General features: G+C 43.2%; 1 protein-coding gene across 6 annotated transcripts; it reads left to right on the forward strand.

The window, feature by feature from the left end:
• Nucleotides 1-11,981: 11,981 nt before the first annotated feature.
• htr4 (5-hydroxytryptamine receptor 4) lies at nt 11,982-105,927 on the forward strand. 6 transcript variants are annotated; one of them, XM_090219421.1, is made up of 9 exons: nt 12,060-12,331; nt 33,079-33,217; nt 33,663-33,746; nt 55,255-55,368; nt 58,093-58,293; nt 63,606-63,759; nt 70,800-71,368; nt 83,878-83,962; nt 102,047-104,319. In XM_090219421.1, exons 2-8 carry the CDS (start codon nt 33,144-33,146, stop codon nt 83,939-83,941), a joined length of 1,260 nt encoding a protein of 419 aa, XP_090075547.1. In that variant the 5' UTR covers nt 12,060-12,331; nt 33,079-33,143; the 3' UTR covers nt 83,942-83,962; nt 102,047-104,319. The 6 variants fall into 6 exon arrangements, with proteins under 6 accessions (XP_036826097.1, XP_021439279.1, XP_090075547.1 ...); XM_036970202.2 differs by lacking the exon at nt 33,079-33,217 and having other exon boundaries at nt 11,982-12,331; nt 33,659-33,746; XM_090219420.1 differs by lacking the exon at nt 83,878-83,962 and having other exon boundaries at nt 102,047-105,927.
• Nucleotides 105,928-144,179: the final 38,252 nt, after the last annotated feature.

Raw genomic sequence — 144,179 nt, forward strand, 5'->3', positions numbered from 1 at the left:
GGTGGGCCTCAGAACAGACAATCAAAGCTAACTGTCTCGTCTTCCAGCACACAAATCGAAAGTTAATACGATACCACTTCCACAGTATGTCCACCGGCATATGTCTTCTATCTCTAGTTAGATGAGCCTAAACAGACAGCTAGAATTAGCAAGGTTGTTTTGTTGAGGAAGATATTTAGTTAAAAAAATATGTGCCAATCAATGTTCAGAGAAGTATAGATTTCAGGGGCCTTTCTAGTTTTCAGAATCTGATCTGTTGTTTTTTGGTTGGGTCTAATTGTTGCCGAAATGTGGAATCTATGCAGTCACATATCTGAAAAGTAATCACAATTTGACAAAAGCAAAAAGTGAGGCTTTCCATTTGGTACAGCTAAATGTTTGCTGCCCAGCTGCTAAAACTGCCTCTCTATGTAAATGCATTGTTGCATAATTCACGTGTTGCATTTGATTTGGCTGTGATAGAATAGGACCTGATTACTGTACTCCTCTGAATGTGGCGATGCACATTCTCATCCTCCTCTGTTGGATTCTATTACATTACAAAGAGGAAGGAGGAAGTCTCCTCACAAGTCTCCTCTCCTTAGGTTTACATAGGTCAACGTAGGTCAACTTGCACATTCATCTTCTGCACATCCTACCACATCCTAGCATTCCAGTGTTTAATTACTATTTTGTAATTACTTTGCCACCATGGCCTATTTATTGCCTTACCTCTCTTATCCTACCTCTGCACATGCTATATACTGTATATATTTTTCTACTGTATTATCGATTGTATGTTTGTTTATTCCATGTGTAACTCTGGTTTGCTTTATCTTGGTCAGGTCGCAATTGCAAATGAGAACTTGTTCTCAACTGGCCTTCCTGGTTAAATAAAGGTGAAATAAATAAATAAATAAATATAGTAGAATCGACTGCTTCCTTGAACCATACCATTCAATCGTATGAGTTTACGAGTTAAAAATGTAAGAGGATAACATTTTAAACTGTACTCTCTTAGCCTAAACATGGACAAAGTACTTGATGGAGTATAATATTTATTACTAATCAAAGAAGTGTCATGATAATTCCTCTAATTTTCTCCACTAAGTGCATTCAGTAGGACTAACAATCAATTAGAAGGAAGAAGTGTCAGTTGGTATCAGTTTCTAATGGTCCATTGAGTAACAGCACATTCATGATGTGGCATGTTTCTGGTTGACTTTGTAATGTTTATGTAAAATATTTGTTACCTCCTTTGCTTAAAACTTCTTAGGGCTGCAACCCCGTTAACGGGATCGATATGACAACAGCCAGTGAAAGTGCAGGGAGCCAAATTCAAAACAACAGAAATCTCATCATTAAAATTCCTCAAACATACATGTATCTTATACCGTTTTAACGGTATCTTGTTGTTAATCCCACCAGTGTCCGATAACAAATAGGCTTTACAGCGAAAGCACCACAAACGATTATGTTAGGTCACCACCAACTCACAGAAAAACACAGCCATTTTTCCAGCCAAAGAGAGGAGTCACAAAATGCACAAATAGTGATAAAATTAATGACTTGCACAGTGCTCCTTGGGATGTTTAAAGCTTGGGAAATCTTTTTGTATCCAAATCCGTCTTTAAACTTCTTCACAACAGTATCTCGGACCTGCCTGGTGTGTTCCTTGTTCTTCATGATGCTCTCTGCGCTTTTAACGGACCTCTGAGACTATCACAGTGCAGGTGCATTTATTTATTTTTTAATTTTTTTTATTTCACCTTTATTTAACCAGGTAGGCTAGTTGAGAACAAGTTCTCATTTGCAACTGCGACCTGGCCAAGATAAAGCATAGCAGTATGAGCAGACAACACAGAGTTACACATGGAGTAAACAATTAACAAGTCAATAACACAGTAGAAAACAAAGGGGGAGTCTATATACAATGTGTGCAAAAGGCATGAGGAGGTAGGCGAATAATTACAATTTTGCAGATTAACACTGGGGTGATAAATGATCAGATGGTTGTGTACAGTTAGAGATATTGGTGTGCAAAAGAGCAGAAAATAAAATAAATAAAAACAGTATGGGGATGAGGTAGGTGAAAATGGGTGGGCTATTTACCAATAGACTATGTACAGCTGCAGCGATCGGTTAGCTGCTCAGATAGCTGATGTTTGAAGTTGGTGAGGGTGATAAAAGTCTCCAACTTCAGCGATTTTTGCAATTCGTTCCAGTCACAGGCAGCAGAGTACTGGAACGAAAGGCGGCCAAATGAGGTGTTGGCTTTAGGGATGATCAGTGAGATACACCTGCTGGAGCGCGTGCTACGGATGGGTGTTGCCATCGTGACCAGTGAGCTGAGATAAGGCGGAGCTTTACCTAGCATGGACTTGTAGATGACCTGGAGCCAGTGGGTCTGGCGACGAATATGTAGCGAGGGCCAGCCGACTAGAGCATACAAGTCGCAGTGGTGGGTGGTATAAGGTGCTTTAGTGACAAAACGGATGGCACTGTGATAGACTGCATCCAGTTTGCTGAGTAGAGTGTTGGAAGCCATTTTGTAGATGACATCGCCGAAGTCGAGGATCGGTAGGATAGTCAGTTTTACTAGGGTAAGCTTGGCGGCGTGAGTGAAGGAGGCTTTGTTGCGGAATAGAAAGCCGACTCTTGATTTGATTTTCGATTGGAGATGTTTGATATGAGTCTGGAAGGAGAGTTTGCAGTCTAGCCAGACACCTAGGTACTTATAGTCCACATATTCTAGGTCGGAACCATCCAGGGTGGTGATGCTAGGCGGGCATGCGGGTGCAGGCAGCGATCGGTTGAAAAGCATGCATTTGGTTTTACTAGCGTTTAAGAGCAGTCGGAGGCCACGGAAGGAGTGTTGTATGGCATTGAAGCTTGTTTGGAGGTTAGATAGCACAGTGTCCAATGACGGGCCGAAAGTATATAGAATGGTGTCGTCTGCGTAGAGGTGGATCAGGGAATCGCCCGCAGCAAGAGCAACATCATTGATGTATACAGAGAAAAGAGTCGGCCCGAGAATTGAACCCTGTGGCACCCCCATAGAGACTGCCAGAGGACCGGACAGCATGCCCTCCGATTTGACACACTGAACTCTGTCTGCAAAGTAATTGGTGAACCAGGCAAGGCAGTCATCCGAAAAACCGAGGCTACTGAGTCTGCCGATAAGAATATGGTGATTGACAGAGTCGAAAGCCTTGGCAAGGTCGATGAAGACGGCTGCACAGTACTGTCTTTTATCGATGGCGGTTATGATATCGTTTAGTACCTTGAGTGTGGCTGAGGTGCACCCGTGACCGGCTCGGAAACCAGATTGCACAGCGGAGAAGGTACAGTGGGATTCGAGATGGTCAGTGACCTGTTTGATGACTTGGCTTTCGAAGACCTTAGATAGGCAGGGCAGGATGGATATAGGTCTGTAACAGTTTGGGTCCAGGGTGTCTCCCCCTTTGAAGAGGGGGATGACTGCGGCAGCTTTCCTATCCTTGGGGATCTCAGACGATATGAAAGAGAGGTTGAACAGGCTGGTAATAGGGGTTGCGACAATGGTGGCGGATAGTTTCAGAAATAGAGGGTCCAGATTGTCAAGCCCAGCTGATTTGTACGGGTCCAGGTTTTGCAGCTCTTTCAGAACATCTGCTATCTGGATTTTGGGTAAAGGAGAACCTGGAGAGGCTTGGGCGAGGAGCAGCGGGGGGGGGGCGGGGCTGTTGGCCGAGGTTGAAGTAGCCAGGCGGAAGGCATGGCCAGCCGTTGAGAAATGCTTATTGAAGTTTTCGATAATCATGGATTTATCGGTGGTGACCGTGTTACCTAGCCTCAGTGCAGTGGGCAGCTGGGAGGAGGTGCTCTTGTTCTCCATTGACTTCACAGTGTCCCAGAACTTTTTGGAGTTGGAGCTACAGGATGCAAACTTCTGCCTGAAGAAGCTGGCCTTAGCTTTCCTGACTGACTGCGTGTATTGGTTCCGGACTTCCCTGAACAGTTGCATATCACGGGGACTATTCGATGCTATTGCAGTCCGCCACAGGATGTTTTTGTGCTGGTTGAGGGCAGTCAGGTCTGGGGTGAACCAAGGGCTGTATCTGTTCTTAGTTCTGCATTTTTTGAACGGAGCATGCTTATCTAAAATGGTGAGGAAGTTACTTTTAAAGAATGACCAGGCATCCTCAACTGACGGGATGAGGTCAATGTCCTTCCAGGATACCCGGGCCAGGTCGATTAGAAAGGCCTGCTCACAGAAGTGTTTTAGGGAGCGTTTGACAGTGATGAGGGGTGGTCGTTTGACTGCGGCTCCGTAGCGGATACAGGCAATGAGGCAGTGATCGCTGAGATCCTGGTTGAAGACAGCGGAGGTGTATTTGGAGGGCCAGTTGGTCAGGATGACGTCTATGAGGGTGCCCTTGTTTACAGAGTTAGGGTTGTACCTGGTGGGTTCCTTGATGATTTGTGTGAGATTGAGGGCATCTAGCTTAGATTGTAGGACTGCCGGGGTGTTAAGCATATCCCAGTTTAGGTCACCTAACAGAACAAACTCTGAAGCTAGATGGGGGGCGATCAATTCACAAATGGTGTCCAGGGCACAGCTGGGAGCTGAGGGAGGTCGGTAGCAGGCGGCAACAGTGAGAGACTTATTTCTGGAGAGAGTAATTTTCAAAATTAGTAGTTTGAACTGTTTGGGTATGGACCTGGAAAGTATGACATTACTTTGCAGGCTATCTCTGCAGTAGACTGCAACTCCTCCCCCTTTGGCAGTTCTATCTTGACGGAAGATGTTATAGTTGGGTATGGAAATCTCTGAATTTTTGGTGGCCTTCCTGAGCCAGGATTCAGACACAGCAAGGACATCAGGGTTAGCAGAGTGTGCTAAAGCAGTGAGTAAAACAAACTTAGGGAGGAGGCTTCTGATGTTGACATGCATGAAACCAAGGCTTTTTCGATCACAGAAGTCAACAAATGAGGGTGCCTGGGGACATGCAGGGCCTGGGTTTACCTCCACATCACCCGCGGAACAGAGAAGGAGTAGTATGAGAGTGCGGCTAAAGGCTATCAAAACTGGTCGCCTAGAGCGTTGGGGACAGAGAATAAGAGGAGCAGGTTTCTGGGCATGGTAGAATATATTCAGGGCATAATGCGCAGACAGGGGTATGGTGGGGTGCGGGTACAGCGGAGGTAAGCCCAGGCACTGGGTGATGATGAGAGAGGTTGTATCTCTGGACATGCTGGTTGTAATGGGTGAGGTCACCGCATGTGTGGGAGGTGGGACAAAGGAGTTATCAGGGGTATGAAGAGTGGAACTAGGGGCTCCATTGTGAACTAAAACAATGATAACTAACCTGAACAACAGTATACAAGGCATATTGACACTTGAGAGAGACATACAGCGAGGCATACAGTAATCACAGGTGTTGAGTTGGGAAAGCTAGCTAAAACAGTAGGTGAGACAACAGCTAATCAGCTAGCACAACAACAGCAGGTAAAATGGCGTTGACTAGGCAACAGGGCCAACAGATAAAACAAACAAGCAGAATGGAGTACCGTGATTAATGGACAGTCCAGCGTGCATCAGCTATGTAGCCAAGAGATCAGTGTCCAGGGGGCAGCGGTGGATGGGGCAGGGAAGCTGGACTGGCGAGTGTTATCCAGGTTTAAAAAACTAACAATGACTAAATAGCTTGTAGCTAGTTAGCTGGTTAGCTTCTGGGGGTTCTTGAGTGTGTACTAAAAATTTTAAATAATAGCGATTCCGTATCACATTGGGTGAGGCAGGTTTCCGGAAGGTATAAACAAGTAAAAAATCAAAAAGAGATAGAAAGTAAATATGGATCCAGTGAGTGTTTGGGACGCGGCGATTCAGACGGTTAGCAGGCCTGTGCTAACAAGCTAACAGTTTGTAGGCCCGGGCTAAACAAGGTAGCAGTTAGCGGACCGGAGCTGGACAAGCTAGCAGTTAGCAGGCCGAATTAGCAAGCAGGGAGATAGCGAGGGCTAGAGAGTTAGCCTTTGGGGGACGTCGCGATGGGGTGAGTCTGTTTATTCCTCTTCGTGCGGTGACATCGATAGACCGGTCGTGGGCCCGGGTATTGTAGCCCAGGAGTATGCTACGGTGGTAGCACAGGTGCGCTGGCCGGGCTAGCTTCAAGCTAAGTGGGTGGAAACGCTAGCCAGGAGTAATCATCCGGGGTTGCGGTTTAGCTAGATAGCTAGTTGTGAAGATCCAGCTGAGAAATGTTCCGTTTGCGGTGGGAATCCGGGGATGAATCCGGGGATGAAAAATAAATAGGTCCGTTATGCTCTGGTTAGAGTCGCGTTGTTCGAACTGGCGAGAGCTTTCCGAGCTAAAGGTTAGCTGATGACCGGTTAGCTGAAGACCGCTAGCACAGCTGGTGGTTAGCTGGCTAGCTTCAGTTGAGGGGTTCCGGTTCCGAAGTAAATATAAATACTTTAGGAAAAATAGCTACATTGGGTGAGGCGGGTAGCAGGAGAGTATTGGAAGCGTAGGTTTAGCAAAATGTTTTTAAAGAGATATGCGAAGAAAAATATGTAAAAAAACGAAAAAGAAACGATATATACAAGGGACACGACACGACAGGACGACATACTGCTACGCCATCTTGGAATCGTTTTATACGGAGACTTGATTACACACAGGTGGATTGTATTTATCATCATTAGTCATTTAGGTCAACATTGGATCATTCAGAGATCCTCACTGAACTTCTGGAGAGAGTTTGCTGCACTGAAAGTAAAGGGGCTGAATAATTTTGCACGCCCAATTTTTCAGTTTTGAATTTGTTAAAAAAGTATATATCCAATAAATGTCGTTCCACTTCATGATTGTGTCCCACTTGTTGTTGATTCTTCACAAAAAAATACAGTTTTACATCTTTATGTTTGAAGCCTGAAATGTGGCAAAAGGTCGCAAAGTTTAAGGGGGCCGAAAACTTTCGCAAGGCACTGTATGCTGAGCACTTGTTGGCTGCTATTCCTTCACTCTGCGGTCAGTTCGGGTGATTGTGGAGGCCAGGTTATCTGATGTAGTACTCCACCACTCTCCTTCTTGGTCAAATAGCCCTTACACAGCCTGGAGGTGTGGGACGGCATATCACCGCAGAATTCTGTGGTAGCCATGCTGGTTAAGTGTGCCTTGAATTCTAAATAAATCACTGACAGTGTCACTGTAAGGAGTGTGATTATCTGGTGGCAGGGAAGTCAGACGCAGGAGAGCAGAACTTGATATTAGCTGGAGCAGTTTAATAGTAAAACCAACAGCATATGAAATACAAAGTATGGGCACAATTACCAGACGAGCACAAGTCAAACTAAATGTGCACAAGCACTTACAATAAACAATACCACACAAAGACATGGGGGGGAACAGAGGGTTAAATACACAACACATAATGAGGGAAATGAGAACCAGGTGTGTGGGAAAACGAGACAAAACAAATGGAAAATTAAAAATGGAGCGGCGATGGCTAGAAGACTGGCGACGTCGACTGCCGAACACAGCCCGAACAAGGAGAGTCATCGACTTCGACAGTATCCCCCCCTCCAGCTGCGCGTCGACACCGGCCTTGGGACGACCCGGAGGGCGAGGCGCAGGGCGATCCGGACGGAGACGGTGGAACTCTCGCAGCATTGAAGGATCCAACACATCCTTCACCGGAACCCAGTATCTCTCCTCCAGACCATACCCCTCCCATCCCAATCCACGAGGTACTGAAGGCCCCTCGCCCGACGTCTCGAATCCAGGATGGAATGAACGGAGTACACAGGGGCCCCCACGATGTCCAGAGGGGGTGGAGGAACCTCCTGCACCTCAGACTCCTGGAGCGGGCCAGCCACCACGGCCTGAGGAGAGACACATGGAACGAGGGGTTAATGCGGTAATTGGGGGGAAGCTGTAACCTGTAACAAACCTTGTTCACTCTCCTCAGGACTTTAAATGGCCCCACAAACCACGGACCCAGCTTCCGACAGGGCAGGGAACCAGACCCAGTCCCCGGGGCCTCACTGCGGTTATGGTCTGCACCAACTTTCTGGCGCAGCACGGCGCGCTGAAGGTGAACATGGGCGGCATCCCATGTTTCCTCCGCGCACCGGAACCAGTCGTCCACCGCAGGAGCCTCGGTCTGACTCTGATGCCAAGGAGCCAGAATCGGCTGATACCCCAATACACACTGGAAGGGGGAGAGGTTAGTGGAGGAGTGGCGGATCGAGTACTGGGCCATCTCTGCCCAGGACACGAACGCTGCCCACTCCCCCGGCCGGTCCTGGCAATAGGACCTCTGAAACCTACCCACATCCTGGTTAACTCTCTCCACCTGCCCGTTACTCTCGGGGTGAAAACCTGAGGTAAGACTGATCGAGACCCCCAGACGTTCCATGAACGCCCTCCAGACCATCGAAATGAACTGATGGACCTGATCAGACACTATATCCTCAAGCCGTGCCGGAAGACGTGTGTAAACAAGGCCTCTGTAGTCTGTAAGGGCCGTTGGGAGATCGGGCGGAGGAAGGATATGGCAGGACTTAGAGAAACGATCCACAACAACCAGGATCGTAGTGGGGGTGGGATCCATGGGCCGCTCCTCTGTGTCATACAGCTGGGACAGTGTGTCTGCCTTCATGTTCTAGGAACCTGGTCTGTAAGAAAGGGTGAACACAAAACGGGTGAAAAACATGGCCCACCTTGCCTGGCGAGGATTCAGTCTCCTCGCCGCCCGGATGTACTCCAGATTGCGGTGGTCATTCCAGACGATAAAAGGGTATTTAGCCCCCTCAAGCCAATGTCTCCACACCTTCAGAGCCTTGACGACAGCCAACAGCTCCCGGTCCCCCACGTCATAGTTTCACTACACTGGGTTGAGCTTCCTCGAGAAGAAGGCACAGGGGCGGAGCTTCGGTGGCGTGCCCGAGCGCTGAGAGAGCACGGCTCTTATCCCAGCCTTGGACGCGTCCACCTCCATGAATGCCAAAGAGGAATCAGGATGGGCCAGCACGGGAGCTGAGGTAAACAGAGCCCTCAGGTGACCAAAAGCCCTGTCCTCCTTCCCCACCACTGCAAACGCACTGGTCCTCCCTTCAGCAGTGAGGTAATGGGAGCCGCTACCTGCCCAAAACCCCGGATAAACCTCCGGTAGTAATTGGCAAACCCTAAAAACCGCTGCACCTCCTTTACTGTGGTGGGAGTCGGCCAATTACACACAGCTGAAATGCGGTCACTCTTCATCTCCACCCCCGAGGTGGAAATGCGGTAGCGGAGTATATCAGAATGTCATCAATATAGACCATTACACCCTACCCGTGCAGGTCCCTGGTGTGCAAGGTGCTTGGTCAACTGTTGGAGCATGACCTGTACGCCAAGGCTGAGAAAAGCCTGTTCTTTCAACAGTCCGTCTCCTTCCTAGGGTTTCACATTTCCACCTCGGGGGTGGAGATGGAGAGTGACCGCATTTCAGCCATCTACAAATGGAAGACTGATGGAGATTTCATCAATCTGTACGGCATGACCAGCTCCTCATAATGCCCTGAGGTTGTACTGAATGACGTCTTCCACTCATCTCCCTCCCAGATACGCAGCAGGTTGTAAGCACTCCTGAGATCAAGTTTGGTGAAGAAGCGCGCCCCCTGCATTGACTCAATCGCCGTAGCGATTAGAGGTAGCGGGTAACTGTACCCCACAGATATCTGATTAAGGCCTCGATAGTCAATACACCACGGGCGCAAACCTCACTCCTTCTTCACAAAAAAGAAACTCGAGGAGGCGGGTGAAATGGAGGACCGAATGTACCCCTGACGCAGGGATTCTGAGACATATGTTTCCATAGCCACCATCTCCGGGGATACACGTGACTCCTGGAAAGTGCGGTGTCTACCAGGAGACCTATCGCACAATCCCCCCGTCGACGGGGTGGTAATTGAGTCCCCTTCTTTTTGGAGAAGGCTAGAGCCAAATTAGCATACTCGGGGGTAATGCGCACGGTGGAGACCTGGTCTGGACTTTCCACCATAGTAGAACCTATGGAAACCCCTAAGCACCTCCCCGAGCACGCTCGCAACCACAACGTGAGAGCCCTCCGTTGCCATGAAATAGTGGGGTTATGACAAGCTAACCAGGGTAGACCTAGCACCACTGGAAACGCAGGAGAGTCAATGAGAAAGAGACTGATTTTCTCCGTGTGACAGCCCTGCGTCACCATGCCCAGAGGAGCGGTGGTCTCTCTAATCAACCCTGACCCTAATGGTCGACTATCTAAGGAGTGAACTGGGAAGGGAATTTCCACAGGAACGATGGGGATCCCTAAACTAAAGGCTAATGATCTGTCTATAAAATTCCCAGCCGTGCCTGAATCGACGAGTACCTTATGCTGGGAATGCAAGGAAAATTCAGGAAAGGTAACAAACAAAAACATTTGTGCAACAGACGGCTCTGGGTGAGAATGGTGCCTTCTCACCTGAGGTGACGCCAGAGTGCCCTGCCTGCTGCCTCGACTCCCAGAGGAACCAACCCGGCACTGAACGGCAGTGTGACCTCTGCGGCCACAGATGGTACACGAGACAGAACCTCTTCCGGTCTTCCTGAGTGCAGCACCTCCCAGCTCCATGGGCATCCCGTTCCGGCGGCCAGTGTCCGAAAGTCCAAAGCTGACTCCTGTGCGCTCCTCGTCCCGAACACCGCCCGAACAAGGAGAGGCTTCGACTTCGGCAGAAGTCGTGACAGTCACCAGCAAAACACCCCCACACCTTCACACCTCCTCCTCCATGCTTCATGGTGGGAACCACAAATGCGGAGATCATCCGTTCACCTATTCTGTGTCTCACAAAGACACGGCGGTTGGAACCAAAAATCGCAAATTTCGACCCATTAGACCAAAGGACAGATTTCCACCAGTCTAATGTCCATTGCTAGCGTCTCTTCTTATTATTGGTGTCCTTTAGTAGTGGTTTCTTTGCACCAATTTGACCATGAAGGCCTGATTTACGCAGTCTCATCTAAACAGTTGATGTTGAGATGTGTCTGTTACTTGAACTCTGTAAAGCATTTATTTAGGCTGCAATTTCTGAGGCTGGTAACTCTAATGAACTTATCTGCAGCACAGGTAACTCTGGGTCTTCCTTTCCTGTGGCGGTCCTTATGAGAGCTAGTTCCATCATAGCACTTGATGGTTTTTGCAACTGCACTAGAATTTTTCTTTTAACTTCTTGAAATCTTCCAGATTAATGGACCTTCATGTCTTAAAATAATGATTGACTGTCGTTTCTCTTTGCTTATATGAGCCATAATATGGACTTGGTCTTTTACCAAATATCTCCTGTATACCACCCCTATCTTGTCACAACACAACTGATTGGCTCAAACGCATGAAGAGGGAAAGACATTCTACAAATTAACTTTTAACAAGGCACACCTGTTAATTGAAATGTATTCCAGGTGACTACGTCATGAAGATGGTTGAGAGACTGCCAAGATTGTGCAAAGTTGTCATCAAGGTAAATAGTGGCTACTTTGAAGAATCTCAAATATAACACATATTTTGATTTGTTTTAACACTTTGTTGGTTACTACATGATTCCATATGTGTTATTTCATAGTTTGATGTCTTCACTGTTATTCTACAATGTAAGAATGAAGAAAAACACTGGAATGAGTAGATGTGTCCAAACTTTTGACTGGTACTGTAAATAAACAATATCTTGCCAAAGGCTGTTCTATTTTGAGAATACATCATATTCTTAGTTAAATCTTACATAATGGTTGTTTTTCCAACAGTCCATATCACAGTGATTAATGGTAGGCCTAACCTATTGAACATTAAGAGATACAAAATCATCAGAAAAAAGTGATATGACAGAGCAATTTACTCGGGGAATCTGCCTTGCAAATCCACATGTTCAAGCAATTCAATTTACAATGAAGGTCACTCACCACCATTTATAGCCTGCCATACCTGCATCAAACACATTTAAACCGAGACGATTTTACCTCCTCAATAAAGACCAAGCGAAAGAGGAGGGACTTGAAGGTGCAATTTGCTGGGAATACCGAGGTCTCGCTTTCCAAGCATTACATCCACAGAACAGCGCGAGGTGCCCCACGCGTACGAAACCGTCCAGCCATTCACATTTGCGCTCATACTTCCCACTGCGCTCAGGATACATGGACAACTTTTTCGTTTTGTGAATGTCAGCAGGGAACATCTCTGAAATTGTAGTCACAAAAAAACTGTTCACTTCTTAACTGTGTTTTGATACAAGTCGAAAATGTGATTTCTCTCATGGGGATATAGCGTCGTACCATGGTTTTGGAACCCGGCGTCTCCACCAGGACATGGTAAGTGTACTGTACGATTATAATTGTACCTTATTAGTTACCCCTTTATGTGGAAATAGCTTAAGTCATATTTGTATTGTATAAAGTGTGTATTATTGACGCCTTTACACACATTATTATGAAAGTTTATTCTAAGAAGGAGGACAGGGCAGTTACTATTTGCTGTTGTCCCCAACTTTTACACTCTAATTATGAAATTGCCATTCTCTTAAAGTTGTAAATCAATTTATTGATTTGTTTAGGAATCATGCTGTGGTATGGCCCCAGCTTTTCATACATGTGTTGTGAGAGCTACTGTATATCGGAGATGGCCCCCAGCACTGTCATAAGGTGTTGTAGTGTAGATAGCACAAATATGGATGGGTTATGGATTATGGACTGCTGTTACATATGACCATCAACGTATCATAGTTATTAAAAACTCAGACCAAATGTATACAAGGAGTATTGGAAACTATCTATGTTGAAGAAGATGAAACAGCACTGCATGCCTATAGCTACTCTAAAATAAATCATTAGAACAGTCACATTTTAGAAGGTAGCAAAACCCTCTTAATTTAACTACACACATTTTGTCCACATGTTGCCTACAGTACTATGTAATAACTCATTGTTATTAGTGTGTTTTTCAATGTATTTATATGAACACGGCAGTAACGTTACATCTGACACTTACGTGGACTCGTTCTTATTTATTTATTATTGAACCTTTATTTAACTATGCACACTGACACATTACGTACGCTAGCCATGCAGTCTATTTGTGAAAGCAATCAAGGCTAACCAATGTACCTTGATCAAAGTTTCTCCAGACATGCTTCTCTTCACCTGGCTCTGATAACATCCTGATTATCATTCAACTGTTTCCACACACCCTGTTATGTTTAGTTCCGCATTTATCTGTAATGCAGGCCTATATCATCCTTCACTTTCAGTCAGTATTTCCGTTGACTGACAGTCATATGCTACACTGGGCAGTAATTCCACTCTCTGACTCATCAAATCAAATGTATTATGCCTAAAAGCTTCACAAGAGTACACCTCTGATAAACCACAATAAATCTTTGGGCACTGTTTATGAATTCTTACGGGCACTGTGTATGAATTGTAATCAGTACCTACAGCAGCTATGCTTCTGTTGATGCAGGGGTTATAGATCACATGTGGTAATGTCTGTTTGGCTGATTCTCCGAGACAGACAGCGATCAGAGGTGTATAAAGCTGAGACTGAGAGCCAGGGGTCAAGGCAAGGCGAGTGTGTGCTGATGATTAGCTGGGACGACTAGAAGGGTGTTAATCTCTGCTCCATTGTGAGCTTCCCGTCTGTCCGCCCACCCGTCTGTTTGTCTGTCTATCTGTCTGTCTGTTTGTCTGTCTATCTGTCCTCCTGTCTACCTTACTGCTTGTCTTCCTGTCTGTCTATCTGCCTGTCTGCCTGCCTGACTGCCTGTCTGCCTGCCTGACTGCCTGTCTGCCTGGTCAAAGTGAGCTTACGCAACAATCCAGGGGCCAGTCAATAAGGTGGTGACGGTGCCATGCGATGGGCATGGTAGATACTAGTGAGAGGATGTGTCCTGATTAATGGCACGGAATGGAGAGGGCCTTGTTGAAGGGTCAATAGTCTCCACTTTCACATCACATTAGAACTCTGTGGAGCTGAAGGTTAGACATGAAAACAAACTCTCGTATAGCTTCCATTTGAATGTACACTTTACTGCCAATCCCAGAACTCCCTGGGAAGTTCTATATAATCTGAAGCTCTCTGTCTGTCTCATGGCCCGTACACAGCCAAGACTCTTGTCCCATGAGTTGAGCTGAGGAGAAAGGGAGATTTCTCTCTATTCAATTACAGGACTCAGTGTAGACATCAAACTTTATCAAATGTATTTTTGATAGGTAGAGGTCTACTCCGCATGTTCACTTTGTAGAAGTCAGTTCATGGATTCGGCAGAGGAAGTACAGCACGGGATTCCTGTCCTTATACTCAGTTCGTAAAAATAATACCTTGTTTAATGACTTTCTGCATTGCCATTTCTTCCACAATTACTCTCGGGCTCCTGAATACCGTTATCAGTGTGACGTGCGGAACATGAAAGCTGAATATAAGACTTTGTTTCACCCCAGTTGCTAATTCTAGACAATTTGCGCTGACCCCAGAGATGAACAGTGAGAGAACAATTAGACATGTTTCTGTCTCTGCGGTTTCTCACCATTTCTCCTGATGGTCCAACCTCAGTATTGTAGACAGATTTGCTGGGTAATATTTTTTTTTAACCTTTATTTAACTAGGCAAGTCAGTTATTAAGAACAAATTCTTATTTACAAGGTGTTGCTATGAATTTTTTATTTCAAGTGTTCCTACTATCGGTTATAATTACTGAACTGAGCCTCGACTGACTGTGTGAATGAAACAATTATCATAAGATTACTGAGGGACTGGAAAACATTTAAAAAATAAAACTAGTTTTCACAAAGTATTTCAAATAGTCCATAAAGCTTGTGAAAACAGTTTTAAAATAATTTGTTAGTTGTGGGTCATTTATGAGAATAGAGGATGTCCTGACTGAGACCCAATCACATTTTGTAGGAAAACCACAAGAGGGGAAAGTAGCTATTCAGCTTGCATACTGTAATAGTCCCTTTTGTTAATCCTCAGTAAACATAGTCAGTAATTGATTAAGTTATATCATTTGCATCATTGTGGAACAAATGTTTCAAAATCGGGCATAGAGGAATAAACAGATAATTATTATTATTTTCATTCCGTTATGGCAGTGCTGTACTTTCCCTGAGTGCTTCCCTTTTTTGATTCCATCTCTTGTATTTGCCCTGGGTGGAGAGAATCTTTTTTGATTCCATCTCTTGTATTTGCCCTGGGTGGAGAGAATCTTTTTGGATTCCATCTCTTGTATTTGCCCTGGGTGGAGAGAATCTTTTTTGATTCCATCTCTTGTATTTGCCCTGGGTGGAGAGAATCTTTTTTTTTTGTGAGGATTTCTAAAACTCAGACAAGCAAGTAAGTAGTGGATCACCACAGGCACTGTCCTCATTATGAACATCCTATTTTTAGAGATGTTTTCACAAAACAGATATGCTGGCACACACACACACACACACACACACACACATACACACACACACACATACACACACACACACACACACACACACACACACACACACACACACACACACTGAATTAACATAATATTTATATTTACATATAAATAAATGATATGCTATGATAGAGAGTTGAGTTCCACTCTAAATGTTATGAATGAAAATCATGAATTGGGGCCATGTTGACATAAAACAAGTCCTGTATGACACCTCTAAGTAATGCTTGTCACACATAAATATAATGATGTCACTTAACCATCACAGTACACCTGAGTGAGCAGGTGTAGACTGTAATGAGGGTAATACTTCCTTGTGTTTTTGTCATTAGAACCTTCTAACCTTCAGAGTTCCAAAATAATATGTTACTGTAAATAATATGTTACTGCAAATAATATGTTACTGTAAATAGTATGTTACTGTAAATAATGTTACTGCAAATAATATGTTACTGTAAATAGTATGTTACTGTAAATAATGTTACTGCAAATAATATGTTGCTGTAAATAGTATGTTACTGTAAATAATGTTACTGCAAATAATATGTTGCTGTAAATAGTATGTTACTGTAAATAATGTTACTGCAAATAATATGTTACTGTAAATAATATATTACTGTAAATAATATGTTACTGCGAATAATATGTTACTGTAAATAATATATTACTGTAAATAATATGTTACTGCGAATAATCTATTTCTTCTAGACGTTTGGGGTTGGAATGGTGGACATATTTGTCAGCCTCAAACAAACTGTCAGCCTCAGACACCCAGTAGATAGAAAACAAATTGTCAGCCTCAGACAGCCAGTAGATAGATAACAAACTGTCAGCCTCAGACACCAAGTAGATAGAAAACAAATTGTCAGCCTCAGACAGCCAGTAGATAGATAACAAACTGTCAGCCTCAGACACCAAGTAGATAGAAAACAAATTGTCAGCCTCAGACACCCAGTAGATAGAAAACAAACTGTCAGCCTCAGACATCCAGTAGATAGAAAACAAACTGTCAATCACTGACACCCAGTAGATAGAAAACAAACTGTCAACCTCAGACACCCAGTAGATAGAAAACACATTGTCAGCCTCAGACAGCCAGTAGATAGAAAACAAACTGTCAGCCTCAGACAGCCAGTAGATAGAAAACAAACTGTCAATCACAGACACCAAGTAGATAGAAAACAAACTGTCAGCCTCAGACACCCAGTATATAGATAACAAACTGTCAGCCTCAGACATCCAGTAGATAGATAACAAACTGTCAGCCTCAGACACCAAGTAGATATAAAACAAACTGTAAGTCTCAGACACCCAGTAGATATAAAACAAACTGTAAGTCTCAGACACCCAGTATATATTTAAACAAACTGTCAGCCTCAGACACCCAGTATATATTTAAACAAACTGTCAGCCTCAGACAGCCAGTAGATAGAAAACAAACTGTCAATCACAGACACCAAGTAGATAGAAAACAAACTGTCAGCCTCAGACACCCAGTATATAGATAACAAACTGTCAGCCTCAGACATCCAGTAGATAGATAACAAACTGTCAGCCTCAGACACCCAGTAGATATAAAACAAACTGTCAGCCTCAGATACCCAGTATATATTTAAACAAACTGTCAGCCTCAGACATCCAGTAGATAGATAACAAACTGTCAGCCTCAGACATCCAGTAGATAGAAAACAAACTGTAAGTCTCAGACACCTAGTAGATAGAAAACAAACTGTCAGCCTCAGACACCCAGTATATATTTAAACAAACTGTCAGCCTCAGACACCCAGTAGATATAAAACAAACTGTAAGTCTCAGACACCTAGTAGATAGAAAACAAACTGTCAGCCTCAGACACCCAGTAGATAGAAAACAAACTGTAAGTCTCAGACACCTAGTAGATAGATAACAAACTGTCAGCCTCAGACACCCAGTAGATAGAAAACAAACTGTCAGCCTCAGACACCCAGTATATATTTAAACAAACTGTCAGCCTCATATACCCAGTAGATAGAAAACAAACTGTCAGCCTCAGACACCCATTAGATAGAAAACAAACTGTCAGCCTCAGACACCCAGTAGATAGATAACAAACTGTCAGCCTCAGACACCCAGTAGATAGATAACAAACTGTAAGTCTCAGACACCCAGTAGATAGAAAACAAACTGTCAGTCTCAGACATCCAGTAGATAGATAACAAACTGTAAGTCTCAGACACCCAGTAGATAGAAAACAAACTGTCAGCCTCAGACATCCAGTAGATAGAAAACAAACTGTAAGTCTCAGACATCCAGTAGATAGAAAACAAACTGTCAGCCTCAGACACTCAGGAACCAAAGTACTTGTAATTCCGCATGTATTCCCAAGAGCCAGGCCCTGAATAGACTCACAGAACCCTGCGTAAACACCCAGAGCCTGGCCCTGCATAGACTTTCAGAGCCTGGCCCTGCATAGACTCCCAGAGCCTGGCCCTACATAGACTCCCAGAGCCTGGCCCTGAATAGACTTTCAGAGCCTGGCCCTGCATAGACTCCCAGAGCCTGGCCCTGCATAGACTCCCAGAGCCTGGCCCTGAATAGACTTTCAGAGCCTGGCCCTGCATAGACTCCCAGAGTCATGCATAAACACCCAGAGCCTGGCCCTGAATAGTCTCACTGAGCCTGGCCCTGAATCGACTCACAGAGCCTGGCCCTGCATAGACTCCCAGAGCCTGGCCCTGCATAGACTCCCAGAGTCATGCATAAACACCCAGAGCCTGGCCCTGAATAGTCTCACAGAGCCTGGCCCTGAATCGACTCACAGAGCCTGGCCCTGCATAGACTCCCAGAGCCTGGCCCTGCATAGACTCCCAGAGCCTGGCCCTGCATAGACTCCCAGAGCCTGGCCCTGCATAGACTCACAGAGCCATGCATAAACACCCAGGGCCTGGCCCAGAATAGTCTCACAGAGCCAGGCCCTGCAGAAACACCCAGTGCCTTGCCCATAGACTCCCAGAGCCTGGCCCATAGACTCTCAGAGCCTGGCCTAAAGACTTGCACAGCCTGTCCCATAGACTCCGCGAGCCTGGCCCATAGACTCCCAGAGCATGGCCCATAGACTACACGAGCCTGACCCATAGACTCCCAGAGCCTGGCCCATAGACTCGCAGAGCCTGGCCCATAGACTCTCAGAGCCTGGCCCAAAGACTCTCAGAGCCTAGCCCATAGACTCCGCGAGCCTGGCCCATAGACTCCCAGAGCATGGCCCATAGACTCCACGAGCCTGGCCCATAGACTCTCAGAGCCTGGCCCATAGAATCCACGAGCCTGGCCCATAGACTCCCAGAGCCTGGCCAATAGACTCCCAGAGCCTGGTTCTGCATAAACTTGGGTGACTCGCTCTCCTCTCTTGAAATCTATTGCGCTCTGTTTGAGCGAGACTTTACTGAACAATTCTCCAGTTTATAGGTTTGTCTGAAATGTTAAAGCGTTCCTTATGTTATGTGCCAGATCAATTTGTCCACTGTTCCGGAATGAAAATGTACATTTGGTGAAGTTCATAAGAAAGAGAGAGATATGTGCCAATGGGAGCACTAGAGCTGGAGCTAAATACATGGGATAGCATTCCACGGGATATCATGCCACGGGGATAGCATGTCACGGGGATAACATGCCACGGGGATAACATGCCACGGGGATAGCATGCCACGGGAATAGGATGCCACGGGATAGCATGCCACGGGATAGCATGCCACGGGATAGCATGCAACGGGGATAGCATGCCACGGGAACAGCATGCCACAGGAACAGCATGCCACGAAGATAGCATGCCATGGGATAACATGCCGCAGTGATAGCATGCCACAGGAACAACATGCCACGGGGATAGCATGCCACAGGGATAGCATGCCACGGGATAACATGCCACAGGGATAGCATTCCACGGGATAACATGCCACAGGGATGGCAGAGTTTTAAGGATCCGTATCTGAATTTTGTTATACACATCACTGCCTTTATGAATTAGCTTTGTTGCTACAGCACCTGCTCTTATACTGACGTCAAGGAATGTCAACATAAACTTAGCCAGTGATGTATTCACGCAAACAAATGGCTCTTATCTTTTCCCCTATCTTCAGTTTATTTGAGTTGAAGAAAGTTGCTCTACATTAAGTAAACACATTATTTATTCACTGTAGAACATCAGCAATTGAACAGTATTGGCAATCCTTCAATGAAAAGTTGTACCAGAGCGTTAACAGATATTTTTATACTTCAGAAGCTTGTGGTTAGGAGACCAGTCATACATTAGTTTTAATACACCTTCTTTTACACTCAGTGTAGTTAATGATATGTGCAATAGAATTAACTACACCGAGTGTGAAAACATTTTGCATGGCGAAATATGAGCTGAAGTTTTCAAGGAAATGTCTGGCACAAAGCTGTAGCAACAGCAGCTGCTCTCAGTCTCTCTCTCGCTCTCTCTCCCTCTCTCTACCCACCACTGACACTTCCCATCTCTCTCTCTCTGTCGCTCCCTCTCTCTCCCCACCACTGACACTTCCCATCTCTCTCTCTCTCCCTGTCTCTCCCCACCACTGACACTTCCCATCTCTCTCTCTCTCTCCCTGTCTCTCCCCACCACTGACACTTCCCATCTCTCTCTCTCTCTCTCTCTCTCTCTCTCTCTCTCTCTCTCTCTCTCTCATCTGTCTCTCTCTGTCTCTCTCTCTATCTCTCATCTCTCTCTCCCCTCTCAATATTCCCGTCTCTCTCTCTCTCTCTCTCTCTCTCTCTCTCTCTATATATATATATATATATATATATATATATATATATATATATATATATATATATATATATATATATATATATATATATTTTATTTTTTTTCCCCTCCGTCCAGACTCCAAACCATTCATTTACTGGCCAGGACAAGTCTCCCAAGTTTTCTTAGACCCCGGATGGAAGAGACAGGGCTTCATACACAGCAGACAGAGGCAGAGTACCTCTTTCTATAATCCATCACAACCTTCTCCTCTCTACTCTGCTCAGTGGGATGGTTTGTATAAATTTGCACAGGAGGCGTGGAGCAGAGTAGAGTGGAGGCAGAATTCCTTGGCCTTGCAACATCGGATTTGACAGAAGTCCATGACAACCAGACTGCAAACTGTGAGCTGTGTTTACTCTTAATGCAAAGCAAGTGAGCAATCATGCTAGTTTATTACCCCAGGATGAGATGCCTGCCACTCTGTCCTCAACCCCATGACATCTGAACTATGCTATAAATACACATAGCTCTGTCCTCCCTGGACTCTTCAACTGAATTTCACTCCGCAGCATTCTCCCCTGTGAGTTGCATCAGTAATATCACAAATATGCACCCTAGCTTACTGTACAAAGGTTATGGGACTTTATTGTGAGATCAAATTTTCACTCTAGTCTGATTCAGGATGATATATGTCCAATTTCAGTTCCCATCAAGAGTTTAGTGGAGTCTAGTGTTGTTTACAGTTATAGTGCATTAGGAAAGTATTCAGACCCCTTGACTTTTTCAACATTTTGTTACGTTACAACCTTATTCAAAAATGTATTTTCCTCATCAATCTACACAATACCCCATAATGACAAAGCAAAAACAGGACATGAGATTTTTTGGGCAAATTAATACAAATTTAAAACTGAAATTTCATATTTACATAAGTATTCAGACCCTTTACTCAGTACTTTGTTGAATAACCTTTGGCAGTGATTACAGCCTCGATTCTTCTTGGGTATGACGCTACAAGCTTGGCACACCTGTATTTGGGACGTTTCTCCCATTCTTCTCTGCGGTACCTCTTAAGCTCTGTCAGGTTGGATAGGGAGCGTCGCTGCACAGCTATTTTGAGGTCTCTCCAGAGATGTTCAAGTCCGGGCTCTGACTGGGCCACTCAAGGACATTCAGAGACTTGTCCCATATCCACTCATGCGTTGTCTTGGCTGTGTGCTTAGGGTCGTTGTTCTGTTGGAAGGTGAACCTTCGCCCCAGTCTGAGGTCCTGAGCTCTTTGGAGCAGGTTTTCATCAAGGATCCCTCTGTAATTTGCTCCATTCATCTTTGCCTCGATCCTGACTACTCTTTCAGTCCCAGACACTGAAGAACATCCCCACAGCATAATGCTGCCACCACCATGGTTGACTGTAGGGATGATGCCAAGTTTCCGTCAGATGTGACTCTTGGCATTCAGGCCAAAGAGTTCAATCTTGGTTACTTCAGACCAGAGAATATTGTTTCTCTTGATCTGAAAGTCTGTAGGTACCTTTTGGCAAACTCCAAGCGGGCTGTCATGTGCCTTTTACTGAGGAGTGGCTTCCATCTGGCCACTCTACCATAAAGGCCTGATAGGTGGAGTGCTGCAGAGATGATTGTCCTTCTGGAAGATTCTCCCAACTACACAGAGGTACTCTAGAGTTCTGTCAGAATGACCATCGGGTTCTTGGTCACCTCCCTGATCAAGGCCCTCCTGATTGCTCAGTTTGGCCGGGCAGCCAGCTCTAGGAAGAGTCTTGGTGATTCCAAACTTCTTCCATTTAAGAATGATGGAGGCCACTGTGTTCTTGGGGACATTCAATGCTGCAAACATTCATATGTTATGAATTTGCTTTGCTTAAGATCCCAGAGTGTTGTCTTTAATCGTAGGATATAATGTTGATATAGGCTAGCTCTTTATTTTGGTCAGTTCTGCGGGAATTCCTGTCATGTTATTGTGTTTCTTGGGGAAATCTTTCATTTATTCGTATTATTTTTTAATATTGTGAAGAATGTTGCTTGTTTTCAAAGTGATCAATGCAACAGAGTTGTCTGGACAGCTCCTGACTGGACCTAGATGGTGGTGGATCCTCCCTACATCCGGACACATAAAACATGTTAAATACCGAAAGCTCCCAATATCTTTATCATGTGCTCATGTTCTTTTTAAGAATGATGTTTTTCCCATGAGAAAGGTTTGCAGTATGTACCATTCATTTTTCTATTCGGTTTTTGATTAGCAAAAAAAGGTTAAGGGGAAAGAGAAAACATTCTATTAGAGGAAGTGTCTAAATTTCAAATCAATAGCAAACTTGTTTCATTTTATGAAGCTCAAAGAGCCTCAGCATGCTGCCAATGGGAATGACACTGATGCCAGCTGCTATTATTGATTTGTTTAAGCCACTGTTTTTAGAGGCTTTGGTGTGAATGGTGACGCTGCTTGACATCGGCTGAGTCATACAATTCACTATTCAGACCACCTGTGTCTGTGTTTGAAAGGCTCTGATCCTCCGGTTGAGCTTTCCCTGTTCTTTAGTCAGTTTTATGGTCAAATACTGCACATTTTTGACAGACATAGACCAGAAAACATATTTTCCATAAATGTTCTATTCATCCATTTGAAATGTTGTCCATAAAGGTTCACATTCACCCCCAGTATAAAGATAGGAAAATGTATACTAACACATTTGTTTTTAGGTTAATGTTTAATTCTAACCGAACAGGAACTGAATGTTAGTCGAGGTAATTGAGATAATATGTACATGTAGGTAGAGTTAAAGTGACTATGCACAGATAATAAACTCTGAGTAGCAGCAGCGTAAAAAAGGGGAGAGGGGGGCAATGCAAATAGTCTGAGTAACCATTTGTCCAGCTGTTCAGGAGTCTTACGGCTTGAGGGTAGAAGCTGTTAAGAAACCTTTTGGACCTAGATTTGGATCTCCGGTATGCCGTGTGGTAGCAGAGAGAACAGTATATGACTAGGGTGGCTGGAGTCTGACACTTTTTAGGGTCTTCCTCTGACACTGCCTGGTATAGAGGTCAAAAGCTGAGGAGTTGCCATACCAGGAAGTGATGCAACCATGCTCTCGATGGTGCAGCTGTAGAACTTTTTGAGGATCTGAGGACCCATGCCAAATCTTTTCAGTCTCCTAAGGGGGAATAGGCTTTGTCGTGCCCTCTTCACGACTAGGGATGGGTATCGTTAAGATTTTAATGGTATTACTACTCATAACCGATACTGCTTATCGATCCAGTACTTTAACAGTATTCTTATCGATTATTTTTGTTAAATTAAGAACAGAATTAACATTGCTTTATTTTCTGAAATGTAAAATAAATAAAATAAACAATTATTTACAGCAAAATAAATAGCAATGTTTGAACAAATCACTATTATAGACTCTATTGTGGTGAGGGAAATAGAAAAAAAATGAAATAAGCAACATTTTCCTGCAAAAGATCGGGCAACGAGAGATGAACTACAAGCTAGGGAGTCGAAAACTGTGCATTTCTCTGCCTGTACATGATGCACTTTCCATAGATGTTTGGACAAATTGCTCGTGTTTCCGCCCTTACAAGCAAAAGTCGTATTGCACTTGTGGCAACAAGCATTGTCAGCATCTACTCTGGTGAAGTGTAACCACACTTTTGAACGTTTAGCTCTCTCCGCCATCGTCACTAAACCTCGAGACTTTCTTACTATTAGATGTCGTGCACCAGCTGTTGTTTACAAATATACACAGACCACCACTCCTTGTCTTACCAGAGGCTACTGTTCTCTCCTGCTGATACAGTGTAAAACCCGCCAGCTGTATGTTATTCATGTCGTCGTTCAGCCACGACTCTGTGAAACATAAGATATTACAGTTTTTAATGTCCCGTTGGTAGGATATACTGTATGTGATCGTAGTTCGTCTATTTTATTATCCAATGATTGTACGTTGGCTAATAGGACTGATGGTAAAGGCAGATTACCCACTCGCCGTCAGATCCTTACAAGGTACCCCGACCTACAGTATGTCCCCGATATCTCCGTCTCTTTCTTCCGCCAATGACGGGGATGAGGGCCTTGGCGGGTGTCTGAAGTAAATCCTTTGTGTCCGGCTTGTTAAAGAAAAAGTATTCTTCCAGTCCGAGGTGGGTAATCGCTATCCTGATATCTAGAAACGTTCCCAGTTCCTGCTTCTCCATGTTAAACCGGCTGGCACAGACCAATGGGCCAGAGCCTCATTGGTTCATTGTTCCAAGTTTCCAACACTTTCCAAAGGAGGTATTTATAGTCTCGGGATTATTAGTGCATTCATAACTGCACACTACATGACATTTGGACAGACAGTCACATGAATCTCCCGTTTTAGTCATTTGTCTTTAATCAGGTTCATAAGCCAGCCACACAGTCATGCAACACTTGTATTGCTTGCATAATGTCACCAGGATTATGGCACCAATAAACCGACTCATTCATCTTTGCCCCCAATTTCTTTATTATATGGCTTTGTGCTCTATACAGTTAGGTTAGAAATACACATTTATTTGGCTGTTAGTGTAGCCTACATAACTGTTTGGGTCTCAGGATCAAGGGATTTCACATACTTGTCAACATGTCTACGTCAAACTGGCAACCCGACAGTGTACATGAACATGAATTATATGACGTTTCTGTTGCCGTCACCCGTTTCCCTATTATTTGGAGCCGTTTATATCAAGGACCGTGTAATTGTCAAGTAATAGACCCTACAACTCTTATTTGTTACTTTTTATGTTACGCTAATCAGTGTAATGGTCGTCATTATACTTGTGTATATGGCCCAGTAATATCATATCAGGCAGCATAGGGGCTACCTTTATGTTTGTCAATGTTGAATGATTATTACTGATGCAATGGGCCATAAAGTATGATGGGATAAACAAAGTGGTATCTTTCCCATTTCAGGATGCCAGGTTGGGCTTTTAGTAATCCTATACTCGATAAAGCCTTTTTATACCTTTAATGTACAGGCTCTTACGATGCTCTGACAGCATTCATCATTATTAAATATGCTTAACCCTTGAGGGAAGTTGATCGTTTTTTGTTGTTGACTATGCCTCGGATAGCTTTATTCTTCACAGTCAGGGACAACAATAATGATTTGCTCGCTTTGAAATCATTAGAATATTGCCAATGTATGGCCGACGGGACTGAATAGGAAATGATGGACATTCTGGAAGACTTTGGACTTTGCTCAGAGGTCTTGAATACAGAGGAGGGAACCCAGACTGTTTCTTAGTGAATCGTAAAATTGTAGGGCGTGTTAGGTTGTAAAAATATGTAAACCATTCAAATCAGTGTGAGACAGGAGGTTGTATTGTTCGGAGGTGAAGCAGTCAGCTTGTGGTTAAATATACGTTCCTTTACAAGGCATTCTCCCTCCCATCTATTGGTGAGCAGGTCTGTGAAGTTGCCCCTGTACTCTTTTTAACGTGTTACTGTAAGGCCACCTCGATCAGCAGCACATTATAATGATATTGTAGGCCATATTAGTAAAGGTTCTTGCATATACACCCTTTTATGGTCTTTGTGAAAGTACAAGTCAACAGCACTCAAACAGTTATACAGGAATCCCATCTACTCTACTGGGAACGTTACTGAGGTTATTACTGTTTATGTCTGTGGCGGTATTAAAAACGTAGACATGAGAGGGACCTATAGGGATTTTAGACTTACCCATAAAGATACTGCATTCCAGATGGGAGGCCCAATACAAACCCTGACGATAAGTAACTTTAGCACTACCTCGCTGTTCTAAAACCCACTACCGCCAATGTCCGTGACCCAGAGGAAATGTAATTAGCATAATACAACAATACCCATCAAAATCCATCTGTTTAAGCTAGAGATCTGGGTTTTTTTGTCAGTCCACCGCGTCCGTCCATGTCGGCCTTCTGTATCTGCTGTGGAAGGTGGCAGAGCTACAGTGGTGTTTATTAGGCCTGGAGACATCCCCGAAATATCCATCTTCTCATGAAAACGTCTGTAGCGTCCAAATGGTATGGGCTATGGAAAGATGGTACTCTCACGAACACCATGGTGTTCTCTGTTTCACTCTACAACCGCCACAAGTGTCAGAGGCCTGGTCTGAAGCAGAAGAGGCTGCTGAGGGGAGAACGGCCCGTAATAATGGCTGGAACGGAGCAAATGGAATTGTATCAAACACCTGGGATACCATTCCACCTCTTTCGCTCCAGCCATTACGATGAGCCTGTTCTCCCCAATTAAGGTGTCACCAACCTCCTGTGGTCTGAAGGTAACCTGGTACCAGACTGAAAAATGAATGAAGTGAAGGTATACGGGTAATTCCACAATATTTTTTTTCTTCTTTTTTTCTAACTTTCTTATATCTCTCAGATATAATGCAGGCACTTCAAAACGTACTTCCTTTTCATTTATTTTTGGACTATCTGTTTTTCCATGTGTGAGTCCGTTATTCACTGTGTTTCTATGGGCTAATAGCAGTATGGCAAAATTCAATGTTTCATCAATCATTTTTTAATATATATCTTTTATATCTACAGGGGTCGTAAAATGTTCCATCTGAAAACAATTCCATATGTTAGCTTAGTTGAAACCCATCCCCGGGGCCTTTAGGCCTTCATTTATTTTTTATTTTTTACTTTGTTTAAAAAATAAATATTTGTGTTTTTTTATGTAACTTTTCTTTGGATTTCTTCCACTTTGATACAGACAATAAATGGGCCTATGCTGTGTTACTAATAGTGCTGAGGGTGCTTCACTTTGAAGTGTGTGTGTTTTTCAATTATACTTCTGCATTGAATGTGTGGCTTTTCAATAGTCATGGCAATGAGCATACCTTATAGGAGATGGAATGAGAGGGTACTAAGTACTGAATGGGACCACTTTAGTTGTTACATCCCTCCAACAATAGCCACATTTCTAACACCACTCTAAAGTGTCTTCAGCCAGGTTGTCACAATCTGCCCTCGAGCCAATAGGTGCAGTTAGACTTTTATATCTTTGGCCATAGAATTTTAAAAGGCTCTGAGTCAGAATATTAAGGCCTACAATGAATTTATTCCTCTCAAGGCACTTCTGTAAAGTCCAGTGTTTTTATTGGTCCTACTCCTGCAGCTGGTATTCTATCAACAGAAGAGTCATTCTCTAATATTAGCAGCTCTAAGTAATACTGTTGAAACACACTGCTACAGTTTATTGCTATTTTGAACATTTGGGGATCACTTCAATCTGAGTGTTTGCTTTAGTGAATGGTTTGACAATCATCTCAGGTGTTGTATTTCTACCTGCTAAAGCTCAGCTTCTTTCTGTTTCATAGAATCTCCCGAACTCGTTTTGGTGCTCTGAACCGTTCTGTCATTTACATTCGGGGGGAAAAAGTCTATGAAATATCATCGAATGACTTCTATTATATTGAATCAATATCATGCTGATAAACAACCCGAGAGGGGTTTAAGATAGTCAGTCACAGCAGAAACTTCTCTCTGTAATCTCTCCCAATGATATGAGTGGATTGTTAATTAGCCTACTGACTCCATAATCAATCATTAAACTCTCCTAATTCATTTTAAATAGTTGTTCTATACTTATAGGAAGTAATGTATGTTTTGGGAGATAAAGAGATACTCTGGAGGCATGGCTGCACACTGTATCCACATGATGTGCATTATTAATGGTTTGGCAAATTGCTATTTTAATACTCGGCTGCATCCACATGCCCAGAGCAGAGAGAGCGTTGGTGCCGTGCAGGAGAACTCAGTAAATATGATGTCAGGAGGAGCACAAGTAAGAGCATTAGGAGCCCCAAAACCATCATTAAACCCAAATTAGCATTTAAATGAAATTGGAAATCCATCAGGGAGAGTGTGTGTAGTATTCAGTATAATGAGAAAGTTTCCTTGAGGCTGATGCTGCTTTTATGGCATGCGGCATCCCCCACCCCCAACAGTAACAGGCTGGCTTCTTTCTACCTGACACATATGGTTCCCTCGGTGCATTAGTCCACAGTTAAATTAGGGAAAAGTTGAAAGGAAAATGTCTTCAATTTGTTGAGTAGTAATATATAAAATATCATTATATCATGGTAAGTGAAAAGTATAAAACATACATCAGAAAATTGTTAATAGTGATTGAATGAATACACTGTCTGGGTAAAACCTTAGTTCAGGAACAGGAAGCAGCCAATGATTTGGAAATATGTGGCAAATGTGAGTCTGGTAAGAGGTCAGAGGTCATGTTCCTTGATTAGGATGGGGGATTAATGAGCTCTGGACCAACAGAGGAAACCTGAGCCAGATGGCAGGGTGTCCCTTCACAACAGGCAGGGTGTCCCTCCACAGTCAGACTCTTAACTCTCACACATGACAAACATTGGCTGCATTCTGGAAACTCAGTAATGATGATCTTGTTTCCAGCATCAACTAACAGAGTTGCACTCAGATGAGACTACAGAGGCACATCCTTACTTGTAAGATTTCATGTATATATGGCTTTTGGCAAAAATAACTTTAACAAATTACAATTATTCAGACCCCTAGAATTTTTCTACATTTTGTTACGTTACAACCTAATTCTAAAATGGATTAAATTGTTATAAAAACCTTATTCACATAAGTATTCAGACCCTTTGCTATGCGACTCGAAATTGAGCTCAGGTGCATCCTGTTTCCATTGATCATCCTTGATGAGGTCCATCTGTGGTAAATTCAAATGATTGGACATGATTTGGAAAGGCACACACCTATCTATATAATGTCCCACAGTTGACAGTGCATGTCAGAGCAAAAACCAAGCCATGAGTTCGAAGGAATTGTCCGTAGAGCTCTGGGACAGGATTGGGTCGAAACACAGATCTGGGGAAGGGTACCAAAAACATTCTGCAGCATTGAATGTCCCCAAGAACACAGTGGCCTCCATCATTCTTAAATGGACGAAGTTTGGGTCCACCAAGACTATTTCTAGAGCTAACTGCCTGGCCAAACTGAGCAATCGGGGGAGAAGGGCCTTGGTCAGGGAGGTGACCAAGAACCTGATGGTCGCTCTGACAGAACTCCAGAGTTCCACTCCTCAGTAAAAGGCAATGAGAGCCTGCTTGGAGGTTGCCAAAAGGCACCTGGTCTGATGAAACCAAGATTGAACTCTTTGGCCTGAATGCCAAGCGTCACGTCTGGAGGAAACCTTGCCCCACCCCTACAGTGAAGTATTGTGGTGGCAGGGACTGGGAGACTAGTTAGGATTGGAGGTAAAGATGAACAAAGCAAAGTACAGAGGGATCCTTGATGGAAACCTGCTCCAGAGTGATCAGGACATCAGACTGGTGTGACGGTTCACCTTCCAACAGGATAACGACCCTAAGCACACAGCCAAGACAATACAGGAGTGGCTTCGCGACAAATCTCTGAATGTCCTTGAGTGGCCCAGCCAGAGCCCAGACTTGAACCTGATCAAACATCTCTGGAGAGACCTAAAAATAGCTGTGCACCGATTCTCCCTATCCAACCTGACAGAGCATGAGAGGATCTGCAGAGAAGAATGGGAGAAATTCCCCAAATACAGGTGTGCCAAGCTTGTAGCGTACTGAGTAAAGGGTCTGAATACTTATGTAAATGTGATATTTCCATTTTCTAAAATTTCTAATGACCTGTTTTTGATTTATCATTTATGGGTTATTGTGTGTAGATTGATGAGGGGGGGGGGGGGGGGGGGGGAACTATTTAATCCATTTTAGAATAAGGCTGTAATGTAACAAAATGTGGGAAAGGTCTGAATACTTTCCGAATGCTCTGTATGTTAGTCTGGAACGTTTTAAAGACTGAAGATATGGTGAGATGGAAGAGCAGATGAGACAGACATTATCTACAAAACACATTAGAGTTTGAACTGTGTAATTGCAAAGAGAATGGGTGATTGAAATAAAAGGGTGTTAGTATTTAATTTGTCTTCATCTTCAAATGAAAGACATTCCTTTTGATATCTGGTTACGGCATATTATAGGATAAGTAATTAAGCAGTTTGACACCTCACCACTCAGAAGTTCCAATTATACCTACGGTATCATGTATGAAATTGGTGTACATCATTTCATTTCTAAAATGATTAATGTGAGCAGAGAAACAAAGCTTGGGCACACTGTGTTAGCAAACACAGTTGACAGCTATTCAGACAGACTGGTAATGAAGTCAAGGAATGCTGCAAGGCTCACTCTGTCAGATGTTTTAATTGTAAAGAAAAGGGAAGAACACATTAAAACATCACAGGATCTCAAAGCACGTGAAATATGTCAGGCTCATAGGGAATGTTTTTCACTTATTAAAATAGAAGAGAAATAAACACATTCCGTAAAAGGTATTGAAAGTGACAAAATATGTGTTTAATGAAAACAAGGGCAGATTGTTCTATGACGCAACTGTAGACAATACCCTGTCTGGTGTACCTTTTCTTTCCCAAATTGATACAGTCCAGACTCCATGCAGCCAGTCCAGACTCCATGCAGCCAGTCCAGACTCCATGCAGCCAGTCCAGACTCCATGCAGCCAGTCCAGACTCCATGCAGCCAGTCCAGACTCCATGCAGCCAGTCCAGACTCCATGCAGCCAGTCCAGACTCCATGCAGCCAGTCCAGACTCCATGCAGCCAGTCCAGACTCCATGCAGCCAGTCCAGACTCTATGCAGCCAGTCCAGACTCCATGCAGCCAGTCCAAACTCTATGCAGCCAGTCAGTGCTGCTGACACAGTTTCAGTGTGCTGACTGTTGTTTATACATGTGTATTGAGCTGGTTCTGTGGCAGGACTTTTGAATGGAGTGAATGGAGCACATGTGTGGTGTATGTGTGATTGTGTGTACATGTGCAACGTTTGTGTGTGCAGCGTATGTGTTTGTAACATATACTGTATGTGTGTGTAGTGTGTCTGTCTGTGTCTGGAGAAAGACCACCTGTGACCACTCTGTCTGGAGGATATGGAGTCAGGGACCCCCGCTGCACAGTCTCTCCACCTAGAGGGTTGAATGACGCTATACCTGCCCATACCGTCCCTTTGAGAAAGCCAATAGCCTCAGTATAGCACATCATCATCTGCACATCTATCACTCCAGTGTTAATACTAAATTGTAATTATTTTCACCTTTAGGGCCTATTTATTGACTCTTCTACATTTGCACACACTGTACATAGACTTTTCTATTGTGTTATTGACTGTACTTTTGTTTATGTGTAACTGTGTTGTTGTTTTTGTCGCACTACTTTGCTTTACCTTGGCCAGGTCGCAGTTGTAAATGAGAGCTTGTTCTCAACTGGCCTACCTGGTTAAATGAAGGTGAAATAAAATAAAATAAATGAAAATGTGTTTCCTTGTAAATATTGCCTTTCCCAGGTGCATATTTCAGCACATCAGAGATGTCAATTTTCGTGCTGAAAGACAAAGGCCCAGTGATGCTAACTGATGTGTTTGTGTGTGGAGCCAGGTGTTTATTGCTGACGGCTACAAATCACTTCATTCTAAACCAAATAACACATATCAGAGACCTGGCCGCTGCCTCTGGGCTCAGAGGAGAACCAATCAGGTCAGCTCTCAAGGTGTAAAGGTGTCATCGGTTGACAGTTCTAGTTAAACCTTACGTCCGTGCTTCATTCATAAACAACTGTAACAATTGTTTCCGTATGAATGAGAAGGGGTCATCTTAAGATCACAGGATCAGTTTTAAAGTCAAGGTATTGCATTGGCCATCATAAAGTTTTGACCTCAGCTCTATAGAAAGTTGTGGGCAGAACTGAAAAAGCGTGTGTGAGCAATGAGGCCTACAAACCTGACTCAGTTACACCAGCTCTGTCAGGAGGAAAGGGCCAAAATTCACCCAACTTATTGTGGGAATCTTGTGGAAGGCTACCCGAAACGTATGACCCAAGTTAAACAATTTAAAGGCAATGCTACCAAATACTAATTGAGTGTATGTAAACTTCTGACCCACTGGGAATGTGATGAAAGAAATTAAGGCTGAAATAAATCATTCGCGCTGATTGTTCTGACATTTAACATTATTTGTCACACCCTGACCTTAGAGATCCTTTTGATTCTATTTGTTTGGTTAGGTCAGGGTGTGACCGTTATGTTATTAATTAAAGTAGTGATCCTAACTGACCTAAGACATGGCATTTTTACTAGGATTAAATGTCAGGAATTGTGAAAAACAGAGTTACGGTGTATGTTTACTTTCGACTTCAACTGTATGTACAGTAGAACTACAATAGCACCAATCAACCACAATGTGAACTATGTAATTTTTACATTACTGTTTAGTCATTTAGACAGTCAGTAGTGAGAATGTACATTTTCATACTTATTTTTCTCGTACCAGTCCCCAGTGGGAATCAAACCCACAACCCTGGCCTTGCAAATGGGCTACACGGGACCTTGTATAAATTAGATTTGAATCATGTTTTTAGAAATCAAACTGACACGATCACATGAAATTCAGAGAAATTACACACACATATATTATTACTCTAGAGGTAATCCTTCTGACGACATTGTATGGAAATACTCTGTGTAATAAAAATATTCATATTTTGTAAATACATTCATAGGGATATATTTGCACACTGTACAGGACCAGGCCCAAGTGACCAGATGCAGCCACGGTCAATGCGGTCAATGTGCAACCCTGTGACAAGTCATCTGGACATTTTCCTTGTCCATTTTCCAAAAGGGAATTCCTGATATTGTAATACATGGAGATCATATCAGTGACGGTACAGATATGCATTTATCTGTTCACTCCACTAAGGGTGAAAAAACAGATATTAAGTGTCTTCTCCGCATTTTTAACAACTACCTCCTACTGTTGCTTGTGTTGCAGGACTGCTGCATAGCCCCCGTGGCAGCCTATTGTATTCATGCATCCCAAAAGGACACGCGAATACAATGAATTTCTTGAACAAAATGGGATTATGTGACCCAACCAGTAATACAACTAATAGCTCATATGACCATGGCAAGTGAAAACACAATTCAATATCTGCTACACTATTCTTGCATGCATTTAAACAATGAAGCACAATCATTTGTCATTGGCTTCATGAATATGAAGTGGCACATTCATGTTAATCACAGTCAGTAAATTCAAGTCTGTTCTACCTGTAATGTTGTTGCATCTATTGATTTAATCCTCACGCTGTTAGTGGATATGTTATTGTAGAGTGTTTAGAGGCATATTTTCATTTCTATTTTTTGATCAATATTTAAAGAACACCATTTTATTTTCCCTGGTCTCCTAAATCATCTAAATCATAGGTTCAAAATCTGGGCAGTTGTCAAACAATAAATCGCTGCTGACAGCCTTACAAAATGTGGTATAGTGAGTCATTTTCGGGGCATATCTATAAGGTCATAATGAATCCTAACTGCCTGAGTAACCTCTATTTCTCCTTGTTTCATAGGGAGTTTTGGCATTGATGGGTACATGAATCTAAGTTCCGGGGGCCCGATGCCTGTGATGGAGGAAGTAAATATCAGCAACAGTGAGAGGTAAGGACAGTACACGCCATCCATGAACACATTACTCTTAAATGAATAGGTACATTCATCATTCTTTCATTCATTCAAGTGTTGGCACACATACAGGAGTGATTAGGTGTCATACACACATAGGGTAGCGTGAGGGATGGTGATGCTATGGGTAGTCTAAGGCTGGGTCCAAAATGACTTCCTATTCACTACATCAGTGGTTCTCCAACCCCTCCCCAGACATTTCATCATGTTGTTCTACAGTAGCGCTGAACTAGCTCACCTGATTCACCTAGTCAAGCACTTGATGATTAGTTGACAAGTTGAATCAGGTGTGCTAGCTCTGGAATAATTCAAATACATGGAACGGATGGGTGTCCCAGAGCTGAGAACCACTGACCTACATAATGTACTGCTTTTGACCAGGGCCTATAGGGCTCTGTGCACTATGTAGTGAAAAGAGTGCCATTTGGGATTCAGACTACAGTGCTTGGGGAAGGACATGCACTTTGGTCAGCTCTGCAGTAACCAGAGGCTTCCTCCTCGGGAATCATCTTTCCCTGCTTTTGTATCTGCTTGCCTTCTCACTGTATTCATGTGATATCCTGTGACAGGATTCCTATTAGGAGGAAAGGTTTCTATAAAAAAAAATAGCATTATACAGAACATAGATCTTAAATGACAAGAGCACTTGGGCACTTACAAATAGACCCATTGCCCTCTCGACCTGGTCATCTTTTTTGACTGGATGACATGCATAATTGTATACATGGCGGGTATTAGAAATAGTTGGTATCATAAATACAGTATGCTCTTGCAATGGCTTTCCAGAATCATGTGAACAGTAGAAAACATGTGGCACGGCTTGCAAATTATCATGGATTACAAAGGGAAACCCAGCCGCGAGCTGTCCAGTGACACAAGCCTATCAGACGAGCTAAATACCTACAATGCTTGCTTAGAGGCTAGCAACACTGAACTATGCATGAGAACACCAGCTGTTCTGGACGACTATGTAATCCTCCTCTCCGTAGCCAATGTGGGTAAAACCTTCAAAGAGGTTAAACAAGGCAACAGGGCCAGACGGATTACCAGGACGCGTACTCAGAGCATGCACTGACCAACTGGCAAGTGTCTTCACTGACATTTTCAACCTCTCCCTGACCCAGTCTGCAATAGCTACATGTTTCAAGCAGACCACCATAGTCCCTGTGACCAAGAACACCCACTTAACCTGCCTAAATTACGATTGCTTGTTAGCACACACATCTGTAGCCATGAAGTGCTTTGAAAGGCTGTTCATGGCTCAACACCACCAATCCAGACACCCTGGACCCACTCCAACTCGCATAACAGCCCAACAGATCGACAGATGATGCAATCTCTATTGCACTCCAAACTGCGCTTTCCCACCTGGACAAAAGGAATACCTACGTGAGAATGCTGTTCATTGGCTATAGTTAAGCGTTCAACACCATAGTGCCCTCCAAGCTCATCATTAAGTTAAGGACCCTGGGATGAAATATCCACCTCTGCAACTGGATTAAGTTTGCCGATGACACGACGGCGATAGGCCTGATCACCGATGCCAATGAGACAGCCTACAAGGAGCAGGTCAGAGACCTGGCAGTGTGGTGCCAGGACAACAACCTCTCAGCAAGTCAAAGGAGCTGATCGTGGACCACAGGTCGAGAGCTTCAAGTTCCTCGGTGTCCACATCACTAAGGAGCTATCATGGTCCACACACATCAACACAGTCTTCAAGAGGCCACGACAATGCCTCTTCTCCCTCAGGATCGGCATGGGCCCTCAGATCCTGAAAAAAGTCATACAGCGGCACCATTGAGAGCATCTTGATTGGCTGCATCAACGCTTGGTGTGGCAACTGCTTGGCATCCAATCGCAAGGCGCTGCAGAGGGTAGTGCGCACAGCCCAGTACATCACTGGGGCCAAGCTTCCTGCCATCCAGGACCTAAATAATAGACGATGTCAGAGGAAGGCCGTAAAAAGACTTCAGCCAGCCAAGTCATAAGCTGTTCTCTCATTGTGTATTTATTCCTTGTGCTATTATTTTCCTATTTTTCTACTATTTCTCTGCATTGTTGGGAAGGACCCGGAAGTAACCATGTCACTGTTAGTCTACACCTTTTGTTTACGAAGCATGTGACATAAAACAATTTGATTTGATTTGAAACATGTGTAGGAAACATATTCTCTAGACTAGAGACTGCTTTCATAGGCAGTGTGTTTATTCAGCTCATGTTGATGTGCTCCTGATAAGCTGAAACCTATTGAAGAATGTACAAGAGACAACAACAACACCATGTGGTGCTGATTCGCTATAGTAATGTGCCTAACAAAGCTGCCAAAATATCCATTGATAAACGCATGTCCCCTGGGGCTCGGCTAGCAAATTATTATCAGCTCAAGCAGTTGTGAGAAGACTGTTCCATTAGACATTGTTTAGGACACATTTGTGTGAACGTCTCGTGGCGTGATTTATGGCATCTGTCAGTTATATCAGAGTACACCACATGTACAGTATCATCATTCCTTTTTCTACTCACTTTTTCGGGAAATGGTTTAGCAATGAAAAATGCACCCATCTAAGACATTTGGCAGTACAAGAAGCTAGTGTTGTGAGAAAGTTTGAACACAGACTAACCACTTTGCTGCGATTCATCATCTTTCCTGTTCAGATCAATTACATATATAGGATCTTCATTTGAGCCAGTTTGCTACAGCAGGAAAATAATACTGCATCAAAAGGAAATGTTAATAATTATGTGGCCGTTATTAGGGGTTTATACAGTTTTTTAGGGTAAATCAAGTCTGACATTTTAAAGTGGAAATTATAAACTGTAGAAGCCTTTTTAAACCTTGCATTCACTACAAGTAGCATTTCAGCAAGAAAAGACATTAAGATCCTACATCTGTGACTAAGGTGTTGGTGACAAGTGAAGTTAAGCCATGGTCTGCTGCATGTTTTTTTCCCAGATGTATTTGATACAGTCTCTCAGGACTGCAACTGTATTATAAAAACTTACTGTATTACTAAGTGAATGTTAATGATATTACAGATAGAAACACATGCTTGTGCCTGTCTAACCACTGTGAGTAACTGGTTGGGTTGCCGCACCTGGAGGGGGGATAATATGTGTTTGTCATACAGAGTAAAAGACTAGAAGTAGATAATAGTCTAATACTAGTAATAGTAATACAGTAACTCTATCTCCTGGCAGTAACTCTAGCTCCTGGCAGTAACTCTACCTCCTGGCAGTAACTCTACCTCCTCGCAGTATGTGCTGCTCATACTATTACAGCAACTATCTCCTGGCAGTATGTGCTGCTCATACTATTACAGTAACAATCTCCTGGCAGTATGTGCTGCTCATATACTATTACAGTAACAATCTCCTGGCATTATGTGCTGCTCATACTATTACAGTAACTATCTCCTGGCAGTATGTGCTGCTCATACTATTACAGTGACTATATATTCTGGCAGTATGTGCTGCTCATACTAACTGACTTGGTGTTTTCTGGAGGCCACAATGTTTTGTTTTGTCAGCTTTTTCATAATTGACACTAACATTATGGATAATGAAAAATGGCACCGGATGAGATGGGCCAGACGGATTAACAAGGCCGCAGGGCCAGACAGATTACCAGGACGTGCACTCCAAGAATGCGCTGACCAACTGGCAAGTGTCTTCACTGATATTTTCAACCTCTCCCTGACTGAGTCTGTAATACCGACATGTTTCAAGCAGACCACCATAGTCCCTGTGGCCAAGAACACTAAGGTAACCTGCCTAAATGACTACCGACCCGTAGCACTCACAACTGTAGCCATGACGTGCTTTAAAAGGCTAATCATGACTCACATCAACAACATTATCCCAGAAACTCTAGATCCACTCCAATTTGCATACCGCCCCAACAGATCCACAGATGATGCAATCTCTATTGCACTCCACACTGCTCTTTCCCACTTTAACAAAAGGAACACCTATGTGAGAATGCTATTCATTGACTACAGCTCAGTGTTCAACGCCATAGTGACCTCAAAGCTCATCACTAAGCTAAGGACCCTGGGACTAAACACATCCCTCTGCTACTGGATCCTGGACTTCCTGACGGGCCACCCCCAGATGGTATGGTTAGGTAACAGCACGTCGGCCATGCTGATCCTTAACACGCGGGGCCCCTCAGGGGTACATGCTCAGTCCCCTCCTGTACTCCCTGTTCACTCATGACTGCATGCCCAGGCATGACTCCAACACCATCATTAAGTTTGCAGATGACACAACAGTGGTAGGCTTGATCACTGTCAATGATGCGACAGCCTGGCCGTGTTGTGTTGTCAGCAAACGTGATCAAGACAAAGGAGATGATTGTAGACTACAGGAAAAGGAGGACCGAGCACGCCCCCATTCTCACTGACGGGGCTGTATTGGAGCAGTTTGAGAGCTTCAAGTACATCACTGGGGCCAAGCTTCCTGCCATTCAGGACCTCTATACCAGGCGGTGTCAGAGGAAGGCCCTAAAAATGGTCAAAGACTCCAGCCAACCTAGTCATAGACTGCACGGCAAGCGGTACCGGAGCGCCAAATCTAGGTCCAAAAGGCTTCTTAACAGCTTCTACCCCCAAGTCATAAGACTCCTGAACAGGTAATCAAATGGCTACCCAGACTATTTGCATTCTCCCCCTCCCTCCCTCTTTTACGCTGCTGCTTCTCTCTCTCTTTATTATCAATGCATAGTCACTTTAACTCTACCTACATATACATATTACCTCAATTACCTTGACTAACCGGTGCCCCCGCACATTGACTCTGTACCGGTGCCCCCCTGTATATAGTCTCGCTACTGTTATTTTACTGCAGCTCTTTAATTATTTGTTATTTATTTTTTTACTTAACACTTATTTTTCTTAAAACCTCATTGTTGGTTACGGGCTTGTAAGTAAGTATTTCACGGTTGTATTCGGCGCATGTGACAAATACAATTGTATTTGATTTGATTACATGTTCCTCAAAATCTGAATCAAAATACTATTGTCTTCATTTAAAATAAAGTTAAATCATTAGGTCAAACCTATGTTGATTTGTCCATATCCATAGTAGAACTCATGCTGTTTTCCAGTAATTAAATACTGTAGGTAGCCTATTTGTTCTTGTGTTACAGTTCCTTTTCATTCATTTCCTCAACAATGATGAAACCAACAGTCTATATTCTATGCTTATTTAGTCTCATCCTGAAATATCATATTTTATTACCAAGATCCAGTTAATGGATTGAATGAGCAGTTGAATACAGTGAGCTTGCTCTGTCTCCTTCCTCTATGGCCATTGCAGTGGGAGTTCATGTGTGGGTCATTGGAATGACAGTGTGTAGAGGTCCAACATAACTCTATGTAAACAGAGCCCCGTTTCGAAGTCAATGACTCCTGCAATGTGACAGAGAGAGAGTTTCTCATGTGTTGGAATGATAGGACAAAATAAGAGTATCATCAAAGGCTTGCATTGAATTGAACCTTTATGTTTATATTATGCAAAGGCCTGTTTGTTGAATAATGATGCATGTTTTGGGATGGATAATTGCTGTTCAGTCATTTATTACATGAGTCATTTCTGAGTCATTTCTTCAAAAGGGTTATACCTGGAACCAGAAATGATTTTACCTTAAACCAAAAAGGGTTCTCCTTTGGGGACAGCCGAAGAATCCTTTTGGAACCCTTTTTTCTAAGAGTGTAGCACTTCCGCTGAAAAAGTCAGGGTTCCATAGCCACAAGTAGAACAGCAGAAACTGGATCAGCAGCATGAACAGATGGACTGGGGCTGGGGAAAACCAGGAGTCAGGCAAGGTAGTCCTGAGGCATGGTCCTAGGGCCCAGGTCCTCTGGAAGGGGAGAGAGAGAGAGAGAGAGAGAAGATAGAGGGAGCACACAGTTGAAGCCAAATACATTTAAACTCAGTTTTTCGCAATTCCTGAAATGTAATCCTAGTAAAAATGCCCTGTCTTAGGTCAGTTAGGATCACCACTTTATTTTAAGAATGTGAAATGTCAGAATAATTGTAGGGAGAATGATTTATTTCAGCTTTAATTTCTTTCATCACATTCCCAGTGGGTCAGAAGTTTAAATACACTCAATTAGTATTTGGTAGGATTGCCTTTAAATTGTTTAACTTGGGTCAAATGTTTCAGGTAGCCTTCCACAAACTACCCTCAATAAGTTGAATTTTGGCCCATTCCTCCTGACAGAGCTGGTGTAACTCAGTCAGGTTTGTAGGCCTCCTTGCTTGCACATGCTTTTTCAGTTCTGCCCAGAAGTTTTCTATAGGGTTGAGGTCAGGGCTTTGTGATGGCCACTCCAATACCTTGACTTTGTTGTCCTTAAGCCATTTTGCCACAACTTTGGAAGTATGCTTGGGGTCATTGTCCATTTGAAAGACCCATTTGCGACCAAGCTTTAACTTCCTGACTGATGTCTTGAAATGTTGCTTTAATATATCCATATAATTTTTCAGCCTCATGATACCATCTATTTTGTGAAGTGCACCAGTCCCTCCTGCAGCAAAGCACCCCCACAACATGATACTGCCACCCCCATGCTTCACGGTTGGGATGGTGTTCTTTGGCTTGCAAGCGTCCCCCTTTTTGCTCCAAACATAACGAATGTCATTATGGCCAAACAGTTATATTTTTGTTTCATCAGAGGACATTTCTCCAAAGAGTATGATCTTTGTCCCTATGTGCAGTTGCAAACTGTAGTCTGGCTGTAACGCTTGTCTCTGAAGAGGAGGAGTAGTAGGAAGGACCAATGAGCAGCGTGGTAATTGTTTATTTTAATATGTAAAACTGAACACTACAAAAATACAAAATAACAAACAAAAATCGAAACAGTCCTGTATGGTGCAAACACAGACACAGGAAACATAATCACCCACAACTCAACTCAGACCGGACCGTGATGGCGCACTGGAGGTCTCGAGCACCGAGCCTGCCCAAACCTACCTGGCTGAATGCTCCCCGTAGCTGGGCCAGTGCGGCGAGGTGGAATAGCCCGCACTGGGCTGTGCTGGCGAACCGGGGACACCATGCTTAGGGCTGGTGCCATGTACCCTGGCCCGAGGAGACGCACTGGAGACCAGATGCGCTGGGCCGGCTTCATGGCACCTGGCACGATGCCCACTCTAGCCCGGCCGATACGAGGCGCTGCTATGTACCGCACCGGGCTATGCCTGCGCACCGGGGACACCGTGCGCCTCACGGCATACCACGTGCCTGCCCGGTCCCTCTCTCTCCACGGTAAGCACGGGGAGTTGGCTCAGGTCTCCTACCTGTCTTAGCCACACTCCCCGTGTGACCCCCCAAGGCATTTTTGGGGCTGCCTCTCGGGCTTCCAACCGTGCTGCCGTGCTGCCTCCTCATACCACCGCCTCTCGGCTCTCGCTGCCTCCAGCTCTGCCTTGGGGCGGCGATACTCTCCCGGCTGTACCCAGGGTCCCTTGCCATCCATGGTCTCCTTCCATGTCCAGGAGTCTGGAGATGGCTGCTGCTGCCCATTACCACGCTGTTTGGTCCTTTGGTGTTGGGTGATTCTGACGAGGAGGAGTAGTAGGTGGACCAATGTGCAGCGTTGTAAGTGTCCATTTTAATATGCTAAACTGAACACTACAAAAATACAAAATAACAAAGTGAAAGAACAAACAAAAATCAAACAGTCCCGTATGGTGCAAACACAGACACAGGAAACACAATCACCCACAACTCAAAAGTGAAACCAGGCTACCTAAGTATGATTCTCAATCAGGGACACCGAATGACAGCTGCCTCTGATTGAGAACCATACCAGGCCAAACACAGAAATCCCAAATCATAGAAAAAGGAACATAGACATCCCACCCAACTCACACCTTGACCATACTAAAACAAAGACATAACAAAATAACTAAGGTCAGAACGTGACACTGGCTGATGATGGTTTTGGATCAGTGGCGTCTTCCTTGCTGAGCAGCCTTTGAGGTTATGACGATATAGGACTTGTTTACTGTGGATATAGATACTTTTGTACCTGTTTCCTCCAGCATCTTCACCATGTCCTTTGCTGTTGTTCTGGAATTGATTTGCACTTTTCGCACCAAAGTATGTTCATCTCTAGGAGACAGAACGCGTCTCTTTCTTGAGCGGTATGACGGCTGCGTGGTCCCATGGTGTTTATACTTATGTACTATTGTTTGTACAGATGAACATAGTACCTTCAGGCATTTGGAAATTGCTCCCAAGGATGACCCAGACTTGTGGAGGTCTACAATTTTTTTTCTGAGGTCTTGGCTGATTTCTTTTGATTTTCCCATGATGTCAAGCAAAGAGGCACTGAGGTTGAAGGTAGGCCTTGAAATACATCCACAGGTACACCTCCAATTGACTCAAATGATGTCAATTAGCCTATCAGAAGCTTCTAAAGCCATGACACCATTTTTTGGAATATTCCAAGCTGTTTAAAGGCACAGTCAACTTAGTGTATATAAGCTTCTGTCCCACTGGAATTGTGATACAGTGAATTATGAGTGAAATAATCTATCTGTAAACAATTGTTGGAAAAATTACTTGTGTCATGCACAAAGTAGATGTCCTAACCGACTTGCCAAAACTGTAGTTTGTTAACAAGAAATGTGTGGAGTGGTTTAAATAGAGTTTTAATGACTCCAACCTGAGTGTATGTAAACTTCTGACTTCAACTGTACGTAGAATCACTCAGGACACCAGATAAGACAGGAGAATTACACCAGATAGGACAGACCTTAGCCCTCCGGCATATAGACTATTGCAGCATAGACCTGGAGGCTGAGACGGGGGGAGTGGGGGCAACGACACTGTGGTCCTTTCCAAAGTTACCCCTGGACATGGCCAACCAGGCAGGATATAACCCCACCCACTTTGCCTAAGCACAGCCCCCACACCGCCAAAGGGATATAAACAAACCACCAACTTTCTACCCTGAGACAAGGCCAAGTATAGCCCACTAAGATCTCCCAAACTGCACGAGCCCGAGGGGACAGGAAGATCAGCCTGACTCAACCCACTGAAGTCGAGTATTTACAAAAGCCTGGCATGATGTAATGCAACCCTCTAGCAAGCCAGCGACTCATCCCCCGTAATAGGGTCAGAGGCAGAGAATCCTAGTGGTGGATCCCCTGTAAACAGTTTCACTCTCCACTTGTTTTTACCCCCGTTTGAGGTTTTCAGTCAACTATAGATTTGAATCTACAGTATAGTTCAGGCAGAGACAGTAAGGGTTGTTCGTCACTCTAGTGTCTTACCGTTCACATTAACACCCCTGGGCCAGACTATACTTAATCATAGGACCTACTGAAGAGATGAGTCACCAGGAAAAACTTAAAGGTTGAGACCAAGTCTGCGTCTCTCACAAGGATAGGCAGACCATTCTTTCAAAAATGGAGCTCTATAGTAAGAAAGTCCTGTCTCCAGCTGTTTGATTTGAAATTCAAGGGCAATAATGAGGCCTGAGTCTTTTGTCCGAAGCGTTCGTGTAGGTATGTACGGCAGGAACAAACCTGAGAGATAAGTAGGAGCAAGTCCATGTAATGCTTTGTAGGTTAATAATTAGCAGGATGGTGAAAAACTAAGACACAGTGCTTCTATTGGCAGATAACTGCTCAGTCTCTTAGTAGAATATGGAAAGTTGTTAGAGGCCACTACAGTCTAGGACAGGTCAGTGAGAACAACACACTCAGTTCAGTTTTAATTTGACTATATGCTTGAACTTTCCGATCGAGGCAAGCACTAAGAACATTATCCAATTTTAATAGGACAAATGGAAAGTGCTGGTTTAATTCTGTCTGCCTTTTTACCAAGGTGAAGACGTATCCAAGCAACAGAAAGGTTGCCCTTGTCTTACCTGGCCATTCTCTTGGAGAATATGACTCACTAGCTGTAATCCCTCACAGAAAAAACACATGATTTCTTATGTGGTAAATCACATGAGCAATCATGTGTTTTTGGATCACTTCACATGTGAAATGCGGGAGGGATGTGACTGCTCGGAATCTGATGCCTAACATTCAGCACACACAGATTTCTGAGTTTAGTGTCATTATTTTGATCATGATGTCCTTCCACACAGAGAGCAGAAGCGGTTTCCTTGATCTCTCCTCCTATCATTGACTCGAGCAGTTCTTCCCACCCAGGAGTCTTGTATGATCTTTAGCCTGGCATGGAGCATTGCTTTTTGCAAAACCATCTACAGTGCCTTGCGAAAGTATTCGGCCTCCTTGAACTTTGCGACCTTTTGCCACATTTCAGGCTTCAAACATAAAGATATAAAACTGTATTTTTTTGTGAAGAATCAACATCAAGTGGGACACAATCATGAAGTGGAACGACATTTATTGGATATTTCAAACTTTTTTAACAAATCAAAAACTGAAAAATTGGGCGTGCAAAATTATTCAGCCCCCTTAAATTAATACTTTGTAGCGCCACCTTTTGCTGTGATTACAGCTGTAAGTCGCTTGGGGTATGTCTCTATCAGTTTTGCACATCGAGAGACTGAAATTTTTTCCCATTCCTCCTTGCAAAACAGCTCGAGCTCAGTGAGGTTGGATGGAGAGCATTTGTGAACAGCAGTTTTCAGTTCTTTTCACAGATTCTCGATTGGATTCAGGTCTGGACTTTGATTTGGCCATTCTAACACCTGGATATGTTTATTTTTGAACCATTCCATTGTAGATTTTGCTTCATGTTTTGGATCATTGTCTTGTTGGAAGACAAATCTCCGTCCCAGTCTCAGGTCTTTTGCACACTCCATCAGGTTTTCTTCCAGAATGGTCCTGTATTTGGCTCCATCCATCTTCCCATCAATTCTAACCATCTTCCCTGTCCCTGCTGAAGAAAAGCAGGCCCAAACCATGATGCTGCCACCACCATGTTTGACAGTGGGGATGGTGTGTTGCTTTTACGCCAAACATAACGTTTTGCATCGTTGCCAAAAAGTTCAATTTTGGTTTCATCTGACCAGAGCACCTTCTTCCACATGTTTGGTGTGTCTCCCAGGTGGCTTGTGGCAAACTTTAAACGACACTTTTTATGGATATCTTTAAGAAATGGCTTTCTTCTTGCCACTCTTCCATAAAGGCCAGATTTGTGCAATATACGACTGATTGTTGTCCTATGGACAGAGTCTCCCACCTCAGCTGTAGATCTCTGCAGTTCATCCAGAGTGATCATGGGCCTCTTGGCTGCATCTCTGATCAGTCTTCTCCTTGTATGAGCTGAAAGTTTAGAGGGACGGCCAGGTCTTGGTAGATTTGCAGTGGTCTGATACTCCTTCCATTTCAATATTATCGCTTGCACAGTGCTCCTTGGGATGTTTAAAGCTTGGGAAATCATTTTGTATCCAAATCCGGCTTTAAACTTCTTCACAACAGTATCTCGGACCTGCCTGGTGTGTTCCTTGTTCTTCATGATGCTCTCTGTGCTTTTAACGGACCTCTGAGACTATCACAGTGCAGGTGCATTTATACGGAGACTTGATTACACACAGGTGGATTGTATTTATCATCATTAGTCATTTAGGTCAACATTGGATCATTCAGAGATCCTCACTGAACTTCTGGAGAGAGTTTGCTGCACTGAAAGTAAAGGGGCTGGATAATTTTGCACGCCCAATTTTTCAGTTTTTGATTTGTCAAAAGAGTTTGAAATATCCATTAAATGTCGTTCCACTTCATGATTGTGTCCCACTTGTTGTTGATTCTTCACAAAAAAATACAGTTTTATATCTTTATGTTTGAAGCCTGAAATGTGGCAAAAGTTTGCAAAGTTCAAGGGGGCCGAATACTTTCGCAAGGCACTGTACATTTAATGCATAACAATGATACCATGTTGTCCAGTATTTGTTGTGATGACTGTCTGGATGGGCTTAATGGCTGGAGGTCTTCTTAATGTGTGTCTAGTTCATGATGTTGAGCTGCAGACTGGGTACAGATTGAGGTAGAATGGCCAGGAATAGAGGCAGAATGTGTATGGATAGTCCCTGTAGACAGACTGCGTACCATATCGTCCAGGAATAGAGGCAGAATGTGTATGGATAGTCCCTGTAGACAGACTGCGTACCATATAGGCCAGGAATAGAGGCAGAATGTGTATGGATAGTCCCTGTAGACAGACTGCGTACCATATCGTCCAGGAATAGAGGCAGAATGTGTATGGATAGTCCCTGTAGACAGACTTGTGGCACACCATTGGATGGGTGAGGTCTTTCTTGCATTGTATGGGTAGTAAAGTACAGAAGGTGGTACTTAGAACCACAAAGGGTTATTCAATTGTCCCCATAGGAGAACCATCTGAATATAAAAAAAGGTTGGTTCCAAGTGCAACCCTTTCACCACTTAAAGGTTCTAAGTAGAAACTTTTTCACCACCAAAGGGTTCTACCTGGAACCAGAAAGGGTTCTCCTATGGGTGACAAACGAAGAACCCTTATTTTCTAAGAGTGTAGCCTTGCGATTCACCATGTCGAACATGCAATGTTGCTAGGCAACTCATACTGGTTTATGATGATGGTCAACATAGATGTGATTTCACAAGAACGTCACGCATTGAATTGACAAAAGAATGTATCACTGACACTGTATACAAACTGCCATATTCTGCTGTCCAGTATGATCTTGTAAAGCCCTACTCCGCTGCATGCTGCTGCTTTCACTGCTGCTACTGACAACACTGGATGACATCGCTGAGGAATGGTGATCATCATCATTGTCAATCATAATCATCACCATCATCATTATTATCATTTATAATGATTACAGCGGAGGCGGTAATGTGGATTTTGACACATTGCTGAAATGTTTGGCAAAACCTCAACAATGTGAAGCATGCATGTTTATTTCACACAGTAATGTGAACAAATTGACTGTGTGCAGTGACTATACTGTTGGTGTGTAATGGAATAACGTGGTATAGTAGGCTTGGCTACGTCTGAATACAAGACAGAGAATGGAAGGCTTAAAATAAGAAATAATTCCATTTTAGAGTGTGTCAATCGTCTTTTCAGCATCAGCGCTAATTTAGTTCCACCCTAAAGGACCTTTTGTCCACTGGGACTGAAGGAAGTCACATTCATAGACAGTTGAAATGAGGAGCAATGAAATCCCATCCCAGGTGCAAGCCATTTACAGATGTCTTTTCCATTACATGCTACGCTGCAAACAGGAGGCAAATAAATGGTTGATAATGGCAAGGAAATCAATGTGTTCCTAAGAATCCGTCATATGTGATTGGTGGAGTTCAGCTCAATTGACCTGAATTTAGTTACACTGAATGCTGGAAGTTTTACTCATGATGAGAGTATTTACTTTTAAATAATGTGCCTGAAATTATTATGTTCCTTGAATTATGCTCAACATTTAAATGTCTGTCTTTCTTTCAAAAGCATTTGCATTATTTGTTATTTGCATTATAAAGTGAAATACTCATTTGTACTTATTTAGACAGAATTGCCAAAGTTCTCTCATCACAACACATATCTTATTGGAGTCAGTCAGTCACATTCTCTTCACAGAAAGTAGAGATCTGATATAGCTTATCTACCAGTCTGTCTGTCAGATGGCTAGCCAGTGTCTGGCATGATGAAGTACAAGAGGTTGATTATCTCAGTCAGAGTTCATTAGTTTTAACCAGCATGCCTGACACACTTTGCAGAGAGGAAGACAGCCTTGTCACATAGACTCTGCTGTGCCATTTCATGTGGCAGTTTGGGGGCCAGATCCCTGTGACTTGAATTGGCTCTTTGTCAACTGTCTTTACAGAAAAGAGGACTAGCACAAGTTAACAGAACATTATGGAATGCCTATGGTCTTGTCCTGTGTCCTTTTGGTGGGTCTGTACTGGGAAATATGAATCAAATTTCACCCTATTCCAGTGCACTAGTTTTGACCAAAGCCCTGGTCAAAGGTACTGTAGTGCACTACATAGGGAATAGGGTCCTGTCCAGGACATCCATTTAAATATCCTTTAAAACAGAGACTCATCATTGATATGTTTTGGATAAGGAGATGGATCATTTTTAGTAACTGATGCAAGATGTCAAAATCTAACTTTTAACTTTGAGGGCTAATTTCAGGTTCCTCAGTGTCATATTATATTTCAGAAGATTGCTGTTGTCTGCCAGGGCTTGAAAGCTGAATATGCACTGAATATGCAGTGATGTAATTGTACTGTTTTATCAGTTCCTAGACCTACAGTATATAGACCTGTTGTTCATCTATATGAAGTGATGATATAAAGAAACAAATATGGAAGAAAATTACATTCATTCTTCAAGAACCAATATCACTCCCTAGAAATACGACCCTACAGAACAATCCTTGGATAGAATTCACCAATAAAACTGGTCCACACGGAAAACTAAAGGCATAGAAACCGCAAATGACTTGGTAACAGGAAATACATTTATTTCCATGACAGAATTAAAAAGCCATTTTGGACTGACCAATGTAGATGTTTTCCAACACATGAACTTAAAAGTTAGATATCATGACATTTTGATTTGAAATCTTTTAGACATCAGAGCAACCTTAGGGGAATCTTATTTGAGTCAGGAAAAAATATGTTCATATGATAGGGAAGATATACAAAACCTTGCAGAGAGCATATCCATCTGACAATCTTTTAGAAAAAAAATTATAAACTATTGGAAACGAAAAGAACTGATGTTGTCACAAAATGGAGGGAATGTTGGAACATAACTAATTTAACAAAAAAGTATGCTTAATCCAGAATAAACTAATGCATAGAATGTATCATACAAGAGACACAAATCACACAATAATTCTTGCTTCTGGGAATGTCATGAAGTCCAAAAGTTATGGGTGGACCTAGAAAGTTATCTTTCAGAAGTATTCCAATGTAAACTCACATGTAATCTGTCTGTCTGCATATTTCAAGACATGTCATATGGGGGTGTAGTGAGATACCAATGGGCTGGACAATTCTCTTCTCATCACTCATCTTAAAAAACGTATTGTAAATACTAGGAAATTAATCTGCCATCATTAACACAATGAAAAAAAAGAATGATTTATTATTGAGATATTGAAATAGCATGAGTGACTGAGAAAAACTAATTTGTACAATTTAAGGCCAGGTGGCAAACAATGATGCAGCACAAGGGATGGGCACAGGAGATGTAGTTGTTGTTTGTGGATGTCTGAGAGTTATTGTTCGTATGTGTATGTTTATACGCCTTTCCTTCCAGTTCTCTGCTGCCTGTGACTGGAACGAATTGCAAAAATCGTTGAAGTTGGAGACTTTTATCTCCCTCAACAACTTTAAACATCTGCTATCTGAGCAGCTAACCGATCGCTGCAGCTGTACATAGTCCATCGGTAAATAGCCCACCCAATTTACCTACCTCATCCCCATACTGTTTTTATTTATTTACTTTTCTGCTCTTTTGCACACCAGTATCTCTACCTGCACATGACCATCTGACCATTTATCACTCCAGTGTTAATCTGCTAAAATGTAATTATTCGCCTACCTCCTCATGCCTTTTGCACACAATGTATATATTTTTTCTACTGTGTTATTGACTTGTTTATTGTTTACTCCATGTGTAACTCTGTGTTGTTGTCTGTTCACACTGCTATGCTTTATCTTGGCCAGGTCACAGTTGTAAATGAGAACTTGTTCTCAACTAGCCTACCTGGTTAAATAAAGCTAAAATAAATAAATAAATAAAAAATATCTGGTGTGGAAAAAAATACATATATAATAAACAAGGTGTCTCTTTGAAACTAGACATTTACAAACATAACACTAAGCAAAGAGACACTGTGTTTGACTGAATCTCTCATTGAAGTTTGATGTTAAAATGCCTATTTACTCTGTTCCATCTGACTACACAATCCACTGTCTTATCAGCCCAGACAGGGAAGATGTAAACTTGATGTCCACTATAAAAAGCATCGAGACATGATCTCACATTTCTTTTAGACTAACATTTTGTTTTCAACAGCAGAGATTTGTGCGGAGATAAAACAAAACACAGCTAATTTACAGCCTTTCCAGCTTCAGTCTGAAGTGATTGTGTTACTTTGAAGTGATTGTGTTACTGTAGATGTGTTGTTGGCTAGCTTCTCTGAACAACAGTGTCCAGACGAGTGAGCACATTATCTATGCCAGGGGATATTGTGCCTCATTAGCTCATTGTTAAGGATGTATCCAAATAAATGTCACTAGAAAACAGCTTCAACAAATGCAATAGAAGCTACTTTGCTGTTATTCTGGCTGCTTTTTTGACGTGACTGTAAATTAGCCGTAGTTGACTAGCTAGCAAGCAGGGATAAAAACGTTGCCAGCCAGCATGGCAATGGAACATTTATAACGAATGACTGAGTTGCGTCTATAGACGCAGAACAAAAAGACTGAACAACTGGGCAACCCTAGATTTGTGTCGGCACTATATCTTGTGGAAGGATAAAATAGTAAGAGTAAATTAATCAAAATAAAGTTATTAATGAAAATATGTCAATCATTATTTGAATATGTTGGTAACCCATTGTATAAAAGTGATAATGCCTTCGAAGCCGGTGTTTGGAGGATATATTGGCACGGTTTGCCAACATAACAACATAACAATGCCAATAACGTGCCCATATATCCTCAAACACTGGCTTCTCGGGCATTATCACTTAACTAGGAAACTGCTTAGCAATATACCTCTCCAAAGTCCGAACCATGCATTTTGATATGTTTTCTCTGGTGTACTTGACATTTAAAATGTTTCTACCATATTGTATTTCAAGCATTCATTTATTTTCTCCCCTCCTAAACAATTTTTGCTTGAAAACTTGGTTTTCACGAGAGGTAAAGATAACAGTAGGAAATTAGAATTACACTTGTCTGAAGCATTCTCCATCACTTAAATGTGTGAACATAAATGTGCCACAAGAGGCAAATGCCAGCAGAAGGGGTCTCGCAGAAAGGCTATGTCTTTGAAAAGAAAATAATCATTGGGAATAAATTAACATAGGTTGCTGCCTGGGGCCACGTAACTTCAAATCACAATCTTTACAAAAAATGATGTGTTACAAAAATGACGGATTAAGTCAAACTATTATTGACTATAGCTATAAATAACACGATTGTAAATGCAAGATCACCCTTCTTGTGTTTTTGTCTGTCAATGTATGTGACCACCTAGATTGATGTTTCTCATAAACATATTCATTCATTTATTGAGTTGTATATATTCAGTTGTACAGATAGCAACACTCCTGAAAATAGACAAAACATTATTTGGTGTGTTTTAGAGGAATATAGTTGGGTTTATATTATTTTATATTATTTTCTCACCCTAGCTAGCGTTGACATAAATTGTTCCTGACAGGTTGTGAGAAATCTCTCTGTATGAGTAAACAGGGTAGTGATTCCGTCGGATGGTTTGTCTAACAGTTTCTATGGTTGGTTCATGTTGAAACACGGACTTACCCTTTGATTCATTGACTTCAGTTATATTTCAGTTATTTCTTTGTCAAACTACACAACTCTGCTTAAATTCACTTTTACGTTACAGCTTTTAAGCTTAAAGGTACAGTGCTGTTAAAAACTTGTTTTTTCCTGTGTTTTTTTCACACTATAAGGTTGGAATAATACCGTGATATTGGTGATAATGCCCTTCTAGTGTAAGAGCTGTTTGAAAAGAGCAGCCTGTTTTGGTGGAATAGAGTTTTGCCCTGCCTGGTGACATCACCAATTAAGAAAGAAAGTTCAAAATCTGCTAGTTTTCAGTTTCTCCACTCAGACAGTCCTACCAGCATTCTTGCTTTAGAGATTGCTCTTTGCTAAAAATATATCTTTGTTTCTTTTTGACCATTTTAATTAAAAACAATCACAGTAGGGTACGTAATTGTTACCCAGAAATGATTTGATACTGAGATAAAAAAACAGGTGCATTGGACGTACTGCCCTCAATTTCTCCACGTCACACCAGTAGAACATTAGCATGGTCAGGGTTGATTGCAGTAGCGAGTGAGTGAATATTTGGAGCAGACAGACCGATAGACAGACACTTTGCCCTGCAGTAGATGTCTACATAGTAGGTCGCTAGGACACTTCCGCTGAAAGGTGAGCACTAATTCAATTTTCAAGCCCCGACAGTTTTTGTTTATAATGAACCATTTACATCAAGGACATCAGCAAGGCCAAGGGGCTATTTGTGGTTTGATAATATAAACCAAATCATTTCCCTGTGAATTTTTATAACGCCTCTGGCTTAGGTGTGATAATAAGAAAGAAATATGCAAAGTACCATATTGCGGTTGATTGTGACAGGGTACCCACTTGCACTTGTCCGTAGTGTGAGAACAGTATGTGGGTTAACAAGTCATTCAGAGTTAGATTCTGGTTTTAAAACTTGAGAGCTTTTGAGATTGTTTTAGATTTAAAGACCACCATGCTGAACATCCAATCACCCGAGCATGTCTGCCTCTAAGCTTTTACATAAATCAAAGAACACTTAATATTTATATAGAGTACAGAGTGCTGTCATGTGACATTTCTAGTCTTGTAGAAGTTTAAACTACTGGGCTGGTGTGGTCATTGAGCCTTGGGTCCTCAGTCCTGGAGTTGGAACTTTGATTGTGCCTGTTGCTGACTGATTGCCTGTTACGTATAGCTCAATTGTAGGGTTGAGGGTCAACTGTTTCAGGTGTCATCATCACACACGTGTAGCTGCATCACGTTAAGAAGGCTTGATATTCACAGGCTTCAATCTGAGTTCATCTGAGGGGGTTTGGGTAGGACCTTTGTACCATAGGACTTCCTTCATGCACTCTTAGACAAAAGGTGCTATTTAGAACCTAAAATGATTATTCCTGCTGACCCAATAGGAGAACCCTTTACATAATCCTTTATTTGGTTCCATGTAGAACTATTTTGGGTTACATGTAGAACACTTTTCACAGAGGGTTCTACATGGAACCCAAAATGGTTCTACCTGGAACCCATAAGGGTTCTCCTATGGGGACAACCGAATGACCCTTTTGGAACCCTTTTTTCTAAGAGTGTGGCGTCATATTAGTAGCGGGTCGAATATGAGAAGTACATTTAAAATGGAAATCAAACACTTACTAAACAATACTTGTCACGTTCTGACCATCATTCGTGTGTGTTTTCCTTGTTTTAGTGTTGGTCAGGACGTGAGTTGGGTGGGCATTCTATGTTGGATGTCTTGTTTGTCTATTTCTATGTCTGGCCTGATATGGTTCTCAATCAGAGGCAGGTGTTAGTCATTGTCTCTGATTGGGAACCATATTTAGGTAGCCTGGGTTTCACTGTGTGTTTGTGGGTGATTGTCCTTGTTCCTGTCTCTGTGTTTGCACCAGATAGGACTGTTTAGGTTTTCACATTTCATTATTTTGTAGTTTATTCATGTATAGTTTTTCCTTTATTAAACAAACATGAATCATCACAACGCTGCATTTTGGTCCGACTCTACTTCACCCGAAGAAAACTGTTACAATACTAGGATTTGTTAGAGGATAGATGAAAAAGCTATCAAGAAAGGTAGTATAATTTGTCTGCTTTCATCGTCAACTAGACGTTAGAATAATGCGTTAATGTACGTGAAAGTAAATTGTCATCAGGAAGAGGTGGAAGGCATTTTGACAACAAATCCTAGATGAAGTTTGTTTCATGTTGAGTTGACATCTTTCCCCACCTCTAGAACTAGTGGGTGTTGTTGCAATGCTAGAGGAACTGGATTCACAATGTTTCTGATTAAAACATAAGCTGATGTCAAAGGGATGCAACATCTCAGAAATTATACTGAACAGAAAATATGAACGTGACAATTTCAACAATTTCAAGGAGTTACAGTTCATATAAGGAAATCAGTCAATTTAAATAAATTAATTATGCCCTAATCTATGGATTTCACATGACTGTGCAGGGGCGCAGCCATGGGTGGGCCTGGGAGGGCAAAGACCCACCCACTTGGGAGCCAGACCCAGCCAATCAGAATTAGTTTTCCCCAAAAAAGGGCTTTATTACAGACAGAAATACTCCTCAGTTTCATCAGCTGTCCTGGTGGCTGATCTCAGGCAATCCTGCAGGTGAAGAAGCCGGATGTGGAGGTCCCGGGCTGGCGTGGTTACATTTGGTCTGCAGTTGTGAGGCCGGTTGGATGTACTGCCAAATTCTCTAAAACGATGTTGGAGGTGGCTAATGGTATAGAAATTAACAAATTCTCTGGCAACAGCTCTGGTGGACATTCCTGCAGTCAGCATGCCAATTGCATGTTCCCTCAACTTGAGACATGGGTGGTATTGTGTTATGTGACAAAACTGCACATTTTAGAGTGGCCTTTTATTGTGCCCAGCACAAGCTGCACCTGTGCAATGATCATGCTGTTTAATCAGCTTCATGATACGCCACACCTGTCAGGTGGATGGATTATCTTGGAAAAGGAGCAATACTTTTACTAACAGGAATGTAAACAAACTTGTGCACAACTATTTTTTGAGAAATAAGCTTTTTGTGCGTATGGAACATTTCTGGGATCGTTTATTTCAGCTCATGAAACATGGCACCAACACTTTACATGTTGCTTTTATATTTTTGTTCAGTAATACATTTCCTTCAAAAGTTTTTGTAATGCTGTGGGAATTCCTATTTGGGAAGTAGCTACATTAATAATTTGGTGATAGACAAATTCTTAAGTGAGGTACTTTTAAATTTGAGGTAAATTGAGGTAAAGCGACAGAACATAATGGCAAAAATGAAGGCAGCAAATAAGATTGATCTGAAACTGATACCGGAACCATTTTTAAATATTGTACAGCTGGGTTGATACATGTATTCTACTATTTTATGTATAAGCTACCATGAGTGACCACTGTAGGAGTGACGTCTTGTGTGAATACTGTAGATTGTAAAACCTGGAGTGTGAAAACCACAAACATCAAGGGATTACAGTAATGTATTACAATTGTCAAACATTCACAAGCATACAAATCATTTTGAGGGATTTAAATCATTATCGTGACAGCTACTTACCTTGTATTACATACATGACAAATTAGCCTGGATTCTGGCAGAGTTTTCTGGACAATGCCTGCCCACACTGTCATGTTACCATGGGGACAATGGTGACATAACCAGTTGTAGTTTTTTTCCCTAGCACTACACAGCTGACCTGTGCTGCTCTCAGCTAGGGTTTTCCCTAGAACTACACACCTGACCTGTGCTGCTCTCAGCTAGGGTTTTCCCCTAGAACTACACACCTGACCTGTGTGCTCTCTCTGTAACAGGTTTCATGACATTCCAATAACCCAGAGAATGTGTACTAATTTGTCCGGTTGACATTTACGTATTATTCAGAAATGGAAGGTTATGTATTCCACATTTAAATAACTTTCCAATCAGTTATTAATCTTGGCTTGTTTTTTGTATATTCACTGACTGGTTGTCCCCTCTCCTGTCGTAACCACAGCAACAGCATGCCGAAGAGCATTGCTCTCATCTGCTTCCTGTCCCTGGTGATGCTCATGAGTGTCCTGGGGAACCTCCTGGTCATGACGGCTGTCTGCAAGGACCGCCAGCTCAGGTTAGTCTCTCCCTACGTCCTGCTCCCTCCTGTCTGTCTGTCTGTAGCAGCTCAGGTTAGTACAGCTATTGCTATTCTCTGTCTCTCTTTCTTCACTAAAGCTCTCTCTCTCCCTCTGTCTGTCTGTCTGAACTTTACTATCTTTCTCTTCTCTCCCTCTCTCCCTCTCTCTCTTTCTTCACTAGAGCTGTCTCTCTCCCTGTCTCTCTCTCTCTCCCTCTCTCCCTCTCTCTCCCTCTCTCCCTCCCTCTGTCTGTCTGTCTGTGAACAGAACTTTACTATCTTTCTCTTCTCTCCCTCTCCCTCTCTCTCTCCCTCTTTCTTCACTAGAGCTGTCTCTCTCCCTGTCTCTCTCTCTGTCTCTCGGAGTGTGTTTGTGAACAGAACAGAAGTGTGCTTAACTATCTCGCTCTCCTCTCCCTCTTTCTCCTGCTGCTCTAGCCAAAGCAAATAATGTTCTTTCTTGTGCTTAGCACCTTATCACCTAGTTGCACTAGACTAAATAAATCAGCCCCAATTTGAATAATCCTGCTCTGAGAGTATTATGGAGTAATTGTTTTCTCGTTAAAAGAGAGCCTGCTACTGAGTGGTCGATTGTGATCCCAGTCCCTTGGTGGTTGAGCTATCAGCATGGCATGCAGTGACTATGGCATTACAACACACTCTGATGCTGAACTGCTGTTCAGTCTGTCTGGTAACCTGGGGAAAGTATCATCCCTCAGCACTCCTGTGCTTTGCAACTTTTTTTTTTTTTGCACACACGACACATACACACACACACACACACACACACACACTCAGGAATTGACAGCACCGGGTAATGTTATCCTCAAATCTCCATTCATTAACATGTTCAGCCCCCAAAAGATCTCACATCTGTTCTGTTGATATGATCTCTGATAATGAAATACTTTATTACCACACACTTCACACATCAAACCCCAGTTTGCCATTTCACTGCCCACCAGGACTTCCCAGCAGCTCAGAATAACAGTGACGTGAAGCAGTACCTCCACCACTATACCCTGGGGAATTCATCAGCAATCACCAATTTCCCTTTCAATAGCACACCTGTTACAGCCATCTGTAAAATGAGAGTTGTCATAAGACAGCTTCGCCATAATTGAAGACATTGTGCAGCTGGAGGCAGAGCCACAGAGCCAGGCCTATATTTGGACAACCTCTGTGACTTGCTTTGATTAGCAAACTGGAAAACTGGAAATGACCTTATTGACATTGACACATTGAATTGCCTCATCATGCCACACTATCAATCTAAACCTGTTTTTGCCATGTCCTCTCGCTCTCTCGCCTCATCCTTATCCATTCACTGGTTCAACAGACATTTTGTCTAATTCATTTAAAAAAAAGCATCTAATCAACAATGTGATTTTTTAAAATGAACTCTGCCAACAGTTTAAATCCAAAACATTGACAGCAGATACATATTGACAAAGCTGTTATAATCTGAAGTACTTAATAGGGCCACGAGATGTATTGTGATAGATTACATAAAATCCTTACATAAAAGATACCAACATTCTGGTAGTTTACTGGTAAACCTTCAACATTTCCAGTAATATACCCTCCCTTTGACAAGATGATTTAGCTTTTTATGTTTAAAAATTCAGATTTATTTACTTCCTTTGCATCAATGCAAACATGATCTTCCATTCATTCGACAGTCCATCCAGTTTTGAGTCAAAGCCAGTAGGTTGAACATGTTTTATATGTTCTGCTCAACATGAAAGCATGTTGTTAACAGACAGCTGTTAAACAACTTTTATTGCATGTTTTCGTGAAATGACAACGTGATTTGATTCAACAGCCGTTAGCTGTTCTCAGTCAGTTATTTTTAGCTGAGCGGGCTCTGAGTGGTGTCCTCACCCAGAGTTGTATTAGTCATTAATGGCCCATGGCTCTGGTCTATATCAAATAGACTGAGAGGGGGGACGCCGCCACACCAGAGGCTCACCCGGTGGCTCTACATCAATGATTCTTTCATTCTCGTTCTCTCATTCTCTCCTCCTCTCTCTCTCTCTCTCTGATTGATTCTTTCCCTCTCTCCCTGTCTCCCTGTCTCCCTCTCTCCCTCTCTCCCTCAAATACAGTTATCACAAATATTTACTGCAAGGTGGCAATTTAAAGTGTTTACAGTGAATGCTTATACAGTACTGTTCCATTAGCTAAATATGGTGAATGTGTTGTCATGGGTAACAGGTCCTTCAAAAATGGTTGTTGTTTAGTACATACTTCAGTACAGACTCTGACATGCCTATAAAATGGTATGTTTATGTGCATTTACCACTAGTCGACAGTTTGCTCTCTTCAGTGAGTTCTGAATTATTTCATATTTTTTTCCCAGTATGCCTCTAACATACTGTCGCCTTCGGATGAAAACCTTATCTCCAAAACAGAAACTTTTCAGGAAATTAGATTAAAAGGCCACATTTTTCCATTAATGAACTTACAATTCCGAAACTTCAAAAGCTACAGTATTTTGAGTAAACGTTTTTGGTCCTATAGTCATGAAACGTTCAGAGTACATTGAGGGGTTACTGTTTTCATATAGCCTACGTCTGTATTTTTGGCAAAAGTGGCGTTAGGAGGTTTTCATCCAACAGCGACGATACATTCTACCACATGATACACCTATGATTCAAGTGAACAATCATATTTAGATATATAGTCAATAAGATACTTCTCATTCCACTTCTCTCCCAGAAAAATCAAGACCAATTACTTCATAGTATCGCTGGCCTTTGCAGACCTGATGGTGTCGGTGCTGGTGATGCCGTTTGGTGCCATCGAGCTGATCCACCAGAACTGGATATATGGAGAAACCTTCTGCCTGGTCCGAACATCTCTAGATGTTCTGTTGACAACAGCCTCCATATTACACCTGTGTTGCATAGCCTTGGACAGGTAAGCACCACTGCTGAACACCTGGCTTGGAAAGACACTTCAGGTCAACATTTAGTCAGTAGTTATAGTATTTCACACTAACACTATCAACACATTTTAACATGCTATTTAATTAACTGATTTATGATGGCACTTCCTGTAATTGACTTTACCAAGATGCCGAGGGCTACTGTATGAGACCAGCTTTATGATAACATAATTCATCTGCTGGGCTCACATATGAACACCCAATGCATCAGCTCTCCCACCAGACCAGTGTGTTCTTGGTCTTGCCTTGCTGCAAAAGATGAAATTGTAGTTTTATTCAATGATGTGGATGGAGAGCAAAACTTGTGCAGAGTGTGTAAGTAGCACTAGTAACTGACTGGCTGCAGTGTGGAGAGACACAATGTGCCATAAATGAAATGATTTAGATGTCATTTCCTCTGTAGTGAAGATCCTCTTTAATTATCATCCTTATTGTCCACATTAAAATTATTAATGAGTCTGATGATGAAAGCGAATGGGAAATGAAGAGAGAATGCTTTTAAAGAATGACAGGAATAATATCCATTAATATATTAATCAATGCATTAATATGTGTTGTAAAAAGCTGCTGGGAAAATCCTGGTTTTGCGTAAAATGCGATGTGGTACAGAGCTTAATTTGGCCTCTGCATGCCTCCGGAGGCTCCACAATTGATCACACCCTCCATATGGAGCCTCTGACCACACCTCTGAATCAAGCATAAATGGGCTTTTCAGGATTCTAACCATACACAACTATAGGATGCATGACTTCCACTGCATTGCAGAGTAGCTAGTTCGTTCAAAGTGCTTTCCATGCTGAGCTAAGTATTGGTGAATTCTATCAACAGAGGGGGCCGGTTTATGGCAGCTGAGCTCTGAGTGCAGCGATAGATAGGATTGCGTCACTCCGTCCCCTGCAGTTATTATTATGAAAGCAATGTTACAATAATAATGGTTCTTACCGGGGTCATAGGGCCAGACAGTAGGACGGAGAGAGAAGAGAGAAAGAAAAAGAGAGGGAGAGAGAAAAGGAGAGGATTTAGCCTTTTCCTCTGTCTCACTCCCCCTCTCTTATTTTTTTCTCTCTCTCCACCTCTCCTCTTAGCCCAGAGAAGAGAAGTGTTTTAAGTTTAAACCACTGACAGCTCTTCAATTAAATGGTAGTTTAAACCACTGACAGCTCTTCATTAATGTTAGTGGAGGATGGAATTTTGCCGTCCACATATTTTTGGGAGAGCCACACCATTCCCTAGAGACGACACCATTCCCTAGGGATATGAGTGTATATGAAATATAATTGTGTTTAAGGTGAAAATTGGATTTTATTATTTACGAATGAATGGTGAAATGTTCCATTTATTCATTGTTTTGTTCCTCAATGCTCAGTGAAGGGATGTACGTTTTCCTCCAGTGTGTGGATTAATAGTTGCGTGCGTCAGGCACTAGAAGTTCCAGTAAGCTACGACCGCTAGCAGACAGTTATTACAATCATGAATCTTGCAGGAGGCTCATTTTTGGCTATTTCACAACCCATTTACCATTCCAAGTGTTTACAATGAGGAAGAAACATGCAACAAAAATGGTCTCTCGCCTGCCAGTCCTTTGGGCAGTCACTTAGTTAGTGCATAAAACAATTTTAGCTATGTCAATGGTGTAAAACATGGACTGCCCTGAATCCAAATGGCTCTGTCATCTCATATTTCCAATCTGCCCTTCAAACTTTAAATGTTCAAATTCTATTCGTCGGTGTTGTAGAAAGTGTGGTGTGTTTACTGTAGGTTGTCTTTGTGTTGTTCTCCAAACGGTCTTCTTGTCCTTCTTGTTGTGTTGTTTTGAATAGGAATTTCAATGAGCCACCAAATGATTTTGGGTCTTGCAGTTGAATAGTAGATGAATGTTATCAGTTCACACATCCCTGCTCTCTGTGCTTCCCTGTAAACTATTAGTCTCGCGTTTTTGCACATGCTCAGACAGCCATACTCTTTCTAGAACAATGGCGATCGTGCATAAAGATGGCAAAATTCAGATATGATGTCATTGTTTTACCGCTATCCACTGACGGCGTGCAACATGCTTCAATGTGCCAGTAAATCAGCACAAGCTACTTTTACATTTTTTCAAATTGCCAGCTTCTTGGAGCTAGAATTGGGATCATGTATACTGCGCTAATGCCAATAATGCCAAAAGAGTAACAGAGAGCAATGTATAATACAGCAAACTTAGCAAAACCAGGAATTTGTGGTAAGTACAGTACATGGGGGCTGCCATCGTAATGCAGATGAAGAATCACAGTCATTTCCAGAGATTGGCCGGGTAACATTACTTTTTGAATATGCAAATTGTATTGTTCCTCCTAAAAACCAATACACCTTGTACTTTATTATTGATACGTCGTCTTTCTGGTACCACATATTACTGTGACAGTAAGGCCTTGACATTGGCCAAGAGAAAGGAAGAGAAAAGCTTCAGGACATACAGCCATTCATTTGTCTCTGAGGGAATACAAACTTAAAGGATTCAAAATAGCTACAGTGAGTGCTACACTCCTATAAAAAAAATGGTTCCAAAAGGATTCTTCGGCTGACCCCATAGGGGAACCCTTTTTGGTTCCAGGTAGAACCCTTTTTTTCCCCTTGAGATAGCACCTTTTTATCTAAGAGTGTAAAAAGGCTAATGTGCGTTCTTAATGGAGATGTCTTCCAGTAAATCCTGTGTCTCTGTACAGATAAATAGAAAGGCAGTACTGGTTTGCTAAGAGTGGTGTATTTAAAAAGGGAAAGAATGCACAGTGACCCTGAATGGACAATCTGTTTTTCATAGAACAGGGTTGAAATAAAGTGTTGGTAGTTAACGTTTTGGTCTCTGCTCTTACAGCACAGATGTCTGCTTTTCCTTTGCCTTCAGGTTAACATCTCCATAATGTACATTTGTGCGGTGCCAGCAGACCTTGGAATTGAGTTTTACACAAGTTCCTATAATGCCCCCCCACTGGGCACAGACGTCAGTTCAACGTCTAGTTTTGATTTACATTTGGTTGAGTTGTGAATTCAATGTAAAATGTCAATTCAATGTAAATTCAACAAATCATTTCACCAAGTCATTGGATTTAGGTTAAAAGTTGGGTGAAAGAAATACTAAATGCCTTTACGTTGATGACTTTCTGCAAATCCATTCAGTTAATTCAACATCATCACATAGATTTGGGGGGTTGAAATGATGTCTAAATAATGTTGATTCAACCAGTTTTTGTCCAGCGTGCCTTTTCCAGCGTAAGACCAGAAGGAACATTTCAAATGAACGATGGATTGTTAAAACTCTTAAATCCGATTTACTAACAGCAGAATTCTGGATCACATGGAATTGAAGTTTAAGTACCTGGTTTGTTGATCCATCTGTTTTCCATTGAGGCTCTGTTGTAAGTCCTTTAGGTAGCTATTGGTGGCCAAAGTTAGCTTAATAAGCAAGGTGAACAGATGTAGAAGGTTGGCCTGGTGTCAACAAACCACACGGCTGCTGTGCTTCTGGCCTTCTGACAGACAGGCTCGGTTTTGGCTAGGTGAGACAAGAAGTGGCGCAGTGCACGTACACAACCATGCTCCATCTAACCTAGACTCACAAACATGTTATTAATGAAGTCATGCTGTTTCAGAGCCATAATACACTCATTACTCAAGCAATACAGGGCAGGCTCACAAGATATCCTCGTCTTCTGAAAACCTGAGTACAAAACTGATGGAAGATGCCTCTCTGAACTTGGTAAACTGGCCTGGCACTATTTTCCTTCTAATGTGTCAGCTTTGTGTAGCAGTCCGACCGATCAGGTGCTCTCCTTATTTATTTATTGATGTTGTTAACAGTTGGTGGCTCCAGTTCAGTTGACCTGCAATGAAATATGAAATGCCCTCACTAACATCTCTCTGAGTCATGAAGGGTGACAGAGAGAGTAAGCATAGTAGTGCCTTGAAGACATGGTGGGCTGTGGTGCTGTGGCATAGTGATATAGACTGCAATGGGCTGCAGTGGGCTGTGGTACAGTGATACAGACTGCAATGGGCTGTGATACAGGGTGCAATGGGCTGTGGTACAGTGATACAGACTGCAATGGGCTGTGGTACAGTGATACAGGGTGCAATGGGCTGTGGTACAGTGATACAGACTGCAATGGGCTGTGGTACAGAGATACAGACTGCAATGGGCTGCAATGGGCTGTGGTACAGTGATACAGGCTGCAATGGGCTGTGGTACAGTGATACAGACTGCAATGGGTTACAGTAGGCAGGCCCAGTCTTGCCATGAGAAATCAGTGTGATGAACCCATTCCAGGAATGTAACACCGAGGCCAGGGGAAAGCGACTACATTGGGGATGTCCGTTCTGGAAGAGAGGGAAAGTAGTCTTCTCCCTTTGACAACGGCCATAGGAGTTGGCAAGACAGAACAGATCTGAGACCAGGCTATGCAGAGAGGGAGAGGTTTACCACTTTATATCCATTGTGTATCAAAGCTGACATGACAACCTGGGGACCAATACCCATCACCGGGCAGCCATCGCCGTGATCCTGTTGACTATTCATGTGATGTTTCAGCTAATCCCCATCCATTGTGGAGGATTGCCTGTGTCTTTTTACACAGTGAAATGGTGTCGGCGTACGCAAGAAATTATCGATATCAAGGTTTTTTTGTTTAGTGGAATAGGAATTAATTGAACTGTCAAACGTCAACGATCAGTTAAATACCACTCAGAAAGCAATCCCGTCGACAATGAGAGCTTCGACCTGGTTGCTGTGTGTTCATGTTGCCATAGTAACCTGAAGTCCCTGAAAGAGGAAGAGCAAGTCAAGTGAGGCCTCTGGGACATTAACCTCTCAAGCTCCACAGACAGAGGGTTCAGCCAAGTCAAGTAGCAATTTGTGACTGACGCCATTTCAGGGATTTTTTTGCCCGTTGTAAATAATTTAATGATCATGAAAAGTACACTCTAATATCACTTTCCCAGAAAAGAGGTAGAGATGTTTGATGTTGAAAATGTCCAAGATTAAGCAAATCTCTCAGCTACGCTCTGAACATGATAAGCACAGCTTTAAAAAGATCTCAGATAGCAACATCAATCCCTTTGAGATCACAACTATACCTTTTATCTGTGTTTCTCACAAGGATCATGTGGTTTTAACAAGGTGTCAATTTCAGGTGCAAGATACACTTGTTGACCCGGGTTTTGTCCACTGAATGAAAAGCTTGCATTAAATATAATCATATCTATTTCCAATATGGAATCTTCCTTAGAAGTGTATCCTCTTCTTCTCTAGGTACTATGCCATCTGCTGCCAGCCGCTGGTCTACAGGAAGAAGATGACATCACTGAGAGTGGCTCTAATGTTAGGAGGATGCTGGGTAATCCCCACCTTTATATCCTTTCTACCCATTATGCAAGGATGGAACAGTATTGGAATAGACCATTTGGTGAGTTAAAACTATTTTCAGTTTTTATGTGTGTATACACTGCGATTATTTGACAAACCATGCAGTAAAACAAGGTCAAATTAAATGTGTTGTTTTGACTGTGCTACCTATATTGTAACTAATTCCATATGATGTCAAGGACACCTTCACACAGCCAAAAGGGTTTTAGTGAAGATCTGTTCCATGCGCTATAGGGCACATGCTACCTGTTTCAGAGGATCACCTCCCAGCAGACTGAGATTGAATCTGTGTCTAGGATATGATACTGAAGCAGTAAAGCCCACCTCCCACTGCTGCTCATATGAAAACAATGGCTGAAGCAGTAAAACCTACCTCCCACTGCTACTCATATGAAAACAATGGCTGAAGCAGTAAAGCCCACCTCCCACTGCTGCTCATATGAAAACAATGGTTGAAGCAGTAAAGCCCACCTCCCACTGCTGCTCATATGAAAACAATGGCTGAAGCAGTAAAGCCCACCTCCCACTGCTGCTCATATGAAAACAATGGCTGAAGCAGTAAAGCCCACCTCCCACTGCTGCTCATATGAAAACAATGGTTGAAACAGTAAAACCTACCTCCCACTGCTGCTCATATGAAAACAATGGTTGAAGCAGTAACGCCCTCCTCCTGCTACTGCTCATATGAAAACAATGGCTGAAGCAGTAAAGCCCACCTCCCACTGCTGCTCATATGAAAACAATGGTTGAAACAGTAAAGCCCACCTCCCACTGCTGCTCATATGAAAACAATGGCTGAAGCAGTAAAACCCACCTCCCACTGCTGCTCATATGAAAACAATGGTTGAAACAGTAAAACCTACCTCCCACTGCTGCTCATATGAAAACAATGGTTGAAGCAGTAAAGCCCACCTCCCACTGCTACTCATATGAAAACAATGGTTGAAACAGTAAAACCTACCTCCCACTGCTGCTCATATGAAAACAATGGTTGAAGCAGTAAAGCCCACCTCCCACTGCTACTCATATGAAAACAATGGTTGAAACAGTAAAACCTACCTCCCACTGCTACTCATATGAAAACAATGGTTGAAACAGTAAAGCCCACCTCCCACTGCTACTCATATGAAAACAATGGTTGAAACAGTAAAACCCACCTCCCACTGCTGCTCATATGAAAACAATGGTTGAAACAGTAAAGCTCCCCTCCTGCTACTGCTCATATGAAAACAATGGCTGGAAGTGAAAGCTCAATGAAAGGCATTGGAGGACTGATACTGTGTGATGATTATGCTCAAATGAAACAACAGGGAGTCTGAATCGAAATGTCAGACCCAATTCTAATGTACCAACCCAAAACAAATGGACAGGGGAAGAGGGTGATGTAATGAAAAGTATTGGTCGAGATGGGGTAACCCTGTCTATGTCTATCATAATCATGAACTAGGGAATGGGATGAATATATTTAAAAACAGAACAACACAGACCCTGAAAAACTGGTTTTGTTAGGTTTGTTTAAATGGAGGACATATCTTTCTAATAATACTGTTCAGGTATGAACTGTGATTTGACTCCAGAAGGTAGGAGGTTATGTCATAAAGTTTAGTTTAATAATCATATTATTTGGTCCGTTGTTGAGTATTTACATCAGGGATTGGCAACCTACCCCCTTTTGAAGGCCCTCGGATCACCCCCCCCAAAAAAATAATTACTCGCTGCACCTACTGTAACATCTACTAATGTTTGTGCGAACAATAAACTTTGATTCACATTTTTGAATACAGCACGTCTCTAATCTTGTCAATATCAAAGGATTTTATTTCATCATAATAGTACATTACAGTATATATCGTACTTTACAGTGCCTTGCGAAAGTATTCGGCCCCCTTGAACTTTGCGACCTTTTGCCACATTTCAGGCTTCAAACATAAAGATATAAAACGGTATTTTTTTGTGAAGAATCAACAACAAGTGGGACACAATCATGAAGTGGAACGACATTTATTGGATATTTCAAACTTTTTTAACAAATCAATAACTGAAAAATTGGGCATGCAAAATTATTCAGCCCCTTTACTTTCACTGCAGCAAACTCTCTCCAGAAGTTCAGTGAGGATCTCTGAATGATCCAATGTTGACCTAAATGACTAATGATGATAAATACAATCCACCTGTGTGTAATCAAGTCTCCGTATAAATGCACCTGCACTGTGATAGACTCAGAGGTCCGTTAAAAGCGCAGAGAGCATCATGAAGAACAAGGAACACACCAGGCAGGTCCGAGATACTGTTGTGAAGAAGTTTAAAGCCGGATTTGGATACAAAAAGATTTCCCAAGCTTTAAACATCCCAAGGAGCACTGTACAAGCGATAATATTGAAATGGAAGGAGTATCAGACCACTGCAAATCTACCAAGACCTGGCCGTCCATCTAAACTTTCAGCTCATACAAGGAGAAGACTGATCAGAGATGCAGCCAAGAGGCCCATGATCACTCTGGATGAACTGCAGAGATCTACAGCTGAGGTGGGAGACTCTGTCCATAGGACAACAATCAGTCGTATATTGCACAAATTTGGCCTTTATGGAAGAGTGGCAAGAAGAAAGCCATTTCTTAAAGATATCCATAAAAAGTGTCGTTTAAAGTTTGCCACAAGCCACCTGGGAGACACACCAAACATGTGGAAGAAGGTGCTCTGGTCAGATGAAACCAAAATGGAACTTTTTGGCAACAATGCAAAACGTTATGTTTGGCGTAAAAGCAACACAGCTGAACACACCATCCCCACTGTCAAACATGGTGGTGGCAGCATCATGGTTTGGGCCTGCTTTTCTTCAGCAGGGACAGGGAAGATGGTTAAAATTGTTGGGAAGATGGATGGAGCCAAATACAGGACCATTCTGGAAGAGAACCTGATGGAGTCTGCAAAAGACCTGAGACTGGGACGGAGATTTGTCTTCCAACAAGACAATGATCCAAAACATAAAGCAAAATCTACAATGGAATGGTTCAAAAATAAACATATCCAGGTGTTAGAATGGCCAAGTCAAAGTCCAGACCTGAATCCAATCGAGAATCTGTGGAAAGAACTGAAAACTGCTGTTCACAAATGCTCTCCATCCAACCTCACTGAGCTCGAGCTGTTTTGCAAGGAGGAATGGGAAAAAATGTTCATCTCTCGATGTTCAAAACTGATAGAGACATACCCCAAGCGACTTACAGCTGTAATCACAGCAAAAGGTGGCGCTACAAAGTATTAACTTAAGGGGGCTGAATAATTTTGCACGCCCAATTTTTCAGTTTTTGATTTGTTAAAAAAGTTTGAAATATCCAATAAATGTCGTTCCACTTCATGATTGTGTCCCACTTGTTGTTGATTCTTCACAAAAAAATACAGTTTTATTATATCTTTATGTTTGAAGCCTGAAATGTGGCAAAAGGTCGCAAAGTTCAAGGGGGCCGAATACTTTCGCAAGGCACTGTATATGTTTCTACTATACAGATATACATTTTCATTGTGTAGTTCTCAAAATATGTAGTAGATAAACCAATATGCATCTAAAATTGTTTGGCTTTAAATGACGAGCAGATTATAAAGGCTTTATATAGCGTTCAGACAGAACATACATGTGTTACAAATGATCTGTAACCATATCACATGCTTTTTATAGCGTTCAGACAGAACATACATGTGTTACAAATGATCTGTAACCATAAGACTTGCTTTTTATAGCGTTCAGACAGAACATACATGTGTTACAAATGATCTGTAACCATATCACATGCTTTTTATAGCGTTCAGACAGAACATACATGTGTTACAAATGATCTGTAACCATATGACATGCTTTATATAGCGTTCAGACAGAACATACATGTGTTACAAATGATCTGTAACCATATGACATGCTTTATATAGCGTTCAGACAGAACATACATGTGTTACAAATGATCTGTAACCATATGACATGCTTTATATAGCGTTCAGACAGAACATACATGTGTTACAAATGATCTGTAACCATATGACATGCTTTATATAGTGTTCAGACAGAACATACATGTGTTACAAATGATCTGTAACCATATGACATGCTTTATAAAGGGTAGATTTTCCATATTCACAACAACACTTAAACCACATCAGGGGGCGACTTTTGAAGTCTGTATAGTGTAGTTGCCGTTTAATTCAGTGCACATGCCCTCAATGTTGTTTGATTAGAGGTTTTTCTGTAGCACAGTAAGAGGACATGTGGTGATTGTGTATTCCATTTACAATGACTTGAATTTGATATAGACTTGGTCTTTTACCAAATATGGCTATCTTCTGTATACTGTAAAATACATTTTGATATCTTTAGTGTTAGAGAAAATGTGCATGTTTTATAAAGGTCTCTCTTGATCAAAACGTCTGCCCTCATCGCTGTGAGCATCTCAAGGAGCTTTAGCTTGGCTTCCTCTTCTCATATTAATCTTGTCCATCTATGACAAACAGATAGTGTTTCGATTATCTATATTTTTTAATCGCTATAAATCAATCTCTGAATGTACAATAGGGATGAAACGATTGTCCCCTGATGCACTACGATGTAAGTATTGCAGGCATGCGCTGTCACGTTCCTCTCCTTGTTCGGGCGGTGTTCGGCGGTCGACGTCACCGGTCTTCTAGCCCTCGCCGATCCATTTTTCATTTTCCATTTGTTCTGTCTGTTTGTTCTTGTTTTCCCACACACCTGGTTTTCATTCCCTCGTTACGTGTTGCGTATTTAACCCTCTGTTCCCCCCATGTCTTTGTGTGGTATTGTTTGTTGTAAGTGCTTGTGCACATTTATGGTCTGGTGCACGTCGGGTTTTGTACCCGTTCTTTATTATTCTGGATGCCGGTGGTTATATATATATGTATAGTAAACTGCTCCGGTTATTACCCAGTTCTGCTCTCCTGCGTCTGACTTCGCTGCCACCAGATACACACGGCTTACATGCGCTTTGTTAGTGGTTGTGATGTAGGGTTGAGGCAGGAGGTGATGGACAGTGGGAGCAGATTAAATGGTAGGAGGGACATTCCAGGTTCAAGTGGTTTCAGATTTCAAATCCTACGTCACACAGGCACAAAAAATATGTATATTCCGATCTACGGTGTCCACAGATCGATTTATAAGCAAAATAGTTGGTTAGAACCAGTACCAGAACCACGCAGATCCCCTAAACAGGGGACTTTACATCTAAGAGATTGTTAACAAAAGAGAAGAGAATTATATCAAAGTAATGCGAGCGTTGCATTGTAAAAGACAGTTACTTAATATAAACATGTATTGCAATGTGAAATATGTATTTCCAGATGAAACACTGATTAATCTTGGTGAAGAAGTGATTTTATATGATTTTGTGTTGTACTTTTACGCTGTTGCTACTCTGTTTATTATCTATGCATAGTCACTTTTCCCCTACCTACACATACATAATACCTAAATTACTTCGACCAACCGTACCCCTGCACATTGACTCGGTTCTGTATCCCCATGTATATAGCCTTAGTTATTGTTATTTTATTCTGCAACTCATTTTAAAATTGTTTTAGTAAATATTTTTTTTACTCTTATTTTTCTTAAAACTGCATTGTTGATTAAGGCCTTGTAAGTAAGCATTTCACTGTCTGTTCTACACCTGTTGTATTTGGCGCATGTGACGAATACAATTTGATTTGATGTGCTTAGAGTTTTCACAACTGCCCCTTGGATGATCTGTTTTGAGTTGTGCACTAAGAGTTATGAAAATGTACCACATAGTTGTGAAAATGTACCACATAGTTCTGAACATGTACCACATAGTTCTGAACATGTACCACATAGTTGTGAACATGTCCCACATAGTTGTGAACATGTACCACATAGTTGTGAACATATAGTTGTGAACATGTACCACACAGTTGTAAGCATGTACCACACAGCGTGTCCTGTTTTATCTGTCTTCACGTAACTTAGCCTAATTCAATATAATCAATCAATCGTTCATTCATGTCATACGAGTCATTCATGCCTTTGAAAGAGGGACTCAGCTAAATGACGTTGCCACGAGCAGCACCGCAGATATTGAGATGAGTGAGATACAAGACTTCGCTCTCACACAGTCACACACAGTATCTGCGCATATGCACGAGCCAGGGAACCAAAACAGCAGAGGAGTTGAGCCTCACGCTTCAACGCTCTTAGTTGTTGTGAAAATTGACCCACTATGATGTTCACTTTTTGCATCTAAGTCATATCGCTGAGTATTCCTTTAAATACAAACAAGCATTTTATTTTGAAATGAAATAACAAAGGGAGCCTTGAATAATTAAACAATAAATAAAGAATGAGCTTTTCTGCCAAACACCTATTTGAATAATCGTTCAAAAGCCTGGTGATTTGAATGCATGTTTGATTAGTAAAACATTTGGATCAGTTATGGGTCTACTTTGATAGTTTACAAGATCCAGCAAGGCAAATTAGCAGGGCAGTCATATGCTGTGCGTACTGTGTATATATGCAGTGCGTATACCTATCAATCGTAGACTAGTGTCATTTATTTTCTCCAGAGTAGAGACAGGTATGACCTGAGGTGGCCAGAGATTCTGGCAGGGTGCCGGTGGAGGACAGTGATTAATGATCTGTTTCAAAGCCCTCATCTTCCCCACTCTGGACCTAGTCGCTACTTTCAGGAAATAGCATTGATGGAAGTTTGGTTTTGCACCATTCATCATTGCTCTCCTAGATACGTTTAAGGGTTTAGAATATCTACTTGATGAACAGGAGCCTACAGGACTCCATTGTAAATGGTAGAAAACCCTGACAAGCTCAGTCTTCTTACCATAGACATAATTAATTGACGACATTTTTCACTGAACTGTATTGATCTGATTCATATAAACGTGCCATGTCATATACTTATTCTCTGAATGATTACTGTTCTGTGTCCGTGAAACTAATGTTTCATGAACTGACACATTAACCATGTGTTTTTTCTTCTTCTGTGATGTGTGTGTGTGTGTGTCTCTGTGGTGGTGGTGGTGGTGGTGTTACCACATCCCAACCCCTTGGTAGATAGAGGAACGGAAGATCAGCGGTGATGCAGCCAACGCGACGGCGTGTGTCTTCATGGTCAATAAGCCCTACGCTCTGACGTGTTCCGTGGTGGCCTTCTACATCCCACTGGGGTTGATGGTGCTGGCCTACCAGCGCATCTATGTGACTGCACGGGAGCACGCACGCCAAATCAGTATGCTGCAACGGGCGGGGGCCGCCTCGGCAGACAGCGCCGACCACCAGCGCAACCACCGCATGCGTACAGAGACCAAGGCGGCCAAGACTCTGTGCATCATCATGGGCTGTTTCTGCCTGTGCTGGGCCCCTTTTTTTATCACCAACGTGGTGGACCCCTTTATAAACTACACAGTGCCGGGCCAGCTGTGGGCAGCATGCCTGTGGCTGGGCTACATTAACTCCATGCTTAATCCCATTCTCTATGCCTTCCTGAACAAGTCCTTCCGCCGTGCCTTCCTCATCATCCTCTGCTGTGGGAGAAAGCGTTACAGCGCCAGGCGGCCATCCATACTGGGGCCGGGGCCACCCTGCTCGGCCACACAGATCAACGGCTCCACCCATGTGCTCAAGTAAGTGTCTACTTCCTCCTCACCTACCTGAGAGCCCTTCACTAACTCTCTACAGCCCACAGATACTCTTCAGATGGTGTTGGCGGCAGCTTGAGATTTTATTATTAATATATTGAATGGGTTCTTAGGCAGGGGAGACATGGATCAAGTCCATGTGGATGAACTGTAGCCTACATGGCCACCATGCAGCTGTCTTAACATTTGCACCATGTTCCTGGATCTGAGGACTGATGAGACATATTAGTTTACACAGATGACCATCTACAAAAGACTGTTTGCTTTTCTGTGAGACTTGGTGAGCTAGAGACTTGCAGTAGTACATCAATCAGCCGGCTTATTACATTTCAGCCACCCACCCAACTGTCCAATTTTAGAATTCTCAGACTATAATGGAATAAAAACTGTATTGCTCTGTCCACTCAATGCATAATTAATTTATCCCCCTGGCTGTTCTAGAGGAGGGACCTGATGTACGCTACATGGCTATTATAGGGTCACTAGAGGTTAGACCTGATGTATGTTACATGGCTATTATATGGTCACTAGAGGCTGGACCTGATGTATGTTACATGGCTATTATAGGGTCACTAGAGGTTAGACTTGATGTATGTTACATGGCTATAATAGGGTCACTAGAGGTTAGACCTGATGTATGTTACATGGCTATAATAGGGTCACTAGAGGTTAGACCTGATGTATGTTACATGGCTATTATAGGGTCATTAGAGGCTGGACCTGATGTACGCTACATGGCTATTATAGGGTCACTAGACAATGTACAGTACCAGTCAAAAAGTTTGGACACACCTACTCATTCGAAGGTTTATCTTTATTTGTACTATTTTCTACATTGTAGAATAATAGTGAAGACAACTATAAAATAACACATATGGAATCAAGTAGTTGAGGTCGGGTGATTGTTGAGGCCAGGTCATCTGATGCAGCACTCCATCATGCTCCTTCTTTGTCAAATTGCCGTTACACAACCTGGGAGGTATTTTGTTCCATTGTCCTGTTTAAAAACAAATGATAGTCCCACTAAGCGCAAACCAGATGGGATGTAAGTATCACCACCAAGCACCCCCACACCATCACACCTCCTCCTCCATGCTTCACTGTGGGAACAACACATGCAGAGGTCATACATTCACCTACTCTGAGTCTCACTAAGACACAGCAGTTGGAACCAAAAATCTCAAATTTGGACTCATCAGACCAAAAGACAGATTTCCACCAGTCTAATGTCCATTGCTCGTGTTTCTTTTTCTTATTGGTGTCCTTGAGTAGTGGTTTCTTTGCAGCAATTCGACCATGAAGGCCTGATTCATGCAGTCTCCTCTGAACAGTTGATGTTGAGATGTGTCTGTTATTGAACTCTGTGAAGCATTTATTTGGGCTGCAATTTCTGAGGCTGGTAACTTTAATGAACTTGTCCTTTGCAGCAGACGTAACTCTCTTCCTTTCCCGAAAGCCAGTTTTCATGGAAAGCCAGTTTTCCATGAAAGCCAGTTTCTTCACAGCGCTTGATGGTTTTTGCAACTGCACTTGAGGAAACTTCAAACTGGCTTCTGTATACCACCCCTACCTTGTCACAACACAACTGATTGGCTCAAACGCATTAAGAATGAAAAACATTCCACAAATTCCATAAGGGGGGTGGGGGGGGGTTTATTAGCCAATACAAACGCACTGAATAACAGATTCCCTACATGGAACAACAGATAGGTGTAAGGTTCTGTATATATTTTCTTAGTCAACCTTGTGTTCTGTTTTGTTGTGTTCTTGAACGTAGCCCTGTATTTCATTTCTGTTCATTGATTTCACCTGTGTTAGTTACTCACCTGGTCTCATCAACTCCTTATTTACTTCAGTTCATTCTGTTTGTGCCTTTGTGAGGTATTGTTCATTTTGACTCCACTAAGCCTTTTCCTAGCTCGTTTGTCAGAACCAGTTAGCCTTCAGTCCCAGTTTTGATTCACCTGGATGTTTGCCTACCTGTGTATGACCATTGCCTGCCTGTGACCACAATTCCTGCCTTCTTTGAAGGCAAAATAAACACCTGCCTATCCCTACTCCTCCGATGCCAGGTATCGTACCCATAGCCCTCATTCATTCATATCCATGCCTGGAAAATAAGGTTCACCTGGGAAATGTCAGGGATTTCTGATGCAATGCAGCAAATACATTGAGCACAACCCCACTAACTTCGCCGCCGACAAGAGCAGGATGGATTTTGTTGCTTCTCGACTCACAGGCAAAGCCCTGGAATGGGCCACCGCCATTTGGACTGCCAACAGCACAGAACTTGGATCTGTCACCCATTTCCACACCCTCTTCAAAGAGGTATTTGATCGCTCTCCTTCCGGTCGTCCTATTGGAGACCTCTTAGAACTATAACAAGGATGCAATTCAGCTGCCCGAAGAGCTCTACCACCCAGGAACGCGACACCTTCTCTTTCCGTGACCTATTCTTTCAGAGCCCATGTAGTTGGGCCATGCACCTCTCCCATTTATCGAACGTCAAAGGCGGATCCAAGAAGGGCTCTGCCTATACTGTGGAGGGAAAGATCATCTTCTCAGCCATTGCCCTGTTCATCCCCCACGGAGAGATGAGAAGGGTCCCTCCGCTGCCATGCAGGTAGGCGTGTCCTTATTTCTAAATATCTCCCAGAAGAAATTCTCCATCCCAGTATTGATAACCGTGAAGGGGGTTACTAAGTACATAGAGGGCTTGATAGATTCAGGAGCAGCAGGTAATAATATCGATCACCAGCTAGTACAAGAGTTTGACATTGATCTGACACCTGTCACCCCTCTCTTAAGGATTAACACCCAGGACGGGCAGCCATTGGGCACGGGCTTCATTACACACCTGATACAGAGCGTCACCCTCCAGATTGTAGTCTTCCACACCGAAACCATTCAACTAATGGAACTCTCATCCACCAAACAGCCACTCATCCTCAGACACCCCTGACTTTGTCGTCATAACCCTGCCATCTCGTGGTGACAAGGTGAACGACAATCCTGGTCTTCTACCTGGAAGTTGTCCCATCCTTCCCTGCAGAGCCACCACCATTGAGGACTCTGCCACTGCAGTGCCACCCACCATACCATCTGAATACTCCCAGTACAGCAATGTCTTCAGCAAAATCAAGGCCTCCACTCTGCCACCACATCGCCCAGGAAACTGTGCCATTGACTGACTCCCTGGAGTGTCCCCACCGAAGGGCCGTGTTTACCCCGTATTTATCCCAGAAAATGACGCAATGGAGACCTACAGTACTACAGTGACCTATCACCTACAGTGATGAAACACTCAAACGGTTTCATTCTTCCTTCTTCCCCGGCTGTGTCCAGCTTCTTCTTCATTGGAAAAAAGGATGGTGGTCTCTGTCCATGTATTGATTACCATTCCCTAAATTATGTCACAATCAAGAACCGTTTCCCTCTTCCTCTGATCCCAGCGACTCTTGAACAAGTGGGCCGCGCTAACTTCTATACAAAACTCGACCTGCAAAGTGCATATAACCTTGTCCCTATACGTGAAGCCGGCGAATGGAAGACGGCCTTTATCACCACTTTGTCAGTAACGGGTACAAACCCACCACCGTTAAGGAACGTTTCATTGGGTTCTCCAACCACTATCGCCGGTTCATTCGGAACTCCAGTTCTACTGCTGCTCCCCTCACTGCCCTTACCAGCCAAAAGACCCAGACCCTTCAATGGACTGATTCCACCCTGACTGCTTTCAACAACTTGAAAACGCCTCTTCACCTCAGCTCCTGTACTTCGCCAACCTGATCCGACCCTTCCTTTCACCCTGGAGGTGGATACCTCCAAAGTAGGAGTAGGAGCCATAGTCTCTCTCAGCGGGTGGGAACACCTCCCACATCACATCCCTGTGCCTTCTTCTCCAGGAACAGAACTCCTGGCTATTAAGCTGGCCATTGAAGAATGGCGCCACTTGTTGGAGGGCGCACAACATCCCTTTCTCGTCCTAACAGATCATTGTAATCTGGAATATATCAGAGGGACCAAGAGGTTAACTAGAGACAAGCATGCTGGGCTCTCTTCACACGCTTCCTTTGTCATGTGACTTACATCCTTGGAAGGAAAAACGTAAAAGCTGATGCTCTCAAACTGCTATCACCAGTCTGACCTTCTGACCAGTAACTCAGACCCTACACCCATTCTTCCTTGCTCTTGCATTATGGGTCAGTGGGAGGTTCCCTCTGCCATACAAGAAGCCCTAACCTCAGACCTCCTCCTGAGACACCAGCTGGGAGGAGTTACGTACCAGCAGCTGTTAGACCTCAACTGATGCAATGGTGTCACACGTCCTTGGGGTCAAGACATCCGGGCATTACACGAACCACCAAACTTCTAGCCCGGAAGTTCTGGTGGTCCTCACTGGCATCCGACGTAAGGGATTACGTACACTCCTGTCCAGTCTGCACCCAAACCAAAAGCCCTCATCTCCCTTCCGGTAAGCTTCAATCTTTGCCAATCCCTCACAGACCCTGGTCCCACATAGCTGTTGATTTTTTTATCACAGACCTTCCTGAATCCTCTGGTAACACCACCATCCTTGTCATAGTAGACCGTTTTTCAAAAATGTGTCTGATTCTTCCTCCTCATTTACCTAACGCCATGGAATTGGCTGAGTGTATGTTCCAGCAGGTGTTTTGTCTTTATGGGACTCCGGAGGACATAGTCTCTGACCGCGGGCCCCAGTTTGTCTCCCTGGTGTGGTGAGCCTTCTGTGACCGACTGGGGGTCGCCCTCAGCCTCTCCTCCGGGCGCCATCCCCAGACCAATGGGCAGGCGGAATGCCTGAACCAAGAAATAGGGAAGTATCTTCGCCAACAATGTTCCGCATCGCCACACGACTGGGGTCGGTATATGGCCTGGGCCGAATACGCTCAGAACTCACTCATGCATTCATCCCTCCACCCTAATCCGTTTCAGTGTGTACTTGGTTACCAACCCCCCCCCCCCCCCCCCCCCCCCCCATGTTTCCCTGGGAGGCGGAGCCTAGTACTGTCCCAGCTGTTGACGACTGATTTCGGCGTAGTGAGCGGGTATGGGAGACCGCTCACCAGCATCTGCAGGAAGCCTCTAATACCCAGAAACGCTTTGCCGACAGATGCCGCCGACCTATGCCACTCTTTCACCCCGGACAGCATGTGTGGCTCTCTAACAGAGACATCCGCCTCCCCTGCATGAGTTCTACCTGGAACCAAAAAGGGTTCTCCTAGGGGTACAGCTAAATAATGCTTTTGGAACCCTTTTTTCTGAAAGTGTTCGCATTATTTAGTTCATAACTGCTTTTCCCTGACTGAAATATTACAACACAAGAGACTTCTTATTACACAATGTACGAATGCAGATATTACTGCAGACAAACTGAAACTTGATTTGTTTGTTTTGTTGCTACGGCGACGTGAATGTTATTACCATTAATCAACGGGAAAAAGACAGAGTAGATATGTTAACTGACATAATGACTTTAAACTTTCTTTAATATTTGTAATTATATTGTCATGGGACTAAATTAAATAAGAGATCAAACAAAACAAATGATGTTTCGTCAACTTGCACCAGTCTCTCAGGCAAGTGAACCTCTGATATGGTCAGTTAACAATTCACTCTTTCTCTTCTGTCCTGTTGTAAAATACAGTTTACACTGAAACCTAGACAAAACACACATACCAAGTCTTGTTCGAACAGAAAAAGATGGAAACTTCAAGTGTGCGTGTTTGAAAAACATTCACTACTGACAACCCTTTTGTTGCCATAGAAATAAGAAGTGTTCAGAAACAGACCATAGGACTGGGCCCTGTGACACTTGACTCTTTGAACTGGCAAAAGGGCTGAACATGAACACATAAGAAAACATAAATATGTGACTTATATTTAGTCAAGTGTGTAAGATTGTGTTTTTGTATGAAGTTATTTCACAAAACTCAGGTGTGGGTACATTCAAGTATATATTGAATTTCTAAGTTAAGTGGTTAATGTTTTATAATACTAAATAGATTTTAAGAACTTGGGGGTCACGTCTAAGGGTTGAGAGACCGATTGTGCTAACAATCCTTAATTGAAAGCATATACGTTTGTAGTTTAGCAATGTTCTCCTCCGCCCTGGGAGTCTGCGCTGTAAACAGAACATGTTGAGAATATATCCAGATTGAAAAGTATAAATGACCATGAAAGACTCTCCACAATGTCCCTGCAAAAAATCGTTGTTTTCTGCTGCGGCACTTGGAAACTCTGGGAGAACATAAATCCCCCGAACAGTTTCCAAATGGTGGAGCTGTCAGCATGTTAATCGGGCTGATAAACAGAGAAGTGAAGTATGCTGGGATGTCTGTTGGTCGGAGCAGCTGTGGAGAGGCGCAAGGCGGCGGGCCCCAGCCCCTGTTGAGAGGCAACCACACTATAGACCTGAGAGAATTAGTTGTGGAAGGAACCCATGTAAAATGTCATGATCAGTGATTACTGAACACAGCAGAGTGTGATTTAAAATACAGGCCCTACTAACAATCTCCTTCTGTCTTCATTCTTCACTCAGTGGGGCCCTGCTCCCAGTTAAACAGACTATATCAATATGTGGCTAGAGTGAAGGATGCATTGATCCATCTCGGCAGCCAGGTGTAGATACATTGCACCGTAAAAGTATATTATTACCCCTGCTAGGAGCAGCTGATTCCTGATCACACCCCAAACTCCACCTTTACCGAGACAGTTTTTAACCCAGATGGGTAATAATGTCAACGTCGTGCTTGTGAGTGATCAAATGCTGTCTAGGGGACAAGACCAGGCTATATAGGTGTACTGGGAAGGATGCCAGGTAGAGATACTGTAGGAAAACTGAACGTTGTGCACAAGTTACTCTAATTGGTGTAATTTGCTGCTGGCCACCACAGCTTCTTTAATAACACTAATTACCACAGTGAATGGGGAGAAAGGTCATATTGTTGATCAAGTTTGATCTTTGGTTCTAGATGATTACCTCTGCAGTAAAATGGGAAAGAACAGCATGAGAGCACCACAAAGTCCATAATGGACAAAAGTTCAGAGGTAGAAAAAGAAACCAGCCAATAGATTACATCACTAAGTGGTGAGTTGAAATGGGAATAAACTAAAGGAAATTAAAAATGAAGACATTAACTCAGATACTTTTACCTTCTGTCTGTTGGGGTAATTATGCAGAGTACATTTCAAATCTAATATTTAACAGCAATAAATGCCTGAAGTTGGTCACATTTTTCCCGACCTGTTCAAGAATCAGTACTTTCTCTCCTCTGGGACACATGGAGTTAAATACTGGTCGGTGTGATGCTCACAGGAGCTGACATGTACCCAGATGCAATGGTCAGATTCTTATCTACCACATGAATGAATGGGGCACATTTGGCCTCCTAGTAGTTATTTCTCTCTTGGCATGCTCCAACCTCATCTAACTCTAACCACACGATCCACATGATCACACAGCTTCCCTTCATTCTATTTCTATGGTTACGCCTGCTGCAGTTCCAGTCAGTTGTATGTAAACAAATAAGGATATGCAGGGATGTGAAGCCTTGACCTTCTGAGTACTGGAGTCACGCGTATGCCTTTTTGACTCCTGAGTAAAAGCAGATGAAATTGCCACCCACCCACACGGCTATTCAGTTGACCCCTTAAGTTAATCTTAAATCTACAGCATCATTACAAACATATTGAATTTCAGGCCATTAAATCATATTATACAATTCTTTGTATACATTGCAAGAAAACAACTGTCCAGAATAAATGCTGACGTCTGCAATCTGATCACGTACAATGTATGTGAAAGCTTTTATTTTTTTACCCCATTAACTCGGCAGGTCAGTTAAGAACAAATTCTTATTTTCAATGACAGCATAGGAACAGTGGGTTAACTACCTTGTTCAGGGTTAGAATGACAGATTTTTACTTTGTCAGCTCTGGGATTTGATCTGGCAGCCTTTCGGTTACAAGTCCAATGCTCTAACCACTTGGCTACCTGCCGCACCAAAAGCTTGTTGAAGCATAATAGCCTGTTATGGTTTAAATGGCCAAATGTAGAACACTGAAGCCGTTGATACAATCAGACTGTTGAAGTTAATATATTGGCCATTTTATACTTCCCAAAAACAACTAATAACATTCAGAACAATTTCTCCAGAATTTACTAAGCCTTTAATGTACTACCTCATCACCTTGTGGGTCTAGTGGTTGTGGGTCTAGTGGTTGTGGGTCTAGTGGTTGTGGGTCTAGTGGTTGTGGGTCTAGTGGTTAGTAGGTCTAGTGGTTGTGGGTCTAGTGGTTGTGGGTCTAGTGGTTGTAGGTCTAGTGGTTGAAGGTCTAGTGGTTAGTAGGTCTAGTGGTTAGTAGGTCTAGTGGTTAGTAGGTCTAGTGGTTGTAAGTATAGTGGTGTTAGGTCTAGTGGTTGTAGGTCTAGTGGTCTAGCGGTTGTAGGTCTAGTGGTGTTAGGTCTATTTGTTGTAGGTCTAGTTGTGTTTTTCTCCCAGGAGCCATATTTCTAAGCCATGTTAAGTGAGCGTAGAGAGAAAGTCCAGCTCAGACGGTCGTTATGTCTGAGGCGCTAGAAGCCACTGTTTGTGTTGGTTCGCACTCCCTGGCTCCCTTCTGTGTGCCATAAATTACATTTATTCTGATTTATATTTTAAGTTAAAGCTCAATTATTTTATGACGTTTTGCTACTAACAATTTTCCCTGTTACTATATTACAACATCCACTTCTAAAGAGAGTTGTCGGAGGGATTTTGTGGTTATGTAAACATATTAGATGTTCATCACAGGGACAGCTCTGAGAGAGGAACATTTGACCTTTTTCCACACTTTAAAAAAATGTATTTTTCAAAGACATGCTGACATACTGTCACTTGCTCTTGCCCCTCAGTGTTGACCCCTACATATGCTTCAAAGTTTCACTAGAAATATTGAATAGTATTTGAAGGACTAGGTGGAAAGAGCATTCCGCTATAGATAAACAGCTCTAAAGACCTAGTTACATCATCATTTATTATGAATATATAAAACTGAAGGGGTTGCTGTTTTTCAGATGTGGAACGGTTGTGATGCATTATTCAGTCTACTCTTCCACAAGGTGTCTTACCTTGAACAAGAATGCCTCCTCTTTGACCTTCTCCTTTTTTTATGCGTGAGTAGAAGAGCTGTTATTGCGTGATTGTTGTATAAACTAATCCTTGGCCAATGTGTGTGTAGGGGAGATAAACCACATGGCAGTATCATGAACCAACAGCAGTGTTCTGCATCAGCTCCAGTGTTAATAGGGATTATACAACAGTATATGGACAGCTGCTCATCAAACATCTCACTCCAAAATCATAGGCATTAATATGGAGTTGGTCCCCCCTTTGCTGCTATAACAGCCTCCAATCTTCTGGGAAGGCTTTCCACTAGATTTTGGAACATTTTTGCGCGGACTTGCTTCCATTCAACAACAAGAGCATTAGTGAGGTCAGGCACAGAAGTTGGGCGATTGGGCCTGGCTCGTAGTCAGCGTTCCAATTCAGCCCAAAGGTGTTCAATGGGGTTAAGGTCAGGGCTCTGTGCAGGCCAGTCAAGTTCATCCACACCGATCTTGAAAAAACATTTCTGTACGGAACTTGCTTTGTGTAAAGGAGCATTGTCATGCTGAAATAGGAAATGTTCTTCCCCAAACTGTTGCCACAATGTTGGAAGCACAGAATCCACGAGAATGTCATTATATGTTGTAGCAATAAGGGGCCTAGCCCGAACCATGGAAAAACAGCCCCAGACCATTATTCCTCCTCCACCAAACTTAACAGTTGGCACTATGCATTCGGGCAGGTAGCATTCATTGTCCATCGAACTGCCATATAGTGAAGTGTGATTCATTACTCCAGAGAGCGCGTTTCCTCTGCTCCAGAGTCCAATGGCGGCGAGCTTTACACCACTCCAGCCGACACTTGGAATTGTGACCTCACTGTGAATTGAATCCATTGAATCCCATTTCATGAATCTCCGGACAAACAGTTATTTTGCTGACATCGCTTCCAGAGGCAGTTTGGAAGTAGTGAGTGTTGCAACCGATGACAGATGATTTATTACACGCTTCAGCTGACCTGTTATGTGAGCTTGTGTGGCCTACCACTTTGTGGCTAAGCCGTTGTTGCCCCTAGATGTGTCCACTTCACAATAACATCACTTACAGTTGACCGGAGCAGCAGAAAGCAGAAAGACCGGAGCAGGGCAGAAATTTGACAAACTGACTTGTTGGAAAGGTGGGACCCAATGATGGTTCCACATTGAAAGTTGCTGAGTTCTTCAGTAAGGCCATTCTACTGCCAATGTTTGTCTATGGAGATCGCATGGCCGTGTGCTCAATTTTACACCCCTGTCAGCAATGGGGGTGGCTGAAATAGCCAAATCCACTCATTTGAAGGTGTGTCCACACACTTTCATATTTATTTTTACCTATGCAAGTCAGTTAAGAACAAATTCTTATTTACAATGACGGCCTAGGAACAGTGGGTTAACTGCCTTGTTCAGGGGTAGAACGACATATTTTTAGCTTGTCATCTTGGGGATTCGATCTAGCAACCTTTTGGTTACTGGCCCAACGCTCTAACCACTAGGCTACCTGCCACCCCTGTATATATAGTGTATATAGAGAAATAACAGAGAGCAGAGCCAGCAAAACCTAGTCCTACATTTGGTTTTCTCCCAGTCGACACTGCCACAGCGATGACAGCTCACCCCTGAGCTTAGCATTATTCTGTCAGGGGAGTGTGTAGCGATGCAAAGAAAACATGTACAGTCTCACAGACGCGGGGGCTGCTTGTGAGCACCGGCTGGCATGGCATTGCAGATGAGTTTCACTGTGGTGGGCACCAACTGGGCACATTTGAAACCCTCTCAGTTCAGGATGATCAAATGCCCTTGGACTCCATCCCTCATTATGAATACAGAGCTATCAAATAACATAGACATATTCTAAACAGATATTTGCTCTACTGTGGTCCCCGTCTTATAGGCTACGGTGTACTGGATATATTATGGAGTATCTCTGGGTTAGCAGTCTTCACCAGATGCAGTGTGTCCCTCCGGGGTATTTGACCTCATTTTCACAGATTGCTTACCGGCTCCATCAGGCAGCATGTACAACACTGAGCAGCACACTGTATGCTATCTGTAATAGACTTCCTGTACTCACTCAGTCTGGACCTGGATGTTTGGTTCTGGTAGAATGGCTTTGAAACAATGCCACACATATGTGTGTATGTGTCAGGTCTGGACCAGACAATGTCTGGACAGCGTGGGGAGTCTGGGTTGTTTTGTCTGCTGGCAGAAGATAAACACAAAGAAACAGGAAGTTGCCAAAGCAGTGGTAAATATATTGACAGGAGTATGACATTGTCACCTGGCACCAAAACCGCATTGTGCATAAGAGCAGCCCTTACCCGTGTGTTGTTCACAATAATCAGTGGGTTCTCATGGCCTATTGCTTAATTATTACAATGTGATCACAAACTGAACTACATGTTTTCAGATCTTGTAAATGTATTTATGGGCTAAATGCAATGTATAGAGCGTCTTGATTTCTCAGTGTGATTTGTGCTATATTTCTGTTTTAATAACCCTTTTCCTCCTTACCATAACATCAATCAATAGCTATATAATTTTGTCCGAGGACCTTCTTTAATTACCATATCATGATTGAGGAACATCAATCAATGTATGTACTGTAGGTTTGTCTGGGAACTCAGTAACATGTTATTGAGTGGGGACGGCTGCTATAGAAAGTGGTCAGGCTCACTCTATTCCTTAGACCTCTAGAGCAATTCAATACACCCTCCTCTGTCAACAACAACAACCAACTCTCACTGTTGGGTAAAGACAAGAAATGACGTTGAATCAACGCGGAATGGATGTTGACTTTAGCCCAGAAATAAAGACTGAGCCAGTCTGACTGATTTCATGGTCCCTGTTATCTCTGTTTTGTTGTCACGTCCTCTCAAAGCTTCTTCTATGTTATTAGCTACTGTACATATTTTTATATACATACTTTTTCAACCTCTCCTTTCATTCACTTTAATGATGGTGCATTGCATTTTCTCTGTTTGTTTTTTAATTAATCTAACTGCTTGAATAAAGCACCGTAATGAAACCAACATGATTAATGCTCTGACGAAAGGTCTTCCTAATTAGAGGAGAGCTGCCTCATACAGGACCTGGCTGCATGTACGCTAGCTGTGGGTTAGTTACTGCTGAATGAGTCACTTGGGTGTTGATTAACCAGATTTTTCCCCGCTCTCTTTCTCTCTCCCTCTCACCTCTTCTCCTCTGCCTTTTCCTTCTTCTTCCTTTTATGTTATTTTCCTTCCCTCCCTCTGCTCTCTCTTCCTCTGTCTGGACTTCTGCTCCTGCTACCCTGTGCTGCCTCTTCCTTCCCCCTCCTTCTCTGCCTCCCCCTCCCCCTTCTCCTCCAGTGGCTGCTCCTCTCTCTCCAAACTCCTGCTCTGGTTCTGCAACACTAGGCCTGTTCCTGTCTAGTGCTGCTTGACAACCTCTCAAGTGAGTCTATTTCACACAAACCTCACCCCCTCAACCTGTTCTGTGTCCCACTGTCTGAAGTGAGTCTATTTCACACAAACCTCACCCCCTCAACCTGTTCTGTGTCCCACTGTCTGAAGTGAGTCTATTTCACAAAAACCTCACCCCCTCAACCTGTTCTGTGTCCCACTGTCTGAAGTGAGTCTATTTCACAGAACCTCCCCCCCACCTGTTCTATGTCCGCTGTCTGAAGTGAGTCTATTTCACACAAACCTCACCCCCTCAACCTGTTCTGTGTCCCACTGTCTGAAGTGAGTCTATTTCACACAAACCTCACCCCCTCAACCTGTTCTGTGTCCCACTGTCTGAAGTGAGTCTATTTCACACAAACCTCACCCCCTCAACCTCTTCTGTGTCCCACTGTCTGAAGTGAGTCTATTTCACAGAACCCCCACCTGTTCTATGTCCGCTGTCTGAAGTGAGTCTATTTCACAGAACCCCCCCCTCAACCTGTTCTATGTCCGCTGTCTGAAGTGAGTCTATTTCACAGAACCCCCCCCACCTGTTCTATGTCCGCTGTCTGAAGTGAGTCTATTTCACAGAACCCCCCCCCCCCCACCTGTTCTATGTCCGCTGTCTGAAGTGAGTCTATTTCACAGAACCCCCCCCCCCCTCAACCTGTTCTGTGTCCCACTGTCTGAAGTGAGTCTATTTCACAGAACCCCCCCTCAACCTGTTCTATGTCCCACTGTCTGAAGTGAGTCTATTTCACAGAACCCCCACCTGTTCTATGTCCGCTGTCTGAAGTGAGTCTATTTCACAGAACCCCCCCTCAACCTGTTCTATGTCCGCTGTCTATCTTACATGCTAGTTCAGATTGCATGCATGACTTGTAGGGGCCTGTATTTTGGACAATCATGTGACATGCCTGGATCTGAACATTAATTGAAAAGTTTTTCATCAAACTGCCCCCTTTTCTTTTTATGTCAGATGGTCCAGCACCATCCTCAGACAATGCCTTTTATTTTGTGTATTTCTCATTTCTGGTTAAGGCTTAAAATACAGGATAAAATTGTTCTCTGTCACATGATTGTGCAAAACATAGGGCCCTTATGATGTGTGATTTAGTGGGCCATTAGCATAGCGGTTAAGAGTGTTGGGCCAGTAACTGAAAAATTTCTGGTTTGAATCCTGAGCCAACTAGTTGAATAGTCTGCATGTAAGTCGTTCTGGAAAAGAGTGTCAGCTAAATGATTAAAATATGATGTGCATCGATTTAATGGTCAATTGCATGTTTTTATGTCCAATTGCACAATTGCATTATCATTATCTGTATTTCAAGAAGAATGTTGATCATGTGTCTGGCATCTGTTCTGTGTGTGCTTGCGTGCCCACCTCTCCATATCTTGACAGTTTTTAATTACCAGCCAGTCAGCCAGATTACCCGTTGAGCCTGTTGAGCAGCTGAATAGGCCTGACCACTGACCACTTGTTGTTAATCTGATTCTGGCCCCTGATACAGTATAATCCAATGGGAGCTATCTGCTCCTTAATACACAGATGCTTGATTAGATTGTAATATAAACTCTATATCAATGGAGTCCCTCACTGCAAGATACAGTATTATGCATTCAGGGCATCACTTTTACTGTTTATGTTTACACGTGATGTTTATTGTGAATTAGGCTCAGGGTGGCAGGGAGCCTTGTGGTTAGAGTGGTGGACCAGTATCCCCAAGCCGACAATGTGAAATATCTGTTGATGTACCCTTGAGCAAGGCACTTAACCATACTGTAATTTACTCCAGGGATGCCATACTACTATGGCTGACCCTGTAAAACAAAACATTTCACTGCACATATCTGGTGTTTGTTACAATAAAACATGTTTATTTTTGCATGCAGTACTTCCGGTGCAGGTTGCTGGAAGAGAAGAGCCCTGCTGTAATGTAGAGTTAAAGCTTGGTGAGATACTGTATGTGGTTGTCCCACCTAGCTTTCTTAAGATGAATGCACTAACTGCAAGTTGCTCTGGATAAAGATGAGTCAAATCTAAATGTATTATTGTCTAGAAGCTTAAACGATTTCTGCTTCTGGAATGACACAAAGAAACACAATTCAAAATAATGTTATGAACAGCCAAGACACGAATTATATCACTGGCTAATTCAACGGCAGTCCTTACAGTCTCAGAATAAGAGATGATTGCGATAATTAAAGTCTACTCACAGAACGGTGGTGCACAATACTGTGTTTCTCACTATCATTTAAGAAACAGATCTCCAGAAAGACAGAACACCAGCCTTGAATAGCACACGCTATAACAGACATACGTCAACAAAGAGGAGATCAGATATTCCATAGTTATTCCATTGTACGGGCAATTGTTCTTGTATTGTATAGATAACAAGGGTTGGGTAGGTTACTTTTTTAAATGTAATCCGTTACAGTTACCTGTCTAAAATTGTAAATGGTATTTATCTAGGCAAGTCAGTTAAGAACAAATTCTTATTTACTATGACAGCCTACTGGGGAACAGTGGGTTAATTGCTTTGTTCAGGGGCAGAACGACTCAGGGATTCGATCCAGCAACCTTTCGGTTACTGGCCCAACACTCTAACCACTAGGGTACATTCTGCCCCCAGTAGTATACCTTTTTTATTTTGTATTATTTTATTTCACCTTTATTTAACCAGGAAGGTCAGTTGAGAACACCTTTATTTAACCAGGAAGGTCAGTTGAGAACACCTTTATTTAACCAGGAAGGTCAGTTGAGAACAAGTTCTCATTTCAACTGCGACCTGGCCAAGGTAAAGGAAAGCAGTGCGACACAAACAAGACAGAGTTACACATGGGATAAACAAACGTACTGTCAATTACACAATAGAAAAATCTATATACAGTGTGTGCAAATGTAGTAATATTAGGGCGGGTAGGCCATAGTGGCAAAATAATTATAATTCAGCAATTAAACACTGGAGTGACAGATGTGCCGTAGATGAATATGCAAGTAGAGATACTGGGGTGCAAAGGAGCAAAAAAATAAATAACAATATGGGGATGAGGTAGTTGGGTTGGCTATTTACACATGGGCTGTATACTGGTGCAATGATCGGTAAGCTGCTCTGACAACTGATGCTTAACGTTAGTGAGGGAAATATAAGACTCCAGCTTCAGTGATTTTTGCAATTCGTTCCAGTCATTGGCAGCAGAGAAGGAAAGGCGGCCAAAGGAAGAGTTGGCTTTGGGGATGACCAGTGAAATATTCCTGCTGGAGCGTGCGCTATGGCTGGGTGCTGCTATGGTGACCAGTGAGCTGAGATAAGGCGGGGCTTTACCTAGCAAAGACCTATAGATGACCTGGAGCCAGTGGGTTTGGCTACTAATTACATTTTGGATTACCTTAAATAGTAACGTAATCGGATTACTTTCAGTTACTTTTGGATTACTTCACCCATAAAACACATTAGGAGAAAAAAAATATTATTACCAATTTAACAACATTTATTGCAGGATGTTTGAGCAACTAAGCAGAGCCACATTAGAACACATCACAAAACATTGTGACAAAAATGTATTTAAGCCCTGTATACCTGCCTCTACCATGCGTCCTTCATCCTTTGTCCATTTACACCTATCAAATCTGATCACAGTCACACCACAATGTGTTTTTGAATCATATACACCTGTCTAAAATTGTGGGCACAAACACATTGTGCAGAACAAAGGATACATGTTAAAACCAGGTATAAGTAAGGGCTTAAGTAACACAGCAACATGGATGGTTGCTGAACACGTATCCCATCGGACAGTACAAAAAAGTATGAAAATGTATGCACTCACTACTGTAGGTTGCTCTGGATGAGAGCGTCTGCTAAATGACAAAAATGAGAAATAGAAATATGAGGACAATGTTTTTTTTACAACATGCACAGTGTAATCACACATTTAGCCCACCAGGTAGTTTTTCATTTTAAGCAAAAAAAGTGCAGCTAGACGCAATCTACCAACATATCCGACATGACATTGCAGTAGACTTGTTCTGAAGCTAGCCCACTCGGATGATTGCTGTTGTATCACAGCAAGAGGAAATCCTCTAGATGAGCATCAGACATCCTGTTTTGCTGAGGGGTAAACAGGTTTCCACCATAGCTGAAAAGGTGCTCAACTGGGGCACTGGAGGGCAGTGTAGTCTTGTACTTCAGAAACAAGTTCTGGACTATGGGGAACGATTTCAAGGAGTCAAAAGACTTGTCTTTGTCTTCAAAGTACTTCCTCACCTCATCCTCTGCAATGCCTAGGCCCTTGTTGTTGCACCTCCGAACGCAAAAAAAAGTGTCTTGACTCATCAGACTCGGTCTGTGCTCCCTCACCACCTCTTCGGAGTGTGTGTTCTCCATAGAAGCTGTTTCTTGAACTAATGTGCTCCGTATCTCCTCTCTCTTTCCATGGTTGAGACAAAACAGTGAAAACTTTGGCACGGTAGCAGTTGCCATTTTTGATTCACTTAGCATAGGTCCAAACCGGCGATCTATAGCCTCAATGACTGCAGTGAGGATGTGTGCATAGAATGTTGTAAGAGGTACAGTATTTTCTCTGAATGTTAGACTTCAAGTTTATGATTGTTGGGGAAAGCCAAGAAAACACTTCCTCTCCCTGAAGAAGATCAATAGAGAACGTGAGTGGCTGTAGGACTGTACTATACTTCTTGAGAAAAGCAATCTCACAAGGATGTAGTTTGCTGCTCACACCTAGGTCTTCACAGATTTGCCCCAGCTGGTCATCTGTGAGGGCTATGAGTTTGGAGATGGCACGGTACTCTGAGCTCCATCTTGTCACACATGGCTCAGTTACTTTCTTGCTTGCAATGTCCTCTGTTGCCTCTGAAGCTAATGTGGACCTGTATGCTTTGCTCCAAATGCTGGAACATTTTGACATTGCACTTCTGTACAATTTTCGTGACGGACCTTGGGATTCAGCTTTGTCCACCTCATTGGTGGAGATGAGGTTGAGGGTGTGTGCATCACAACGTTGATGTGGAGGGAGAAAAAAAGTTCAAGAATCGCACCCACATCAAACCTCACTCCATCATCCGTCTCATCTTACTCCTCTTCATTTCCACTGAACTCCCGGAATGCCTTTACAAAGATCCTTCAATTATCTGTCACTGTGGCCCTCACTTTGTGTTGAATTTTAAAGTCTGCATGTATTTCACTTAACTTGGCAGCAGTCACATCGTAGGTATGACATCCTCTCAGTCTCGCACAAGTCAAAGCAGCTGACTTCCCCTCCAAGGTGACCTTGGCTAGCTAGCTAGAAATCTGACTAACTAGCTAGCTAGTGCTCTCTGAAATCTCTGACCTATGCTGGAACATTGGTAACATTGTGAAGACAACCTGTCTGTCTCCAGAGACTAGCTAGCTAAGCAAGCTAACGCGCCACACCTGCCAATAGTCATCCCTGTTTCTTCAGGTTGGAAGTGGAGTCTGGATGTTGACAGCAGCTTTACCGTGGGCAAACATAGTTTCCATTGAACTGTTACATTCCTGCCCTTTTCTTCATTGAACACAAATTGTTCTTTGAAACGCCATCCAAAAAGTGCACGGTGTTGACGCACCGTGCAAAAGTAAATAAAATAAAAACAGTATGGGGATGAGGTAGGTAAATTGGGTGGGCTATTTACAGATGGACAATGTACAGCTGCAGCGATCGGTTAGCTGCTCAGATAGCAGATGTTTAAAGTTCGTGAGGGAAATAAATGTCTCCAACTTCAGCGATTTTTGCAATTTGTTCCAGTCACAGGCAGCAGAGAACTGGAAAGAAAGGCGGCCAAATTAGGTGTTGGCTTCAGGGATGATCAGTGAGATACACCTGCTGGAGCGCGTGCTACGGGTGGGTGTTGCCATCGTGACCAGTGAACTGAGATAAGGCAGAGCTTTACCTAGCATGGACTTGTAGATGACCTGGAGCCAGTGGGTCTGGCGACGAATATGTAGCGAGGGCCAGCCGACTAGAGCATACAGGTCGCAGTGGTGGGTGGTAAAAGGTGATTTAGTAGCTAAACGGATGGCACTGTGATAAACTACATCTAGTTTGCTGAGTAGAGTATTGGAAGCTATTTTGTAGATGACATCGCCGAAGTCGAGGATCGGTAGGATAGTCAGTTTTACTAGGGTAAGTTTGGCGGCGTGAGTGAAGGAGGCTTTATGACAGTATAATGCACAATGTATAGGCTATCTGAAAACAATAGACATGTTCTATAAGACACTGGGACCCTCAAGGATAGACTCTATGTGTTGTCCCATATTGTCACGTTCGTCATAAGGAGTAGACCAAGATGCAGCGTGGCATGTTTCCAAACAACAAAACAACAAAACAAACAACCGAAACGTGAAGCTAATAAAAATGCTCACTGGCAACTATATCTAGACAAGATCCCACAAAGCACAATGGGAAAATGGCTACCTAAATATGATCCCCAATCAGAGACAACGATAAACAGCTGCCTCTGATTGGGAACCATATCAGGCCACCATAGAAATACAATTCCCCTAGATAACCCACCCTAAATCACACCCCGACCCAACCAACATAGAGAATAAACAGCTCTCTATGGTCAGGGCGTGACACAATTGGTCAAGTGACTTCCACAACTTTCTTGAGAGCTTTCTTAACAATTTAACCAAAGACATCACACACGCGTTTGTGACTTTTTTTAAAGTACAACCGGGAGGGACAGACCACAGAGTATCTAGAGACTTTTTCTACCCACCACTCAGCTGTTCTCTCATTCACTGGTTTCTTCTTCCTCTTCTTCCAAAGACAGATTGGCAGTACAGAGTGGGTTAATTACAGAGATCCTCTACACAGTGAGCTCACCAGTTGTGTCGTCAAGCTGTCTGTTCCCAAGGGGAGATAGACATTTGTTTCAGAAATGAAGGAAACGTGTAATGTGTGAGCGGAAAGGGGGGAGGCACAGATGGTTGAATTCATTAAGAGATGAAGACTGTATTCCTGTTTCAAAAGCACAACTGTTGAACATCCCAACTCTAATTAAATGCAAACAGACGCTGGCTACTGGCTTATAATACCTTTCCCATCATGTCGTATTCTCTGTGTTAATTTGCTGCATCCAGACTTGACAGGAGTACTTTCAGACAACAGCAGTGTGATACTTGACAGATCATGATAACTGGATTACTTAACCTTTTCTTGCTTTGCTTGACTGACTTTTGCCTGCCAGAAGACGCCCAGATGCAGTGTGGTACAGATTGCAGCGCCATTTACAGAGCTATAAGCATGATGGTTGTCATAGCTCTTTGAATGGTACTGCCATATGTGCTGAAATACCAGCTCTATCATCCACCAACGCAGGCAGGCAGGCAGACATCTGCAACTTCACTTATCATTACTTGATGCATATGTATAGAGTATGTGGAAATATATTTGTTTTTATGTCATGGTGAATATGGATGAATGATGAATTATGTAAATCTGTGAATCTGCTGTGCCCTTTTATGCCAAGTGTATCAATGTTCAGGAAAGTGATACACTTGTGTTTCACAAGAGGATTGTATCAGTAGTAGCAGTGATAGGATCACATGGTACAAGTCGTCAGAAGTATAAAGTCACACAGATACAAGGTCACTAACTACTGCTAACGCACCGTTTACTCGGTATTATGCAGGATTACAGGATAGTTTACAAGATGTTGGTGACGTTGAAATCTGACATACGAAACAAACGTGTTTTACTAGTGGATTTATTAAGACGTGCATGTGCAACTTTACATATTCACCAGGTTTTAAAGTATGTAAACCGAAAGTGAAATCTATTATTAGTTTTAAATGAGTAAAGCTCCCGGTGCTGCTGGTTTTCAGCATCAAGGACCTGTCTGTCATTGTATGGGTTCTGGAGGACATGCCTGTCTTTGCACTGGACTCTGAGTAGCGCTTCTCAACTGTTAGTTGATCGTTGAATGAAAGGACTGCATTTACTTGAACCTTCTCAACATGTGACGGCTCTTATGTCAACAGCAGTACTTTAGCCGACATGTCATAGACATTTCCACTTACACATTGTGAATTAGGCCAGCACATTTATTTGACAAATTGTAGAGAATATCACCAATCCTCCCACCTGTGGCAACTCTACCTACACGGACTATGACAAAAACCATGTAGGCAACATGAATGCACCTGTGATTTAAAAAATAAAAAAAAGTTGACATATAAGTTGACCTATGAATTAAAGAACACAAGTGCAAGCTTGACATTCAACACATGCTCCCCTAGTTCCAGAAAAGAGCACCAACCAATCAGTTCATAGCCTATCTGATGGAAACATTGTTGAGCCGTAGAGGACAAGCTCTACCATGGAATTCACAGGAACGGAACCTCGCTCTCTCTTTGTGTTTCAACCTTAACAATGAGTTTCATTTTTTTTATTAACTCCGAACATATGATTCAAAGATGTTTGTTTTACACTGTCAGGGCATCACATAAATATGAGGATTTTTCCTCTTTAAATGGACTGTAGGAAGTGAATTTTTTTTTACATAGAAAAGAAAGCACCCTGGGCTACATTGGATGCAGTCCAGCTGCAGGTTTCTTGCAGAGCCCTTTGATTTTTACAGTTACTGGGCTCTGCTCATTGTCATAGTAATGCATAATGTATAAATTATCACTAAAGGAAATGTTTATAGCTTGAAAAGTAACTTGTGTATGAAACACCCCACTTTGTTCTAACCATCTGAATCATAAACGCTAAGGCTCTTCTGTTAGCTATGAGCAGGTAAACAGCAGCTGGTTATTTACTATCTTGTGTTTGCTAACTTTTCCTATATTCAAATGCACTGAGTGGACAAAACATTAAGAACACCTTCCTAATATTGAGTTGCACCCCCTTTTGTCCTCAGAACAGCCTCAATTAATCTGGGCATCGAATCTATAAGGTGTTGAAAGCGTTCCACAGGGATGCCCGCCCCTGATGACTCCAATGCTTCCCACAGTTGTGTCAAGGTTGCTGGATGTCCTTTGGGTGGTGGACCATTCTTGAGACAAACAGGAAACTGTTGAGCATGAATAACCCAACAGCGTGGCAGTTCTTGACACAAACCGGTGCGCCTAGAACCTACTACCATACCCCGTTTGTCTTGCCCATTCAGCCTCTGAATGGCACACATATACAATCCATGTCTCAAGGCTTAAAAATCCTTCTTTAACCTTTCTCCTCCCCTTCATCTACTCTGATTGAAGTGGATTTAACAAGTGAGTCAACACTCTTCACCCTTCCCTTGGCTTCTCTGGCTCTGTGGCTCACAGTGATGAGGTAGATGTTCTTTTTCCCCTAGGGGATGGAAGGGAAGGGACTTCCTTTAGTGCTTTCCTCATGTAAACTTCAGGCAATGGGGCCGGCCTGTGAAAATTTATAGCAAGATTTTTATCTGGTTTATGTGAAGGCAAAAAGGAATCAGACTTGCACATTTACAGCACACTTCACTCCACAACATACTCTTATAATCATGTTCACACACAAAGGTGTACCCTTATGTCTTATTCTCATGCTTCAACACTCTCTCTCTCTCTGTCACACACACACACACACACACACACACACACACACACAGTCCATCTGAACTGAAGAGGGTGGTGTGTATAAGGTAAACACAGACTTCTTCTCTCCCAGGGGACTTGTAGGTACTTTTCTTCTCTCTATGTTTGCTCTCTCCATGTCTGCTCCTCATTCCAGTCAAAGAAACAATCAGGTCAGGAATGCTGCACCACTGCAACTCAACCGTCACTCAGCTAAAAGTAATCAACCTTCTACCTTTGTTCCATTGAGAGATTCAGCATGTTCAGCAGCATTCCTCCAACCACCACAGCTGTCTGCCCTGTGTGTTAGCTAGCCTGGACACCCACAGCTGTCTGCCCTGTGTGTTAGCTAGCCTGGACACCCACAGCTGTCTGCCCTGTGGGTTAACTAGCCTGGACACCCACAGCTGTCTGCCCTATGTGTTAGCTAGCCTGGAAACCCGCAGCTTTCTGCCCTGTGTGTTAGCTTGCCTGGACACCCACAGATGTCTGCCCTGTGTGTTAGCTAGCCTGGACACCCACAGCTGTCTGCCCTGTGTTAGCTAGCCTGGACACCCACAGCTGTCTGCCCTGTGTGTTAGCCAGCCTGTCTGGCCCTGATTGTGTGCGTGCAAGTCTAGCCAGCGAGCTGTCCGTACCTTGGACCCTTCACTTAGAGATCAATCACACTGCTTAACTTCTCCCCACTGCCCTGCCAGGCTGGCACTGGGCCCTTTTTGGAGCTGCATGTCTATATCCAGACTAGCATACAGTATGGGAATTCTGTATGATGGAGCTACGTGTCTATATCCAGACTAGCACACAGTATGGGAATTCTGTAAGATGGAGCTGCATGTCTATATCCAGACTAGTATACAGTATAGGAATTCTGTCTGGTGGAGCTGCATGTCTATATCCAGACCAGCATACAGTATGGGAATTCTGTCTGATGGAGTTGCATGTCTATTTCCAGACTAGCATACAGTATGGGAATTCTGTCTGATGGAGTTGCATGTCTATTTCCAGACTAGCATACAGTATGGGAATTCTGTCTGATGGAGCGCCGTGTCTATATCCAGACTAGCATACATTATTGGAATTCTGTATGATGGAGCTACGTGTCTATATCCAGAATAGCACACAGTGTGGGAATTCTGTAAGATGGAGCTGCATGTCTATATCCAGACTAGCGTATGGGAATTCTGTATGATGGAGCTCCGTATCTATATCCAGACTAGCATACAGTATGGGAATTCTGTATGATGGAGCTCCATGTCTATATCCAGACTAGCATACAGTGTGGGAATTCTGTATGATGGAGCTCCATGTCTATATCCAGACCAGCATACAGTATGGGAATTCTGTATGATGGAGCTCCATGTCTATATCCAGACCAGCATACAGTATGGGAATTCTGTATGATGGAGCTCCATGTCTATATCCAGACAAGCTTATGTGCATTCTGTATGATGGAGCTGCATGTCTATATCCAGACCAGCATACAGTATAGGAATTATGTATGATTGAGCTCCATGTCTATATCCAGACCAGCATACAGTATGGGAATTCTGTATGATGGAGCTCCATGTCTATATCCAGACTAGCATACTGTATGGGAATTCTGTATGATGGAGCTCCATGTCTATATCCAGACAAGCTTATGTGCATTCTGTATGATGGAGCTGCATGTCTATATCCAGACAAGCATACAGTATAGGAATTCTGTATGATGGAGCTCCATGTCTATATCCAGACCAGCATACAGTATGGGAATTCTGTATGATGGAGCTCCATGTCTATATCCAGACTAGCATACAGTATAGGAATTATGTATGATGGAGCTCCATGTCTATATCCAGACTAGCATACTGTAAGGGAATTCTGTATGATGGAGCTCCATGTCTATATCCAGACTAGCTTATTGGCATTCTGTATGATGGAGCTCCGTGTCTATATCCAGACTAGCATAAAGTATGGGAATTCTGTATGATGGAGCTCCGTGTCTATATCCAGACTAGCATACAGTATAGGAATTATGTATGATGGAGCTCCATGTCTATATCCAGACTAGCATACTGTAAGGGAATTCTGTATGATGGAGCTCCATGTCTATATCCAGACTAGCTTATTGGCATTCTGTATGATGGAGCTCCGTGTCTATATCCAGACTAGCATAAAGTATGGGAATTCTGTATGATGGAGCTCCGTGTCTATATCCAGACTAGCATACAGTATAGGAATTATGTATGATTGAGCTCCATGTCTATATCCAGACCAGCATACAGTATGGGAATTCTGTATGATGGAGCTCCATGTCTATATCCAGACTAGCATACTGTATGGGAATTCTGTATGATGGAGCTCCATGTCTATATCCAGACAAGCTTATGTGCATTCTGTATGATGGAGCTGCATGTCTATATCCAGACAAGCATACAGTATAGGAATTCTGTATGATGGAGCTCCATGTCTATATCCAGACCAGCATACAGTATGGGAATTCTGTATGATGGAGCTCCATGTCTATATCCAGACTAGCATACAGTATAGGAATTATGTATGATGGAGCTCCATGTCTATATCCAGACTAGCATACTGTAAGGGAATTCTGTATGATGGAGCTCCATGTCTATATCCAGACTAGCTTATTGGCATTCTGTATGATGGAGCTCCGTGTCTATATCCAGACTAGCATAAAGTATGGGAATTCTGTATGATGGAGCTCCGTGTCTATATCCAGACTAACATACAGTATAGGAATTCTGTATGATGGAGCTCCGTGTCTATATCCAGACTAGCATAAAGTATGGGCATTCTGTATGATGGAGCTCCGTGTCTATATCCAGGCTAGCATACAGTATGGGAATTCTGTATGATGGAGCTGCATGTCTATATCCAGACTAGCACACAGTATAGGAATTCTGTATGATGGAGCTCCATGTCTATATCCAGACCAGCTTACAGTATAGGAATTCTGTATGATGGAGCTCTGTGTCTATATCCAGACTAGCATACTGTATTGGAATTCTGTATGATGGAGCTCCATGTCTATATCCAGACAAGCTTATGTGCATTCTGTATGATGGAGCTGCATGTCTATATCCAGACAAGCATACAGTATAGGAATTCTGTATGATGGAGCTCCATGTCTATATCCAGACCAGCATACAGTATGGGAATTCTGTATTATGGAGCTCCATGTCTATATCCAGACTAGCATACTGTAGGGGAATTCTGTATGATGGAGCTCCATGTCTATATCCAGACTAGCATAAAGTATGGGAATTCTGTATGATGGAGCTCCATGTCTACATCCAGACTAGCTTATGGGAATTCTGTATGATGGAGCTCCGTGTCTATATCCAGACTAGCATACACTGTGGGAATTCTGTATGATGGAGCTCCGTGTCTATATCCAGACTAGAATACAGTATGGGAATTCTGTATGATGGAGCTCCATGTCTATATCCAGACTAGCTTGTGGGCATTCTGTATGATGGAGCTACATGTCTATATCCAGACCAGCATACAGTATAGGAATTCTGTATGATGGAGCTGCATGTCTATATCCAGACTAGCATACAGTATGGGAATTCTGTATGATGGAGCTCCGTGTCTATATCCAGACTAGCATACAGTATGGGCATTCTGTATGATGGAGCTCCGTGTCTATATCCAGACTAGCATACAGTATGGGAATTCTGTATGATGGAGCTCCGTGTCTATATCCAGACTAGCATACAGTATGGGCATTCTGTATGATGGAGCTCCGTGTCTATATCCAGACTAGCATACAGTATGGGCATTCTGTATGATGGAGCTCCGTGTCTATATCCAGACTAGCATACAGTATGGGAATTCTGTACGATGGAGCTCCATGTCTATATCCAGACTAGCATATCGGCAATCTGTATGATGGAACGTCTCATTTAAGTCTTTCTTCAAAAAGAGATTCCTATGTTAATTACCACAGTCGGCTAAATCATACCCAATTTTGAGTTTCCATCCCATTATTATACTTTATATACATCACAGAACACTGAAATATAACAAAACTGATTGACATTTCAAAACAACAAAATGGTGTATTAATTATGAAATTATTCAAAATATTAAGAGCATTTCACCCATGAAGCCACTAGGTAATTTGACTACAGGAAAGGGCTACTGCGACGGCATACATAAATACTAGAAACAACAGTGGGTAGTGGCTGAGGCGGAGTATTATTCATTCAGCCTGCATCCCTAGAGAGACAATAGCTCACTTAATCAGGCTGGTATCATTCAAGTCAAATCTGGGGCCCCCTGCCCGTGACCCCCTGCCGCCCTGCCTGTCCCTCTTCTGGAGAATGACAAGTGGAATGTGAGCCCCAGTGAAATGAAGGGATGCTGTTCCTGCTGTGCCCTGATGCCCTCCCTGTGCCCTGGTGTGAACTAGAACATGTTGGAGTAGATTAGTATATAATAGATTTCCTCTCCCCCTGCAAAGGAAGCTTGGAATTGCAGGATTGCAGATCACCAAGAGGTGCAAGTTGTCTGGGTTTTACTTTTCTAACTAATCCCATACAGCTCAGTGAGAAGGCTCCTGGTCCTTAGCAGGAGGACAATCTATAGCAGTGTTTTTATTCTTCACTCTGATGTTCCCAAGGTAACCAGAAAAACAAAATCGAGAACATGTATTGATCTAATCCTTTTTCTTTTTCTTGTTGTTTAGTTTCCCGGTCATTTCATTTCACAGTTTATATTTTCAAACTGATGTCCAACTGTTTAGTCATTCTCCGAACAAAGGTGTTCATCCGAAATTTGTCAGGATGAGCAGATTTATTCTACTGGGTCAAAGTTGAGAAGTTAAATCCCTCTTACAGTAAATTATGGAGTTCACTTTGAACTGCCATCCTCTACCAGAGTAGCTGCAATTGTATACAATAATTCCTAATAGAGTTGCCAGCCTTCTACTCTCAGTGTATGTGATTGGCAGTATTCTACAGTTCACAGTATGGAGTAGGTTGTGGTCTCTGTAGTGTGTGGGTCCCTGGGCAAGAAGCGTCTATCCCACAGTGCTGCATATGGCACAGATCAAACACTTGACTGCTGTGGTCAAATCTAAGTGGCTGCTATGCTGTAGTCAGTGGTAAAGAGCCATTATTACCAATAAGATGAGAGCTGAGTTGGATGTCTTTAACACATCTTTGATCATCCAGCGCTAGTTTGAATATAGAGCAGGTAAAAGAAGGCAGGTATTTGTTCTTATTTGTAAACTTGGCCAAGTAACGCTATTGGATTTAGGAAGCCTGAGTATGTTTTAGATTGATTGTATTAAAATGTCAGTCTTTTCAAAGGTATTTACAATACACACACTACTAGTGAAAGTACAGTAGGCTAAATATCTGATCTGAGCTCATTGATGTCATAGATTGTTTTGTTTGTGTAATTGTAATTGTGGAGATTGAGGCTACCATTTCAACACGATAGATCATGTGAGCATGCATACATGAGGACAAACTGAAGACCATGAATAGATGAGATGTACTGTAGTCAGCCTTGGCTTGAAAGACCAACATCCAGCCATATGACTTGTTTGGTGAAAAGAGCGGTTAAGTGTTAGGTGTTAAGTCAGGATGAGAGTCAGAGAGAGAGCAGTGGAGAGTGGGCAGCAGAGACATCCCAGTCAAGCGGAAGGAATGTCAGACAGACAGACAGACACACAGACACACAGACACACACACACACACACACACACACGGCGGGGGCTCTGGCGTATGGCACCTATGTTTCTGTAGCCCCATCCTTAGTATATAGAGCTTAGGGCCTGGCCCGTATCCACAAAGCATCTCAGAGTAGGAGGGCTGATCTAGCATCTGTCCATACAATCATAAAATATAAAACTGATCCTAGATCAGCACTCATACTCTGAGACACTTTGTGGACACAGGCCTAGGACCTGAGGGGCTGATATAGGGACACAGAGAAAAAGAGGATCTGCCCCTTGAACACAGTCATGTGTTTCCAGAGCATGTGATCCATTAGGAGCAGTGTCATCATCTTCCGTTCAGTCTGTGGTCCTTTCTGTGGGTAGGTGGTAGCACTTGTTGGGTTAAACACTGCAATGTGGCAGCAATTTTGGTTTCTGCTAAACATTAGAGAACATTAGAGAGATCTGAGTTTTTTTGAAGGTACATTTCACGGCCAATTTCTAAGCAGGAATCACCTTTGGTTTGGTTGTTTATGAAAACATCTCCTAATGAGAGAGTGAGTCTACATTACAGGGAAATATTTAATTCACTTCTGTGTAAGCAATTTACTCCAGAGAAATCACTCATTATATGGTTTCCAAATGGTCTTTCTTTATCATCTGTTTGATGAATTTCTGTTTTGCACGTTTAAAATGTAATTTAGTGAGTATGATTGTTAATGTAATGGTATCACCCATAATTCTGCCAATCCAGGATTTTGCTATATTAATTTATTAGAGTTAATTACCTTACCTTATTGAATATTGCCTTACCAGTATATGAATATCATTCTGAAACCCTTGGTTGGAAATAAAATCCAAGATGCCATTGGTTTAAATGTGGTGTCTGTCTTGACCGATGCAACTGGCCTTATTAAAATTATACCCATGTTTAACACGGAACTCAAACCGGCGCACACGCCATCGTGCGCCATTGTGCATAAATGTATTTTGTCACCCCACACCAAACATGATTACGACATGCAGGTTAAAATATCAAATCAAACTCTGAACCAATTACATTCATTTGGGGACAGGTTGAAAAGCATTAAACATGTATGGAAATTTAGCTAGTTAGCTTGCACATGCTAGCTAATTTGTCCTATTTAGCTAGCTTGCTGTTGCTAGCTAATTTGTCCTGGGATATAAACATTGAGTTGTTCTTTTACCTGAAATGCACAAGGTCCTCTACTCCGACAATTAATCCACACATAAAACAGTCAACCGTATCATTTCTAGTCATCTCTCCTCCTTCCAGGCTTTTTCATCTTTGAACTTTATGGTGATTTGCATCTAAACTTTCATAGTATTACCACGACGACCGGCAAAACAGTTTGTCTTTCAATCACCCACGTGGGTATAACCAATGAGGAGATGGCACATGGGTACCTGCTTCTATAAACCAATGAGGATATGGGAGAGGTAGGACTTGCAGAGCGATCTGCATCAGAAATAGGAATGACTTCTATTTTAGCCCTTGGCAACGCAGACGCTCGTTGGTGCGCGCGGGCACAGTGGGTGCAATAATTGAATAACATGGATTTCAAAATGTATTTTGCAACGCTCGCACACGCGACGTGTCCGGTCTGGTCAGCATGTTAGATATTAAAACCACAGGCTTTAATTGGTCTTTGGGTTAATAGGATTCAAATTCTCCCTCTACAACCACCCCCATTACAACCCCAGTCATTTGATATCTCAAATATGAAGTGACATTTCTGGACAAGCCTTTCAATCATGCAGACATAGTCCTATAGCATGGTCATTTGACTGCTTTTCCAAAGCCTTGGACGATGTCAAGAAATGTCTCAATTTTCCTCAATAGAATGTTATATGAGTCAAGTGAATGTATGATCGCATTACAGTAAATGGGAGTTCATGCCAGTTTCTGATTGTATGTCCTTTGCGGGGAGATGATCCGTGCAAAACATCCCTGAAATTGAACTCCATATGAAACAGTTGATCATCATCTTCCTCATCTGAGAGTCACCGTGTCCGGAAAAATAAGGATTAAGAAAACATCTGTGGCCCTTAACTTGTCAAAGTAAATTGATGGCATGACTAAAATGTGCAACTCGATGGTTTTAAATCATCATTCTTTATCGTCTCGATTCTCCAACATGACACTATTTCAGTCATCCATTAAAGTCTAAATGTCTGCCTATATGCCAATCTGGTGTATCTTCAAGTTCTCATGATGCCAGATGGTGAAAGGGAGAGTTGTCATCTCAAGTAGGAGTCTCGCTGTCTTGACTCAGCCTTACATCCCACTTGTTCATGTCACATCATATAATTGGAGGGGTATAGTTGTATACTGAACAGTGTATGTGTATATGGTCGTTATAAAGCACTCTGACTACATTATAGCTTCCTCACTAATCCTGGTTGACCATGGCCCTTAGGGAACCAGTTAAGGTTTCACTGTAGTTCCACTCCTGTATTGCTGCCAACAACAACCTCAGAGAAGAGAAAGTATGGCTCATCTCCTCAGAGCCAAACCCAATGTACTGTCATCCCAGAGCTTCATGTTAACCAGACTGCTTGAACCTGGCAGTAGAGACGTGCTGCTCTCTTTATGTGGGATTTAAGTTACTCAACAATACCTCTCTTCGTTCCAGGGTTGGCTATAATTTCAGCAAAACAGTGAATCCTAAATTAAATATATTGTTATGCACTTTCTGTAATCTGTGTGCTGTGTGTGTCTTAGGAATGTTGATACATCTCAGAATATTGAAGCACATTGAATGATAACCCCATGTCACTTTGAAACTAATGTTACATTCTGTGTTTCGTATCATTTCAGGTATGCTGCCCTGCATAATGGAAACCACATTGAACAGGAAAAGCAGTCGTTGCAAAGAGAGGACACAGAGTCACAGGAGTCCTGCTTCTGACAACCACAGACAGATAGACAGTCAGACAGACACCTCCCCATGCAGGCTGAGACAGGGACTGGGTCAGAACCATCCCTAGAGGGGGTCATTCTAAAACAGCCTCTCCAACTGAGAAACAGCCAACTCGACAACGTCTCCGGACTTCATTCTTAGTAGCAGGATTTGATTATGGACTGTGGAACACTACAAGGTGAACAATGTTGCCAAAGCTATTTGAAATGAACTTGGTTTTAAGATATGTCTTTCCATATTTCCTTTGCTTAGAAAAGGAAGGAAAACACTCCAAATCTCTCTGATCCACTATAGCTCCGTTAGAAGAGAGAATGTTTCAGTAAGGCTTAGTGTCACTTAGAATGAAGCATTAACTTGAAATGTTCTAATTTAAAAAAATGTAAAGGTCTCTTATCTCTCCCTGTCATTGGTGCCCTGTACTCAATCACTAGCAGCCTACATCATCTGATTTCTCTTGATGTTCTGCACAATCTTCAAAAGCCGAAAGGGATAGAAAGTAATTGAACACACCTACGGTAAAGTATGAAGTAATTCAGCTCTTGACCGACTCTTGATGAGTATTATTAGCTGCTAAAATATATAAAGGATCCATCCCTTCCCTGTCATGACTCATCTCTCAGATGCCTACAAGGATGGTCCATGCAATAAGATGGACATGTTTCCATGAAAGCTTTTAAAAAGTTCTGGTTGCTGGAGTAATCTTGGTCACAGTATTTTGCCTCCTACTGCTGCTGTGTGGTAGTACACTACCGTACTCTGTACAGTACGTGTGTGCATACTTGAGATCATGTCCTCTGCTTTTTGAAGTGCCGCTCTCAAAATCACGTGTGTTTAGTCCAGTCCACAGTAACATCCAATGTCTTATACATGACTAACAGTAGCCTGTAAACATGTGCCAGAATGTACTCACATTTTCATTCATTTTATATTCATAAACAATCAAAGGTATCCTTGAAATGTATACGCAGCACTTCAGTCAATGTTTACTTGCACCTGAAATGTAAACATTGGCTTTTTCACTTAGGTTATTTTCCTGTGCAATTTAAGAGCAAACCAATCCACTTGCTGAGTCCTTCAGTAGGCTACCAATGAGGTCTAGCTCATGTAAGGTATTCGCCACCAAAGCCAGCATTTAATTTTCTATGAGTCACCAAATAGAGGACCAGTGGTTCAGTTATTTATATTTTCTGTCCAAAGCACTGGGAATATTTACTTTCAGTAAGCAATGTAAAGAGATCAACCAACAGAAATACCAACTGTATTTTCCCCCACACATCCATTCTGTTAAACACACATTCAATTTAAACTAAATAACCCTGTTGGTTGAACTTCCTGATGAAATGTCCAACCTTTGTAGATATCTGCTTTTGATGGGCTAACAGTACAGTCCTCATGTTTCTGTAATGCATAGAATGTAGATGACCAATCAGATGTCTCAGAGTGGGGTGTTGACGGCAGGGTCAAGTGTGTTACACAGTGTCCAGAAGCATTAAGCCATTAATCATTACATTCATCCCGTCTTCCTCCTTACAAAACTGAAACTTCAGTCACACACTCCTTCATCCCGTCCTTGGATTCAATCGTTCCCCTGGAGATTCATGAGAAGTAATAATAACGCTGAATTTTATTTTAGGAATATTTATACTTTTCAGGGGAAGGTTTTGACAGTTCTGCTATTCCAGAGGGTCTTGGTCGATACAAATGTTCTTGTTTTTTCCTGCAGTAACTGACAGCTAAATGTATTTAGAATATATAGGCAGAGCATTTACAGTGCTATACCCTCCCGCTACAGACATCAAAACAATGTTTTTTTGTTAGTTTTTTACAATTCTCCTTTTAAAAAACGATTTCACTCACTGTGACCTCTTCCTTAATTGAAGCACTAGCACTTTTGTAAAATATAGATGATAATGTAAAAAGATTATTCCATAGTCTTCTCATCTGTTGATTGTCCCGAGACCAACATGATGTAAACCATGAATAGGTATTTTGATCACTTAAGTTATTAACTTTCCTTTTCATTCATCCTGAGGATTTAATTTAATTTTTTATTTTATTTTTGGTGATACATTCAGAAAATGTTGTTATGTCATTTAAAAAAAAAGCTGAATATAAAAGTAACTACAATGTGTATAATCCATTCTAATTATATAAACATCTTCTCAAATGATTCCTTTTGTGCGTAAGACCGTGCACTTTGTACAAACAATGCAACATAATGTTTGTCCGTGAACTATCTTAACATTTCATTTGTATATTTTATTTTGTGTTTGTGTTTTTTAGGAAGTGAATTCAGCCAATGAAGCAGATTATGCATCGTTCTGTCAGCATAATGAAGGCTTCTGTTTCTGAGATTTTAAAGTTTAAATAGTGATGTAAGAGTGTAAAATGAGTCTGTGTCTGTTCAGTGGGCAATTATAATGACTTTATATTCTCCATTCCAGTAGCTCTGCTGGCCTATCCTTCCAGCACAGTATATTGGTAAAGGCTGAACATGTATGCTACCATATACTACGACTGATGCAGTCTCATACAGCTGTTGATTGAGCTTTGTTATGTTCAAGATGTTTATAAACCTTGTACATCACAACATTCTATTGCCAGTTTTCAGTGGACGTGGCCACCATAATCATTTCAGCCAAACTAAAAAGTGTGTCCCATCATGTTTTGTTTGTGATAATAGGTACAGGATTCTGCATACGCACTCCCCCGGGCCTGGCGGTTACCATGACACCTGGAATATAAAGCTATGTGATCGACATGGTACATTATGTGTTGGTGGTTGAAAGTCCAGAATTAGAATACTGCCTGTAGAGATTTAAAAAGGACAACCTCCTGTGTTAATAACACACCTTTCATGTTTACTATAGTACTTTACATGCAAGAGGTAGATTTGAAAGGAGAACCATCCACTAGCACGTATTTGACAGCTGATAATGGGAAGTGTGGAAATTCATTGTATCTTCTGCTTTGTCCAGTAGGAGCTCCTTTTAATCCTTTGTGGATAACATACACGTATGTAAAAGGTCAAAGTGATGATATATTCAATGATTCACCTGTTCATTAGTGATCAGAACCACAGGCATCTTCTAGTCCCTGTGGTGTATTCTAACACCCCCAGACTCTGCATACTCAGGACATCTGAGGCCCCATTTATACCTGCAGCTAACATGCATCCTTCGTCCTGATCTTGTCCGTTTACACTTATAAGATCTGATCAAAGTCTTTGAACCGTCCATACCTGTCTGGAAATGTGGGTACAATCAGAATGTGGAGACGATCCGGACACCTATAAATGGGTCTTGAGAGAGGCTGAGCTTTGAGGTCAGTTGTCAAGAGGCGAAAGTCAAGGGACTGCACCTCACATAGAGCTACAATGTAATAGGCAGATCAAGTCAGTCGTACATAACTCATCTGGGGAGATATTAGACAATGAGGAAAAAAAAATGAAATGTGCAGTTTCAATAAACCACTTTTGTTAAGCCAATTTAAAACATACACAAATGTTGGTACTTTTAAATCTCAACAAAGCACTGCCTTTTAAAAGTTGATCTAGATGCAACAACATCATAGAAAGAGTTGTATCTCAAAGCCATACATTCCCTTACGGTTTGGACATTTTAGTTCAATCCTTTTTCCGTTTTCGTCATGTCGTCACCTTCAACACGACTCTTAGGGTGTCGCCTCTGAAAGCTGCCCTGAATGCAGCTCACAGCATGAAGGTGCTCTACAGTAAATCTCCCAACAAGGTTGTTGAAGAATAAACTTTGTAATAACACTCAGTATTTCTTTTGATGGAAGAAAGATGGGTCACTATTTTCATGTACTCTGGCTTCTTCTCTGCCAGGGAGCTATAACGTGGATGACTTTTTCTGTTGCTATGTGACAGCTTTAATAAATGATAATGAATGATAATTGAAGACGGAGAGACGGAGAGACGTTACTTACCCCTGGCGTCAGGTTTCCTTTTGGCGTCACCTGGCTCTGATAGAGAGCATGCTAGTCATTTACATTACAGATAATAATGTCCTTCAAGCACTCCATAAACAATTCCTGTTAGTTCCAAATGCTAAGCATTCAAAGTCTCTCCCTCTCTTTCCACAGAATCAGCGATGGAGGGATTGGAGTGTTCATTGGCTGCCTGGCTTGTTATATAATAGTGAATAGAGCAGGTAACATAGGTTGGGACCTTTCGCCCTTTTCCCATAAGCAATGGCCCTCAGTTCCAGTCCAGTTAGAATACAGCCTGTTGATTCAGAAAGCCGGAGCTCATTTCTCCTTCAGCCTATACAAGATAAATGGTATGCGTCACTTCCAACCTCTACATGGGGAATGCATCTGACTGAGAGTCCTTAGAATAAGTATACCTCATGTACCAGGTAAAAGCAAACTTATGTGTGTGTTCCTCTTATCATGTTCTACATTGGAGTCCCATGGGTCAGTAATTATGCTAGTCATGTTAGCATAACGTCACATTAATGTCTCCTTAGGTGTACAGTAATATTAACGCTAACCAAATCACACACATAGGTCAGCAAACATGTAGTTTCTTGTACAAGATGGGTTGCTGCCGTCATTCTGGTCCCAAAGCTGCTGACCATATGGCTCAGCTTGGTTACAAGCAGACCTTTGACAGACAAGTACCACACATCCTGGTTCCCAGACAGACTTATGACAGACAGACGTGAGCCTCGTCGCACGATGGCATGTTTAAATCAGATGGAAACCATTACAGAATCACAATATCTTGCAGATGTGAAAGCAACAACGTTTTCCATAACTGGTTTAACAGATGGACTTGCCACTTTGGGGTTTTGTCTCCCCATTCTGGACTACAGTAGGCTATGTGCCTGACACACAACGTAGTCTCCTTCTTTCTTCGTCTGCTTCTTTGCTTTAAAATTAATTTACTGTGTATCCTGACACTCTATGCATAAGCTAACATACACACTCACACTCACACGGAACTAGAGTATGAGGCATCCTGCTGTAGATTAATTTTACAGTGCAATGACAGGTTGGACTATTATACCACCATAGAAACATTTTTTTGGCAGCTAGCACAGATACAACTGGTTCCAGGATATACAAAACTTTTCTCAATAAGCAATCACATTGGCAAAGTCAAGGAGGTTTTTCCTTTCTGAAGCGGATTGGCCACAGCATGCAGAGACTCATTTCCTGCTTATTGATTTGATCTACTTCCTCTTTATTTCTCATACCTGACATTCCGTCATTTATTTCTCAGTCTATTCAGTGTGAATATAATTTGGAGAGAGTTGTTCGCTCCTCAAACACTATTGTTTTGAGATAAACTTCAGTTTAAATGGAAACAGTTCTCTATTGATTTCCGTTGCCATGCTGAGGTTAACCGACATTGATGATACAAGCTTCATCAAGTATTTTCTACAAAATCGTTGAGCCAGTAGAACTTCAGCTCTAATTCCTGTGGAGTTCACAGTTTGGCCTGATTACAAAGAGGATTCTTGGTCCCTAACAGTTATCAAGCACCATGCAGAAGCCAACCGTATAATTATTGCATGGAAACTGAACAATGTCTCTCCCTGATTGTCTCGTGGAGGAGTTTCAGAGCCCATTCATCATTCCCCTCCCTCCCTGTGAGGATCAGGCCATGTTTCATTTAAAAATAGAGTAGAAAAAGCAGCATTGTAACAAGCGAAAATGTCAGAGTACTAATGGACTGTGCACTTACTGACGTAGTGAGCCTCTCCTTGGGTCGTCACTAGTTACCACAGCCACAAAGTCATAAACCCCACCTATTTCTAACATTTCTGTTCCTAAAATCTGATTTTAAACCTAACCCTAACCTCAACCCTAACCTTAGCTACACTGTTAACTTCATGCCTAACCTTAACCTTGAGGAGAGAGATCGTGACATCGCAACTAAAGCTTGCCTAACATGGTAAAAATGCTCCTTTCACCGATTTATTTTGCTGATTATTTTTCCCGGGTGCTATTTCCCATGGCACTCTCTCATAACTGTCTCAACTTGACCTTTAAACATACATTCTAGATTTTAATGACTTTGTAAGCTTTCTAATAATGCATCTAACCTTTAGAACAGGGATGCGCAACTCCAGTCCTCGGGGGCCAGAGATGTCAGACTATTCCCCCCATCCCTAGCAAACACAGATGATTAAACTAATTACATTCTAAGTCCTTAGGAGCCTAAGCCGGGGGGGGGGGGGGGGGGGGGCATATGGAATTGTTTTAAGAAGGTCAGACCAAGGATAATTTAGCCATTTGATTTTGAATTGTAGACACCATTAGGTATTCAAATATAAAACAATTATTAGATGAAACATTGACTTTGGCCTTACTGCTATTAGCCCATAGAAACGCATTGAATAACATATTTATACATGCAAAAACACTTGTGGAGTCTCAAAAATTGAATTAAAAAATGACGTTTTTTTGTGTAGTGTCTGTCCTATATCTGAGAGATAGAAAGATCAAGATTTTTGTTTTGTTTGACACCTGTTATCCATCTTATTTTAGGCACTAATCTACTTTCATATATTCTATACATCCATCATTTTTTAAAACTTGTACCAGGCTACCTTCTGACGAATCTTGAGAGGCTTGTGGGGCATCCTAGAGCAAAACACGTACGTGTTCATGAGAGTCTCACCTTTCCTCAGAGGGGTCATATTAGTGTGTAGCCAAACTGTTCAGGCGCTACAGACAGACGTTGGCAGATCGGTGATACTGACTTCAGGCGTGTCCAATACCGCATCTGGGGGTTATAGAGCAAAATGGAGATCGCCATCGTGTTTTTGAGTCTCCTCTTTCCGTAGAGTGGTCATACTATTTCGGATGCTACCGACGTTTTCGTGAGAAGATCGATTTTCAGGATGTCTCTTGGTCTGACAAAGACCTCTGTACTGTAGTTTGGCCACCTTCCAATGCAGATGTGGAAGGTCGACATCGGCGAATGCAGTGGATTGAGATGCAGCCCGCGCAACAAAACAGATCTTCAACAGACAGACTTCAATGGGGATTTTCTCATTTTGCTGATTAGATTTCCATGTGTGTTAGCTGGGGCTGGGGAAAACGTGACACCAGTTAGACCCCTGAGAACTGGAGATGCTGATCTCTGCTTTAGAGGTTCAGAGGATCTCACTCTCTCAGCTCAACTTGGATGAAGGTTGGCCCTTATACTATGAGAGATGAGAGCTATGTTCGTTCGGAACAGTACACTCCAATGTGAGGAGACGCTCAAGGGGCAGCCAAGTTGAGCTAACCCTTCTCTTCCTCTGGTAGGATTATGGAGGATGGTGCCTCTCAGGGATCAAAAGGTGATCAAATAAAGATTTTAGCTGTGTTTAGCTTTGTTTGATGTACTGTTATCGTGTTCTGTATTTGCTCTTGGTAGAAATGGGTATGAAGGAGAGCTCTGAAATGTGAATGGGAAGCAGTTGTCCAAGAAGTGCTTATTATAACGCAACTGAATAAAGATATGTTTTGTCGGGAGCACTGTCTGTGAACCCCCGCCACTCACTTAATGTCTTCATCAAATGTGTCCTTTCGTCTTTACATTTTGTCTGCCTTGCTTAGTGCACCAACTCTTCTCCTAATACATTTTTTTAAAGGCCAGCCTGTCAAAGCAGGGTAATGCTTCAGCATATCCTTTACAGTTTAAGATGTTTTGTTTAAGATACTAGTTGCCATTCTACTCAAATAAATCACAGGAAAAACATTGCACCCCTTTTAAAGTAGCTGCAGTGATGGCATACTAAGCCAAATGTATGTTCTTTCTCCCACACATTCCATAGATATTTAGAGCGCGGTCTCTCTGTTTGGAATGGGTTTACTAGTAGTGTCCTAAAGTGTCTCCTGCTGACTCCTTAATTCTCAGCAGCACCTCTGTCCTCTTTTATTTTACGAGCTGTGAGCTGGGGGAGAGGTGAAGAGAGGTGCCAAAGTTCCACTGGACTGATGCAGATGATGACTCCCACAGGCATGAGTCTCAGAGTATGACTGCTGAAATGGTAGTATGCCATTTCTGCCCCATGCAACATTGCACAAGATCACATTTTCTACGTGAATTGTTAACAGAAACAGCGTCACTTGTCTTTCTACTTGAAATTCAAGTCTTTAGGTGACTTTTTGAACAAACTCCAAGCAGGCTGTCTTGCATTTTACTGAGGAGTCGCTTCTGGCTTCCTGTCTCAGACTCTACGACAATTCCTTCGACCTCATGGCTTGGTTTTGGCTTTGACATGACCTGTCAACTGTGGGACCTTATATAGACAGGTGTGTGGCTTCCAGGGCATCTCTTTGGCCTGAATGCCAAGCATCACGTCTGGAGGAAACCTGGCACCATCCCTACTACGGTGAAGCATGGTGGTGGCAGCATCATTCTGTGGGGATGTTTTTCAGTGGCAGGGATTACAGGATTTACTTTTAGATAATATTGAAGAACATTACATGGACAGGGGGAGCCTGATCCTGAATCAGCACTCCTATACTCTAGAGCCCCCAGAACATTGTCAATACAGGGGGGGACTCAGTTGTGCTTTGACTCCAGGTATCATATGAACATACATAAGACATGGTAAAATGTGCAGAATTGCAGGAAATGAGCATTAAAAATGCAAAAGAATTGTGTAAACAGTTTGAATATTTTGGGATTGCATGGGTTGAGAGGTGGGGTTTGTTGCTACAATGATAAATGATAATATCCATCCGGACCTTTTCCACCTGGGAAATCTGTGTGATTTGACCTTCTCAGATAGTAGTTGAGTACCCTGATGTAGAGTCTGAGATGAGCACTGAGCCATGGAGGGAGATGAAGAACTGACATACCTACTTCCATGCTGATGTGGCTCCTTTTAAACAGAACAAACCAGGGCATCTCAGAGTAGGATTGCTGATCTAAGATCAGTTATGCTATGTTGGTCAAATGAATGAGATTACATGGACAAGGGCGAACTGATCCTAGATCTGCATTCCTATTCTGAGACTGCTCATTCTGACGGAGCGCTGAGGCACAACTTTGTTGTTATGTCTGGTTTTCCATTACTATAACAAGAGTAGTGGAGAGAGATTCAATGATGCCATGGCGTGTAGTAACATACTGCAGAATCCCAGTGTCTGATGAGGTTCCAGGGGATCAATGTAAGATCCAGATCCATCCTAACTTCAAGCTCAGAGCTAATTCTATCTTTCCATGGCCTTCAGTCATTTAGGTCATATTCTTTCAGATATCAAGTCATGTATATGCTTTTGCTTCCTCCAGTCTAGACATAAGTGAGTTTAGAATTCATTTGCATGTATTTTTGTTTTTCTGGGACCACACTGTTTGTCAAATAATGTGCACAAAGTGAGTGAAGGACTTGTCTGTCTGCGAGGGATATTGAAGATGTTCCATGTCAAACGCCCCACAGTGACAGCAGGAAACCACTACCAGGCACAAATCATAAATCACAAAGCCATATTATCCACTTTGGCTGGAGAAATGTATAAGTCCAGGTGTTTTTCCTGAAATAAAGCCTTGTTCTACTCCTCTGTCATGATTTATAGAAACCTATATCCCTAGATGTGCTGTTGTACTTTTATCCCAAACCAATCTCAACACAATCAACACTGATATCTGAGCTACCTCTGTTTATCAGTAGATTCTACTAGGTAGTTTTCAGCAAAGACTCCGGTTGCAATAGATTCAATTTGCTGGGCTCTGTGTAGTTTGGCACAAGCCAGGAGAACCCACTGTTGTCAGCGCTGTGGCAATTTTGAGTGTGTGTTCCCTTCCCTCCAACCTTGCAAAAACACTTATGGTTAAGTTGGATCACAAATCAAGCCAACTCCCAACTCAAGGAAGAATGCCCCTGCTTTCCACATAATCAGATTTAGTTAAATAGAAGTAGGAGCAAGTTAATTCAACAATGTGTTGGGCGGATTTCCTTTTGAGTGGGACATCAAGTGGCTAGTGTTGAGCACTTGATGGTAATGGCTTTGCCGGATTTGACCACGGGATTTACAGCCATAGGAGAAGCTGAATATTGGCCTACCTTATCATTGGTTTACAAAGGCCAATGTCACAGCCATTTCTAGTTTTCATTCCTACACACATTGAAAGCTCTGTATGACACTTAGAAAACCAACTAGGCGTTTATAAACCCTTTAAAATGTTTCTAAAAGTAGCCACTCAGACATTGAGATTAAATCAAAGCTATGATACACTTTAGGTTGGTAATTCAAACTATAAAAAGACGATCAGGATATTTATAGATCCCTATGGATAAATTCCTTAATTGTATTTCATATTTCATTTAAATTGACAGCAGATTAACAGACGTTTCAACTTTTATTGTCACATGCACCAGTACAGTGAAATGCCTTTCTTGCAAGCTCTAAACCCAACAATGCAGTAATCAATAACAATGTAATCAAATCAAAACAAATGTTATTGGTCACATACACATGGTTAGCAGATGTTAATGCGAGTTTAGCGAAATGCTTGTGCTTCTAGTTCCGACCATGTAGTAATATCTAACAAGTAATCAAACAATTTCACAACAACTACCTTATACACACAAGTGTAAAGGAATGAATAAGAAATATGTACATATACATATAATGATAAGTGATGGCCGTGCGGCATAGGCAAGATGCAGTGAATGAAATAGAGTACAGTATATACATATGAGATGAGTAATGTAGGGTATGTAAACATTATATAAAGTGGCATTTTTAAAGTGACTAGTGATGCATTTATTACATACAATTATTAAATATTAAAGTGGCTAGAGATTTGAGTCAGTATGTTGGCAGCAGCCACACAATGTTAGTGATGGCTGTTTAACAGTCTGATGGTCTTGCGATAGAAGCTGTTTTTCAGGCTCTCGGTCCCAGCTTTGATGCACCTGTACTGACCTCGCCTTCTGGATGATAGAGGGGTGAACAGGCTTGGGTGGTTTGGGTGGTTATTGTCCTTGATGATCTTTTATGCCTTCCTGTGACATCGGGTGGTGTAGGTGTCCTGGAGGGCAGATGGTTTGTGATGCGGTGATGCATTGTGCAGACCTCACTACCTTCTGGAGAGCCTTACGGTTGTGGGCGGAGCAGTTGCCATACCAGGCGGTGATACAGCTCGACAGGATGCTCTCGATTGTGCATCTGTAAAAGTTTGTTTGTGTTTTCGGTGACAAGCCAAATTTCTTCAGCCTCTTGAGGTTGAAGAGGCGCTGTTGCGCTTTCTTCACCACGCTGTCTGTGTGGGTGGACCATTTCAGTTTGTCCATGACATGTACGCCGAGGAACTTAAAACTTTCCACCTTTTACACTGCTGTCCCGTCAATGTGGAACGGGTGGTGCTACCTGTTTCCTAAAGTCCACGATCATCTCTTTTGTTTTATTGACGTTGAGTGTGAGGTTATTTTCCTGACACCACACTCCGAGGGCCCTCACCTCCTCCCTGTAGGCCGTCTCGTCATTGTTGGTAATCAAGCCTACCACTGTAGTGTCATTTGCAAACTTGATGATTGGCGGCGTGCATGGCCACACAGTCATGGGTGAACAGGGAGTACAGGAGAGGGCTGAGAACACACCCTTGTGGGGCCCCAGTGTTGGGGATCAGCGGGGTGGAGATGTTGTTTCCTACCCTCACCACCTGGGGGCGCCCCGTCAGAAAGTCCAGGACACAGTTGCACAGGGCGGGGTCCAGACCCAGAGTCTTGAGCTTAATGACGAGTTTGGAGGGTACTATGGTGTTAAATGCTGAGCTGTAATCGATGAACAGCATTCTTACATAGGTATTCCTCTTGTCCAGATGGGTTAGGGCAGTGTGCAGTGTGATTGCGATTGCGTCGCCTGTGGACCTATTGGGGCAGTAAGCAAATTGGAGTGGGTCTAGGGTGTCAGGTAGGGTGGAGGTGATATGATCCTTGACTATGGTGGCCCTCTTGAAGCATATGGGAATAGCAGACTAGGATAGGGATTGATTGAATATGTCCGTAAACACAACAGCCAGCTGGTCTGCGTATGCTCTGAGGACGCGGCTAGGGATACCATCTGGGCCGGTAGCCTTGCGAGGGTTAACACGTTTAAATGTTTTACTCACGTTGGCTGCGGTGAAGGAGAGCCCACAGGTTTTGGTAACAGGCTATGTCAGTGGCACTGTATTGTCCTCAACGCGACCAAAGATGTTGTTTCATTTTTCTGGGAGCAAGACGTTGGTGTCCGTGACGGGGCTGGTTTTATTTTTGTAATCCGTGATTGACTGTAGACCCTGCCACATACGTCTTGTGTCTGATCCATTTAATTGCGACTCCACTTTGTCTCTATACTGACGCTTAGCTTGTTTGATGGCCTTGCGGAGGGAATAGCTACACTGTTTGTATTCGGTCATGTTTCTGGTTGCCTGCCATGATTAATAGCAGTGGATATCACTTTCAGTTTTGTGCGAATGCTGCCATCAATCCAAGGTTTTAATAGTCACCGTGGGTACAACATCACCAATGCACTTGCTAATAAATTCACTCACCGAATCAGTGTATACATCAATGTTGTTGTCTGAGGCTATCCGGAACATATCCCAGTCCATGTGATCGAAGCAATATTGAAGCGTGGAATCAGATTGGTTGGACCAGCATTGAACAGACCTGAGTATGGGTGTTTCCTGTTTTAGTTTCTGTCTATAGGCTGGGAGCAACAAAATTGAGTTGTGGTCAGATTTTTTGAAAGGAGGGTGAGGGAGGGCTTTGTATGGGTCGTGGAAATTAGAGTAGCCATGATCCAGACTGCTGCCAGCCCAGGTCGCGCATTCGATATGCTGATAAAATTTAGGGAGCCTTGTTTTCAGACTAGCTTTGTTAAAATCCCCAGCTACAATAAATGCTGCCTCGGGATATGTGGTTTCCAGTTTACATAGATTCCAATGAAGTTCTTTCAGGGCTGTCGAGGTGTCTGCTTGGGTGGGATATACACGTCTGTGATAATAATCTAAAATAATTATCTTGGTAGATAATGTGGTCGGCATTTGATTGTAAAGATTTCTAGGTCAGGTGAACAAAATGACTTGAGTTCCTGTACGTTGTTATGATCACACCACGACTCGTTAATCATGAGGCATACAACCCGCCCTTCTTCTTACCAGAGAGATGTTTGTTTCTGTCAGCGCGATTTGTGAAGAAACCGGGGGGCTGTACCGAATCTCATAACGTATCCCAAGTGAGCCATGTTTCCGTGAAAAGAAAATGTTACAATCTCTGATGTCTCCCTGGAAGGCAACCCCTGCTTGAATTTCGTCTACCTCGTTGTCAAGAGATTAGACATTGGCGAGTAGTATACTCGGGAGCGATGAGTGATGTGCCCGTCTACGGAGCCTGTCCAGAAGACCGCTCCGTCTGCCCCTTCTGCAGCGCCCTTGTTTTGGTTCGCCTACTGGGATCCGATCCATTGTCCTGGGTGGTGGACCAAACAGAGGGTCCGCTTTGGGAAAGTCGTATTCCTGGTCGTAATGTTGGTAATTTGCTCTTATATCCAATAGTTCTTCCCGGGCTGTGTGTAATAAGACTTAAGATTTCCAGGGGTAACAATGTAAAACACGTCAAAAAACAGAATACTGCATAGTTTCCTAACAACACAAAGCAAGGCGACCATCTCTGTCGGCGCCACGTTGATATCAGAAATAACAAGTTAGAACAAAAACACATGACAAATAAAAATAAGAACACAATCAAGTAAGTAAGCATACAATATACAAGGTCAGTTCGAGTACCATATTTACAATGTGCAGGGAAACTGGATGGATAGAGGTAGATTTGTAAAGGGATGTGGTGACTAGGCATCAGGATATATGATAAATAGAGTAGCAGCAGCGAATATAGTGATTGTATGTGAGTCTGTAGAGTCAGTGTAAATGTATGTGCATGTTATGTGTGTGTGAGCAAATGATGGCGTGAGTGTTTGTCTGTGTGTTGGAGTATCAGTGTGCGTAGTGTGTAAAGCCCACAGAGTGCAACTATAAGAATCAAATACAAAGGTAATCTCAGATAGTCTGAGTCATTTTGTTAGCTATTTGATTAGCTATTTAGCAGTCTTATGGCATGGGGATAGAAGCTGTTAAGGAGCCTGTTGGTGTCTTGATGCACAGGTAGCAGAGAGAATAGTTTATTGCTTGGGTGGTTGGAGTCTTGAACGATTTCCTGGGTCTTCCTTTCACACCACCTGATACAGAGGTCCTGGATGGCAGGAATCTGGGCCCCTGATGGCAGGGAGCTGGGCCAATCAAAGGTGGTGCTATTGTCATACCAAGCAGTGATGCAGCCAGTCAAGATGCTCTCAGCTGTATAACTTTTTGAATATTTGAGGGCCCATGTCAAACCGTTTCAACTAGCATATATTTTGATGATAAATGACCATGGCAGACACAAGCATAAGAGACAATGTGCTTGTGCTGCAGAACATGTCAAGTATGTCTACCAAATCAGTTTAATGCAAGTCTGACTCACCACCCATCCATCAGTGTGTATGTACAAGCCTACAGTTAGTCGTCAGATTTACAACCCTGTGATGGTCCTCCTTGGTGCTAGACATTTCTTTTGACCATAAAGATGTAGGTCTATCTATGTAGAGATATGTAGGTACATGTAGGTCTATATACAGTGGGGAGAACAAGTATTTAGTATTTGATACACTGCCGATTTTGCAGGTTTTCCTACTTACAAAGCATGTAGAGGTCTGTAATTTTATCATAGGTACACTTCAACTGTGAGAGACGGAATCTAAAACAAAAATCCAGAAAATCTCATTGTATGATTTTTAAGTAATTAATTTGCATTTTATTGCATGACATAAGTATTTGATCACCTACCAACCAGTAAGAATTCCGGCTCTCACAAACCTGTTGTGAGGCTGGGATGGGCTACAGGACAATAGGCAAGCAGCTTGGTGAGAAGGCAACAACTGTTGGCGCAATTATTCGAAAATGGAAGAGTTCAAGATGACGGTCAATCACCCTTGGTCTGGGGTTCCATGCAAGATTTCACCTCGTGGGGCATCAATTATCATGAGGAAGGTGAGGGATCAGCCCAGAACTACACGGCAGGACCTGGTCAATGACCTGAAGAGAGCTGGGACAACAGTCTCAAAGAAAACCATTAGTAACACACTACGCCGTCAGGGATTAAAATCCTGCAGCGCACTCAAGGCCCCCGTGCTCAAGCCAGCGCATGTCCAGGCCCGTCTGAAGTTTGCCAATGACCATCTGGATGATCCAGAGGAGGAATGGGAGCAGGTCATGTGGTCTGATGAGACAAAGATAGAGCTTTTTGGTCTAAACCCCACTCGCCATGTTTGGAGGAAGAAGAAGGATGAGTACAACCTCAAGAACACCATCCCAACCGTGAGGCATGGAGGTGGAAACATCATTCTTTGGGGATGCTTTTCTGCAAAGGGGACAGGACGACTGCACCGTATTGAGGGGAGGATGGATGGGGCCATGTATCGCAAGATCTTGGCCAACAACCTCCTTCCCTCAGTAAGAGCATTGAAGATGGGTCGTGGCTGGGTCTTCCAGCATGACAACGACCCGAAACACACAGCCAGGGCAACTAAGGAGTGGCTCCGTAAGAAGCATCTCAAGGTCCTGGAGTTGCCTAGCCAGTCTCCAGACCTGAACCCAATAGAAAATCTTTGGAGGGAGCTGAAAGTCCGTATTGCCCTTCTCATTTTGTCTGTCATAGTTGAAGTGATGATGATGAAAATTACAGGCCTCTCTCATATTTTTAAGTGGGAGAACTTGCACAATTGGTGGCTGACTAAATAAAGGGAACACTAAAATAACACATCCTAGATCTGAATTAATTAAATATTCTTATTAAATACTTTTTTCTTTACATAGTTGAATGCGCTGACAACAAAATCACACAAAAATGATCAATGGAAATCAAATGTATCACCCCATGGAGGTCTGGATTTGGAGTCACACTCAAAATTAAAGTGGAAAACCACACTACAGGCTGATCCAACTTTGATGTAATGTCCTTAAAAGAAGTCAAAATGAGGCTCAGTAGTGTTTTGTGGCCTCCACGTGCCTGTATGACCTCCCTACAACGCCTGGGCATGCTCCTGATGAGGTGGCGGATGGTCTCCTGAGGGATCTCCTCACAGGCCTGGACTAAAGCATCCGCCAACTCCTCGGACAGTGGTGCAACGTGGCGTTGGTGGATGGAGCGAGACATGATGTCCCAGATGGGCTCAATTGTATTCAGGTCTGGGGAATGGGCGGGCCAGTCCATAGCATCAATGCCTTCCTCTTGCAGGAACTGCTGACACACTCCAGCCACATTAGGTCTAGCATTGTCTTGCATTAGGAGGAACCCAGGGCCAACCGCACCAGCATATGGTCTCACAAGGGGTCTGAAGATCTCATCTCGGTACCTAATGGCAGTCAGGCTACCTCTGGCAAGCACATGGAGGGCTGTGCGGCCTCCCAAAGAAATGCCAACCCACACCATGACTGACCCACCGGCCAAACCGGTCATGCTGGAAGATGTTGCAGGCAGCAGAACGTTTTCCACGGCGTCTCCAGACTGTCACGTCTATCACATGTGCTCAGTGTGAACCTGCCTTCATCCGTGAAGAGCACAGGGCGCCAGTGGCGAATTTGCCAATCTTGGTGTTCTCTGGCAAATGCCAAACGTCCTGCACGGTGTTGGGCTGTAAGCACAACCCCCACCTGTGGACGTCGGGCCCTCATACCACCCTCATGGACCGTTTGAGCAGACACATTCACATTTGTGGCCCGCTGGAGGTCATTTTGCCAGTGCTTCTTCTGCTCCTCCTTGCACAAAGGTGGAGGTAGCGGTCCTGCTGCTGGGTTGTTGCCCTCCTACGGCCTCCTCCACGTCTCCTGATGTACTGGCCTGTCTCCTGGTAGCGCCTCCATACTCTGGACACTACGCTGACAGACACAGCAAACCTTCTTGCCACAGCTCGCATTGATGTGCCATCCTGGATGAGCTGCACTACCTGAGCCACTTGTGTGGGTTGTAGACTCCGTCTCATGCTACCACTAGAATGAAAGCATCGCCAGCATTCAAAAGTGACCAAAACATCAGCCAGGAAGCATAGGAACTGAGAAGTGGTCTGTGGTCACCACCTGCAGAACCACTCCTTTATTGGGGCTGTCTTGCTAATTGCCTATAATTTCCACCGGTTGTCTATTCCATTTGCACAACAGCATGTGAAATTTATTGTCAATCAGTGTTGCTTCCTAAGTGGACAGTTTGATTTCACAGAAGTGTGATTGACTTGGAGTTACATTGTGTTGTTTAAGTGTTCCCTTTATTTTTTTGAGCAGTGTATGTAGAGACATGTACAGTTGAAGTCGGAAGTTTACATACATCTTAGCCAAATACATTTAAACTCAGTTTTTCAAAATTCCTGACATTTATTCATAAAAAATCCCTGTCTTAGGTCAGTTAGGATCATCACTTTATTTTAAGAATGTGAAATGTCAGAATAATAGTAGAGAGAATAATTTATTTCAGCTTTTGTTTCTTTCATCACATTCCCAGTGAGTCAGAAGTTTAAATACACAATTAGTATTTGGTAGCATTGCCTTTAAACTGTTTAACTTGAATCAAACATTTCGGATAGCCTTCTACAAGCTTTCCACAATGAGTTGGGTGAATTTTGTCACCTTCCTCCTGACAGAGCTGGTGTAACTGACTCAGGTTTGTGGGCCTCCTTGCTCGCACTCTCTTTTTCAGTTCTGCCCATATATTTCCTATGGGATTGAGGTCAGGGCTTTGTGACGGCCACTCCAATACCTTGACTTTGTTGTCCTTAAGCCATTTTGCCACAACTTTGGATGTATGCTTGGGGTCATTGACCATTTGGAAGACCCATTTGCGACCAAGCTTTAACTTCCAGATTGATATCTTGAGATGTTGTTTCAATATATCCACATAGTTTTCCATCCTCATGTTGCCATCTATTTTGTGAAGTGCACCAGCCCATCCTGCAGCAAAGCACCCCCACAACATGATGCTGCCACCCCCGTGCTTCACGGTTGGGATGGTGTTCTTCTGCTTGCAAGCCTCCCCCTTTTTCCTCCAAACACAACAATAGTCATTATGGCCAAACAGTTCTATTTTTGTTTCATCAGACCCGAGGACATTTCTCCAAAAGGTACGATCTTTGTCCCCATGTGCAGATGCAAACCGTAGTTTGGCTTTTTTATGGCGGTCTTCCTTGCTGAGCGGTCTTTCAGCTTATGTCGATATAGGACTCGTTTTACTATGGATATAGATACTTTTGTACCTGCATCCTCCAGCATCTTCACAAGGTCCGTTGTTGTTGTTCTGGGATTGATTTGCACTTTTCACACCAAAGTACGTTCATCTCTAGGAGACAGAAAGTGTCTCCTTCCTGAGCGGTATGACGGCTGTGTGGTCCCATGGTGTTTATACTTGCGTACTATTGTTTGTACAGATGAACGTGGTACTTTCAGGCGTTTGGACTTGTGGAGGTCTGCAATTGTTTTTCGGAGGTCTTGGCTGATTTCTTTGGATTTTCCCATGATGTCAAGCAAAGAGGCACTGAGTTTGAAGGTAGGCCTTGAAATACATCCACAGGTACACCTCCAATTGACTCAAATGATATCGATTAGCCTATCAAAAGCTTCTAAAGCCATGATATCATTTAAAAAAAAATCCAAGCTGTTTAAAGGCACAGTCAACTTAGTGTATGTAAACTTCTGACCCACTGGAATTGTGATACAGACATTTAAAAGTGAATTAAAATGTCTGTAAACAATTGTTGGAAAAATTGCTTGTGTCATGCACAAAGTAGATGTCGTAACCGACTTGCCAAAACCATAGTTTGTTAACAAGAAATTTGTGGAGTGGATGAAAAACGAGTTTTAATGACTCCAACCTAAGTGTATGTAAACTTCCGACTTCAACTGTAGGTCCATGTAGGTCTATATATGTAGAGATAACTAGGTACACTTAGGTTTATATACATTATGTAAAGATATGTGGGTACGTGTAGGTCTATATAGACAGTACCTGTCAAAAGTTTGGACACCTAGTCATTCAAGGGGTTTTCTTTATTTCAACTATTTTCTCCATTGTAGAATAATGGTGAAGACATCAAAACTACGAAATAACACTTATGGAACCATTTAGTAACCAAAAAAGTGATAAACAATTCAAATATATTTTATAATTGAGATTCTTCAAAGTAGCCACCTTTCGCCTTGATGACAGCTTTGCACACTCTTGGCATTCTCTCAACCAGCTTCATGAGGTAGTCACCTGGAATGCATTTCAATTAACAAGTGTGCCTTGATAAAAGTTAATTTGCGCAATTTCTTTCCTTCTTAATGCATTTGATTCGATCAGTTGTGTTATAAGGTATGGGGGATATACAGAAAATACCAAGTCCATATTACGGCAAGAACAGCTCAAATAAGCAAAAATAAATGACAGTCCATCCTTACTTAAAGATATGAAGTTCAGTTAATCTGGAAAATGTCAAGAACTTTGAGTTCCTTCAAATGCAGTTGCAAAAACCATCAAGCGCTATGATGAAACTGGCTCTCATGAGAACCACCACAGGAATGGAAGACCCAGAGTGACCTCTGCTGCAGAGGATAAGTTCATTAGAGTTACCACTCCAAATAGACTGGTACCAGTCCAAATAGAGTGTCCAAATAACCAGCCCAAATAAATGCTTCACAGAGTTCAAGTAACAGACAAATCTCAACATCAACTGTTCAGAGGAGATTGTGTGAATCAGGCTTACTTTGATTTACTTAGAATTCAAGGCACACTTAACCAGCATGGCTACCACAGCATTCTGCAGCCATTCACCATCCCATCTGCTTTGCGCTGAGTGGGACTATCATTTGTTTTTCAACTGTACAATGACCCAACACACCTTCAGGCTTTGTAAGTGCTATTTGACCAAGAAGGAGAGTGATGGAGTGCTGTATCAGATGACCTGGCCTCCACAATCACCCGACCTCAACCCAATTGAGATGGTTTTGGATGAGTTGCACCTGAGAGTGATGGAAAAGCAGCCAACAAGTGCTCAGCATATGTGGTAACTCCTTCAAGACAGTTGGAAAAGCATTCAAAGGTGAAGCTAGCTGAGAGAATGCCAAGAGTGTGCAAAGCTGTCATCAAGGCAAAGGGTGGCTACTTTGAATAATCAAAATGATTCCATATGTGTTATGTCATAGTTTTGATGTCCTCACTATTATTCTACAATGTAAAAAATAAAGAAAAACACTTGAGTGAGTAGGTGTGTCCAAACGTTTGACTGGTACTGTATGTGGAGATTTGTAGGTAGGTCCATATATGTAGAGATATGTGGGTACATGTAAGCCTATATACTCTATGTACCGGCACATAGCTTTAAGATATAAATCTGTTGCAATGTGAACTCCCTTCACTTCTTTCCGAATGCCGAATACTAACTTGACAACATGATAGTTTTCTCATGAAGGACATGAAATCTCAATTTGCCTCCACCTAGGCCAAAGGAATCATGAAGGGATATTTGCTGTTTAAAGAGGAAACTGTTGTCTGGAAAATGTGGACTTTTAACAAATTGCAGTAATTCCTTTACCCCATAGCCCTACATAAAAGAGGTGATGGCATTGTTTAATTGAACTACCATTAGAGGGTCGGGTGGCTGAGGGTTTGGTGCAGTAATTGTGTCTATAGCAGAGAAAGCCAGAAGGAAAATAAATTGTTAATCGCTTGATTTAATTAGTATGACTACTGGGAACAAATTACAATTAAGCAATGACGCCTGATGAGGTGTGGTATACAGCTAAGGGCTGTTCTTAACCAAGCCGCAACGTGGAGTGCCTGGATACAGTTTTAGCCGTGTTATATTGGCCATATATCACAAACCCCCCGAAGTGCCTTATTGGTATTATAAACTGGTTAACAATGTAATTATAAGAGTAGAAATAAATGTTTTGTCATACCTATGGTATACGCTCTGATATACTACGGCTTTGAGACAATCAGCCTTCAGCGCACGTACCACCCAGTTTATAATTAAGCAATAAGGCATGAGGTGGTGTGGTATATGGCCAATCTACCATGAGTAAGGGTGGTTCTTATGCTTGACGCATCGTGGAGTGCCTGGACACAGCCCTTAGCCATGGTATATTGACCATATACCACAAACCCCAGAGGTGCCTTATTACCATTATAAACTGCTTACCAACGTAATTAGAACAGTAAAAACAAATGTTTTGTCATACCCGTGGTATACGGGAGCTCTATTGGGCTTTCTCCAATAGAGCTACATTTTTTATGGAATGGTGTGCCTACCCATGTGAGAGACGCAAACTCAGTCTCAACCTTTAAGTCTTTACTGAAGACTCATCTCTTCAGTGGGTCATATGATTGAGTGTAGTCTGGCCCAGGAGTGTGAAGGTGAACGGAAAGACTCTGGAGCAACGAACCGCCCTTGCTGTCTCTGCCTGGCCGGTTCCCCTCTTTCCACTGGGATTCTCGACCTCTAACCCTATTACAGGGGCTGAGTCACTGGGTTGTGCCTTGGGTTGTGCCATGGCGGAGATCTTTGTGTGCTATACTCGGCCTTGTCTCAGGATGGTAAGTTGGTGGTTGAAGATATCCCTCTAGTGTTGTGGGCAATGTGCTTTGGTAAAGTGATTGGGATTATATCCTTCCTGTTTGGCCCTGTCCGGGGGTGTCATCGGATGGGGCCACAGTGTCCTGACCCCTCCGGTCTCAGCCTCCAGTATTTAAGCTGCAGTAGTTTGTGTCGGGGGGCTAGAGTCAGTTTGTTATATCTGGAGTACTTCTTCTGTCCTATCTGGTGTCCTGTGTGAATTTAAGTATGCTCTCTCTAATTCTCTCTTTCTTTCTTTCTCTCTCTTTCTTTCTTTCTCTCTCTCGGAGGACCTGAGCCCTAGGACCATGCCTCAGGACTACCTGACATGATGACTGCTTGCTGTCCCCAGTCCACCTGGCCGTGCTGCTGCTCCAGTTTCAACTGTTCTGCCTGTGATTATTATTATTTCACCATGCTGGTCATTTATGAACATTTGAACATCTTGGCCATGTTCTGTTATAATCTCCACCCGGCACAGCCAGAAGAGGACTGGACACCCCACATAGCCTGGTTCCTCTCTAGGTTTCTTCCTAGGTTTTGGCCTTTCTAGGGAGTTTTGTCTAGGCACCGTGCTTCTACACCTGCATTGCTTGCTGTTTGGGGTTTTAGGCTGGGTTTCTGTACAGCACTTTGAGATATCAGCTGATGTACGAAGGGCTATATGAATAAATTTGATTTGATTTTGATTTGATATACCATGACTGTCAGCCAATCAGCATTCAGGGCTCAAACCACCGAGTTTATAATAGTATATAATGTATTTTTCCACTTACTATCATGAAGTAATCTTGTGGCACCGTCTAGTTGAGAAAACAAGTATGTTTCCAAAGTGGTATATATGGATTAGCTGACAACATCACAAAAATGATGTGCAGGCTTCAATGTGGCACTAGATTAATTTGTGAGTTGTTTTTATTCTGAATGGCCAGATAGCTAGCAACAATGACAAGAAACTGCCTTGTGGGGAATCGTTTCAGCTAGTTTAATCTTGTTCTTGATACCATGTCTTGAGATGTTTTGACTGACTTCATGGCAATGCTAATATGGCTAAAACGTGTTAACTAGCTATGTATTTGAGCAAATGTCTTTGTTTTTAATATACCTTGAAGACTAAATACAGTTTACATGTTGTCAACAATCTAAGCCAACCCTAACCTGTATGAATCCAAGAGTGGAAGACTCCTCTCTTGTCTCTAAAAGTAGGTTCACTTTATGTGAACAGTCCCATCACAAGTCAGACTGTTGAATTAACTTCATTTGAACATACTTTACCTGTTGTCTGCTGATTTAGTCCTTATGTACTGTTGGAGGTAATCTGAGACCAAATATCCACAGACTAGTGTTATAAACCCAACTTTCATTACATTGGTCTGTACGTCTCTTAGTATTTCTGATTTTAACCAAAGAACAGACCAAACCTTGTCCCATGCAATCAGTTGGCAAATTTCACAAGCACTTCCAGCTGATTGCGAAGGAACACGCTTTGGTCAACAACTTTCGGTTACATTTGGCCAGTTTTGTAGTACTCGAGTCGGGTCTCGAAACCACGTATTGAGTATCTCGTGTCGGTTACATTTTTACTCTGTCTTGACTTGGTGTTCCCAAGACCTGCAGAGTAAAAAACTCATAATGAACCTCCATTTAGTCAGCGCATAAAATCCTTCGCCAGGCCAAATATATACACTCCTTTCTTGAAACAATATCTTACGGTCTATAGAAAGCTACTTAACTCATAACATTACTGTCCTTTACTGTCATTGAAACATTGCCTTGACTCTCTGACAGGGAAGAGTTGGGGAAACTGTTGGATAGTTGGGCGCTTACTATTAGTAAAGGGTAGACAGGGTGAAACTGTAACAGTCTTTATATCTATTATAGGCATGTCTTAGCAGTGGTGAACCTATTGGACCTAGGTCTTCAGTGTGTGACAGGTTAGTACAGTGGTGAACCTATTGGACCTAGGTCTTCAGTGTGTGACAGGTTAGTACTGTGGTGAACATATTGGACCTAGGTCTTCAGTGTGTGACAGGTTAGTACAGTGGTGAGCGTATTGGACCTAGATCTTCAGTGTGTGACAGGTTAGTACAGTGGTGAGCGTATTGGACCTAGATCTTCAGTGTGTGACAGGTTAGTACAGTGGTGAACATATTGGACCTATGTCTTCAGTGTGTGACAGGTTAGTACAGTGGTGAACATATTGGACCTAGGTCTTCAGTGTGTGACAGGTTAGTACAGTGGTGAACCTATTGGACCTAGGTCTTCAGTGTGTGACAGGTTAGTACAGTGGTGAACCTATTGGACCTAGATCTTCAGTGTGTGACAGGTTAGTACAGTGGTGAACATATTGGACCTAGGTCTTCAGTGTGTGACAGGTTAGTACAGTGGTGAGCGTATTGGACCTAGATCTTCAGTGTGTGACAGGTTAGTACAGTGGTGAACATATTGGACCTAGGTCTTCAGTGTGTGACAGGTTAGTACAGTGGTGAACCTATTGGACCTAGGTCTTCAGTGTGTGACAGGTTAGTACAGTGGTGAACCTATTGGACCTAGATCTTCAGTGTGTGACAGGCTCGTGATGCTGAAAGGACAGCAACAGTAATACCAGCACACTCATGTAGGAGAGGTCACTTTTTATAAAACACAAAGGGCCAGTGGTGGTATACGCCAGTACCCCTTTTTTTCAGTGGACATTTCCTATACTCACTTCTTAATCCCTTCTGTTGTGTATCAAAGTAGTGCAGTGGAGGTATACAACTTATTCATTATGTTGTACAGTAGAGAAATCATGCACAAAGTAGCCTACATACTGTAGCCTTTTTTCAGCTGAATATCCTCTACAGGCAGCAAGACTGTGCAGCCCTCAACGGTCTGTTTCAATGAGCAGCTCACAGAAGAACAGGTTGGTAGGAAAGACATTTCAACTGATATCTACCAATAAATGCTAACTAAGGCAACCATGGATATGCAAACCAGGTGTTGAAAAAGTTTGGTGTTTAGTCTTGGTTAGAAGGCTATTTGTGATGTGTATTTCAGTCATCATGACTGTTTGCATGAACATTTCTAAAGGCTTTCCCCAAAACAACTTCCCAATTAAATGTTGACTGCAATGTAGTAGGCCTACCTGACATAATGATATCATGATGATTTGTATCAATGGGGAGGGTATTTGTTTTGGTCAATTCAATTAAAGGACAACTACAACCTCCACAAATATATTTTGTAGATTTTTCTCAGACCTTAAAAGTGGTCTCCTGTTGTGGACTTAGAACATCAAGTTTTGTTGTAAATGTTTTTTTAAGTGTGATTTTGAGACTGAAAATCTGAAAATCTGATAGGAAAACAGGATTTTTCACACAGGGTGCCTTTCCTTCACACAGGACCCACTTCTCCAGGCATCACTGCACCACTACATAAGGCCGATGGAAAGACAGCAGTCCATTCACTCTGACATAAGAAGCCAGTAGGTCCCAATCATAAGAATACAAAAACACAACCATTAGGCTAAGCGTTTCCCAATTGAAATGTACAACTATTACTTACCATTGCAAAAAACTTTTAACGTTTATCACACAAATAACTGGTGATCTAAAGTTTAAATGCATAACATGAGATATTTTCAAAGAGATGGCCAACAACAGCATGTGAGCTGCAATAAAAAACACAGTTCCACTCACCAGATGATGAGAATTTGAAATGTAACTTCTTGCTGAAAGTTATTTTTTAAAAGGGAGAAGCTAACAAATTAGCAACAACATCCTCTTTGCTAACACCCACTGCAGCTGCTGCAAACTAGCCTACAGCAAAAGCTAGCTAGACCGTGGGAAAACTACTGCTCACTATTGCACAGTGACCTGTTGGCCATTACAAGTCAATGTGATTGGCTGATTCCACTGTCACCCAAAAAGGTTGCCCTATTACAATTGAATGGCACATGCCTTCTATCATGCTTATGATGCCCTAGCCAATGGCTGACTTAGCTAGCCAGATGTATCTCCCTTTTTCTCTTCATTTAAACCTTTTCCTTAATAACAAAAACTGAAGCGATTAAATCGTTGGCCTTTCTCTGAAAGTGTAGAAGGCCCTCATTGTTCCCCAATGTGTTTGGGATAGTAAATATGTGTAGAGTGTCTATATTTGCCATCAGCATGTATTTATCCACCATTCTGAATGTCTAAAGATTCCATATGTTCTGACATATCAACACAGAAATACTGGACATTTTAAGACTTATTATGATGACAATTTTACACAATTACAGTCATGGTCTTGAATTGGTTTTGCTCCCTCTCAGGTCTTGGTCTTGACTCGGACTTGATTCGCTTCCGGCTTGGTCTTGAATCAGTCTCGCTTTAGGTGGTCTCGAATACAATCCTGCATTCGGCTATTGTTTGCATATTGTGCGTCATGTGAAATGCGTCAGGAGATGGAAAATACAAGCAACAGCACCTATCGGTGCCACCTCCTATCGCCAAAAGGACCAACAGCACCTATCGGTGCCACCTCCTATCGCCAAAAGGACCAACAGCACCTATCGGCGCCACCTCCTATCGCCAAAAGGACCAACAGCACCTATCGGCGCCACCTCCTATCGCCAAAAGGACCGTCAGCACCTATCGGCGCCACCTCCTATCGCCAAAAGGACCGTCAGCACCTATCGGCGCCACCTCCTATCGCCAAAAGGACCAACAGCACCTATCGGCGCCACCTCCTATCGCCAAAAGGACCAACAGCACCTATCGGCGCCACCTCCTATCGCCAAAAGGACCAACAGCACCTATCGGCGCCACCTCCTATCGCCAAAAGGACCAACAGCACCTATCGGCGCCACCTCCTATCGCCAAAAGGACCAACAGCACCTATCGGCGCCACCTCCTATCGCCAAAAGGACCAACAGCACCTATCGGCGCCACCTCCTATCGCCAAAAGGACCAACAGCACCTATCGGCGCCACCTCCTATCGCCAAAAGGACCAACAGCACCTATCGGCGCCACCTCCTATCACCAAAAGGACCGTCAGCACCTATCGGCGCCACCTCCTATCACCAAAAGGACCGTCAGCACCTATCGGCGCCTCCTCCTATCACCAAAAGGACCGTCAGCACCTATCGGCGCCACCTCCTATCACCAAAAGGACCAACAGCACCTATCGGCGCCACCTCCTATCGCCAAAAGGACCGTCAGCACCTATCGGCGCCACCTCCTATCGCCAAAAGGACCGTCAGCACCTATCGGCGCCACCTCCTATCGCCAAAAGGACCGTCAGCACCTATCGGCGCCACCTCCTATCACCAAAAGGACCAACAATCTGTAAAATGCGTTTAAATATAAATTGCATCCTTTTTTACAGCGACTTCTTTGACTGATATCCATGGAGTAACCATGGTAACATTCTGATGTTTAGACAAAGTCTGTTTTGTCCAATAGTTGCACACGCGTCGGTTGTGTCGTTAAACAACCAACATGTCCTTGATTTTCTTATTTTTGATCACCTTGGCACATTTTCAGATGTAAGTGGTATATTTATAACACTCTAAACTGTCTACTTGTTGAGCCCCCTTTCTTTTGTTCAGGAACCTTTGATGGTGAAGTCATTGGGGTTTCACACATCTTTCACCACGAAGTCATTGATGCAACGTCTAAGTTAAAAGCATCAGATAATGATAGGCTCACCATTTCATTTGAACTACCATTTAATCCAATAGCAAAAAATACAAGATAAACATTTCAAAACTGTTCTTTTTGAAGTGCTGAATAGAACGAATGGTAGATTGTAAATATCCTTTTCCATACAGTATTTGACTATAACATGACAGGCACCATTTTCTGTAAATATTCTATTCAATGGCAGGTTGTGAGCATGTTGACAAATATTTCAGTCTAACAGTTTCATTATCCTTATACAGTAGATGTCAAATTGATACATTTGAGGTAGAAATATAGACATTTAGAGTGTTCAGGAGATCTGAAAAAAAGACCTCACATGATTGTGTTTCTGTAGTTATCAGTATTGAGCAGTTTCATTAAATGATAGTTATTTGTATTGTTAACAAATGACAAGAAAATGATAGCAAAATTGGAGTGAATATTGCATTTTGAAAAGCAGATACACAGATTCAACATGTATCCAAATTGAAAGAGTTGGTGCAGTGAACAAGAGACTGTGAGTTTGTTTGTTGTACTCAGCCAATTAAAAATATGTGTCGTTCTGAAACATGAGCCGTTTTGATGATCTGTTTATTTTTTTGTGCTTAAGAGATGTGAAAATGTACCACATTCTTGTGAAAATTCCAGCAAAGTAAATGATCTCAGCTGTAAAGGAACAGTGTCAGGCTGTCTCCCTCTAGTGGCTGTAAGGATGCATTATAGACCCTCGCGAGCCAGAAGCTCCTTCTGGGGGAGGTGGAACAGTGGAAGGTCATTTCTAGAACCTCTTACTGATTTTCTTCATGGTCACACCATTCTTTCCAGGGGTTGTGGTGTGCTGGAACGCACGAGAAGGATAAGCGAACAGACAGGGTCCAGGCCCTAGAGGGAAGGAACTTGGTCCAGACTAAGTCATTTCCATGCTGGACTATCTCTCACCGCCTTGATGTCTGTCTTCACTGCATCATCGCGTACAATCCCTGGGGGGAAAGTTGGGGAAAGGGTGGAAGAGGGGAATGTGAGCGTGGAAGATGGGGGTGCGAGAATGATTGAGGTCAACATTCTGTGAAATCAATAATCAAATACACATTATCTAAAATGTTAGTTTTGCTCGTTCCAACAGAGGTTAACACAGAATAACTTGTCCAAATCTTGTCCTTGTCCTTTCCAGTTCTCTGCTGCCAATGACTGGAACGAACTACAAAAATCTCTGAAACTGGAAACACTTATCTCCCTCACTAGCTTTAAGCACCAACTGTCAGAGCAGCTCACAGATTACTGCACCTGTACATAGCCCACCTATAATTTAGCACAAACAACTACCTCTTTCCCTACTGTATTTAATTTATTTATTTATTTTGCTCCTTTGCACCCCATTATTTTTATTTCTACTTTGCACATTCTTCCATTGCAAATCTACCATTCCAGTGTTTTACTTGCTATATTGTATTTACTTTGCCACCATGGCCTTTTTTTGCCTTTACCTCCCTTCTCACCTCATTTGCTCACATTGTATATAGACTTGTTTATACTTTATTATTGACTGTATGTTTGTTTTACTCCATGTGTAACTCTGTGTTGTTGTATCTGTCGAACTGCTTTGCTTTATCTTGGCCAGGTCGCAATTGTAAATGAGAACTTGTTCTCAACTTGCCTACCTGGTTAAATAAAGGTAAAATAAAAAAATAAATAAATAAAATAAAAAATGTTGTTCTCTGTTTTTGAACAACATTTATGTCTACTAAACCTCATTGAAAATGATAGCTTTGGTACTGACCAAAGTGCATAAGGAACACCACTTGGTTCTTCTGAATCTTCATCTCATATCTGCCACTGAATGACATGAGGGGAGGTCAGAGTAGAGGGCTGAAGAGAGAGGTGGTGTTCTCTGTGGAGCGAGGTGGTGTTCTCTGTGGAGAGAGGTGGTGTTCTCTGTAGAGTGAGGTGGTGTTCTCTGTAGAGAGAGGTGGTGTTCTCTGTAGAGTGAGGTGGTGTTCTCTGTAGAGAGAGGTGGTGTTCTCTGTAGAGAGAGGTGGTGTTCTCTCTGGAGTGAGGTGGTGTTCTCTGTAGAGAGAGGTGGTGTTTTCTGTAGAGCGAGGTGGTGCTTCTCTCTGTAGAGAGAGGTGGTGTTCTCTGTAGAGAGAGGTGGTGTTCTCTGTAGGGAGAGGTGGTGTTCTCTGTAGAGAGAGGTGGTGTTCTCTGTAGAGTGAGGTGGTGTTCTCTGTAGAGAGAGGTGGTGTTCTCTGTAGAGTGAGGTGGTGCTTCTCTCTGTAGAGAGAGGTGGTGTTCTCTGTAGAGAGAGGCGGTGTTCTCTCTCTCTACGTAGAGAGAGGTGGTGTTCTCTGTAGAGAGAGGTGGTGTTCTCTGTAGAGATAGATAGTGTTCTCTGTAGAGAGAGGCAGTGTTCTCTGTAGAGAGAGGTGGTGTTCTCTGTAGAGAGGTGGTGTTCTCTGTAGAGAGAGGTGGTGTTCTCTGTAGAGATGTGCTTTTCTCTGCAGAGAGAGGTGCTTCTCTCTGCAGAGAGAGGTGGTGTTCTCTGTAGAGAGAGGTGGTGTTCTCTGTAGAGAGGTGGTGTTCTCTGTAGAGAGAGGTGGTGTTCTCTGTAGAGATGTGCTTTTCTCTGCAGAGAGAGCTGGTGCTCTCTGTAGAGTGAGGTGGTGTTCTCTGTAGAGAGAGGTGGTGTTCTCTGTAGAGCGAGGTGATGCTTCTCTCTGTAGAGAGAGGTGGTGTTCTCTGTAGAGAGAGGTGGTGTTCTCTGTAGAGAGAGGTGGTGTTCTCTGTAGAGTGAGGTGGTGCTTCTCTCTGTAGAGAGAGGTGGTGTTCTCTGTAGAGAGAGGCGGTGTTCTCTGTAGGGAGAGGTGGTGTTCTCTGTAGAGAGAGGCGTTCTCTGTAGAGAGAGGTGGTGTTCTCTGTAGAGAGGGGTGGTGTTCTATGTATAGAGAGATAATGTTCTCTGTAGAGAGAGGTGGTGTTCTCTGTAGAGAGAGGTGGTGTTCTCTGTAGAGAGAGGTGGTGTTCTCTGTAGAGATAGATAGTGTTCTCTGTAGAGAGAGGCAGTGTTCTCTGTAGAGAGAGGTGGTGTTCTCTGTAGAGAGAGGTGGCGTTCTCTGTAGAGAAAGTTGCTTTTCTCTGTTGAGAGAGGTGCTTCTCTCTGCAGAGAGAGGTGGTGTTCTCTGTAGAGAGAGGTGGTGTTCTCTGTAGAGAGGTGGTGTTCTCTGTAGAGAGAGGTGGTGTTCTCTGTAGAGATGTGCTTTTCTCTGCAGAGAGAGGTGGTGTTCTCTGTAGAGTGAGGTGGTGTTCTCTTTAGAGAGAGGTGGTGTTCTCTGTAGAGCGAGGTGGTGCTTCTCTCTGTAGAGAGATGTGGTGTTCTCTGTAGAGAGAGGTGGTGTTCTCTGTAGAGAGAGGTGGTGTTCTCTGTAGAGAGAGGTGGTGTTCTCTGTAGAGAGGGGTGGTGTTCTCTGTATAGATAGATAATGTTCTCTGTAGAGAGAGGTGGTGTTCTCTGTAGAGAGTGGTGGTGTTCTCTGTAGAGAAAGGTGGTGTTCTCTGAAGGGAGAGGTGGTGTTCTCTGTAGAGAGAGGTTGTGTTCTCTGAAGAGAGAGGTGGTGTTCTCTGTAGAGAGGGGTGGTGTTCTCTGTATAGAGAGATAATGTTCTCTGTAGAGAGAGGTGGTGTTCTCTGTAGAGAGGTGGTGTTCTCTGTATAGAGAGGTGGTGTTCTCTGTAGAGAGGTGGTGTTCTCTGTAGAGAGAGATGGTGTTCTCTGTAGAGAGACATAGTGTTCTCTGTAGAGAGAGGTGGTGTTCTCTGTAGAGATAAGTGGTGTTCTCTGAAGAGAGAGGTCGTGTTCTCTGTAGAGAGAGGTGGTGTTCTGTGTAGAGAGAGGTGGTGTTCTCTGTAGAGAGGGTTGGTGTTCTCTGTTGAGAGAGATAATGTTCTCTGTAGAGAGAGGTGGTGTTCTCTGTAGAGTGAGGTGGTGTTCTCTGTTGAGAGAGCTGGTGTTCTCTGTAGAGCGAGGTGGTGCTTCTCTCTGTAGAGAGAGGTGGTGTTCTCTGTAGAGAGCGGCGGTGTTCTCTGTAGGGAGAGGTGGTGTTCTCTGTAGAGAGAGGTGGTGTTCTCTGTAGAGAGAGGTGGTGTTCTCTGTAGAGAGGGGTGGTGTTCTCTGTATAGAGAGATAATGTTCTCTGTAGAGAGAGGTGGTGTTCTCTGTAGAGAGAGGTGGTGTTCTCTGTAGAGATAGATAGTGTTCTCTGTAGAGAGAGGTGGTGTTGTCTGTAGAGAGAGGTGGTGTTCTCTGTAGAGAGAGGTGGCGTTCTCTGTAGAGAGAGTTGCTTTTCTCTGTTGAGAGAGGTGCTTCTCTCTGCAGAGAGAGGTGGTGTTCTCTGTAGAGAGAGGTGGTGTTCTCTGTAGAGAGGTGGTGTTCTCTGTAGAGAGAGGTGGTGTTCTCTGTAGAGATGTGCTTTTCTCTGCAGAGAGAGGTGGTGTTCTCTGTAGAGAGGTGGTGTTCTCTGTAGAGAGAGGTGGTGTTCTCTGTAGAGATGTGCTTTTCTCTGCAGAGAGAGGTGGTGTTCTCTGTAGAGATAAGTGGTGTTCTCTGAAGAGAGAGGTCGTGTTCTCTGTAGACAGAGGTGGTGTTCTCTGTAGAGAGAGGTGGTGTTCTCTGTAGAGAGGGGTGGTGTTCTCTGTATAGAGAGATGATGTTCTCTGTAGAGAGAGGTGGTGTTCTCTGTAGAGAGGTGGTGTTCTCTGTATAGAGAGGTGGTGTTCTCTGTAGAGAGGTGGTGTTCTCTGTAGAGAGAGATGGTGTTCTCTGTAGAGAGACATAGTGTTCTCTGTAGAGAGAGGTGGTGTTCTCTGTAGAGATAAGTGGTGTTCTCTGAAGAGAGAGGTCGTGTTCTCTGTAGAGAGAGGTGGTGTTCTGTGTAGAGAGAGGTGGTGTTCTCTGTAGAGAGGGTTGGTGTTCTCTGTATAGAGAGATAATGTTCTCTGTAGAGAGAGGTGGTGTTCTCTGTAGAGTGAGGTGGTGTTCTCTGTTGAGAGAGGTGGTGTTCTCTGTAGAGCGAGGTGGTGCTTCTCTCTGTAGAGAGAGGTGGTGTTCTCTGTAGAGAGCGGCGGTGTTCTCTGTAGGGAGAGTTGGTGTTCTCTGTAGAGAGAGGTGGTGTTCTCTGTAGAGAGAGGTGGTGTTCTCTGTAGAGAGGGGTGGTGTTCTCTGTATAGAGAGATAATGTTCTCTGTAGAGAGAGGTGGTGTTCTCTGTAGAGAGAGGTGGTGTTCTCTGTAGAGATAGATAGTGTTCTCTGTAGAGAGAGGTGGTGTTGTCTGTAGAGAGAGGTGGTGTTCTCTGTAGAGAGAGGTGGCGTTCTCTGTAGAGAGAGTTGCTTTTCTCTGTTGAGAGAGGTGCTTCTCTCTGCAGAGAGAGGTGGTGTTCTCTGTAGAGAGAGGTGGTGTTCTCTGTAGAGAGGTGGTGTTCTCTGTAGAGAGAGGTGGTGTTCTCTGTAGAGATGTGCTTTTCTCTGCAGAGAGAGGTGGTGTTCTCTGTAGAGAGGTGGTGTTCTCTGTAGAGAGAGGTGGTGTTCTCTGTAGAGATGTGCTTTTCTCTGCAGAGAGAGGTGGTGTTCTCTGTAGAGATAAGTGGTGTTCTCTGAAGAGAGAGGTCGTGTTCTGTGTAGACAGAGGTGGTGTTCTCTGTAGAGAGAGGTGGTGTTCTCTGTAGAGAGGGGTGGTGTTCTCTGTATAGAGAGATGATGTTCTCTGTAGAGAGAGGTGGTGTTCTCTGTAGAGTGAGGTGGTGTTCTCTGTTGAGAGAGGTGGTGTTCTCTGTAGAGCGAGGTGGTGCTTCTCTCTGTAGAGAGAGGTGGTGTTCTCTGTAGAGAGCGGCGGTGTTCTCTGTAGGGAGAGGTGGTGTTCTCTGTAGAGAGAGGTGGTGTTCTCTGTAGAGAGAGGTGGTGTTCTCTGTAGAGAGGGGTGGTGTTCTCTGTATAGAGAGATAATGTTCTCTGTAGAGAGAGGTGGTGTTCTCTGTAGAGAGAGGTGGTGTTCCCTGTAGAGAGAGGTGGTGTTCTCTGTAGAGATAGATAGTGTTCTCTGTATAGAGAGGCAGTGTTGTCTGTAGAGAGAGGTGGTGTTCTCTGTAGAGAGAGGTGGCGTTCTCTGTAGAGAGAGTTGCTTTTCTCTGTTGAGAGAGGTGCTTCTCTCTGCAGAGAGAGGTGGTGTTCTCTGTAGAGAGAGGTGGTGTTCTCTGTAGAGAGGTGATGTTCTCTGTAGAGAGAGGTGGTGTTCTCTGTAGAGATGTGCTTTTCTCTGCAGAGAGAGGTGGTGTTCTCTGTAGAGTGAGGTGGTGTTCTCTTTAGAGAGAGGTGGTGTTCTCTGTAGAGTGAGGTGGTGCTTCTCTCTATTGAGAGATGTGGTGTTCTCTGTAGAGAGAGGTGGTGTTCTCTGTAGAGAGAGGTGGTGTTCTCTGTAGAGAGAGGTGGTGTTCTCTGTAGAGAGGGGTGGTGTTCTCTGTATAGAGAGATAATGTTCTCTGTAGAGAGAGGTGGTGTTCTCTGTAGAGAGGTGGTGTTCTCTGTATAGAGAGGTGGTGTTCTCTGTAGAGAGAGATGGTGTTCTCTGTAGAGAGACATAGTGTTCTCTGTAGAGAGAGGTGGTGTTCTCTGTAGAGATAAGTGGTGTTCTCTGAAGAGAGAGGTCGTGTTCTCTGTAGAGGGAAGTGGTGTTCTCTGTAGAGAGAGGCGGTGCTCTCTGTAGAGAGAGGTGGTCTTCTCTGTAGAGAGAGGTGGCGTTCTCTGTAGAGAGAGGTGGGGTTCTCTTTGGCGAGAGGACTTTTCTCTGTAGAGAGAGATAGGGTTCTCTGTAGAGAGAGGTGGTGTTCTCTGAGGAGAGAGGGCTTTTAGCAGTAGAGAGATAGTGTTCTCTGTAGAGAGAGGTGGTGTTCTCTGTAGAGAGAGGTGGTGCTCTCTGTAGAGAGAGGTGGTGTTCTCTGTAGAGAGAGGTGGTGTTCTCTGTAGAGCGAGGTGGTGTTCTCTTTAGAGAGAGGTGGTGTTCTCTGTAGAGAGAAGTGGTGTTCTCTGTAGAGAGGTGGTGTTCTCTGTAGAGAGAGGTGGTGTTCTCTGTAGAGATAGATAGTGTTCTCTGTAGAGAGAGGTGGTGTTCTCTGTAGAGAGAGGTGGTGTTCTCTGTAGAGAGAGGTGGTGTTCTCTGTAGAGAGAAGTGGTGTTCTCTGTAGAGAGAGGTGGTGCTCTCTGTAGAGAGAGGTGGTGTTCTCTGTAGAGAGAGGTGGTGTTCTCTGTAGAGAGAGGTGGTGTTCTCTGTAGAGAGAGGTGGTGTTCTCTGTAGAGAGAAGTGGTGTTATCTGTAGAGAGAGGTGCTTCTCTCTGCAGAGAGAGGTGGTGTTCTCTGTAGAGATAGATAGTGTTCTCTGTAGAGAGAGGTGGTGTGTGGTGTTCTCTGTAGAGAGAGGTGGTGTTCTCTGTAGAGAGAAGTGGTGTTCTCTGTAGAGAGAGATGGTGCTCTCTGTAGAGAGAGGTGGTGTTCTGTGTAGAGTGAGGTGGTGCTCTCTGTAGAGAGAGGTGGTGTTCTCTGTAGAGAGAGGTGGTGTTCTCTGTAGAGAGAAGTGGTGTTCTCTTTAGAGAGAGGTGGTGTTCTCTGTACAGAGAAGTGGTGTTCTCTGTAGAGAGAGGTGCTTCTCTCTGCAGAGAGAGGTGGTGTTCTCTGTAGAGAGGTGGTGTTCTCTGTAGAGAGAGGTGGTGTTCTCTGTAGAGAGAGGTGCTTCTATCTGCAGAGAGAGGTGGTGTTCTCTGTAGAGAGAGGTGGTGTTATCTGTAGAGAGAGGTGGTGTTCTCTTTGGAGAGAGGGCTTTTCTCTGTAGTGAGAGATAGTGTTCTCTGTAGAGAGAGGTGGTGTTCTCTATAGAGAGAGGGCTTTTCTCAGTAGAGAGAGATAGTGTTCTCTGTAGAGAGAGGTGGTGTTATCTGTAGAGATACGTTGTGTTCTCTGTAGAGAGAGTTGGTGTTCTATGTAGAGAGAGGTGGTGTTCTCTGTAGAGAGAAGTGGTGTTCTCTGTAGAGAGAGGTGGTGCTCTCTGTAGAGAGAGGGGGTGTTCTCTGTAGAGAGAGGTGGTGTTCTCTGTAGGGAGAGGTGGTGTTCTCTTTGGCGAGAGGGCTTTTCTCTGTAGAGAGAGATAAGGTTCTCTGTTTAGAGAGGTGGTGTTCTCTGTGGAAAGAGGGCTTTTAGCAGTAGAGAGAGATAGTGTTCTCTGTAGAGAGAGGTGGTGTTCTCTGTAGAGCGAGGTGATGTTCTCTGTAGAGAGAGGTGGTGTTCTCTGTAGAGAGAGGTGGTGTCTCTGTAGAGAGAGGTGGTGTTCTCTTTAGAGAGAGGTGGTGTTCTCTGTAGAGAGAGGTGTTGTTCTCTGTAGAGAGAGGTGGTGTTCTCTGTAGAGATGTGCTTTTCTCTGCACAGAGAGGTGGTGTTCTATGTAGAGAGAGGTGGTGTTCTCTGTAGAGAGAGGTGGTGTTCTCTGTAGAGAGAGGTGGTGTTCTCTGTAGAGAGAAGTGGTGTTCTCTGTAGAGAGAAGTGGTGTTATCTGTAGAGAGAGGTGCTTCTCTCTGCAGAGAGAGGTGGTGTTCTCTGTAGAGATAGATAGTGTTCTCTGTAGAGAGAGGTGGTGTGTGGTGTTCTCTGTAGAGAGAGGTGGTGTTCTCTGTAGAGAGAAGTGGTGTTCTCTGTAGAGAGAGATGGTGCTCTCTGTAGAGAGAGGTGGTGTTCTGTGTAGAGAGAGGTGCTTCTCTCTGCAGAGAGGTGGTGTTCTCTGTAGAGAGGTGGTGTTCTCTGTAGAGAGAGGTGGTGTTCTCTGTAGAGAGAGGTGCTTCTATCTGCAGAGAGAGGTGGTGTTCTCTGTAGAGAGAGGTGGTGTTATCTGTAGAGAGAGGTGATGTTCTCTTTGGAGAGAGGGCTTTTCTCTGTAGTGAGAGATAGTGTTCTCTGTAGAGAGAGGTGGTGTTCTCTATAGAGAGAGGGCTTTTCTCAGTAGAGAGAGATAGTGTTCTCTGTAGAGAGAGGTGGTGTTCTCTGTAGAGAGACGTTGTGTTCTGTGTAGAGAGAGTTGGTGTTCTATGTAGAGAGAGGTGGTGTTCTCTGTAGAGAGAAGTGGTGTTCTCTGTAGAGAGAGGTGGCGCTCTCTGTAGAGAGAGGTGGTGTTCTCTGTAGAGAGAGGTGGTGTTCTCTGTAGGGAGAGGTGGTGTTCTCTTTGGCGAGAGGGCTTTTCTCTGTAGAGAGAGATAGGGTTCTCTGTAGAGAGAGGTGGTGTTCTCTGTGGAAAGAGGGCTTTTAGCAGTAGAGAGAGATAGTGTTCTCTGTAGAGACAGGTGGTGTTCTCTGTAGAGCGAGGTGGTGTTCTCTATAGAGAGAGGTGGTGTTCTCTGTAGAGAGAGGTGGTGTTCTCTTTAGAGAGAGGTGGTGTTCTCTGTAGAGAGAGGTGGTGTTCTCTGTCGAGAGAGGTGGTGTTCTCTGTGGAGAGAGGGCTTTTCTCTGTAGGGACAGATAGTGTCCTCTGTAGAGAGAGGTGGTGTTCTCTGTAGAGAGAGGTGGTGTTCTCTGTAGAGAGAGGTGGTGTTCTCTGTAGAGAGAGGTGGTGTTCTGTGTAGAGAGAGGTGCTTCTCTCTGCAGAGAGAGAAGGTGTTCTCTGTAGAGAGGTGGTGTTCTCTGTAGAGAGAGGTGGTGTTCTCTGTAGAGAGAGGTGCTTCTATCTGCAGAGAGAGGTGGTGTTCTCTGTAGAGAGAAGTGGTGTTATCTGTAGAGAGAGGTGCTTCTCTCTGCAGAGAGAGGTGGTGTTCTCTGTTGAGATAGATAGTGTTCTCTGTAGAGAGAGGTGGTGTGTGGTGTTCTCTGTAGAGAGAGGTGGTGTTCTCTGTAGAGAGAAGTGGTGTTCTCTGTTGAGAGAGATGGTGCTCTCTGTAGAGAGAGGTGGTGTTCTGTGTAGAGAGAGGTGCTTCTCTCTGCAGAGAGAGGTGGGGTTCTCTGTAGAGAGGTGGTGTTCTCTGTAGAGAGAGGTGGTGTTCTCTGTAGAGAGAGGTGCTTCTATCTGCAGAGAGAGGTGGTGTTCTCTGTAGAGAGAGGTGGTGTTATCTGTAGAGAGAGGTGGTGTTCTCTTTGGAGAGAGGGCTTTTCTCTGTAGTGAGAGATAGTGTTCTCTGTAGAGAGAGGTGGTGTTCTCTATAGAGAGAGGGCTTTTTTTCAGTAGAGAGAGATAGTGTTCTCAGTAGAGAGAGGTGGTGTTATCTGTAGAGAGACGTTGTGTTCTGTGTAGAGAGAGTTGGTGTTCTATGTAGAGAGAGGTGGTGTTCTCTGTAGAGAGAAGTGGTGTTCTCTGTAGAGAGAGGTGGTGCTCTTTGTAGAGAGAGGTGGTGTTCTCTGTAGAGAGAGGTGGTGTTCTCTGTAGGGAGAGGTGGTGTTCTCTTTGGCGAGAGGGCTTTTCTCTGTAGAGAGAGATAGGGTTCTCTGTAGAGAGAGGTGGTGTTCTCTGTGGAAAGAAGGCTTTTAGCAGTAGAGAGAGATAGTGTTCTCTGTAGAGAGAGGTGGTGTTCTCTGTAGAGCGAGGTGGTGTTCTCTGTAGAGAGAGGTGGTGTTCTCTGTAGAGAGAGGTGGTGTCTCTGTAGAGAGAGGTGTTGTTCTCTGTAGAGAGAGGTGGTGTTCTCTGTAGAGATGTGCTTTTCTCTGCACAGAGAGGTGGTGTTCTATGTAGAGAGAGGTGGTGTTCTCTGTAGAGAGAGGTGGTGTTCTCTGTGTAGAGAGGTGGTGTATCTGTAGTGAGAGGTGGTGTTCTCTGTAGAGAGAGGTGGTGTTCTCTGTCGAGAGAGGTGGTGTTCTCTGTGGAGAGAGGGCTTTTCTCTGTAGGGACAGATAGTGTCCTCTGTAGAGAGAGGTGGTGTTCTCTGTAGAGAGAGGTGGTGTTCTCTGTAGAGAGAGGTGGTGTTCTCTGTAGAGAGAGGTGGTGTTCTCTGTGTAGAGAGGTGGTGTATCTGTAGTGAGAGGTGGTGTTCTCTGTAGAGAGGTGGTGTTCTCTTTAGAGAGAGGTGGTGTTCTCTGTAGAGAGAGGTAGTGTTCTCTGTAGAGATAGATGGTGTTCTCTGTAGAGAGAGGTGGTGTTCTCTTTAGAGATAGGTGGTGTTCTCTGTAGAGAGAGGTGGTGTTCTCTGTCGAGAGAGGTGGTGTTCTCTGTGGAGAGAGGGCTTTTGTCTGTAGGGACAGATAGTGTCCTCTGTAGAGAGAGGTGGTGTTCTCTGTAGAGAGAGGTGGTGTTCTCTGTAGAGAGAGGTGGTGTTCTCTGTAGAGATAGATGGTGTTCTCTGTAGAGAGAGGTGGTGTTCTCTTTAGAGATAGGTGGTGTTCTCTGTAGAGAGAGGTGGTGTTCTCTTTAGAGAGAGGTGGTGTTCTCTGTAGAGAGAGGTGTTGTTCTCTATAGAGAGAGTTGGTGTTCTCTGTAGAGATGTGTTTTTCTCTGCACAGAGAGGTGGTGTTCTCTGTAGAGAGAGGTGGTGTTCTCTGTAGAGATAGATGGTGTTCTCTGTAGAGAGAGGTGGTGTTCTCTTTAGACATAGGTGGTGTTCTCTGTAGAGATAGATGGTGTTCTCTGTAAAGAGAGGTGGTGTTCTCTGTGGAGAGAGGGCTTTTCTCTGTATTGAGAGATAGTGTTTTCTGTAGAGAGAGGTGGTGTTCTCTGTAGAAATAGATGGTGTTCTCTGTAGAGAGAGGTGGTGTTCTCTTTGGTGATAGGTGGTGTTCTCTGTAGAGAGAGGTGGTGTTCTCTGTGGAGAGAGGGCTTTTCTCTGTAGAGAGAGATAGTGTTTTCTGTAGAGAGAGGTGGTGTTCTCTGTAGAGAGAGGTGGTGTTTTCTGTAGCGAGAGGTGGTGTTCTCTGTAGAGAGAGGTGGTGTTCTCTATAGAGAGAGGGCTTTTCTCAGTAGAGAGAGATAGTGTTCTCTGTAGAGAGAGGTGGTGTTCTCTGTAGAGAGACGTTGTGTTCTGTGTAGAGAGAGTTGGTGTTCTATGTAGAGAGAGGTGGTGTTCTCTGTAAAGAGAAGTGGTGTTCTCTGTAGAGAGAGGTGGTGCTCTCTGTAGAGAGAGGTGGTGTTCTCTGTAGAGAGAGGTGGTGTTCTCTGTAGGGAGAGGTGGTGTTCTCTTTGGCGAGAGGGCTTTTCTCTGTAGAGAGAGATAGGGTTCTCTGTAGAGAGAGGTGGTGTTCTCTGTGGAAAGAGGGCTTTTAGCAGTAGAGAGAGATAGTGTTCTCTGTAGAGACAGGTGGTGTTCTCTGTAGAGCGAGGTGGTGTTCTCTATAGAGAGAGGTGATGTTCTCTGTAGAGAGAGGTGGTGTTCTCTTTAGAGAGAGGTGGTGTTCTCTGTAGAGAGAGGTGGTGTTCTCTGTCGAGAGAGGTGGTGTTCTCTGTGGAGAGAGGGCTTTTCTCTGTAGGGACAGATAGTGTCCTCTGTAGAGAGAGGTGGTTTTCTCTGTAGAGAGAGGTGGTGTTCTCTGTAGAGAGAGGTGGTGTTCTCTGTAGAGAGAGGTGGTGTTCTGTGTAGAGAGAGGTGCTTCTCTCTGCAGAGAGAGGTGGTGTTCTCTGTAGAGAGGTGGTGTTCTCTGTAGAGAGAGGTGGTGTTCTCTGTAGAGAGAGGTGCTTCTATCTGCAGAGAGAGGTGGTGTTCTCTGTAGAGAGAAGTGGTGTTATCTGTAGAGAGAGGTGCTTCTCTCTGCAGAGAGAGGTGGTGTTCTCTGTTGAGATAGATAGTGTTCTCTGTAGAGAGAGGTGGTGTGTGGTGTTCTCTGTAGAGAGAGGTGGTGTTCTCTGTAGAGAGAAGTGGTGTTCTCTGTTGAGAGAGATGGTGCTCTCTGTAGAGAGAGGTGGTGTTCTGTGTAGAGAGAGGTGCTTCTCTCTGCAGAGAGAGGTGGGGTTCTCTGTAGAGAGGTGGTGTTCTCTGTAGAGAGAGGTGGTGTTCTCTGTAGAGAGAGGTGCTTCTATCTGCAGAGAGAGGTGGTGTTCTCTGTAGAGAGAGGTGGTGTTATCTGTAGAGAGAGGTGGTGTTCTCTTTGGAGAGAGGGCTTTTCTCTGTATTGAGAGATAGTGTTCTCTGTAGAGAGAGGTGGTGTTCTCTATAGAGAGAGGGCTTTTTTTCAGTAGAGAGAGATAGTGTTCTCAGTAGAGAGAGGTGGTGTTATCTGTAGAGAGACGTTGTGTTCTGTGTAGAGAGAGTTGGTGTTCTATGTAGAGAGAGGTGGTGTTCTCTGTAGAGAGAAGTGGTGTTCTCTGTAGAGAGAGGTGGTGCTCTCTGTAGAGAGAGGTGGTGTTCTCTGTAGAGAGAGGTGGTGTTCTCTGTAGGGAGAGGTGGTGTTCTCTTTGGCGAGAGGGCTTTTCTCTGTAGAGAGAGATAGGGTTCTCTGTAGAGAGAGGTGGTGTTCTCTGTGGAAAGAAGGCTTTTAGCAGTAGAGAGAGATAGTGTTCTCTGTAGAGAGAGGTGGTGTTCTCTGTAGAGCGAGGTGGTGTTCTCTGTAGAGAGAGGTGGTGTTCTCTGTAGAGAGAGGTGGTGTCTCTGTAGAGAGAGGTGGTGTTCTCTTTAGAGAGAGGTGGTGTTCTCTGTAGAGAGAGGTGTTGTTCTCTGTAGAGAGAGGTGGTGTTCTCTGTAGAGATGTGCTTTTCTCTGCACAGAGAGGTGGTGTTCTATGTAGAGAGAGGTGGTGTTCTCTGTAGAGAGAGGTGGTGTTCTCTGTGTAGAGAGGTGGTGTATCTGTAGTGAGAGGTGGTGTTCTCTGTAGAGAGAGGTGGTGTTCTCTGTCGAGAGAGGTGGTGTTCTCTGTGGAGAGAGGGCTTTTCTCTGTAGGGACAGATAGTGTCCTCTGTAGAGAGAGGTGGTGTTCTCTGTAGAGAGAGGTGGTGTTCTCTGTAGAGAGAGGTGGTGTTCTCTGTAGAGAGAGGTGGTGTTCTCTGTGTAGAGAGGTGGTGTATCTGTAGTGAGAGGTGGTGTTCTCTGTAGAGAGGTGGTGTTCTCTTTAGAGAGAGGTGGTGTTCTCTGTAGAGAGAGGTAGTGTTCTCTGTAGAGATAGATGGTGTTCTCTGTAGAGAGAGGTGGTGTTCTCTTTAGAGATAGGTGGTGTTCTCTGTAGAGAGAGGTGGTGTTCTCTGTCGAGAGAGGTGGTGTTCTCTGTGGAGAGAGGGCTTTTCTCTGTAGGGACAGATAGTGTCCTCTGTAGAGAGAGGTGGTGTTCTCTGTAGAGAGAGGTGGTGTTCTCTGTAGAGATAGATGGTGTTCTCTGTAGAGAGAGGTGGTGTTCTCTTTAGAGATAGGTGGTGTTCTCTGTAGAGAGAGGTGGTGTTCTCTTTAGAGAGAGGTGGTGTTCTCTGTAGAGAGAGGTGTTGTTCTCTATAGAGAGAGTTGGTGTTCTCTGTAGAGATGTGTTTTTCTCTGCACAGAGAGGTGGTGTTCTCTGTAGAGAGAGGTGGTGTTCTCTGTAGAGATAGATGGTGTTCTCTGTAGAGAGAGGTGGTGTTCTCTTTAGACATAGGTGGTGTTCTCTGTAGAGATAGATGGTGTTCTCTGTAAAGAGAGGTGGTGTTCTCTGTGGAGAGAGGGCTTTTCTCTGTATTGAGAGATAGTGTTTTCTGTAGAGAGAGGTGGTGTTCTCTGTAGAAATAGATGGTGTTCTCTGTAGAGAGAGGTGGTGTTCTCTTTGGTGATAGGTGGTGTTCTCTGTAGAGAGAGGTGGTGTT

This window comes from Oncorhynchus mykiss, chromosome 25 (assembly GCF_057628025.1).
Source record: "Oncorhynchus mykiss isolate SJ-2025 chromosome 25, ASM5762802v1, whole genome shotgun sequence".
Taxonomy (NCBI): Eukaryota; Metazoa; Chordata; class Actinopteri; order Salmoniformes; family Salmonidae; genus Oncorhynchus; species Oncorhynchus mykiss.

What these genes read in the sequence shown, in the direction of transcription:
- htr4 (XM_090219420.1), top strand. Translation starts at nt 33,144, where the DNA reads ATGAATTTCTTGAACAAAATGGGATTATGTGACCCAACCAGTAATACA. An exon ending in AGCTCATATGACCATGGCAA is followed by an intron (nt 33,218 to 33,662) that starts GTGAAAACACAA and finishes TTTCATAGGGAG; the next exon opens with TTTTGGCATTGATGGGTACA. An exon ending in AATATCAGCAACAGTGAGAG is followed by an intron (nt 33,747 to 55,254) that starts GTAAGGACAGTA and finishes TCGTAACCACAG; the next exon opens with CAACAGCATGCCGAAGAGCA.